The following is a 144179-nucleotide window of genomic DNA, read 5'->3' as shown; positions in this document are numbered from 1 at the left end:
AACTGCCTTTTCTAATTCCTGTACGTTTTAAGGTTCGACTTTGGGACGCAGCCTCTTTAACTCTTTAAGATAACGAAGTTTTTTTCATATTATTTTACCTAAAATTACCGAACGGCGAGTAACCTGTTAAAAGTACGTATGCAAGGACCCCAACAGACCTAAGATAAAATTACCATAATCACCTAAAATTACCAAACGGAGAGTAACCTGTTAAAATTACGTATGCAAGTACACCAACAGACCTAAAATTACCAAACGACGAGTAACCTGTTAAAAGTACGTATGCAAGTACACCAACAGACCTAAAATTAGAATTACCAAAATTAAAATCATTCAATTTCCACTAAATTGAGTGGCTAAATTGCCACTCAATATAGTTCATCAGGAAAACCCAAGTTTAGAAAAATTTTATCTTCCCCATTTTATTCCGTGTTCCTGTCCATCAAAATGATCCACATAAAGGGGGATAGAATCCAACCCTGCCTATCTCCTGCTTTAGTACGAATTCGCATCTGTGGTTAGCCCTAATCCCTTTAATGTATTTACCTGGTTTACCATAAAAGGATAAGACCCTCGCTATATCTCTTCTATCATATTGTATTATACAACTGTCCCCTTTAATTTGTACAAAGCTTTCTTATTTCATACATGTTCTTTTAGTTTTGGACAGGATGACCTATTCACAAGTGCAGATATTAAGGGTCCCAGGTATGACTCAGCCGCTGTTTCTTGGACATTTGATACAGTAGATCAAAAATATAATTTTGGTAAATCATGCCATGGATTTTATTGAAACGCACTTAGTCTAAGCTTTTCCTAAGACATTTATTTATACATGGACTACTAATGGACAGAAATGATAGCTCAAATATGGCAATTATACTTGAAATTTTTTGCGAGTTTTAATGCTTAAAAAAATCATGCAAACCTCTAGAGGACTCTAATTTATAAAGAGTGTAGCCCTTGGAAAATGTATGAAATTTAGGAGAGAAAAAAAACGGGTATAATTTAAATAAAACTGTAACAAAATTTTTATAAACTATACCCATTTTTTTCTCTAAAATTTTGTAAATGAAAAGTAAGAAATTATTAAGAAACTAAATTGAGGTGATTAGAGTCAAGGCGTAATTCCCCTTCTAACATATCACAACACAAAACTACCTGTCTGCTCTATTAATTTACAGTGGTAGTTTATGCAGCTACCACGACTGCAGCGGGTAAACGGGGTACAGTTCCGGAGATGAAGCCGATAAAGCAGCTACCGTCTCCCAAAAAGACAGCAGATGTGTGAAAGCCCCCAATTATTCATGATGCTTGGGCTGCTCAAGCTCAAAATATTGCTTATTTGGCCATGGAAATAGAATCCGTGTCAAAGACTTGCTACTGAGCTACAGTAAGTACGAAAGTGCCCCTGAGTTCTGTCAAACACAGAACTCACTAGTTTATGCAGCTACCATGACTGCAGCGGGTAAACGGGGTACAGTTCCGGAGATGAAGCCGATAAAGCAGCTATCGTCTCCCAAAAAGACAGCAGATGTGTGAAAGCCCCCAATTATGCCTGAGGCTTAGGCTGCTCAAGCTCAAAATATTGCTTATTTGGCCATGGAAATAAAATCCGTGTCAAAAACTTGCTACTAAGAGCTACAGTAAGTACGAAAGTGCCCCTGAGTTCGTGAACTTACCCACTTTGTTCTGTCAAACACATGACCTAATGATATAGAGTTTGGAAAATTAATATAAGTTAAAGAGAAGCACCGTTCTATTTTCCGCATTTGTCAGCATATTTATTACACACCAGAAAAAATCACAACCCGCAAAGCACCGTACAAACAGATCTGTAAACCACTTTCCTTAATGCACTCAACAAGTGACCATTTTTTGCGGTTAAGTAAAAGAATACGAACACAATAGCGTAACGCTCCTTCAGTTTCTTGGCTATATTCATCCCAAGGATTACAGTTACTCGAGACAGAGGGCCTTGCAACGAATCATAGTCCCCAGTATCCAAGTGAGTCTTTTTCAAAAGATTTCGATTCACTTCAGCTTCGAATATACGAATTCAATGAATATTCAATTCACTGCACTTTCGGATCAGAGTTAATAAATTAGTTAGGTTACATTTCTCCGGTCAACAAAATTTTGCTTGTTTTCACGTGGGTTAGCAATGATGTTACATTAGACGTCGAGAAATTTGATTTCTCATTCAACTAAATTCTGTTATATGAATACAGACTTCCTGCGTATTCACTGACAACTGTAATATTATAAATAATCAAACGACTCTTTCTGGAAAAGTTATTAGGGCAAGTAAATGATGCAACCAAGTTCCGCTCCATTCGAGGATATCCTGCTCCAAGTCTGGTCCCGGCAAGGGATTCAACGGTGGGGGGACAATCACCCCCATTTTTATTACCACCCTCTGCTTTCATTGAAAGGAATAAAAAATCAATTTTATCCCCTCCCCTTAACCTTCTGAAAAGTAAATTTAAATCCTCTGTCTTAAAACAATTCCATATCCCCTAAACTATTCAAGAAAGAGGAATCCCTTCCCCCCAATTGACACCATTAGAGGATGCCTGAGTAAATTTTTGTATCTTAATTTAAAAAATTGAAGATGATTCTTGCCAGATAATATAAAGCGACACCAAAGTGAAGCTAGATGTAATTCATCAAGAACATTTACCCCCTTTTGTCAGAACTAACCTCAACTCAAAACCAAAGGATAAGATAATGAAACGTAACAGCTGATTCCACACTGCTTTCTATAAAAAATGCTACAAAATACTTCAAAATCCTACGAAATACTTCGAAGTTCTACAAAATACTACAAAATTTTTATATTCGATTTATTTTTCAGACATACCGTAACCCGCTTTCTTTTTCACCTTTTTGCGAAAGGAGAACCTATAATCCCTTATGCAGAAAAACATAAATTATTTCCGTTTGTTTAAATATATTACTCAGTACAATGCAGGGCCGTATCCAGGATTTTATTTTTTTTTGGGGGGGGGGGGGTACAATTTTTTCAAAGGCATCAAAAATTTGTTTATATTCATTTTTGTTACGTTTTTCACAAGTCGGACAAACACTTCAGGGGGGAAGGGGTGGGGGGTTTCAAACCCCTAGCCTCTCCCCTGGATAAGACCTTGGTACAACGATTAAATTCAGGATATTTTAGTTGCACAGCAAAGTTTAATAAGAACAGTCAAGCATTTTAAAATTATTTTTAAAAATAGATAAAATGTTTCCTGGATATAGTGCTTAATTTAAAGAAATGTTGCTCACATAGCGATGTATACGAAGAGGGGGACTTTATTTGGTTCATTCTTTTTATTAAGTTGCAGCACCTTAAATAGCCTATTTTTTAAGAAAACCTATAACCATAAAATTATCAATTTTTTTTTATTATTCATTGCTTTAATTCCTTCCCTGAATATAACCGGAAATGACAAGATAATACTGATCAAACATTTTATGGCGAATCTAAAAATGTAACAAGAATTTGTGATGAATAGAAAACAAGTTCTGAGTCCCTTTTTTCATATTTCTGGGATTCCAAACCAAACAAATTTACATTAAGAGATAACTGTAATTCATACAAAAATGTTAATCATTTACTCAACTAACATAAACTCAACTTGTAACCCTGCATTTATAGTACAATCAAAACTGAAGCTCTTACAACATCAAAATAAAATTTTGAGTTTTAATTACTGTTGTTAATGGCGCAAAACGCACGCAATTATAGTATAATCGCAGCACTTACCGTGTCAGTACTACACAGGTTATTCCGTTTTCATGAACAGCAGTAAACCATTTTCAGAATAAAAACCGCGGTTACCTGGCGCACAATTTACCCAATAACAGTGTAAACACAACACCGTCTGCAAATAAAATCTGAGACTACACTGACTAAGGTTAATGAAGTAAAACAATGCAAACCTCTTCTGGTGAAATAAGACTTAAAACTTAAAAACTCTAATATAGAAAGCACTCGCCTCCCTCCTAAATTTTGAAAAATATTTTTTTGAGGAGGTATTGGTAAATGATTAGTTTCGTCAAGCTGACAGCATAGTTTCTATACTATAGTACTTAGAAATGGTAATTATAGGAGCGCATCCATTTCTGATTGACTCTCCTCCTCCATGGGGCAAACTAAAAATGCGTAAAGTGGGCTTGCTTACAGGTAACATTTCCTATAGAGCGAAGCGTATTAGTCCAAGAGCCCCGCGAGCAGCGGGGCGAGGTCTGTGTTCTATATTTATTTAATAAACCTCATTTGAGGTTTTTTTTTTTAGTTTTTTTAGGTTTATCACTCTTTGTTGAATAAATATAGATTTTGAAAAACACATTTTACTTCTTTCCTCCCAAATTTCGTGAATTGACACCATTGTACTTGAACTACGGCTACTTAAATTTGGAAATTATCCACAGGTTTTAAAAAAACAAGTTGAAACCTATTAAAGTCAAAATCTGTTTAAAAAAACGGTACTTGGTCTGTTAAACGAAGCAGACTCAACAATTACGCTGTGTAAGATCTGACAGAAACCGGTTTGCCTCTCTAAGATCGGTTAGGATTTGCTTATTTTGAGTGAGAAAAACGACGATGTAGGTATATTTTAATTAAATATTTAATATATAGAGGTGGTTAAGTTAGGTTAAAGGTAAAGGATACGGCATTAGACTTTACAGTCCGTACCGGCGGTACTGATCTCCGTTTCTTGGCCCTGCAGCCAGGAAGTGCAATAGGGAGCTGGCGTGACAGAGTCACGCCACTGACCCCCGTCCCAAACTGAAGAATTGGGTATACTGGGATTCGAACCCAAGTTAGGTTAGGTATTTTATATATTGTGTTCTTTACGGCCTACTACTACTACTACTACTAATAACTCACTGCAGCACCAAGCCGCCTGAGGCCAACACAGCTACGCACGCTCCTCCTCCAACCTAATCTATTTAAAGCCTCCCTCTTTACACCCTCCCAGGAAGTTCCCATTTCCTTTAAATCCTTATTTATGACATCCTCCCAACCCAGACAAGGACGACCTGCTTTCCGTGTAGCCCCAGACGGTTGGCCAAAAAGGACAATCTTCGGTAATCTGTCATCCTTCATCCGTAGAACGTGGCCTAGCCATCTCAACCTTTCTTTCATTATAGCCCCAGAAAGCGGGATTGAACCACACTTTTCGTACAACCTACTGTTTGAAATACGGTCAGTCAGCCGGGTACCCAGAACAATCCGTAGGCAATTTCTCTGGAAAACATCTAGTAAATTTTCATCTGCTTTTCGGAGTGTCCATGCTTCAGAGCCATATTTGACCACTGTCATCACTGTAGCTTCCAATATTCTAATCTTGGTTTGTAGGCTTATCTTTCTATTCTTCCAAACTTTTTTTAACTGTGAAAAAACACCCTGAGCTTTAGCTATTCTACTTTTAACATCTTCACTGCTCCCACCATCTTTACTAATAATACTACCAAGGTAACTGAAGCTCCCAACCTGATCAATCTTTTCGTTACCTAAGGTCACCTGTTCATCTTCACTTATTCCTAACCTTAGTGACTTAGTCTTCTTAACATTAATTTTCAAGCCTATTTTAGCACCCTGAACTCGTAAAACCTCTAAAAATTCATTCATTTTGCTCACACTTTCATCTAATATGCTTAAATCATCAGCATAATCTAAGTCCAGGAGCGTTCTTCCTCCCCATTTGATTCCATGGTCTCCAATTGCCTTTCCTGTGCTCCTTAAGACGAAGTCCATCAAAAATGATCCATATAAAGGGGGATAGAACACAACCCTGCTTAACTCCTGATTTAATACAAAACCAGTTGCTAACCTCATTTCCTACCTTAACCGCAGCAGTATTATTCTCGTACATAGCGCAAATCACTTTAATGTATTTTTCTGGTATACCATATAACGATAAGACCTTTGTTAACGCTGTTCTATCAACAGAATCGAAAGCTTGCTCATAATCGATAAAACTAAGGACCAAAGGTGTTTGACAACGAAGGGACTTCTCAATTATTAACCTAAGAGTGAAAACATGGTCGACACATCCTCTACCTTTTCTAAAACCGCATTGTTCTTCCCTTAAAACTTTGTCTACAGCATGTCTCAGTCTAAAAAGTATCATATTACTCAGTAATTTGCTACCTACAGAGACCAGACTAATGCCTCGATAATTCCGACATTCACTCTTGTCACCTTTCTTATACAGTGGTTTAATTAAGGTTTTCCTAAAATCATTGGGTACTTCCCCCTTTTCAAAAATCATGTTCATAATCTTCAGTAGCTTATTCCTAACCTCAGAGCCACCATATTTAAGGAACTCATTAATCATACTATCAGCACCTGGGGCCTTATTATTTTTTAATCCTTCTAGTACTGTCGCTAATTCTTCCTCACTAAACAAATCTTCCTTCACATCCAAGGTATCACAAACTTTTTCATTTTCATCTATATCTTTTCCTGCAACTGTATCTCGGTTTAGCACATTCTCAAAATGTTCCACCCATCTTTCTTTAACTTTTTCCTTATCACTAATTGTGACCCCATTTCTATCTTTAACTGGGACTAGTCCGGATCGGCTACTCCCTTTCAATTTATTAACATGCCAGTATAATATTTTACTATTATGCCGTCTAGTCGCATCTTCCAGATCCTCAGCAATTTTATCCATCGCCTCCATTTCACATCTCCTTAGTTCATATTTTAATGCTTTCTCCACTTTCTTTACATTCCTTTTGTTTTCATACGACCTATCGCTCAGATAATTCTTATACAAACCCCTTCTACTCTCTATTAAACCTAAAGCTTTTTCACTAATATTCCTAGTTGCTGTCTTAGCACTCTTCCCTAGGACACCATCAGCAACTTCACAAATTGTTTTTCTGAAATTATTCCATCCATCTTCCACATTGTCAAATTTTAAACCCTCAAGTTTAGTACTCAACTGTTCCTGGAATTTTTTTTCTCAAATTTTCATCCTGAAGTCTACCAACATCATAACTTCCCGGGAGGGAGTTACTCTTCCGAAATTTCAGCTTTAAATTAACCTTAGACACTACTAGATGGTGATCTTTACTTTTAACATCAATAACGGCACTCCTATACACCCTAGTATCTTGTATTGATCCTGCTAGTCTTCTGTTTACAATAACATAATCAATAAGGTTTGCTGTCTTACCATCACGTGAATACCATGTCAACTTATGGGCCATTTTGTGACCAAACACCGCATTGGTTATAACTAGGTTGTTATACCTACAAAATTGCAAAAGCCTATAGCCATTACTGTTTTCATTTCCAACACCAAAATTACCTAGGCTAGGATACCATCTATCCCTATTTCTACCAACCTGGGCATTAAAATCTCCTAGCAAAAACACCATATTTCTACCTGGTACCCTGTCTATTTGCTCCTGGCCTGGCCTGACCTCTTTACGGCCTGCTTTCCATAATTCTCTGTTTTAGTTTCCATAATTTTGTTTCTAAACTATTATACTATTATAACTATTATATTTCGGTAAACTTCATTAGGATTAACCTAATTTCACTTTTTGGGTGTGTTTCGTTTAACAGACAAGTATCGAAAAAACTTCTAAACTGTTGGCAGTGGTAATAAACTACTTCTACAGTCGGCGCAATATTTATGAACAAATTACTCAAACCTTTTAAACCCTACAATAAAAAAAAAGAAGAAAAACGGGGTTAGCATTTTTATACCCTTATCCATGGGTTGAAGTAATATCTATTAAAAATTGAAATATTTTACGGCACTAGAACGGCGCTAATATTTTCAACTAAAATTTTGATTTTATGATAGTGGATTGAATTAAAAAAGTGGATTGTTCTTATTTTACATATTTTGCATTTTAAATTTTCAAAGCTTAAAGGTAACATTTGGACCATTTTTAAATTTGAAACGTATTATTTTGACACGCCTTAAGCTAACGAGCACATTCCAAATTTTTGTAATTCTACTGCATAAAAAAATGAACTGTCAAAATGTTTACAAGAAAATTTTGATAAGAAATTTAAACAGAGAAAATTCTGCAAGTATAGCCCCTAACTGAAGACTACATACAATTACAATTAGTAATATTTGGCTTAAAAGAACCGAAACATTCGTGTCCCATTCCTCACTAGTATCACCCAGCTACTTTGAAGTGATACCCTCTGCAAGTTAGCTGCACAAATCTGCAAGGCAATCAACTTTGGAGAAGTGCATTAAAGAAGATTTAAAACCAGGAGAAACAACTTATCATGGAAAAGAACTGAAACTACTAATTATCTTAAGACCAAAGAAGAAACAAGGATGTCGATCACCTGGAAGAGAGAGGGGGAAGAGAGAGGGAGAGAGAAAGAGAGTGAGAGAGATGGAGGGAGAGAATGGAGTGAGAGAGAGAGAGGCTCATTTGCACAAACAACAGTAGGTCAATAGCTAAATTTATGTGGAGCACAGATTTGAGATTCTGTCTTGTCAACATATTTAGTGTATGTGCACAAATCTGAGATTCTGTCTTGTCTGGGTTTCTATGGGTATGTGTTACGATGAACAGGGTGGGACAGTTGTATTTTTCAAAATTTCCGGACAAGGTCACCCTACCGGCTTCTAGACTTTGGAGTTCGAAGGTTGCAAGGGTACAGAGGTGACATTCGAGTTCCTGGATCAAACAATGTAACTCAAAAGTAGCGTTGAAAACATAACTCAAGAATAGGATAACTCTTCCATTTTATTATCTGTTTTTAGGCTTTGTCATATCATATTGTACCGGCGGACTTTATCTACATATTTCTTTGAATTTGTCTAACTGAGAGGAAGTCTCTATGAAAATATTTCTAGTTTACTCTTTTCATTTTACTGGCTGTGTTCCAGTGCTGTCACTTTTCGTTTGAACATTCAACAGTTTTTTTCTGGTTTCATGGAACGAAAGGAAATTGCTTTTTATGGCATACAATTTGCGCAGTAAAAGTGTTGCGCAGTGCGCAGACTTAATGTTGTGTTTCAAATTCTCCAACAATTTAGGCATTTTCAAAGACCACACTGTCTTTCCATGACGTACAAATTACAGTCTAATAGGGACAAATCCTTTTATTTAATAGTGTAAACAATACCAACATCTCATCTCTGGATATTTTGACTTATCTGCTGAAGACGGTCAATGTATATGGGGCCGAAATATCCAGAGATTTTGTCATTGTTTTCTACGTCAAATAAAAGAATATGTCCCTATTGAACTGTTATTTGTGCTCCGATAATTTTTCAAGCATCAATTAGATTTGTTAGAGAAATTTGAAAACAAAGTTTGATACGGTAATAATTTTTGTCAGTTGTCGGAGACGCAAATGTGAGTAAAATTGTTTGTCAACAATTTCTGTTCAGTGCTGCAGAAAAACAGCTATGGGCAAACACCGAAAGATCAGGGACATTTTTCACCACATCATCAAGACATTAAAATAAAACTAGAACTAATTAACTATTTTTTGTGATTAAATCGAAATTAAACTAAACTAACAATAAAACTAATATTTTTTATTAAATTCCTTAATAAAAACTAGCAATAAATAGTTTTGTGAAATCCTCAACTATTTCATGGAATTAATCAATTTCGTTTTTGGGCTCTCTGTAGATTTGTATTAGGAAACAAACTCCAACTTAATTTATATTAAAAAATAAACTTACCAAATATCTGTTGCCAAGGTCAATGGTTCATAACTAAGAACTTCTGGAGCTAAAATAAAAAGAATTAAAAGAATATCTAGAATAAAGATGACATACCTAGAATAAAGATACAGAATGATAGAATAAGGTTATAGAATAATAGAATAAAACAGATTATCGGTTGCCAAGGTCAATGGCTTATAACTAAGAACTTCTGGAGCTAAAATAAAAACAATAGAATATCTAGAATAAAGATAGAATAAAAAATATAGAGTAATAGATAAAGTTAAACAAAGCATAAAAACTAGACTACATTACCACTTTCAACTTCTTCATTTCATAGGTGGCACTCAACATTGCCAAAATTAATTAAGGTAATTAAAATTTAATCAATTGATTTGTGAATTAGGATCCACTCAGTCCATCAATTAATCAACTAAGATTCAAGTGTAATTAATTTGCATTCTACATTGTTCATATTAACTAAACTAACAATAATTAATTATATTAATTATATAATATTATATATTATTATAATAATATTATATATTATATATTATAATTTGATTATATAATTATATAATAAACTAACAATAATTAATTATATAATTAATTAGCATTCTACATTATACTAAGATTCAAATATAATTAATTAGCATTAATTAGCAACACCGTAAAGGAAAAACTATTATATTAAGTTGAGAGACACCGGGAGACGGATACTAAACCTGTATAATGGTGACATAGCTTGGAAAAATTCTACTATTTGCTGTGTCTTTCTTAAACGTACTTGATCATTTTAACCTCATCTTTAAATTCATGAAAAGAAGTTGCTTTCTATATACTAGAAAGAAACAAGAGGCCATAAGTAAGACCAGCATTTTTTTGTGTTTGCCCTCCAAAGAAGGAATCTAGGCCTTGCCTTGGTTTGAAACAATCTTACAGTTTACCGTATTTTCTTAACTGTGACGGATCATTTTAGCCCTGTTCTTGAATTCAAGTAAACTATTTCTTCCTATGTCTGAAAATAAGAAAAACAAAACGAGAGCTGTCTTAAACCATCAAAGGGTATAAGAACTCATACCTCTTGTCAGCGCCGTATTCAGGGTTTTTTTCCGGGGAGGAGGGGGGTCTCTTCAAAAGGGTTGTTTTTCGGAAGGGGGGTTTACAATAAAAAAAACTTTAAAAATGTATTTATATTCATTTTTGCTACGCTTTTACGAATTAAACAAATACATTTGGGGGGAGGGGGTGTTCAAACCCTCTACACCCCCCCCCCCTGCATACGGCCTTGCCTCCAGTGTAAAATGCCAATTTAGCCCTATTCTTAAATTCATTTAAACCCTTTTTTTCTATGTTAAAAAAAAACGAAAAAAGTTGTTTTAAATAGATCAAGGGTATAAGAACTCGCAGCTGCACTGTAACCTGTAGCTGTACTGCAGCCTAACCTGCATTTTCGCTTTAACGGTCCTTAAACTTGAAGTATTTATATTTTAGATTAATTTATCTTTTTGCACCTTAAATGTACCACAAAGTAGCTACCGAACGAACTGCAACCGGACAGTCGTTTCAATCAAATGCCAAAGTTTTTAGAGACTCAATGGTTTTTAACTGGCAAAACCATTGAGCAAGATAACCAAGATAACCAAGATTGAGCAAGATAACCATTGAACAAGATAACCTAACCAAGCGAATTAGCACTGTTGTCCCGTACATACTGCCCCCCTCCATCTCATTTTACCTTCCAGCTGAATTTTATTTATTTCACAAATTTTAAGGTTTTCTGTTTATAGTTTATCCTTCTTTCTTTTTCTTAAACTAAGTTTTGTTGATCGTTTTTTAGTCACAAGAATAAGTTTTTTACTTGCGTGTGTATTCGTTTGATTCCATTGAGAATTCGAAATGTTTTTTTTTTTTTGTCTTTTTTTATGAACTTGAAAGGGTGAATTTAGACCATCTGAGCTTGTGATAGAAATTTGTCAGGAATAAATCTGGGTACTTATTAATTATCCAGAACAAACTCAAAAGTTTGTTTTGTTTGGTTTGAGCAAACCAGTTTTTCTCTCACGTTCAGTTACAATTAGCTTATTCTTTCGTGAAATAAACCACGATGAAGGAATATTTTGATTAAATATTTAATATATAGAGGTGGTTAAGTATTTAATATAATATGTTCTGGACTGCCTTGCTTTCCATAATTCTCTGTTGTCATTTCCATATATTTTATGACTAAAGTATTGTCCATGTTATCATTTATTTGATTAATCTTATTCTGTTGTTTATTTTATTCATCATTTTTAACTAATTGATAAGCTGTCTCGGTAAAATGGCTGCATACTTCAACTGATAACGACATTCCGGCAGGTAGAGATACAAACGAAATAGCACCCGAACGATTAATCTCAGAAAATGGAACACAGCACTAAACCTCGAACCAATATCCTCATGTCAATGAACCAATCATGTCAGTCTGGATAAGTTAACGCAAAATTTTAGCTGGTAATTACACATTAGGGGTAGATGATGGGTAGGAAATTACTGATTAATTTTCCTTATAGAACATAATTCAGATAGAAAAAAAGAAGTATATATTACACTTAATCCCCCATTTAATGTTGTTTTCAATAGCATTATGAATACATTTTTGTTAATTTATATTAAGAAAGAACTTGATCTAGGTGATTTCAGTGCTGTTACTTCAGGATTTTCTTTCCCCCATTTCGTTATCTTATTAATTACATTCTCTCCATTGTTTGAATTTAAGCTGCACAACTCAAGCTGAAGTATGTCCCCGCCAAATTTCGAAAACCGATTTCCTTGGTGTTTTTGATGAAATAAAATCGAAGAAACAACCAATCCTTCCTGTAAATTTTGTAAAACATATTTTGACTCCACCCCCCACATTCTCAGGAATTGCGGGGGGGGATTTACCAAAGACCCATGTTTGTATTACCACGTGACAACTATTTATTCGCTAACTAACAAATGTATATAATTTATAAACAAACCCATACGCGATATATTGTTATGTCAAGCCGATTTTCAACTTAACGAAGGACGATGCCTGAGACAGAGCATAGACCCCAAACCATCTGACATGCCAGAAAATCGTAAAACCACTATTAATTGTGTACACAAAAGTCGCATAAATTATAAGTGAACGCTAGCGGGAGCATACACATAGGCGGGGTTTAGTAAATATATGTATATCTTTCAAAAGCTAGAAAATGTTTCTATATATCTTATCCTATATCTATCTATACCGGGCATTATTACTAAGATTCAAAAATCAACTGATGGATTGCTTTGAAAAAATCTTAAAATGCCAAGCGATGTAACTTGGTCTTTCATGATTTTCCTGGTCCGCGATTTTGTCTGGGTATCTTATGCTAACAGCCCTGTGATTACAATATCATTCGGCAAGAGTTCACATGCAAAAATATTGTGACTCAAAACTATCAGTTTTATTTACTGGCTTACAATTACATACAAAAGAACCAATTAGAAATCAAGTGGGATGTAACAACAGGTGAAAAGGGCGGAGTTATTTGGCTTCTCTTTCAAACGTAGGCTTAAGGAACAGCCTTATTCACGACACACGAGTTACACAAATAGTTTTGTTCCCTCGTTTATCAAGATTTTTAATACTACACTCACTCGTCAGCAATTGTACATATTTATTTGTTTTAGTTCATTATTTTTTTTTATTCGTTGTTGACTTTAAAGGTTGATTTTCTTTAATCTGAAAATGGAGTTATTTTATTTTTGTTACTGATAGTTGGATATTTCAATAACTCAGGTTTTAGTTTGATTCTGTTTGTGATATTTCGAGTCAACATATAAATTTGAATGATGGTGGCTACAGCTGCGATTTTTATAAGTTTAGTGTCTTAACTTTTACTATGACGAGAACTGCCACAGATCAGCATGACCATGTAAGGCGCTTGACAATAAAATCATTTGAATTTGATTGGCTTACAAAGACTACGTTATAAAAATAAACCAATCTAAATAAAGCCCACTTTTAAACACGCAAGTATCTCTTTTTTTTTCTCTTCGGTTCATTAATATATACCAGCTTCTTACTACTACTAGCGACCCACTGCAGCACCAAGCCACCCGAGCCCAACATAGCTGCATAAACTCCTCTTTTATCTATTCAAAAGCTTCCCTCTTTGCGCCCTCCCAAAAGTTCCAATTTCCTTTAAATCCTTTTATTTGACCTCTTCCTACTCATTAGGGTTCCCACCGCTTTTCATTTACCTTAGACGGATGGGCGAAAGGAACAATCTCGGCAATTTGTCATCTTTCATCCGGAAAACGTACCCCGGCCATCTCAACCTTTCTATCGTTACAGCCCTAGAAAGCAAGGTAGAACCACATTTTTCGTACAGCTTACTGCTTGAAGTACGGTTAGTTTTTCGAGTAAATAATCATTATCTACATATTTTCACTCTTTATTATATTCTGTGTTTGTCTTTCAAAAAAAAAAATCAATCTTAAATGTTTGTTTATAAACTAAAATTAACTATGGCAAAATACTGATTACAAAAGGATTATCAAACCATAATACCAAACTTGCTCGAAGGCATAAACAAATAAAAAGAAAGACAAATAAAGAAACCGTTAACAATTTTCACTTTAATTAAACAACAGTTGCACAACATTTTAATTAGTGCCAATTTACAATGCAACGCATTTTTTTCAATTTGAATATCTGTATTACATATGAGCCTAACACTTGGTTCACAGAGGTACGATTTGCAAAAATAGGATTTTTTTTTCTTTCATTTTACCCAAAATTTAGTCAAATATTACTTATTACTTAGCTCTGAGTTCACAGAGGTGCGATTTTTTGCGCAAAATGGAAGTTTAAGTTTTTTTGGCGTTTTATGTAAGTTTTCCTCAGGGGATATCTTTTTTTAAAAGCAAAACAGCTCAAGGATAACAGTTGCAGGAAAGTGCAAGTTGTTCACACACAAAAGGTTCATTGCAGCCTCCGAAAAATAAAAACTAAAAGTTCAAAAAAAAAACAAAAAAAAACGAAAGGCTAGTCTGTATTAGTCCAGGCTAGCTTATTTTTAATTACTTTCGATGTACGGTTTAAATAGGTTTAAATTCCAAATAATTAATACATTTTTTAACAATTCTTCGGCGCAGTCGCTGAACCATTACTGCGCAAAAGCTTGCAACAAGAAACGGATGGAACTTGACGGACCACGCAAAAACGGATTACAGAGCTGTGTGACCCACGATTTTATCGATATTTGCCAAACATTAATCAGGTATCATAACAATTCATCACTGTGTTGACTTGTAGTGCCTATGATATTGTACGGTACTGGCAGTGTATTATTGTATGTGTATTTCATCATGAATAAACCTTATATATATATATATATATATATATATATATATATATATATATATATATATATATATATATATATATATATATATATATATATATATACAGGAAATAAAATGAAGCTCGTAAAAAAACAAATAAGAAAAAAGGAAAGTAAAAACATAAATTTTGCAGGTTTGTAGGTAAGCTACGTAGTAAATTTTATATTCCATGAGGATGGAAAGATAAATACAGCAATGAGCAACATAACTTACCAGTATAATCAGGTGTACCAAGTATTTCTCTAACTTCAACCCCTTCACCGGCTACGACTCGAGAGAGTCCAAAATCGCACAATTTCACATCACAGTTGGGATAAGCTGCTGTAAGCAAAAGGTTCTGAGGCTGAAACGAGAAGAAAGAAAAGATGTCTAATTTTTAAGAATATATGTAAGCACACGTTCACAGCACTTTGACAACTCGACATTTCAACCTAAATTTGGCTGTAACAGGAAAAACAGAATTCTGAGTTAGCAAACAGCTTTGGGTATCAAGGTTTTTACACACACATGCTACGAAATTTTTCTTGGGTAGGCAGAAAGTAAATGGTGGTTTCAAAATTACAGACAAAACTGAGGCCCTGGGGACGGCGGTGAAGACTAAATATTTTCATTTTATACCGTTTTCACTTGCTATGAATTTTCTTTATGTTTGATTATCTTATATTTTTCCTTATTTACATGTTTATCTACTGTTACCACAAAAATTAATTACGCCATCTATTTTCTACCTATTACTCAACATTTGGAGGGGTCTTTTTTGCCAAGGCTACCCAACAATCTTTACAACCTTGATTCAGCTCCACAAAATGATATATTTCCTATCCTTTTATGAACATGCACTTATTCTAATCAAGGAAACTTAAAGGCCTTCGATTCATGAAAAAAATTAAAATATATTACCACTCTCTCCAATCTAGGAGCGTATACTCTCTCTAAGGAACCAGTTTATGAGCATGTACTAGTGCACAAGGGAGTGCAAATGTGCACATGTAGAGGATAAATGGAATCCTACTTCTACCTCCTTAAGGTTGGCCCCAAGAACTTCCTAACCCTTTAGAAAACTGTGAAAGATTGTGGCGTTGAAACTGCCTCTTCTGTGCTTTCGACCCCAACCTGCTTGAGACTTCGCGCTATTCTTTGAATAAACACAAAATTTGAACTTGATCAATTTGGGCATCTGGCATCTGGCTGGATCATTTTCCTGTCTTATTAGATTGTTTAATAGACTATATTTCTGTTTAGATTTGTACACATAATTTTGTCATTTATACAATAAATGCACAAAAAATATATTCGTTTATTTTTCAAATAAAAATATAGCAGAATGAAACTTTTATTGGGTATAACAAATATGATACTTACTGTAACTTGATATTATCCACCTAAAGTTTTTTTTAACTAGAAGTCCCCGTGGAACTTATAATCTATTTTAAATGAAGTAGCGAGGTAAATTAAAACACACTATATTTCTGAAGGCTATCAAAATGGCGAATCTGCAATATTTCAGGAAGGGCACGAACGTAGTTTGGTCGGATTTCCTTTTATTTCACTCAAATATCACATATTCTGCGTTTTTCTCACAGTTACTTCGTTATGCAAGGATTTGTAGCAATTATATTGATTTTTAAAAATAGATGTAAAATCTTAAGCCAAAAATTGATATCAAGAGGTTTTTCTGTAAATAAATTAACTTGGCAATTTAAAAAATTTAGTTTTCATTATAACGAACTTTTAAATAAATATCAAAAGAATTATCTGGAAATACTTAAAGAAATTTTCAACTAATTTCGGAGGTTCGAGAAATGATGTTGCAGCGCCATTTATTTTGAATTGTGTTTCTAATAGAGCGGATTTTTTTTTTTTTTAAATTAGTCACATGGTAAAGATGAATTCTATAATTGTTTAGTTCATTCAGGTTTTTTGCAATGTGTTAATATTTGTGATTTGGTAAAATTTATCATATTTAGTTTACCTATTGTTGCTAAAAAGAGGGATATATTAACAGGATAAGCTTGTTTTGGTAGTACTTGGTTGTTTAACATTTGCTGTTTTTTTTTCTTTCATAGGCATGTATTTTGGGGGTGATACCTGACACGGGGATGCCAGGGATATTCTGTGGTAGCCACAACACTTGGCTGGGTAGAGAATTTAGTGTGGCGAAACCCTATAGACAAGTGTATTCTCCTGATGAGCCCTCGTGTTGGGTTGTTGCCTCTGAATTATTTGTCTTTATTGTTTCTATTGTTTGGTAAATGACAACTTATAATTATTGACGACATGACTGCCTGTCCATGGATTATTCTTTATGGTTGATTGTGTATGGCTATGCTGTTTGACCTATGTGATTGTATGGATGATTAGGGTTAAGGCCTCATTCAAGTGCTGGTCTATATTAATCACTAATTTAGGAAAACAGTCTTCCATTTCTCCTTCAGTCTCTCTTTTTTTTTGTGTGTGTGTTTGTGCTGTTGCATTGGTGATTTCTCTTTTCATGATATATATATATATATATATATATATATATATATATAATATATATATATTAAAAAAATATAATAATTAATGAAAAATAATATATTAAAATATATAATATATAATAGCAACAATAATAGGTGGAGATTTACATAAGTTAGGTAAAGCTCTGTCTTAATTTGCGTTGTGATTAATCTATCCTTTTATTTATCTTAGCAGTGAAGCAACATGTGGTTACAGGTATGAAATGGCACCCGTGTTCTCCCCTCCCCCTAGATTTGATTAGGGCCCTATTTGCATCTAATTTGACTGTGGCTGAGCTTAAAAAGTCACACCGCTGACCACCATTCTAAACCAAATAATAAGCGGCTCCGGGACTCCAACCCCTGCCCTTAGGGATATAAGATTCTTGGCCTAGCAAAGCAATCACTCAGCTAGTGTTTAAAACAGAATTAGTAAGACAGAATAAGAATTTTAATCAGAATAAGAGAACAGAAAACTTATTAAAGCTATGTCTTAGGCGATTGGACGTTGGTAAAAAATATTAGTGCCATTATAGCGGGAATGGCACTGGTGCCACTGACAGAGTTGCGTCCGGTGACTTCATTAAAAAAGAGGAAATTTGATAGAAAATTTGATAATTCATGTAATAAAATATGCAATGTAATGGAATTACAGATAAAATTTCCCCCTAAGTGATAATTAATAAGCTGATTATCTCCAAAAAATGTCAGTGCCATTATTGCGCTAATGCCACTGTTGCCACTGACAGAGTTGCGTCCGATGACTTCATTAAAAGAGAGGAAATTTGATAGAAAATTTGATAATTCATGTAATAAAATATGCAATGTAATGGAATTACAGATAAAATTTTCCCCTAAGTGATAATTAATAAGCTGATTATCTCCAAAAAATGTCAGTGCCACGATGGCGCTAATGCCACTGTTGCCACTGACAGAGTTGCGTCCGATGACTTCATTAAAAGAGAGGAAATTTGATAGAAAATTTGATAATTCATGTAATAAAATATGCAATGTAATGGAATTACAGATAAAATTTTCCCCTAAGTGATAATTAATAAGCTGATTATCTCCAAAAAATGTCAGTGCCATTATAGCGGGAATGGCACTGGTGCCACTGACAGAGTTGCGTCCGGTGACTTCATTAAAAGAGAGGAAATTTGATAGAAAATTTGATAATTCATGTAAAAAAATATGCCATGTAATGGAATTACAGCTAAAATTTTCCGCTAAGTGATAATTAATAAGCTGATTATCTCCAAAAAATGTCAGTGCCATTATAGCGGGAATGGCACTGGTGCCACTGACAGAGTTGCGTCCGGTGACTTCATTAAAAGAGAGGAAATTTGATAGAAAATTTGATAATTCATGTAATAAAATATGCAATGTAATGGAATTACAGATAAAATTTTCCCCTAAGTGATAATTAATAAGCTGATTATCTCCAAAAAATGTCAGTGCCACGATGGCGCTAATGCCACTGTTGCCACTGACAGAGTTGCGTCCGATGACTTCATTAAAAGAGAGAAAATTTGATAGAAAATTTGATAATTCATGTAAAAAAATATGCCATGTAATGGAATTACAGCTAAAATTTTCCGCTAAGTGATAATTAATAAGCTGATTATCTCCAAGTTATAATTATCTACATTTCAAGGTTTATTCAAAGTCCCAATCCAGTCCGTAAGAAGTAAATTTGACAGGGAAAATCTTATACGTTTCCAATAATCTTTGCCCGATACCAAAGACAGTCTAACTATTTCTCCTAATTTCACTAACTAATCTATCCTCAATTTCTATTGCATAAAATTAGTGATGGGACGATGAATTGCAATAAGACAAGTGTCGGATGTATAGCGGCCTTTCTGCCCTTAATATCTCCTTAGTCACTTATGTTGATGATATTTTTAGCCTAAGCCAAACTTTGAAAAAAATACCTGGAACTTTCCAAAAGCTGCGAACAGAATGCTTAAACCATGGTCTTAAATTCACGCTAAAAGTCTGACGTAGTGCTTTTTAACTGGAGAAGCCAAGTTCGTAATGAAATTGTAATAGGATGTTCAAAGATCACCCGTCTGACCAAATTATTTATTTTGGCATTCCCACTGGAAATACAATTTCTCACATCCGTCATCTCTTTACAGAAGACAAAAAACGCCACATATTAGCTTTGTATGCTTCCATAGTCTCTGCTAGGCTTCGTTCAATCGCCGTTATTTGTCAATGCTCTACACCAGTGTGGCTCTCCCCACATCACCTACACTGCATCCTACTGGAAGATTTTTACACATGCTGATAAATCGAAAATCCGCTCCACTTTCTTCCGTTACGTAAAATACCTATTCATATATCCAATTTGGACACGCAGTTCAAAGCTCATCAATAGTCTTCATATAACAGATCCTACTAAAGCCGTTGCTAAACTTACAGAGAAACACAACCAAAAGATTTCAGAACTAAGTTGGCTTAGAGCCAACTTCTACACTAGTTACATTGTTATAGTTATATAGTTCTATTTTGCTTTGTGTTTTTGTAGAGCTAAGAAATTTTCCTTTTGTATGAAGAGAGATTTTCAATAAATAATAATAATGATAATAGGAAGATCGGAATTGTGGTTCTCCAAATATTTCAAATCAAACTACGAATCGAGTAAATTACTCTGTTGCTTAAAACGATTTCACCAAAAAAAATCTGTGTTTTCTAAATGAAGCCATTTCCTATTCTTTTCTTTTTTCAATCACGGTATCTTTTCAATCTTTTTATTTTTCAAACTCTCTGAGACTGAAAAAAGTTGTTTGAAGCAGAACTTGCTAAAAGATAAGTCGAATCGGAATCGGGAATGGAAACATCGAGGTAAAATCACGATTAGAATCGGAGCTGAGAGATTTTGGCATCACTTAATTACTGAGAAAATATAGTTAAGTCCAATATGCAGATATAGTAGATTGTATCAAATTGTAGACAACGATTTACACTTAGACCTACAAGTACATTCGTGTTTAAAGTAGCCCAAGTTCACTCACTACCTTAACATCAAGGTGAGCCAAGTCTTTACTGTGAAGGAACAACAATCCTTCGACAATTTGACGCAAAAAACGAACTGCCTCATCCTCGGAAACCTTTACTTCTTCATCAATTACCCTCTGCAGCTCTCCACCTTCTGCTCTGAAAAAGCAGAATAAAAATAACAATTGAGGTTTTGGATTAACATCAGGGGTAGAAGGCTGGTATATAAACAGAGGCCAAGGAGCCCAGCCCCCCCCCCCCACCCCCAGAAATCCAAAATTGTTCCAATTCTCTGGGTCCTTTTATTCAAAATATCAAATAAAAGGTGTTTTTTATTTTAATATTACCACCCACCCCGAGAACAATCCTTCCGTACGTGCCCGACAGAAGCGGAAGCCTAGAAACTATTTTCAGGAAAATAATGTGTCTATAGTATCTGTACATTATCTCGGGGGCGATTTCAGGAAAAGTTGTAATATTTAAATATGTTTAATAAAAATAAAATTGAGGTTCTGGAAAAACATCAGGGGTAGAAGGCTGGTATATAAAAGGAGGCCCTGGAGCCCAGCCCCCCCAGAAATCCAAGATTGCTCCAATTCTCTCGGTCCTTTTATTCAAAATTTCAAATAAAAGGTGTTGCTTTTTAATATTACCATACACCCCGAAAATAATCCTTCTGTACGTGCCCGACAGAAACGGGAAGCCTAGAAGCTGTTTTTCAAGAAGATAGCGTGTCTATATTATCTGTGCATTAACTTGGGGGCGATTTCGGGGAATATTGTAACATTTAATTTCGTTTTTCAATAATGGGCCTGTAAGAAAGACGAAATTAAAAACATGTCTAAATCCTTCGTTACAAAAGACAGAAGCCATCGTTCAATCGAATCAACCTTGTCAGCTGAAATGTTTGAGCTCTTTAAATCAATTTAAGCTATAGCCCGATCCTGAGGAACCCCCTACTAATAGACCTAACAAAAAAATTCTAACAGATGAAAATTACCATATTACTAATTATTAATGATTTACCGTTCATTACTAATGATTTACCGTTTACTAATTTACCTTTACTTTTACTACTTACTTAATTTTTACCTTTACTAATTATTTACTATTTACCTTTTCTATTTACATTTTACTGATGATTTACCATTCTAAGAGCGGAGGGATATCTTAAGTTATAGTATTTTTTTGCAATGAAAATGCTTTAAAAAGTACTTGACGTTCGGTTTAATATAATGTATGGATTTATTCCTTCATTCAAAATTAGCTTACTCTTTCCACGTTGCTGCAGCCTCGAAAAGGAAGCAAGTTCAAGGAAACCCCCCCCCCCCCCTTTCCCTCGGAATGTTCTTCCCTGGATAATTTTCACCATATTTAAAAAAACATCGTATTTTAAATTTATAAGTATTTAAAAAATTAGGCTAGGATTATTGACTTACCCGTCGGGCATTGTTGGGTAATTAATATTCCTAAAATGTGAAAAATGTGAAGGGAGGCAGCTGCCAAGTATTTGTGTTGAGTGGTCTCTAAGTTCACTCAACGCAAACAGTATTTGATAAATTAAGAGGGACTTGGGGGAGGGGGCAAAAACATTTTTACCTTCTTCAAGTTTTTTGGCGACCGGACCAACAGTTTGGTGTTGCATAGAGGACACATTCGATTTTATACATGGACGCCCACAAGGGCTGGACAACAGAATTTACATGTATAGCTTATTGTGACCCAGATAAATTTGTTCTATTTACTAGCTTAAAATTTCACACGGAAGAAAATAATAAATTTTCGCGTTTTTTTTTACTAATTTTACACAGTAATTACGAATTATTTTGCTTCCCTTGTGACAAACGCTAGAAATAATGTGATCGGCTTACGAAAGCGCATCATAAAAAAAAACAATGGAAATAAAGCACACTATTTAACACAGAAGCCTAATTGAACAATATCATAAGAGATTAAGTATAAAAGAATAGGATTTAATGTATTAGATTATTTTATTGTTTATTATTATAAAATGTATTTATTATTTTATTTGTTATTTATTATCATAATATTTATTATATCTACCATTTATCATTATACTTCTAACTTTTTTGTACACGCCTACTGGTATGTTCTAAGACTATGCATTTAGAGCATTGACCAGTCAGCTTTTTGGCAAGCCCTTCACGTTCCTTCAGTCACTGCAACGTGCCTTCAGTCACTGGGCAATGTTTGATATGGGTTGTAAATAAAAGAAGTCCAATGGACGAAGAGAACGGAAGCTCTTCAGTCCCGTGCAAGGTAATTTTTCCTCGCTGGAACGACCAAATAACGTCACTATGAATTGCAACGCCACCAATATAAAAGACGAAGTCAACCCAACGTCGAAATAAATTACAGCTGCTATGTCAGATCGAAAGTAATAGCCATAGACTTCTTTGGATAGTTATAAAAAAAAATCATAATAAACTTTTGTTAGTAAAAAATAGAAAGTTTTCGTTAATTTTAAACATAATTTTGTACCCAAGTGAACACAAACAAAGTTTGGCGGTCGTAGAAAAGAATTTTTCGACTGGTTCGAAACTGAAGCAAGCCGAATACTCACCCGCGCAAAAATAGGCATTAATTTGACGGTAGGAGAAATGAATTTTTCCACTGATTCGAAACTGAAGCAAGCCGAATATTCACCCAAGCAGACATAGGCAAAAATTTGACGGTCGGAGAAATGAATTTTTCAGCTGATTTGAAACTGAAGCAAGCTGAATATTCACCAACGTCACCAACGCAGACATAGGCAAAAATTTGGCGGTCAGAGAAATGAATTTTTCAACTGAATCGAAACTGAAGCTAGCCTAATATTTACCCACGCAGACATAGGCAACAATTTGGTAGTCGGAGAAAGGAATTTTTCAACTGATTCCAAACTAAAGCAAGCCGAATATTCACCCACGCAGACATAGGCAAAAATTTGGCGGTCGGACAAATGAATTTTTCAACTGATTCGAAACTGAAGCAAGCCGAATATTTGCACATGCGAAGACAGACAAAAATTTGACGGTCGGAGAAATAAATTTTTCAACTGATTCGAAACTGAAGCAAGCCGAATACTCACCCGCGCAGACATAGGCAATAATTTGGCGGTCGGACAAATGAATTTTTCAACTGATTCGAAACCGAAGCAAGCCGAATATTCACCCACGCAGACAGAGGCGAAAATTTGGCGGTCAGAGAAATGAATTTTTCAACTGATTCAAAACTGAAGCAAGCCGAATATTCACCCAAGCAGTCATAGGCGAAAATTTGGCGGTTAGACAAATGAATTTTTCAACTAATTCGAAACTGAAGCAAGCCGAATATTCACCCACGCAGATATAGGCAAAAATTTGACGGTCGGAGAAATAAAATTTCGAACTGATTCAAAACTGAAGCAAACCTAATATTTACCCACGCAGACATAGGCAAAAATTTGGTAGTCGGAGGAAAGAGTTTTCCAATTGCTTCGAAACTGAAGCAAGCGGAATATTTGCACATGTGAAGACAGACAAAAATTTGAATGTCGGAGAAATGAATTTTTCAACTGATTCGAAACTGAAGCAAGCCAAATATTCACCCACGCAGACATAGGCAAAAATTTGGCGTCGGAGAAACAAATTTTTCAACTGATTCGAAACTTCAGCAAGCCAAATATTCACCCACGCAGACATAGTCAAAAATTTGGCGATCGGAGAAATGAATTTTTCAACTGATTCGAAACTGAAGCAAGCCGAATATTCACCCACGCAGACATAGGCAAAAATTTGGCGGTCGGAGAAATGAAATATTCAACTGATTCAAAACTGAAGCAAGCCGAACATTCACCCACGCAGACAGAGGCAAAAATATGGCGGTCGGAGAAATGAATTTTTCAACTGATTCGAAACTGAAGCAAACCTGATTACCCACGCAGACATTGGCAAAAATTTAGTGGATGGAGAAAAGAATTCTTCAACTGATTCGGAACTGAAGCAAGCCAAATATTCACCCACACAGACACAGGCAAAAATTTGACGGTCGGACAAATGAATTTTTAAACTGATTCGAAACTGAAGCAAGCCGAATATTCACCCAAGCAGGCATAGGCAAAAATTTGGCGGTTGGAGAAATAAATTTTCCACCTCCGGTTCGAAACTGCATCGAACCAACTATTCGCAAGTGTGAACCCTTTATTTTCATTAGACGGAAACTGAATATTCACCCATGTGAACACTTTTATTTTTCTTTTTTAAATGTGCAATTCGGCTGCCAAGGACAAATTCAACTTTTACTAGAATCTAGCTTTCCACCGCGATAACATTTACTCATTCGTGATGAAATTACCTGGACAAAGGATTTTTTTTTTTCAGCCATAAATACAAAGGAACTTAGTGTTAATACATCTGTCCCCGTATGAAAAAAAAATGACACCAGATTAGCTATTCTACTGATAAGGATAAAAACAAGAGACTATGAAAGCAAACATGAATAATTCAAGGCAATCAGCCGAATATCCACCAAAAGAGTTTATAAATATCAAGTCAACATACATTATTGATGGCCGTTTCAAATTTTATCAGAGAACCATGAGCAAAGCTATAAAAAGCAAAATCTAATAAAAGATTAACTTAACTATAAATCACTTTTTCACAAAACAAATCACAAAACAAAACCTTAAAATAAATCATAAATTAAAAAACATTCTAAATCTGTTTTAAATAAGAATCTACAACACTTTAAAAAATATATACATAAGCAGCAATCAAAGTTGATTGACAAAAATCAAAGTAGTAGGATACAAGGGTCGTTGAAAGGGGAAGATGACCAAAAACTATGGTTAACACTAGCAAAAGAGCCGTTTTCAGCTTTTTGTCTCTTCTATCCGCGCGTTCAAACGTACGACCCTCCCAAAAAGCCTCAAGTCACCTCCCTTCACCCACTTAACTTGCTTAGGTCGGCAGCTTGGGTCTTCAACCCTTGCATGCTTGTTATTATGATGTCCAATTCCAAATCATGGGTCTTTTCCTTTTTTAGTTTATATTCATCAAGTTTTTAGAACCTACTTCTATTCTCACGATTACAAAATTATTCTGCATAAATTTTCAAGTTTCTATTTTGACTAGTTTAGCTAATTTTTCACCGTAAAGAACAGTTTAGAGACACACACAAATACACAAACACACGCAGAGATTGACATGAATAGGCTGACAACCCCCCAGTCTTCTCAAAACCAAAATACAATTTGCATTTTACTGAAAAAAACAAAACATTTTAAACGTTTTAACTTTAATAAATCGAAAATGACTCTGAGAAGTTTATTGGAATTGATCCATATTTTTTTTTTTTTTTTTTTTTAGGTCAGGGGTTTGAACAAACCTTACTTTTAGAATTTTAAACACTCGATCAACAGTTTAGTAACCTAACTCTAAGTTGAGACAGCTATATTTCGCCACAAAAACAACCATGTTTGAGTTTTCTCTCAGATTTTAGCTGTGTTTTTGCAGCTCGTTCATGCAGTGTAGGGATTCAGCTGAAAGGATGAAATATATCAACAGATGCTTTTCACCAAATGCCGTTTACAGCTGAAAACGGCTTCTCCTACCATATTCAATGTACAGCTCGTTCATGCAGTTTAGGGATTCAGCTGATAGGATGAAATATTTCAACTGAGGCTTTCTACCGAATGCCGTTTACAGCTGAAAACGGCTTCTCCTACCATATTCAATGTACAGCTCGTTCATGCAGTTTAGGGATTCAGCTGATAGGATGAAATATTTCAACTGAGGCTTTATACCGAATGCCGTTTACAGCTGAAAACGGCTTCTCCTACCATATTCAATGTACAGCTCGTTCATGCAGTTTAGGGATTCAGCTGAAAGGATGAAATATATCAACAGATGCTTTTCACCAAATGCCGTTTACAGCTGAAAACGGTCTTCTCCTACCATATTCAATGTACAGCTCGTTCATGCAGTGTAGGGATTCAGCTGATAGGATGAAATATTTCAACTGAGGCTTTCTACCAAATGCAGTTTACAACTGAAAACGGCTTCTCCTACTATATTCAATTAGGGATTCAGCTGATAGGATGAAATATTTCAACTGAGGCTTTCTACCAAATGCAGTTTACAACTGAAAACGGCTTCTCCTACCATATTCAACGTGCCTAGCTTTGCCCTCTCTGCTTCAACAGATGGAATGAGCCAATTTGATATGAACAGTTCTGTCTGTCAATTTGATATAAACCCTTCACTGCTAACTTCTCCCCAACTGGATGAAACGCCAAGGAGGACAACGCAAAACGTTGCTTGCCTGCGTCAAAACTGACCTCGAGTCCAAAGGGGAATTTAACCACTTTGGCCGACTTTGGGACTAAAATTGGCTCAAAATCTCGCAGGAATGGGCCCTAGACCGCCAAAGATGGATTTCTGGAACTGGCTCAGAAGGAAGCCAGATGGGCCAGATGGGAACTGGCTCAAAATCCCACAGGAATGGATTCTAGACCGCCAAAAATGGATTTCTGGAACTGGCTCAGATGGAAGCCAGATAAGCCAGATGGGAACACGCTCAAAATCCCGCAGAAATGGACCCTAGACCACCAAAGATGGAGTTCTGGAACTGGCTCAGAAGGAAGCCAGATGGGCCAGATGAGAACTCGCTCAAAATCCCACAGGAATGGATTCTAGACTGCCAAAAATGGATTTCTGGAACTGGCTCAGATGGAAGCTAGATTAGCCAGATGGGAACTGGCTCAAAATCCCGCAGGAATGGACCCTAGACCGCCGAATATCGTTGACGAACTATTAGATGCCAAGGAAGGCTCGCAGTCGTTATACTGACCCAATTAAAAGTATAAGTAAGGACAGTTCGTCACTGTTACAGCATCCCCTCTGTGCAGATTTTTCGCTTAAGAGGATGTAGTCGCTTGAAGGATCACCCTACCTCGTCTATTATAAACTCTTTTAGTTTGTGTAGTCGGACTAGTTAGCATTGATTGGGCAGTCTTACTATAACTTGTAGAGCTTGGATAAAAGATCCTTATAAACGACTGAAAACTAAAAGCCGACACGCACTTTACCAGAAATCTTAGAAAAACCGTTTAACTTCTCCCGTTTTGTGCCGGAGATAGAGATAGTCAGTTCTAATAAAATTTACATCTTCAAAATGAGTGAATTTTGTTTGTTTTTTTCGATTAAAAGGACGAGAATATTCTTTTTAAAGTTCATATAAGGGCAGTTTCTAAAAATGGTCTGTTATACTTGCTAGAAAACTAAAAATTATCTCAAAGGAATTGTCATATGAGCCATTTGACTACTTTGGCAGTTCAATGTCGTGCTACCCGCTTTGATATGCTTGCCGACAGATGTGACAAAAAATTTCATCGACTTTTCAATCAAACCATAGATTTTCCACGGTTCTTGATTATGACTAGTTCCTTAGGAGAATCCGCTACCTTTGTCTTTGTGACGGTCAGCTGACGCTGCGATTCGCAAAATAATTTTAAGGTACCGTATCCTCCTAAAAAAATTCTCTGTTAGCCCTTAAATAACTGTGTTAGCTCTTTGACATGATAATCTTACAATTCGAGAATCAATGTGATCTCTATTGGAGTTTCAAAAACTTCTTTAAGACGAACAATCCTCTCTTGATGAGAATTTGAAGCGATAGCTAATACAGCAATTTCGTGCATTATATCATTTCGTAAATCTTGAACCCTTCTCCGACGACGTATGACTTTTGCGGCATATTGAATTCCTGTTTCTTTGTGCGTTGCCTTTCTTACCGAAGCAAATTTACCCCTAAAAAAACAAATGTCTGGAAGTGATTTGGCATGCTTAGCAGAAAAGAAATGTGTCAATACACCTGGTTTTAGTAATCTGAAACTTTTATGAAGATGTCTGTCGTATCTAATTAAAACATTTCTTTTTCACACTTCAATTAAAAATACTCACTTTTCTAAATATTTTCAGTAAATTTTAAGTAGTTTTTGCTACCATTTCCAGTCTAACATATTATTTTAACACTAAATCAAAAACGAAAGAGGAAGAAAAACTGAAAAAGATGGAACATTTGAAACACGAAAAAAGAATAGGAAACTTTCAGATAAGAATAAATTTCAGAATAAGAACTTTTCTGAATTACTAGTATCTAGAACATTATAAGTTTCTGCACTGGATTATGAAGTACCAGTACAAAGTGTTGAATTAGCCACCACTCTACTATATCATTTTCAACTATTTGACGATTGTTAGGACGATTAAAACCATGGAGATGACAATTATTATTATTATTATGATGGTCATTGTATATACCTATACAATTAATATACCTTACATTTGTTTGTGTCTTTTTTTTCTGGTATACTCTAAATGACGGATATTTTTTTTATTCAACTGAATTCTCTATTTAAAAGGGTTAGCTGAATTCTCGAATAGAATTTGTATGACCACATTAAATTTCCATTACTAAATAAATAAAAATATTCAGACATGCTTACAAAAAAAGGACAAAACAAACAACAACCGAAAAAATCGGTTCATAGGCACAAAAGAGAACAATTTAATGTAGAAAGCACAAAATAGTTTAAGCAGAAATCTAATCATATTAAAAAAAAGATCATATATATATATATATATATATATATATATATATATATATATATATATATATATATATATATACATTTTTATATATATATATATATATATATATATATATATATATATATATATATATATTTTTATTAATTCATCAGTAATTTTTTCTTCTCGAAAACGACACTATAATTTATCTTAAAATTTCTATTCTATTATTTTCCGGTGTGAAAAAAAATCTAGATAGGTCACGATTTTGGAAAATTCTTTTATGGCCATAATTTTGAGAAAAAATTTCATATAAATAGCGTCATAAATTCTAGGAATATTCTCAATAAGTTTTGCTAAAGATGTAAGAATGAGCAAAATATTTTAAAATTCACATTATAATTTAATTTGATTGTCGATAGCATATAATGATTTGTCGACAAAATGCAAAAAGGTTTGCTCAATAAGTAAAAATTGTAGTTGCTTCGCCAAACAGATTAAAGGAGATATAAAGCCAAACGGGCCAGGCATAAAGAGAGAAAAACCTCAAAAATACCTGTTGTTTTTGTGTGTTTATGGAAGATATAAAAAAAGATATAAAGCCAAACTGGCCAGCCATAAAGAGAGAACAACCTCAACAATATTTGTTGTTTTTGTGTGTTTACGGAAGATATAAAAAAAGATATAAAGCCAAACTGGCCAGCCATAAAGAGACTCTCCTTTCTGGTGATGTCTGGATTTACACTGATAATAATCTAATATTGGTATACCGGTACTGGTAAGCGTGTAGCCGAATTTTCCAGAGCTAAGGATATTGTAAAACTTTACCAAACCGCTCCTTTCTGGTGATTTCTGGGTTTACACTGAAAATCATCTAATATTTGTATACGTGTACTGGTAAGCGTGTAGCCAAATCTTTCGGAGCAAGGGGTCCAGGTGGGAGGAGATAAAAGAAGAGTCTCTTTACAATAAACTATTCATTTATTCTACATTGTTTATATATAGTTTGAAAACAAACACAAGTGAAGAACTTTACAGAAGTACTGCACGAGAGGAACTACTTGTAAAACTTCAGAAATCCGCATATAAAACGGTTTTCAAGGTTCTATGGAACACGTAGGTTTCTCATAACCTGCGAGCTGGCTCCTCGGTCGACTATCATCCGCCCCTTCAGCAGTCCCAGCACCTCATATTCCTCACGTGAATGCCCTTCAAAGAATTATAACGCCAATTCTTTGGCTAAAAACAAATCAATTATTCTTAAATTCAGGGTTTCCTCTCTGAAATCTAGCTACCTCCGGTAATCCTAATTATAGATATAATCTGTTTCAACCCCAGCATCAGCCGCAACGACCTCTGTCTCTTGTTAGAAGGCGAGTCTCTTGGTCTGAAGGGTAACATTCGAAGTCCTTCACCGCTTCTACAACATTGTTTAATTTCTAAAATGCAGATATAACATATGATTTACAAAAAACAAAGCTGCGTAATTCACAATTTTTTTTGGTTTGGATATGATACCCATTCTAATAAGCTCATTTGCTAGCGGGCTGATTCCTTGGGAAGAAGCAGAAAATCCAAGAATCTTTAAGTTCTCTACAAAAATTTAACCTCTTATACCCAATTTCACATCACATTCTAATACTCTCCGAATCTCCAAGATTCTCAAACTTAATTTTCATTACCTGATTATAACAACACCGAACATTTTATTTTATTACCCTCTCTTGTAGCACAAATATTTTTACCACTTTCCCAAACAATTAAACAATTCTTCACTTTTACTCTCTACTCTGTAAGTCCAACCTACTATCCCCTACCATTTTACGTATATCTAATACTTAGACCTTATTTTATGTCATGCCAATTATGACGGAGTTCCTCATCCTGCTCTACTCAAGACTTGCAACAGCCTCTACGATTCCCACTTCTCTTCTAAACAATACTTTGCATGGACTTAAACTTTTACAATCTTATACACTTTTTTCAAATATTTTAATCACTCTCCAATATATATCATTTTTATATTAACTCTCGGCCCCTCTAAAAAAGAATGTAAAGTTATTTCTTCTGAAAAGAAACTGGAGCACTTGTCAACACTTTTTCCAATTAATCTAAACTTATAATATTTAAAAAAAATTCCTGTCCTTAAAAATCAAATAAATAATCTCACACGCAAATACAATAAACTTCAGCTTTCATTACAATATGCAAACTTTGTTTACATTTTGATGTCGCTAAACTTTAGCTTATCAAAGGAAGTTACAACTTTCACTAGAGATTTTACAATTACACGTGGATCCTATTTTATGCAATTGAAGTTTTGTGGGGCACAATAACAAGGTGAAAAGTTTACAATAAATTTAAATTTTAAAATAAAAAATAACATTCTTAACAAGTATCCTATACCTAAACACTTTTCTTTGGATGACTTGCGTGCAACAATATAACGAGCAGCAACAGCAGCCGGCAGAAGCGGGGTCAAATGACAAAATCCTTGGTGAAGAGTTGAAAATAAACTTTTATCTTCATTTAAAAAAAATTTACTTAAGCCCAAATGGCTTATGGCGGAAACTGGCTTCGCCCATAGCAAAAATGTCTCTTCGCCATAACTAACTTTCATGGACGGAAGACAAGCAAAATGAGTGCAAATCTCTATTTTTAATTTGGAACATTTTAAGTTTTAATTTAATTTTTGAGAAAAAAAAAAACATAACAACATTTTTTGAACTACTCAAGGTGACCATTTCTGGACGTTTTGTGGAATAAAATGGAAAAATGTAAACGCATTCTCCCCCACTAAAGCCGCTGGCACCATTTTGTAAACCTTTTCTATTCCTTTCTTGTGATGTCTGGGTTTACATGGATAAACATCCAATATTGGTATGTGTGTACTGGTAAGCGTGTAGCCGAATCTTTCAGAGCTAAGGATACTCGAAAGCAAAGAAATATTGAGGCTCCTCGACTTGCTTCTAGTAGGTCTTCCTTTTCTCTTGTTCATAGAGGTTCCAAGCTTTGGAACAAACTTAGTAAAGATATTAAGGATAATGGTAATTTCAACCAGTTTAATTCTGATTTACGTGTGGAATTACTCGATATGCATGCTTTTGAGACAGATTAAATATATTTTCAGTGGGTTATTTTTCTGTATTTTTTATGGGCCGTTTTGAGGTTTTATAATGTAGTTCTTCGTTGTTTGTTTTTCATGTTGGTTTCGGTAAATGGTCTCATGCTCCATATTCTTTTTATTTTTATTTTTTTATTTTAGCACATCCTCGCAAGCTCCGCTTTTGTTGTGCTATTATATAAAAAATGATTGTTTTCAATAAAATTGCTCTACTACTCTACTACTACTAAGGAATCTTTCAAGAGCCAAGATTCACTTTCTGGTACTATAAACCTAGTTTTTCTGATTCCCATTTCCACAAAAGCATAACAAATTCTATAAACCCGTTTTCTACTTAAGGTTTATAGAATCCAATATAAATTTTAAAGATAACGTTGACCCACATTGCATTAAAAATAGATTTCATGTTTCCTGTTCCAAGACTTATATTCAAAAGTTTACAGTTTAAATAAGAACACAGAAGACACTCACCATATTCTTCTGCAATTTTAACAATTCCAATATCTATCCCAGTGTACCAATAATAATTAGGACGGATTACCCTTCTCCAATACAGAGCCTCCACAAGGGCTTTACTTTATTGTTGCCAAAAATAACCAAAAAGACCCCAAAATATGGATTTTTATCCAGGATACGAGATTCCCATAACACTAGTACTAGTCCCCCTAACAATGCTTAATATTAAAGCCAACAGAAACTTCAATAACTGGTAAATCACTGCCCCCCCCCTTCACAGAGGTCTGCACTTCTAACATTAATGTCTATTTAGGTGCATATAGTTCCAAGCATTGTAGCAGAGGGTATTAGAGAACTTATACATGGGATAGAAAAAGACAGTGTATTTAACGCCCAATTTTCATGTAATTTGCGGAGGCTCAGTTTTTGCGGGTACTGTCATAGAAAAATGCCCTTTTTGACATTTTCATTGAAAAAATTGACAAAAGCGACAAATTACCTCTCCTAGATTTTGAAAAGTTTATTTACCCCCCCCCCTTCTAAATTTCAATGAATTGATGCCACTGGGCAGTTCCTCTCCATCCAGTCCTGGTGAACAAGTAATTATGTAAATGTTTTTGGGTGACCAACTCTAGAACTTTATTTAACAGAATTTCTTCTTTTATTAAAAGTTAGTTCACTTGCTTAACTCATAAACATGGCCAAGAATGCTCTTTACTTAATTAGCCTGATTCATAGAATCCAAAATTATCAATGGTAAAACAATTAAACAAAAGCCAACAAATTTTTCCCTTTTAAAATCACGTTTCAACAAGGAAGTTATCAATTTCTGAGGAAAACATTTTATGCCCTTTTTACATTTATTTTTATAGTTCGAAGAATAAACTTTCACATTTAGATTACGAATTAAAGTGGTGTCAGGAAAACAGCTCTACTAACACAGAGTTGACTTGAACGATTAACATTGAAATGCAATGAAAGGGGGTTTCACCAACAAAACTTTTTGCTCCATTTTAAAAGATAACAAATAGCTAAAAGCAAAAGATTGCCCGAATGTTCCTTTTGCGAAAAAAAAACCTTCACCTTCTTTTTTTTAAACCAGGAAGTGCCTAGCGATTTTAGAAAAACTTTAGTTAGACCCATCTACAAGAAGAGTAATAAAAGTGAATGGGGCAATTATTGAGGCAATATCTTGCCTCAATAATTGTAAGAAGCAAATTTCTTAGTATGATGATACCTTTTTAGGCTTAGAAAAGTTGTAGATAAAGCTTCAAGAGAAGAATAGTGTGATTCTAGGAAGGGGGGGGACGTGTACAGGTATCAGTTAAATGCGGCAAATGTCATTCAAGAACTAAGTTGCTTAGAAAACTAAAGCAACAAACAACAGCTCACCACAACACTAAGCCGCATAGGCAACTGCAGCTACACATACTCCTCCTCCTACTATCCACCAGTCTATCCAAAGCTAATTTTTTTTTTCACCTTCCCGGAAGTGCCATTCTTTTTATTTCTTTCTTATGACCTCTCTTCACCCCATTCAGCAAATCCTTCTTTTCATTTGGCCCGGATGGAAATGCAGAAAGCACAATCTTTGGCAAACTGCCATCCTCCATCGGTAAAACCTTTCTTTCATTATAGCCCTAGAAAGTGGGGGGAAACCAAATTTTTCGCATCACATACTTTTCGAAGATTTTAATTTTTTTTACCTTTTCGTTAAGTTTTCTTCGTTCTATGTGTTTTTATTATGAAATTTCTTGTTTTAAACATTGCTTTATCATTAATGTCATCTTATCTCAACCATTTTTCATTTTTTCAAAGTTTTCAGTCAGTTTTAAATATTTTGTACCTTGGCTAAAAGAAAAAAAAAAAAGCCAACCCGGGATTGCGATAATTTTTACTTTTAAATAAACCTTAGCTTATGTTATACAACAAAATCACTAAAATAGAGTAAGAAAAAATCATTCGTTTAAGATTTTTAATTTTACATGTAGCTTTGAACAATATCACTAATATAATTCAATATACCTTATATAATATGGCAAAAATAATATAATAATGTATCTAAATGTAACTGGGACCATGGGTATGGCACAAAAGGGAAAGACACCTATTTTTCAAAGCAAAATTATATTTGGGGGGTGTATCACTTTAATCCCATGGCTCGCTTGATGCACCCCAACTTTTATTCCTCGCCACTCTACTGGAGTAGGCAGCAAATCTACGATAGGAGCGTGTTTCACAGTTAGGGGTTGTGGTTTGCTAAAAATTACAGAAAAAAAATATGAATTTGCAGGGTTAGATCCAGAAGTTCAACAAGAGAAGTGGTTTTTAAAATTTGGAATGAGAAACTTTTGGATATTCCAGCATCAAAGCTTAAAGATGAGGGAGGCAGGGAGAATAAGGTCTGAGACTTAATTAGTAGAATATGGAAGGGGTACCCACTGTATCTTTTTCTGTTCAGCTATTTTTAGCAATGTCTTAAGACATGGGGAATGGATGGCAGGATTGGAGTACCATCCCATGTTGCTCTCCTAATTTAATTACTTCAAAGTTAATTTTTAAGTGAAACAACACTTTAGCAATACTAAGTTCGCCTCTTTTCGGCATTTTAACTATATCAACAAACTCAATTGGTAATACTCGATGAAGCATTAATTAGCAAACTCCATACTCGATGAAGAAAAAAAACATTTTTATTTGCACTTAAACTAGAGTTCGTAGTTGGTTCAATAGGAAATCACAAGTTAAGCTGGGCTGTGATGCATTTCTATTTAGATGGATTTTGTCCTAAAGAGCAAGCCAAAGACTATAGAAAATGGGAGGTGGTATTAGATAGAACATAGTACTAGATGTCACTGCGCCACCTTAGCTAAGTTGTTGGCGCGCTGAGTTGAGAATTCTTTGTCCAAGGGGCACGGGTTCAATCCCTGGCGTGGCCAGTTATTTGGTTTGGGACGGGGGTCATGGGCGTGACTTTGTAAGCTCAGTCAGAGTCGACCCAGATCTGAATGATACCTGAAGAAACCTGGAAAAGGTAAGCAGGAAGGGTGTGCAAAAGCATGGGATGGCTGGCACTCAGCAACTCATTGCACTTTATGGCTGAAGGGCCATGGAACGGAGATAAGCACCGCCGGTTTGGTCCTTAAGGGTCTAGTGCATTCATACTTACTTAGTGTTAGATGGGAAGGTGAAACACTCCTAAACATAGATTGTGCAGATAACGTGAGTGTCCTGTAAAAGTCTTGGAAAAATGAATAAATTTTGGGATGGGGATCAGTGGCGTGACTCTGTAAGCTCAGGCAGTGTTGTGTTTAGTGCTTTTATGCTTATGCTTGCTGCTTATTATCTTATGATTGCTGTTTGCTTATGTAGTTTTGTTGCAGGTCGGTTGGCTTAATAAATTATTCGACTGGTAACAATACATGGTGTCAGAAGTTTCAGAAATGGACAATCTTCTTCCATGCCCATCATTCAACTGGGAATCAGCCAGTCTACAAGCATGGACAAAATTTGAACAGCATGTAAATCTCATATTCAGCGGGCCCCTGAGTGGAAAGAATGCCAAACAACAATGTGCATACCTTCTTCTTTGGCTAGGAGAAAAAGGACGAGATGTCTTTAGTACCTGGACATTAACTTCAGAAGAAAAAGACAAACTTGATGTTTATCTTAAGAAATTTAAAGAGTACATTGCTTCTATAAGAGAGCTTAATAAGTCCATACAAAGGCCTATTGGATGATTGCAGCCCCCTCCAAACCATGCATAGCACTCCTGTTCAAAGGCAGAGGGCTAGGATCCTGTTACCTATGTTATTTAGACCATTTTTCTTACTTGAGAGGGTCCCTATTGGAATACATGCTTTAATTTATTAATTTAACACATTAAGGGATAAGTTTCTGTCTGGTCAGACGACTACATAGCTTCCTCGGGGGGGGGGGGGGGAGAAATCTGCAAAATTATCAAAACATATAAACTTCAAAACACACAAAAGGTCTGGAAGAAGGAAGGGGGAGGAGTCTGGGACAAGACCAGCCTTCTTGAATTTCTGAGGCTGGTACAACAATTGTAGACACATCACGTATACAGGGAAATTTCTCCCAGGACTGGGAAGTATCCAAGGAATTCAGAGAAATATTGGCTTAAAATTGCAACTTGGCTGTATCTATAGAGTCTACCTAACAGGAGGCGGTTGGAGATTGGCTGCGACTGGAATAAAAATGTCACAATTTTTTAGCTCTCAGAGTAAAAAACATAGTTCTTCTTAAATATTCTACAAATTGTTTTATCTTTAAGGGTGTTCCCATCCCTCTAGTATTTTAGAATGTTTACTTATACTTGGAATACAATTAAATTATTTTGGAATCAATTACAGCTGTTTAATACAAAAAACTAAATCATTGTCAGAGCCAGGGGGCACAGCCCATTTCAGTATGGGAAGCTAAGTTAAATTTATTGTATATATAAGTAAACATAATAAATTAAAACAAACATTAGGGAAATATTCCTGGCATGTAATTAATTTATGGGTATATTTTGGTTATCAGTTGCTAAGCCTGAAAAGCTCAAAACAGCATTAGTAGTCAAACTAAAACAATGACATCTATTCTTTAGTTGAAAATAATATAACCAACATCAAAGCTTACCTTGCAAAAGGACTCAGTTCAACCATATAGACAGAGTCAATGGAATTTTTGTTGACAAGCTTATTTAAAATTGAAGGATCTATTTGAAGAAGTCCAGATTCTGAAACGTTTTGACAAATCTCAATCCATGGTGGTGGTGCTTTTTCCATAATGTTGTCTAAAACATTAAAACCGAATATACTGAGAGGAAAAGATTGACTCGTGACTATTATAGGAACTGAACAAATTCCTCTACAAATTGTATATATTTCATTTATTTTCTTGTTTTTTTAAATAATGCTAGAAAATCCTGTGCCCCCTTCATGGAAATTCTCTTCCCTCATGATAAAAATTCCTCCATGAAAATATCCTCCCACGTAACCTTTTCCCCCGACCCACCTATTAATATTCAGCTTTGTAGCTGTCTTAATAGCCACCCCAATTGAATGAAGCATTTTCCTTTTTTGCAGTGAATAAGGTGAACTTATGGCTAGATTCTAAGCATCTGGCAATTAAGCATATTTTTGAATTTACATAAGTTACTATTTTTGAAAGTTAAAAAAGAAACTTTAGAAAACATATCAAAAATATGTTTATATTCATTTTTGTTAAGTATTTACAAGTAAGACAAACATTTCAGGGAGAGGGGGATCAAACCCATACCCCCACCTGTATATGGCTTTATTTGCAGTGCTTCAAAGTAGTATCATCTTAACTTATACTTATTGTTGAAAGGTTGTATCAAACAACTCCAACAAATTGTATAAGTTAGTATTTTAGAATTCCCTCCTTGACATTTTAGGCAGAGGCCTAAATGGTTGTCCATTGATTTTTGAATTAAAATGGTATAGTTGGGTTGAGGTTCTTTAAGGTTCAGCACACTCAGTTCAACCATTATAATGGAAAATTTCCATTGTATACTGAGAGGAAAAGGACATCAAATGAAACAAGACAACATATTTTTATATATAATGACAAACAAAGCAGATTGTACAGATCCAATTGGGTCTTTCTTTTACTCATCGAAAAATAGGCCTAAATGGTTGTTCTTCTTTGAAATAGAGGCTTTAGGTACTATTCCATTTAGGCCTTCACTTTTTCTACAAGATGTAAGGATGCATTCTGCCATATCAATTTGATGCATTCAATTTGAATTATAATTTTTTGTTTACAAACCTTTATATTTAACCTTCATTAGATATTTGGTATCAAAACAGCCAAAAGGGAGCTAGTCCTAATTTATTTTTATTCATACATATATTTAATTTAAGATCTGGTATTTACAGATAGTACTATCAAGATGGTCCAGTCAAAAGGAGCTACTTGTCAATAGTTCCAATAGGGATTGAGAGACAGAGTGATAGATAGAGGGGCAGAGGGATAGATAGAGCAACACAATGACCAAGGGATAGACAGAACAATGGGAATACAGAGGGATATACAGAGAGACAGAGTGACAGATACAGAGAAGGATACATAGAGGAACAGAGTGATAGATATAGGGGCAGAGGGATAGATAGAGCAACAAAAGGACCAAGGGTAGATAGAATGATGGAAACACAGAAGGACGGATAGAGAGACAGAGTGATGTATATATAGATATAGAGAGACATTGGGATAGATGAAGGGAAAAAGTGATAGATACAAAGGAAGAGGGATAGATTGAAGGACAGAGGGATGGATAGGAGACAGAAGGATAGATAGGAGACAGAGTGATAGATATAGACAGAGGGATAGATAGAGGAACAGAGTGACATAGGGACAGAAACACAGAGAGAGGGCAAAAAAAGACAAAGGGATAGATGGATGCAAAGATTGAGGTACAGGACTATTCCAAAGAGATTTAAAGGAATTTTCTTCCTGGGTAAGTCAGACTTCAGAGCTATCTTAAGTAGGATAAACTAATATGCATTCATTCTTTGCTCATCCTTTTTATTCAGAATGTGATCTACATGCTACTGGAATTTTGCCTTTCCACTGGGACTACATTACTGAAATGCTCAGTTTTTAGTATTTTATGGGATTGCCAGGTCTTTAATGACATTGACTTACGGGAAAATCAAATAAGGCAATGAGCTTATTTGCACTGAATTTGGAAATTTCAAAAAACCTCAGTGCTTGCACTTTAGAAAGGCACACACTTTCTGAATATTAGCAAACTATCTTTATTTGAATGCAAAACACTATTTTCAGGACCTGGTAGCTAGTACATCACTCTAGGCAAAGACATAAAAACTATTTAAAAATCTAGGATCAATAAGTTTTCATAATAAAATACTACATAATACTAATTATCCTGTTCACAGTTATTGCAATGACATGTATAAACTTGTTTACAATTAGGAAAACTGAATGAATGAACTGGCCAAATGGTGTATTTTAAAGGGTCAAACAAACATCTTGTTTCAAAAAATCAAATAAATTTCTTATAAATAAATGTCATTAGGCATTAGCGCTGTTTGTTTAAATGGTTTAATTCTTGTTGTAAATAAACATGTATCTATCTATCTATGTATAAACAAACGTAAGGATAAACATTACTGAAACCAAAAAATATTAGATATACAAAATTTTTGCTGCATTCCTCAACCACCTGTTGTTTGCCCTTGATTTTGAACTGAAAGCATGAAAACTTTCCAGAAAGCAGCTTAGAATACAACTGATACAACCAGTTGCTAATGGCAAACTGTGCTTACTAACTACCAATCAAAAATTGAACTGAAAAATTTAAAGGCAAATTTAACTAAACAGGTCCTGTCAATTGCAACACAGTGTGATAATTTAGCTGGTTTCAAAATTCAAATAAAATCTGAACTTTTCACAATACTTTTATATTGTAGTCTTTAAATTATATATTGATATCCTAACATTGTCGCTTCCCCTTTGCAAGCTGGTTCACACCTATGAAATACTGCATAATCATCAGTATTATTAAATACATCGTCTATAACTGTTAATTCTATATGAGACATATAAATTCTAAATATATATTAATCCTATATAAATACAAATAAATTTAAGGATAAATGCATCAAGGCCTGACAATATAGCCTCTGGAACTAGGAGATTTAATGTGTGTTTTATATGGATTATATAAAATTATATGTTGATAATTCAAACCAATTGGCATTTCATAACTTTCACCTGATAGCATTTTGACCCTATTTGTTGTTTTACCACATTAAATGGCACTTGGATGTAATCTGGTAATATTTTTTGCTACTTAAAAAAGAAAATAGGTTTAAAATTTATGAATTTTTGTTTGAATACACAGTTTCCAATATTCTATGATCAATACTTTGTTGCAAGAGGTATTTGGTTCAATAGTAACCAAAACGCTCTAGTCAAGCAATCTTAATGAAAATCATACCATCAGATTCAAAATACAAAATCTGGAAATTTACATTATTTTTTGGCAGAAAAAGGATAAAAAAGATTGAAAATAATCTTTCTGTGACCATTAAAAAACACATATCAATGACCATTCTTTTTAGAGATTAAATAAAAAAGACAAGTTTTTTCAACTGAAAGTAAGGAGCAACGTTAAAAATTAAAACAAACAGAAATTATTGCATATATGAGGGGATTTGCCCCCATGTCAATACCTCACTCTTTACGCTTAAGTTCGAATTTTATTCCAATTCTTTAAGAATAACCCCTGAATCACAAAGGCTGTTTAAATAGAACAAATAGCTCTCTTGAAAGAACTAAAAATTTTTTTAGCATAAACAGCAAGATATTGATGAGGGGGCAAACCCCCTCATATACTTAATAATCTGTGTTCATAATTTTAATGTTGCTCCTTACTTTCAGTTGAAAAAAGCTTGTTTCTTTATATAATTTCTGACTGTTTTTAAAATAGTGCTGGAGGAAATTCTCTTCTCCCATGATAAATTCATCCATGGAAAGATCTTCCCAGATAACCCCCTCCCTCTGACCCACCCCAGCCACCACAGAAAATCCCCCCTAATATGTCTGCATACTTCCCAATAACCAATATGATATGTGAACAGCAGGCAAAGTTCAAAACTTGCAGCCCTTCCCCTGGGAACTGTGGGGGATCAAGTCATCCTCAAAGAACATAGTTATTAGATTTTTTGACTATGCTGAACAAAATGGCAATCTCAAAATTTTGATCCAGAGACTTTGGGAAAAATGAGCATGGAAGGGAGCCTAGTTGCCCTCCAATTTTTTGGTCATTTAAAAAGGGCACTAGAACTTTTAATATTCATTTGAATGGGCCCTCTTGCAATGCTCTAGAACCACTGGGTCAATACAATCTGGAAAATCACAGAGAGGGGAAAGAGGTAAATAAAACAACAACATGTGAATCTAGGACATCAAGATATTCTATATGCAATACTTTATGAATAACTTGGATGGATTAAGTTAAAACTAAGAAGATACTTTCAATTAGAGAAGAAAAAAACCTTATAAGGTTCAAAATCCTACTTAAACAAATAGAATTGAATTTTCGAAACCTAAGCTAGAGTAAAGGAAAAGCATATTTTACAGAGAAAGAAAGTGTATACATTGGAAAAAATACATTTTATTCTGAAGTTATGGTAGGTACAGTCTGTCTCCTATGAAATTCTCTTAACCTCAGAAATGAGGAAATAGTAAGAGATAAGAGCTTGAAATTTTCATTTAAGTTTTACTGTAGGGTAGGAAACAGATGGGAATAAACAGATCACTAAACTATCCATCCAATGCTCTTTCCAGCTATAACATTTTCTGCTGTCTCAATTTGATTAAAGCCTCCCCTTCAAATGGGGCTAGGTGTAGCCCAAGGCCATATGCAAAAGCTTCCAAATTTTGTGGGTTTCCCATTATTTTTTGTTTATTTCTTATCCATAATGCCATAAAACCAATTAAAAAAATCTGCTAATAGTTGCTGTTGTCATAATTTTACCTAAGCCTCCCCTTCAAATGGGGCTAGATGTAGCCCAAGGCCATATTCAAAAGCTTCCAAATTTTGAGGGTTTCCCATTATTTTTTGCTTATTTTTCATCAATAATGTCAATAAAGCCAATAAAAAAAGTATGGTCATAATGAATTTGTTTTATATTGCATATGCAGATGGTCTGTTACATATTAGCTGTTCAAAGTCTTGCCAAGTTGACCCAGTTTGTTAATAAGCTGTTTGAAAAAAATAACTTATGCTAAATACTGAAAAGTGTAAATATTTAGTCTCTATTGCCCAACATCACAGCAGTGATCTAATTTGTGGCTCTTATTAAATTAAGCTAGTTCCTGTGTTGTGTTGGCTTGGGATTAGTATTTGATCCTCTATCTGCCATCCATTCTAGAGCACTTTTGGACTTTAAGAATTGACCTAAAGCAGATTCTGCTGAAACTGTTTCAAATTGTGGCAAAAATTCTTGCAAAAGATTGGCATGACTTTAATGAACTTACTGTGACCATTCCATTCAGGTTTCCACCCATTTTTTTTTTAAATAAGTGATATGCAGGACATTAGGGCATTGTGTATCCATTACCATAAATTCCTCCTATATCTACCTTGTCAAACAGTTTGTGGTAACAAACTGTAGTAAGGAGCAACCTGGGTCAATAGTAACCAAAACTCTAAAATATGGAATTTTGATACCAATAGCTACACCAAAAGAATCGCATTTTAATGCTGATTTTAGATATATAAATTTCATCAAGTTTAGTCTTACCCATCAAAAGTTAGGAGCCTGAGAAAATTTGTGTTATTTTAGAAAATAGGGGGAGACACCCCCTAAAAGTCATAGAATCTTAACGAAAATCACACCATCAAATTCAGCATATCAGAGAACACTGCTGAAGAAGTTTCAAGCTCCTATCTACAAAAATGTGGAATTTTGTACTTTTTGCCAGAAGGCACATCACAGATGCGTGTTTATTTGTTGTTTTTTTTCCAGGGGTGATTGTATCTACCCAGTTGTCCTAGAATGTTGCGAGAGGGATCATTCTTACGGAAATGAAAAGTTTCTAGTGCCCTTTTTTAAGTGACCAAAAAAATTGGAGGGCACCTAGGCCCCCTCCCATGCTAATTATTTTCCCAAAGTCAATGGATCAAAATTCTGAGGTAGCCATTTTATTCAGTGTAGTCGAAAAACCATATAATTATGTCTTTGGGGACGACTTAATCCCCCACAGTCCCCATGGGAGGGGCTACAAGTTACAAACTTTGACTTGTGCTTGCATATAGTAATGGTAATTGGGAAGTGTATAGGCATTTTCAGGAGGATTTTTTGGTTGGAGGCAGGGGTTGAGAAGAGGGGGATATGCTGGGGGAGCTTTCCATCAAGGAACTTGTCATAGGGGAAGAAAATTTCCAAAAATTTCCAAGAAGGGAGCATAGGATTTACTAGCGTTTCTTAAAAAAAACAATGAGAAAATAAATATGAAAACATTTTTTTTTCTGCTGGAAGTAAAAAGCAGCATTAAAACTTAAAACGAACAGAAATTATTACCCTTATCAGGGACTCCCTTCCTCCTAATACTTTGCTCTTTATGCTAAAGTATTTTTAGTAATTTCAACAATTTATTCTGTGGCTTTTGTGATTCAGGGGTCATTCTTAATGAATTGGGACAAAATTTAAGTTTTAGTGTAAAGAGTGAGGTACTGACGAGGGGGCAAACCCCCTCATATATGTAATGAAAACATGAGAATACAAAAGTTCTTTACATAAGCTAATTTATAAGTTATGTATATCTTTTACTAATAAAAAGATTTGTAAAAAATTAAAAGTTCTAGATACCTTTTTAATTAACTGAAAATCGGAGGGCAACTAGGCTTCCTCCCCTGCTCTTTTTTTCTCAAAATCATTTGATCAAAATTAAGAGAAAGCCATTTAGCCAAAAAAAAAAATATGCCAATTTTGTTTTAATTATTCCTCTGTGGAGAGCCAAAATCAAAATATGCATTGATTAAAAAACGTTCAGAAATTAATAAAAAAAACAAGTTTTTTTGAATGAAAGTAAGGAGCAACATTAAAACTTAAAACAAACAGAAATTATTTTGTATATGAAAGGGGCTGCTTCCTCATCAACGCCCCACTCTTTATGCTAAAGTTTTTTACTGTTTTAAAAAGAAGAATTGAGACAAAGAGTCAAACTAAAGACCAGACAAAAGAACACTTTGCAGCATATCTCCAGATGTGATTACCAAGCTCTCAAAGACCCTGATCAGACTGAAATTAGAATTCGGGATTTGCATTGCTACTCTAGCCAAAAACAGTGGTACATCAATTCTGGAATTGGTGCAACAATATGCAACTAAATGCATAAAGGGATTTTAACATCTTCTATATCCTACCTGATTAAGCTCAAACTACCATCTCTCACATATAGATGTAGGCAAGGAGATGTGTTAATGACAAACAAGTTAGCATATGACCAGAGTATCATCCCTAACCTGTTCCAGATTGTCAGTTCACCAAGTACTTGAGGCCACCCATTGAAGCTTTATTGAAAATATGCAAACACCAGGATACAAAACAAATTTTTTTCTAACCATGTAGTCAGCCTATGGGACTTTCTTAGCCAGAATGCTATTATGTCTCCCAGTGTTGAAGCCTTCATGTCTGCAGTTGATAAAGACTAGTGCAAGAAACCTTGGCTCACAGTATGGAATGCACCTAATGAGTTCAGTTATCATCATTAGTGACTGGCATTCACAGGACTTGTCCTTATTGCTGGCAAGTATGATTTAAGGTAATTACAGTAAATTCCTTCTATGGGGTAAAGGTACCAATAATTTGATAGTTTTTGTAAGAAAACATTTTTTCTAATCCAGAAGGCTTAATTTAAAGACTTTTGGTTTGAAAAGGGTTTCAGTATGTAGGAAAAACATCTACAAACCTAATTGTTTGATTAGAGGTTTGAAGTTTTATCAGAAAAGAGCACAAAACAGTGATTTTCTTAAAATGGAGCATTTTCACCTACAAATTCAACACAAATCTTTAACAAAAAGAAAGGCAAGAAAGAAAATTAAAGAGTTGATAAGATTTTTTTTCAGGCAACACATTTGAGGTGTTTTTGACAAAAAATTGGTTTCAGGTTCTCTGTGTTCAACCAAGCAAAAATTTAAAGCATTTTAAGGTAAAATTCTAGTTAATTGACTTCTTGCTATCTCAGAAACGGTTTAGGTTAGGAAAATGAAACTTTCAGGAATGAATCCACAGATTAAAGTATGTCCTAGGAAGGTATTTTGAAGTAGCTACCTCCACTCCTTCTCCCTCTAGAGGGCCCTGACCTTTGATGACCTTTAAAAATATGTGTGCTATAAAAGTGAAACCTTGCAAAATAGATCTTCTGCTCAATTGAATTACAACAAAATTGTTTTCAGCTTCATAACTTTGCTCAATTCCATTTTATAAGGTTTCAAAGATATGCAAATATATTTCCTAAATTTTGAAAATAAACATTAATATGGCTCAAAATTCTACTAAATTAACAAGAATTGTATTTTCAGAACCAAAGGCAGAGAAAAAGCAACTAATAACTGAAAATTAATGTAAAATGTTGTTTTGTCAAAATTTCAATAGACATAGACCTGTCATGTAGGCAAATTTCAGGGCCCTCTAGAAGGAGAAGGAGTGGAGGTGGGTATTTTAAAATACCTTCCCAGGACATACTTTGGCCTGTATAACTATCCCTGAAAGTTCCATTTTCCTAACCTAAACCCTTTCTGAGATAGCAAGAAGTCAATTAACTAGAATGTTACACATTTTATTCTTACAGGTTCTAAGCATGTAAGACATAGGTTCCCAAATTGTAACACACAATTTTTTGAATGGCATGGTTGGATATGGGTCCTGAGAAGACATTTGTCTTTGTTGAACATGACACACAAAGCAATAGTCCACACAACCTGTGTTGTTGGATTTAGGTGGCCTGGAAACAAGGCTAAGGATGTTCCTGTTGATAGTCCTACAGCTTGTATCTTTATCTGGCCTCATTGAATGGGGATACAATTACAACCTATAAACTTATTAGTTATTTTTCCTCTTCGTTGGAAAAACTTTCATGATCAAAGGCACATATCTCACCATTAAAATGTTTATCAGGTCCACTGCTACCTATTCCATATTTCAAAAGTTCTCATTACTGCTGTGGGTGTGTTTTTAATAGTCTTCTATTTCTTCAAAGAATAAAATATGTAAGCAGTGGACTTTAAGATAACAGGGAAATAAACAATTGCGTTTTCCGCTATCAAACAGGATTCTTAGAAAAAGATTGACGAATCGCAACCTGTGGAACAACAAAGTTTTTAAACACAGCTCACGACTGGTCAAAATCAAAAATTGAAATTCACAACCATCTTTTCAAAAGTAAATGTTGAATTCACAGTTTAGACTATGAATTTATCCTTGCATCAGGCGCATAGGATTTTCTTTGAAGACTGAAAGGAAATCCTTAAAAAGAATATTTAAAAAGGACATTCCTGAAAAATGCTTAGCCAAAAATTAATTGCTATGCCACGAAATGACCACACCTGTTGATAAGAAACTCCAAAATTTACGAAAGGACGTATGCTTTTCCTTGATTTTATTATTTTAATTGTAATACCAGAAATAAAACACTAAAACAAAAAATTGCTAGAGCCCTATTTTCCCTATTCACCGATTGCACTTTCTAGCTGAAGGATGTTCAGACAGAAATCAGCATCGCCGGTTTAGAATATAAGGGTCTAACACTAAACCCTTTACCTTCAGCCCTAATTTACTCCAAATAAGGGACGATTAACACAATGTCTCTCCCTTTTCTGCCAGATTAATCTTACAGATGGGAAAAACGCTGTTCAAAGAACAAAATTCTACTAATTTCAAAAGGCTGTACCTTACCACTTGTTCCGACTGCTAAAATTTTGCGTGAAATCCTGCGGCATGCGACAAATGACACAAATTGTGCTACAAACGACGCAAAGCCATCCGTTTTACTGGGATGTCGGATGCGTTGAATAATTTTAACTCATACAACAAATCACGAGCGGTGTTCTGATTTAAAATCTTTACATAAAAAAAACTAGTTTTTTTAACTGAAAGTAAGGAGCGACATTAAAACTTAAAATGAACAGAAATTATTCCGTATATGAAATGGGTTGTCCCCTCCGCAATCCCTTGCTCTTCACGCTAAAGTTTTTATTTGTTTGTAAAAGCAGAATTGTGGAAAAGAGTCAAACTTTAGCGTAAAGAGCAAGGGATTGCGGAGGGGACAACCCATTTCATATACGGAGTAGTTTCTGTTCGTTTTAAGTTTTAATGTCGCTCCTTACTTTCAGCTAAGAAAACTATTTTTTTATGTAATTCCTGAACATTTTTGAATTAATGCATGTTTGATTTTGGCTCTCCACACATAAATTATCAAAATGAAATTTGCATATCAATTCCTTTTTTGGCTAAATGGCTTTCACTTAGTTTTGATCTGACGATTTTGAGAAATAAGGGGTGGGGAAATCCTAATTGCCCTGCAATTTTTCAGTTACATAAAAAGGCAACTATAAATTTTAATTTTTAACGAATGTTTTTATTAGTAAAAAATATACGTAACTTAAGAATTAGCTTACATAACAAACTTTAATATTCTTAAATTTTTATTATGTATATGAGGGGGTTTGTACCCTCGTTAATACCTCGCTCTTTGCACTAAATCGTAAGTTTTGTCCCAATTCTTTAAGAATGACCACTGAATCCGAAAGGCCGTAGAATAAATAGTTGAAATTACTAAAAATACTATTGCATAAAGAGCGAGGTATTTATCTGCTCCTAAAGACCTCGCTCTTTATGCTAAAATATTTTTAGAACCCTTCATATGCGTAATAATCTCTGTTCGTTTTAACGTTTCAATACTACTCCTTACTTTCAATTGAATAAAAACTTTTCCATGTTTATTTTTTCATTGTTTTTTTTCATAGTAATTTTAGAAAATCCTGCGCCCTTTTCAGGTTAGGTTAGGTTCCCCCATGGGAGAAGGAAAGTAATGATTCATTCAATAACGGTTTTGAGGTAGGAAATGGGCTCATCCCCCTTTTCAACATGTGATTTTTAGCAGAAGATTAGGAATGTTGCTCTTCGTTTGAAAGAGAATGACGTGAACATTTTTGATGCTTGTTATCAGAGGCAGAAAGTTGGCTTTCTACCTTTTCACTGTAAGTAGCTAGTTGAGAGAGTGAGTAGAAATGGCTAAACTTCAAAAACCATTTATGAGTAGAACATGTGATTTTCTACTGATGGTGTAGAAAATTTCTCCAAGGAAAGATCCTCCCACATAGCTCCCTCCCCTCAACCCCACCCCCAAAACCCCAAAAAAATCCCCTAAAAACGCTGTATACTTCCCAGTAACCATTATTATATGTAAACACTGGCCGAAGCTTGTAACTTGTAGCCCCTCCTCCAGGGACTGTGGGGGAATAATTCATTCCATAAGACATAGTTATTATGATTTTTGACTATGCGGAACAAAATGGCTATCTCAAAATTTTGATCCGTTGACTTTGGAGAAAAATGAGCGTGGGAGGGGGCCTAGGTGCCCTCCAATTTTTTTGGTCACTTAAAAAGGGAACTAGAAATTTTCATTTCCGTTAGAATGAGTCCTCTTGCGACATTCTAGGACCACTTGGTCGATACGATGACCCCTGGAAAGAAAAACAAAAAAAAAACAACAAAAAAACAAACAAATAAACACGCAACCGTGATTTGTCTTCTGGCAAAAAATACGAAATTCCACATTTTTGTAGATAGGAGCTTGAAACTTCTACAATAGGGTTCTCTGATACGCTGAATTTGATGGTGGGATTTTCGTTGAGATTCTACGACTTTTAGGGGTTGTTTCTCCCTATTTTTTAAAATAAGGCAAATTTTTCTCAGGCTCGTAACTTTTGGTGGGTAAAACTAAACTTGATTAAACTTATATATTTAAAATCAGCATTAAAATACGATTCTTTTGATGTAGCTATTGATATCAAAACCGCATTTTTTAGATTTTTGGTCGCTATTGAGCCGGGTCGCTCCTTACTACAGTTCGTTACCACGAACTGTTTGAAAAAATTATAAACAAAGTCAAGGAGTTGATTGAAAAACTTATTTTGGCTAAATTTGAATTCTTCTAGAGTTTGTCACAGCGACGCAAAAGTTTGCGTTTCTTTGTGAACCTCCATCCGATTCTGTCGTGCTTCTGTTCCACCAGAAAAAAATCGTGTCGGGATTGACGCAGCAGTGGGAACCAGGGGGTTGGTATTTGCACTGGTTGATCGACATTAGTTTTTTGCTTGAATGTTGGTCAGTGTCCAGCTAGATAAGTTACGACAATGATGCATAATTAGCACTGCAGCTATCTGTAATACAAGATGTTTTTTGCCACACTGATGTCAGCTAACGGTGTTAATGGAACAGTGGATACAGAATTGTTGGATAAAACTTTGTCAAGGCGTATTAATGAATGAAAATTTAAGAAATAACGAGCTTGAAAATATAGAAGTCAATAAACTCTAAAGTAGATTTCAAGTTGTTTTTCAATGAATTGTTGGGTATGGTACATTGCAATTACAGTGAATTGTTGGGTATGGTGAAAATTATGTTTCTTCTTAATTTTATTATTTTTAAAAATTCTTGGAAATTTGAGGCAAAACAGAAAAGTCTAGAAAAAATCTAGGTAAAATAAAAGAAATCGATCGGAAAAATTTACAATGAATATAATGTAACGGGCAATCATATCAAAATCAATAAATGTTTTAAATCTTCGAATAGACTTTCCTTTGTTTGTATAGCTTCCTATATTATTTTTGTATAAAAAGCGTTGAAATAGCTTGCAGTAAATTGTTTTTATTAATAAAACGAATAAGTCTTGATAAATTTTAAAATATTGTGTTCTTATTTTTGAAAAATTGATTGTTTAACAATTTAAAACAAATTTCTTCTTATATTTTTCAGAAAAATAAGACTATGGAGCAATAAAATGTTACATATGACATGCTCAAGCGGTAAATATTTTCAGCCCCCCCCCTTACTCCTTTTTACTTTATAATTTTAATTTCCATTTGCAAATTATTAGCTTTCTAATTTTTGGTCGCAAAACTATATTGTTTCAATTTTAATTATTACATTATCTTTTTAATTTTACGAGTTTTCATTGGGTTAATTTTGTGGGTTAATATTGTTTGACATTTCAACGTCTCTGACATCGGCCATTTTATAGTTTTTTCATTGTTGTTTGTTTTGTGTTCTTTTTTATTTATTGACGCTGAAGTGCGAAATCGGTCCATTTGGGCTTGTAATGGGTATTTTTCAGTTATAAATGTATCTTGTCTTGCATATGGTACCGGTACACTGATTTCACCCTGTTGAAATTTTGACCACAGAAGAGAGGAGCATTTGACTGAACTGGTGTTAAATTTGGTATATCAGAACTGTGACTATGTTTGACACTGCCATGATGTGGGAATACGACAAAGAGTCCAATTACGACTCCAATGATAAAACAGGGTTTTTCCAGCCTGAGACGTGCGAGCATCGATGAGCTACATGATTGGCAAATTTTTAAACTTCTCTTTGGATAGTATCAAATTGTCTCTTGTGGAGCAGTTTTAGTCGAGAAATAGTTAGCTACATTATAGCTTAATGTTTGCAACGCTCAAACCAATTACTAGCTGAGTATTTAAAATGTTTAAACATGCAAAGAATGTCAGGCAGCTTTCATATTCCATATGTTGCCATCAGAAGCTAAAAAACCTCAAAGGGAAGAAAAAATCGTCCCAAGAATGGCTTATAAGGCAGAACACTGACGAATATGTCAAGTTGGCTAAAATAGAAAATTACAGGTTTGTTTGGGTAATTTGGAGGAGAAGGACCATTTTGTAGGATATGTCTTGATATAAGGAATACTGAGTAATGTTTATATTAATGGACTATACATATAGCTAAGAAATAAACTTATTTGTAGAGTCAGAATTGCGTCCTGAGTCCAAATTTGTTTTTCTTTTGCATCAGAAATGCACCTTACCCCCAGTAAATGTATCACAGTTCATATTATTGACTCACTAATAAAACACACATACCACTTGATATATTTTCTTATGGTCCTAATATAATAATTTCTTCTATTGCAAATTCAAAATTAAGTACTTTTTGACCTAACCTAACTAGCCTATAATTAATTTTGGCACTGAGTAAATGCAGTAGCTTATTATTTTTTCAAAAACAACCAAGAAAACAGAGCTGAGAATACATAGTAGTATTTTCTGGAAAACAACCATTAGGCCTAGATCATACTTTAATTGTAATTTTTTCATTTTTAAAAGCTCAAAAAGTGCTTAAATTTGAATTTGCAATTGAAGCAATTATTATATTCCTAAGGAGCATTTAAAAGGCATCAAGTGGTATGTTCACTTTATTGGTAAATCAACAATTCAAACTATAATACATTTACTCCCCCCTCCCATTTGTATGTAAATTTGGGGTATAGTAAAATTCTATTCAAGCTACTTTTCACTATCTTGGAAAGGGGCTAGTTTAGGAAAATGAAAAGTTGGTAAAAATCTAGTTAATTGACTTCTTGCTATCTCAGAAAGAGTTTAGGTTAGGAAAATGAAACTTTCAGGGATGAATCTATACACTAAAGTATGTCCCAGGAAGGTATCTGAAGCAACTATCTTCACTCCTTCTCCCTCTAGAGGGCTCTGACCTTTGATGGCCTTTAAAAATATGTGTGTTTTAAAAGTGAAAGGTAAGATTCTAGTTAATTGACTTCTTGCTATCTCAGAAATGGTTTAGGTTAGGAAAATGAAACTTTCAGGGATGAATCTATGACTAAAGTATATCCTGGGAAGGTATTTTGAAGCAACTACCTCCACTCCTTCTCCCTCTAGAGGGCCCTGACCTTTAAAAATATGTGTGTTCTAAAGATGAAACCTTCCAAAATAGATCTTCTGCTTAATTGAAGTACAACAAAATTGTTTTCAGCTTCATAACTTTGCTCAATTCCATTTTATAAGGTTTTAAAGATATGCAAATACATTTCTTAAATTTTGAAAAAAAAACAACATTGATATGGCTCAAAATTCTACTCAGATAACAGGAATTGCACTTTCAGTACTAAAGGCAGAGAAAAAGCAATTAGTAACTGAAAAATAAGGTAGCCTAAAATGTTGTTTTGTCAAAATTTCAATAGGTAGAGACCTGTCATATAGGCAAATTTCAGGGCCCTCTAGAGGAAGAAGGAGTAGAGGTGGGTACTTGAAAATACCTTCCTGTGACATACTTTAGCTTGTAGACCCATCCCTGAAAGTTTCATTTTCCTAACCTAAACCCTTTCCAAGATAGCAAGAAGTCAATTAACTAGAATTTTACTAAATGAAACCTTGCAAAATAGATCTTCTGTTTAATTGAAGTACAACAAAATTGTTTTCAGCTTCATAACTTTGCTCAATTCCATTTGATAAGGTTTTAAAGATATGCAAATACATTTCCTAAATTTTGAAAAAAAAACATTGATATGGCTCAAAAATCTACTCAAATACCAGGAATTTGATTTTCAGAACTAAAGGCAGAGAAAAAGCAACTAGTATATAAAATTAAGGTAAAATGTTGTTTTGTCAAAATTTCAATAGGTATAGGCCTGTCATATAGGCAAATTTCAGGACCCTCTAGAGGGAGAAGGAGAGGAGATGGGTACTTGAAAATACCTTCCCGGGATATACTTTAGCCTATAGACCAATCCCTGAAAGTTTCATTTTCCTAACCCAACCCCTTTCCAAGATAGCAAGAATTACCTAGAATTTTACCAAAACTTTCAGTAATGAATCTAGGGCTGAAAAACACTCTGGGGAGGTGTTGGGGAGGTGTTGCCAAGCTTCCATGTTGACCCTATTCTGATCTTTAACATTTCAAAAAAATTTCTACTTAACAATAGGGTTGTTACTAGCCAAAATATTTTTTTTTGAGGGGGTAGATATTTTACCAACTGGGTAGTTATTTTTATGGACATTTTTTTAAATACGCTAATTAGCACTAGGCCTATGTCCATTTTGACTACAATGCCTAAAATCACTGCACAAATCAGTAGAACCACTGCATTTACAAACTGAGATTCAGGTTTTGGTATATATCATGTCACTATTTTAATGCTGTTTATTTCACCAAATAGAAAATGGTTGCACCATCTGTTAAAACTGCTGTGTTTACCAATCAAGTTTAAAATTTCTGTAGATAACTTGTAAGTATTTTTGTGGTCTTTATTGAACCAAACAAAGAATTTTAGCAGTATCAGAAAAATTGTGGTGTGAATTGTCACAATTTTACCAACATCTTTTTTTTTACCAATTAACCAAAAAAATGGAGGGGTGTGTCATCTCTTCCCCTCCCCCCAATACATGACATCCCTGCTTGACAGATCTATACCTGTTGAAATTTTACCTTAATTTTCTGTTATCAGTTTCTTTTTCTCTGGTTTTAGTTCTGAAAATACAAATCCTGTTATTTGAGTAGAATTTTAAGCCATACCAATGGTTTTTTTCTAAATTTAGGAAGTGCATTCACAGATCTTTGAAACCTCTTAAGGTGGGATTTGTCAAAGTTATGAAGCTGAAAATGGTTTTGTTGCACTTCATTTAAGCAGAAAATCAATTTTTCAAGGTTTCATTTTCATAACACACAGATTTTTAAAGGTCATCAAAGGTCACTGCCCTCTAGAGGGAGAATGAGTGAACGTAGCTACTTCAAATATCTTCCCAGGCCATACTTTATCATGTAGACCAATCCCTGAAAGTTCCATTTTCCTAATTTAACCCCTTTCCCAGATAGCAAAAATTAACTAAACTAGAATTTTTACCACCAAAAGTTTAAAAGTGTTTTCCTAAAAAATGAAACAAACTGACTAGTGAGAATAAATTGCCTTTTATAGCTGATTCATGATTGGTAATTATTATCTTCCTTAGTCTTAATGTTAAAATGTTACTTTGAAAACAATTTAGCAAAAATTTTAAAAAAGGAAAAAAACCTTGAAATATAATATCAGTTTTGTTTTTATGTCGCTTTGACAGGTTTCAGGCTCTTTTTAAAAATTAAAAAAAAAAAAACTTTATAGAAAAAATTCTACAAAGTTGGTTTTTAACTTTGTTCCACACCTCCATCAGCTGCAAGTGGCAATTTTTTCTCACTGGAGAGTTTTATTAAAAACTTGTTTAAAATGTTTTGCAACTATAGACTGTTTTACCTTTTGGTGCCCCATTAAGGGTTCAGAATGGGATTTGCCCCAGAAACAGTTATTTAACTATGAAAGAGCCTAATACAAGACATCAAATTATGTATTTTCTTTCATCCTAGCTAAATTATGTTTTAAATTACCAATTTATCAATATTGTGGTAATAGTCTACAATTGGGTGTGTTGAGAAGAATACATGTTAAGAAAGCAGTTCTACTTACTAATATGCAGAAAAATTTTAATTAACGCATTTTTAAAGCCCCATCCACTCTACTTTACCCACCCCCCTCCATAAATACAAATATATAGTAAAAACTATATATTTCCCATGCATCACTCTTGTTTCACCTGGCTCATCCATAAAATGAGTCAAAACTGATGAAATCAAGAAACAGTAAAGGACATAGAAATTGTATAGTTTAGTTTAATCCATATATTTTTGATTAGTGCAAAGGGGCAGGGGGAAAAGTGTAGTGAAAGTACCTTTGAAATGTGACAACTACAATTTATCTGCATGTTTTGAAGCAAGAGTTGTTAATTTTAACTTATTTCCTTCTCAATAGCCCCAATAGTAAGCTAATATTGATATTTTGAAGCACTAATTTTACTCCTTCTTCCTCTGAAAGATGCTGAGCTTTAACTACCTTTGTGTTATAAAAGCAAAAAACTTTACAAAACTGATATTCTGCTCAGATGAGGCATAATAAGTTGTTTTTAGCTTCAAACTTCTGCTCAATCCCGAATTCATCTAATTTTAAAGATCTCTAAGCCTATTCCTAAAATTTTATGAAGAAAACTATTGATACAGTTTAAAATTATGTTGAAATAACAAGAATTGTATTACCACAATTACAGCCAACTAAAACAAGATTAAAGATCAAAATTGAAGCAACATTTTTTATCAGGATTCAGGTATAAACCTGTTATAATGCAATCTTTTAAGCCCTAGAAATAAGGATAGACATCATAGCTTTGACATGTCTTTCCAAGGTTTTTTTTTTGGGCCTGGGCACATTCCTGAAACTTTTGTTTGTGTAGCTCGACTACTTTTTAAGATAGCAAGAAGCCCTTAAACTAGAACTCTACCTAATTTCTTACTGTATATATTCAGTATCAAACTATTCTAATAATCTGATTATCATGTTTCCTTCCATTTTTGTCCATATTTTTATATCATTTCAAATATTATTTCTATCCAATATTGCAATCAATCTGCTAGCAACTTGATTAGTGCCCCTTTATGACAATGCCCCTTGATCTTTTGTTTACTCTCCCAAATTTTGCTTGTTAATAGCCCTGGTCTGTTTAATACCTTTTTTTCCTCTGTCATATTTCAGTTTCTTTAAATCTGGATCACATATCCTTGTGCATGCTAATGTGCTCAAGCCCTGTCTCTTATAGCAGCCTTTTTATTCCCTTTAAATCTGTTTTTCACATTTTCTAGCACTCTTTGTCTATTTTTGCTATGCTGCTGTTTTGTTGCAGTAGATATTTTGGTTGCTCAGTTCTGATAATTTCATTTGTTTTTTTTTCTTTCTGTCTGGCTTCCTGTCTATATACCATAACAAAGAAATAACAAAACAATATACAGATTACATTTTGTAACATAATGCTTAAAAACTAAAATAAAATAAATTTTAAAATTTTCAGGTATTTTTTGAGGTGCAGTCAAAAAATAGAACTTGCTAAAATACTATAGATATTTTTTCATTTAATATAATAATCTAAGATATTTTGAATTAAGGCTATTATTGTACAACATTATTTCAGTTGAATCTTTCTATGATCTAACCAAAGTATCTTAAATTGTTCTCTAATTTCTTTTTTCCTTACCCATCTATTTTTTTTTTCATAAATATACAAGTTTCATCAAGTTTAGTCTTACCCATCAAAAGTTACAAGCTTGAGACAATTTGTGTCATTTTAGAAAATAGGGGGAAACACCCCCTAAAAGTCATAGAATCTTCAGAAAAATCACACCATCAGATTTAGCATTTCAGGGAACCCCACTGTAGAAGTTTCAAGCTCCTATCTACACAAATACAGAATTTTGTATGTTTTGCTAGAAGACATATCACAGATGCATGTTTATTTGTTTTTTTTTGTTTTTTTCCTAGGGGTGATTGTATTGACCCAGTGGTTCTAGAATGTTGCAAAAGGGCTCATTCTAACGGAAATTAAAAGTCCTAGTGCCCTTTTTAAGTGACCAAAAAATTGGATGGAACCTAGGCCCTTCCCATATTATTTTTTTTCCCAGAAAGTCACCAGATCAAAATTTTGAAATAGTCATTTTGTTCAACATAGTCAAAAAACCTAATAATTATTTCTGTTGGGATGACGTAATCCCTGGGGGAGGGGCTGCAAGTTACAAACTTTGACCATTGTTTACATACAGTAATGGTTATTGTAATGGTTATTGGTTATTGTAATGGTTATTATATGGTTATTGTATGGTTATAGTAATGGTTATTGGGAGATGTCCAGATGTTTCCAAGGGGACTTTTTTGTGTTGAAGGGGAAGGGTAGGAGGCTGAGTGGGTGGATCTTTCCTTGGGGGAATTTATCATGAGGGAAAAGAATTTCCGTGAAGGGGCTGCAGAATTTTCTAGCATTATTTAAAATAAAAAGCAATGAGAAAAAAAAGTTTTTCCAACTGGAAATAAGGAGCAGCATTAAGACCTAAAACGAATAGAAGTTATTACGTATATAAGGGGGTTCGTCTCCTCCACAATACCTTGCTCTTTATGTTAAAGTATTTTTAGTAATTTCAACTATTTATTTTACAGCCTTTGTGATTCAGTGTTCATTCTTAAAGAATTGGGACAAAATTCAAGCTTTAATTTAAAGAGTGAGGTATTGACGAGGGGGCAAACCCCCTCATATATATAATAAAAATATACAAATATAGAAGTTCGCTGCGTAAGTTATTCATAAGTTATGTATATTTATTACTAATAAAATGTTTGTAAAAAAATAATAAAAAGTTCTAGTTGCCCTTTTAAGTAACCAAAATCTGGAGGGCAACTAGGCCTCCTCCCCCACCCCTTTTTTATCAAAATCGTCCAGTCAAAACTATGAGAAAGCAATTTAGTCAAAAAAAAAAGTAATAATATGCAAATTTCGTTTTAATTATTCATGTGCGGTCAGCCAAAATCAAAACATGCATTAATTCAAAAACATCCAGAAATTAAATAAAAAAAAACAAATTTTTAACTGCAAGTAAGGAGCAACATTAAAACTTAAAACAAACAGAAATTATCCCATATATGAAAGGGGTTGTCCTCTCTTCAACGCCTCGCTCTCTACGCTAAAGTTTTTATTGTTTTAAAAAGTAGAGTTGTGAGAAAGAGTCAGACTTTAGCGTAAAGAGCGGGGTGTTGAAGAGGAGACAACCCGTTTCTTATATGGAATAATTTCTGCTCGTTTTAAGTTTTAATGTTTCTCCTTACTTGCAGTTAAAACAAATTTTTTTTTTATTTAATCAATCCAAGGCAGCATTTGTTTTTACTTGCAGATACTTGTAACATGACATTGTGATTGCAGCTATGGCTACAATCATGATGTACCAGTGTTCAGTTCTATATGTAATAATATTTTTTATATTAAGTTTACAAGTCTTTTATTGTTTTAAAAGTAGAGTTGTGACAATGAGTCAAAATTTAGCGTAAAGAGCGAGGTGTTGAGGAGGGGACAACCGCTTTTGTATACAGAATAATTTCTGTTCATTTTAAGTCTTAATGTTGCTCCTTACTTGCAGTTAAAAAAACTTGTTTTTTTTTAATCAATCCAAGGCAGCATTTGTTTTTATTTGCAGTTATTTGTAACATGGCATTGTGATTGCAGCTATTGCTGCAACACTGATGTACCGGTGTTCAGTTCTATATGTAAATTTACGTGTTTGTTTCTATATGTAAACTTTTTTATAGATGTTACTATCCCTAAGGATAGTTAGAGATATTAACATTTTAATAAAAAATAATATTACTCATGAAATGAAAACAGAATATTAATTTTTAAAATCTAAAATAATGCTCTTAAAGCAGTGACACGTTTTAACCTTTGATCCTCTTCAGTATCAAGATTAAATGAATGATCAACTGCCAACATAATCATTCAACTGATTTCAGTTGAATGATTCAGTTGATCATTCAACTGAATGATCAACAGTGTTTTAACATTGTACATGAACAATGTCACAGCTGGAAACTATTTCAGGGCAAGGTTGAGGCGTCGTTTCTAGTTTGAAGGAAAGTATTTTTTGATCAGATTAACAATACATTAAACAATACATTGTCATCTTGATTTTTCTCTTTTTTTACATGACTTTCCAAAAATTACTGGGAAAACACTACTATTTTAATGATTTTGTTTCTTCTATCCCTTGATTTTTTTTCAAATGGGAGATAATTCATTTTTTTTAAATTTAGGGCTCGCAGTGCATTCAAGCTGATTGAAATGGACGATCATTACCGTTTTCTTCGCCCTGGACAGACGGTCTTAGATTGTGGAGCTGCTCCTGGAGCATGGTCCCAAGTACTTGCAAAAAGAACAAATGCCAATGGGGAGCAAGGTACTTCAAAATATTCTAAAGTGTGATTGAAATACTTTTGAGCGTAACAGGTGTACTTTTAAAGTATTGTATGCCTAAATGAATATATATATATATATATATATATATATATATATATATATATATATATATATATATATATATATATATATATATATATATATATATCTGAAGGTTTTTGTAGCGACCACGTCCCCATTTCCGTAGCTGTTCCTATCCAGGGTCCCAATGTTCTACTTGATCGTAAATGGCAAAACCGAAAAATGTGGGGAAAAAACAGATCCCTCGCTGTTTCAGCGAGTTAGTGTTGAGATCCTTGATAAGATAAGAGTACCATTTTGCCTCCTCCAGGTAAATTCAAGTTGTAGCGAGCCAGAGATCCGTCTTCAATTAAATATCTATTATGCATAGATTGTTCATGCTTTGAAACGTGCAGAGTCCGAAAAATTCTAAAGTCCGAAAAAACCGAAAAATTCGGTTGGTCTTCAAACCCTCTACTTCAAAAAGTGTGCTCTGACTCGAAGTTTTGGCTGAGAACCTGGAACGAGTGTGGGAGGCTAAGATCCGGCGCTGTGAATTTTGTTAGTATATTTTGCAAGCGCAAATTCAACTGTGAATGAAGTCTGCACATGGCAGAGGTGAAAATTAATAGTGCTAATAAAACCGCTGAAAATCCCAATTTGATATGGAAGCTACGTCCTAGTCCTTCTGGTGTTCCGAGCTCTGGAGTTATTCCTGTATCTGAGTGGGTTAGTCATTTTTCTGAGCAATTAAAGTGCGCTGATAGTAACGCTCAAGTTGAATTGGACAAAGAGATTGAAAGTATTTTACAGACAAAGCCGAAAACGGCCAGGGTTGTTGTCTCGTCTGGTATGATTAAAGATATAGTGATAAAACTGAAGAAAAAATCATCGGATGGGCTTTGTGCGCGACATTTGGAATTGGGTAGTGCCTCGTTATTTGAGCATTTAGCTTTGTTATTTCAGATGATATTTTGTTCGGGAGTTGTGCCGGATAATCTTTGTATTGGGGTAATTACATTAATTTTAAAAAATGGTAAATCAAGTTTTAGTTGTAATTCGTATCGTCCTATTACAGTGTCGATTGTATTATCAAAATTTTGTAGCTATTGATTATTCATGATGTTCAGCGGATTTTTAAGATGCCCTCCTTCCAGTTCGGTTTCCAGCGGGGGTTTGGGTGCTTCCAGGCAATGAGATCCCTTTGTTTGGTATTGGTAGATTCTGTTGGGAAAGGAGAAATTTTGGTTGTTAGTGCGTATGATATTACTAATGCATTTGGTTCATTGATCCATTCACAGGCGATGTTGGAACTGATTAGGCGTGGGGTTGCAATTGATTTTGTCGGTCCGCTGTTTTATATGTATCGCCGCCTAAAGGTTCGCCTGAAAATTGAGGGGTCAATCGTCCCGGTTGATATCCCTGTGTATATAGGTATTAAACTGGGCGCAATTACGTCACCGATGGTGTATAATAATGGTACACTGCTGGCTCAGATTAGCATACTGATTTCATGTGTTGTAAAAGCGACTAACGCGTCAGTATTATGTTATGCAGATGACTTGCTAAACTTGAGTCGGTCAGTGTCTAGTCTAGAAGAGAGTTTTAATGTGATTTCGAGTGAATTTAGAAAGATTGGTTTGAATCTTAACGCTGGGAAATCCCAAGTTCTTCTGTTTAATTGCCCGTCTGAGCTGGCTTCAACTTCAGTGAATCTTGGTGGAGCATTCGTTGCCCTGTCTCAAGAGCTTATTTACCTAGGTCTACCTATTGGAGATTCAATATCTTCAACAAGAAAGCTATTGGTGGCTAGAACTGAAAAGAAAGTCTGGGCTGCTTATGCTTCTTTACAAACAAATATGACAAAAAAAGCTCCTCGCGAAAATGTATAGAGCTGTTGTTCTTCCCCATGTTTTGTAAGCTCTGTTCACAGTTATTCTGAATGAAAGTGATAAGAAGCAGATTAGAAAGCTATTTTTTCGTTAGGCGAAGTTTCTTCTGGGTGTTCCGATATGGTCCTGTAACATCATACTGAAACAAAATTACGGAGATCTCGACCCGATTGTACAGCTGGCTAATTCATATGTAAAAGTGTCGTCAAAAGAGGTTTGCCACCCTTGGCGGGGTTTACTTTTTTAAAAAGTCTAGTTTATTCGTGTTTTTATTTTGTATATATTTCGTCCTATTTTTGAATGTGTCTTTCTTTTTCTTTTTTTAATGCTCCTTTGCTATGCGTTTGTGTTATTGATGGGTTATAAAATATACTCATTCATTCATATATATATATATATATATATATATATATATATATATATATATATATATATATATATATATATATATATATATATATATATATATATTTCTGGGAGGGAGTATATAGTAGGTATTTCTAGCTGGGAGTTTTCTATCGCAGGTGCTGGCTCACTAGATTTCTGCTATGCAAATTCTCTTTGATCTATGAGCAGCTGTTTCTCTCTTCTTTGGATATCTGTGATACCGATTTCTCTCTCTCTCTCTCTCTCTCTCTCTCTCTCTCTCTCTCTCTCTCTCTCTTTCTCTCTCTCTCTCTCTTTCTCTCTTGTATTAAATGAAAAAAAAATTTGAATTGAAAGTAAGGAGCAAACTTAAAATGAACAGATAATAACCTGTTCATAAAGGAGGCTATCCCTTCCTCAACCCTCGGTCTTTACGCTAAAGTCTTTAAGTTACGTAAAAATACCTCTTTTTCAAATTCAATGGCCTTTGTGTTTGAACAGTCTTACTGAAAGAATTGCGATAGTCCCCTTCATATATGGAATGATTTCTGTTCCTCTTTTAGTTTTAATGTTCCTCCTTACTCTAAGTTAAAGAATCATGTTTTTTTTCTGACCAATTTTTCAAATCATGCCAGGAAATCCCATTTCCTCCCCCACCCCACATAAAATCCCCTGGAAAATCTCTCTCGGAAATTTTCTTCCCGGCAAAGAATTCTTTTCATCGAACCCTCGAAAAATTCTTCTAAATAAATTCTCAGTTTTTTTAGCCAGACCCCACTCCCCACCTCCTTTTCCCGCTGATTTTCTTGATTTCCCGCAGAAATTTCCTTTTTCCTGCTAATTTTCTTGATTTCCCGCAGAAGTATATCAGTGTGTGCTTATGAATTCAATTTTTTATTCTTTTCAGTGGAAAAACGTGTTGGAAAAGTGATGGCTGTAGATTTGTCACCATTTCATCCAATAGTTGGAGTAACATCATTTCCACTTTCGGATTTTACATCCCCTGAAACTCAGAAACAAATACTAGAAACTATAGACTCCAAATTTGATGTAATTGTTAGCGACATGGCGCCTAAAGTATCTGGAATGAACAGTTTAGACCATGAAATCATTATTGATTTATGTCGGAAGGTTGTACGATTTTCAGAATGTGCTTTAAAACCAAATGGAACTTTATTGATGAAGATCTTTGATGGGGGTTTGACTAAAGATCTTGAAAAAATATTGGTGAATATGTTTCATAAAGTGAAGTATGTAAAGCCAGATAGCAGCCGAAAAAATTCAGCAGAAATTTATTTTTTATGTTTAAAATTTAAAATTAAACTATCTAACACTTAATGCTTTTTATATTTTGAGTGGTGTCTTATTTCAATCAAAGTTGATATTTAAGAGTTTATTGAAGTCTTTATTTCCTGGGTAAGGCCCACAAATATCCAAATAACCAATTTTAAAGAGAAGCATTGGCAGAAATGTTTTTTAGTGAAGTGTTTTGCATGCTATTCCCGAGTAGACGTTTGACCTTGCACATGCTCTGGTTTACATAGTTGCTGGGTCATAGATTCTTAGTTTCCCCCTCCCCCCTTACGTTTTAACTCTGGCCATATTTTTATTTAATTTCACTTTTGTTTTTATGAGATTAGACAAATTATTATGACAACTATGATTTTAGTTTTGAGTAATTTTAAGGGAAATTAGGCAGTCTATGATGCAAAAGGCATTGAAACCAAACAAAAAATATGTAAAAAAAAATTCATTTGTGATTCTCTTGTCTGAAAAATGTAATAATTCCTTATTTTCTTTTTCATTCTATTTGTATATAAAATTTGGTGTCTTTAAAAAAGTAAGATAAATGTAATATAATAACAATAAAATTTATACAACATAATTATAAATAGAAAATTTAAATATTAATGATGTAAAGTAATATGTTAATATAAAGAAATTTGTGCAGTAATGGTGTTGTTGTGCCTGCTCGTAAAAGCTTCTACGGGTGGCTGTGTCTTTTTCAGTCATTACTGAGTTCTGCGACCCATTAGTAAGTGACCCGCGGACCATTTGCTCTGTAGGCCTGTTCTAGAGCAGGACAATAAAAAGGGTTTCTAAAAAGGAAATAAATAAAAGACATTGTCATTTATAATTCTATGTCAATCCTTGGTAAAGTGCACACAAAAATAGCAAAATTGAACTAAAATTTGAAATTGGTGATATCAAAATTGCATAATCTTATAAATCTACCTACTTGTCTATTACTTCAATATTTTTGAATTTCACAAGATGAGAAAAAACTCGAAAAAAAGCAAAACGAGGATATTTCCAGACATTGAAAATGATTAACAATGCAAATATTTCGGCCGAGACCTTTGCAAAGACCATAAAAAGAACCATTAAAAAAAAAGCTGACCCCTTCCTCGTTTTTCCTTTTTTCGTGTTTTTTCTCATCTTATCGTGCTTAGAAAAAATTAAATTATTTATAAATAAAAATTATATAAAATTAAATATTTATATAAAAATATATTATATATTTATATAAAAATTAAATTATAAAAAAATTATTTTTTGAAAATTGATATGGAAAGGCAAAAGTGTTTCATTAGTGATGATGTGTGATACGACTAAGCTTGCTATTTAACTGGTTATCGGAAAACAGATAATATTTGACAAAAGTTGAAGACAGCTTATCAGATTCTAGACTTTGGAGGTTCCTAGCCAGAATGCCTCTCCCCCTCTCCCTTGCCCAATTGCCACGTAGCTGAGATAGCAATGAAGTTTTAAATAAAATTTTTAACGGGAAATAACTCAATGTTTGAACTTCTTACGATTGGCTAACCCTAAATATGGAAGAATTTATGTTGAACCTAATCAAGTTGTGAAATTGTATTCAATATTTGTGGAAAGAAGCTTTTGTTTGAACTTCTGATGATTGACTAACTGTAAATACTAAAAATTGATGTTCAATCAAATCAAGTTGAGAAGTTGAATTCAATTTGGGAGGGGGGAGAAGCTTTTGTTTGAACTTCTGTTGATTGATTAACTGTAAATACTGAAAAGTGATGTTTAATCAAGTCAAGTTGAGAAGTTGAATTCACTTTGGGGGGAAAGAAGCGTATGTTTTAACTTCTGATGATTGGCTACCTGTAAATATTGAAAACTGATGTTTAATCAAATCAAGTTGAGAAGTTGTATTCTGGTTATTTTGGGAAAGAATCTCTGCTTGAACTTCTGATGATTGGCTAATAGTAGATACTGAAAAATTAATGTCGATATCAGATCAAGTTGAGAAGTTGTATTCAAATTTTGTGGTACCATCCAATTTTATTTCTTTGCTTATCGAAGTTTTCTTTCAGTTTTGAATTTTAATATCTTTAAGCTTAAAATAAGATCGCGAGATGTTTTACTTATCTGTCGTCGCAGCCATGCCTAAAGGTCGTATCTAGTCTTTTCAAACTTCTACGATAATTACCAAAAAGTGTTTGCTAAGCTGTTTTCAAAGGTAGGGTCATTAGGGTAATATAGATCTGGAGGATTAATTAAGATGTCAAAATTTTGAAGGATTTTTGACTCGACAAGTGCAGTACCTGCATAATGGAATAAACATAAAAGCTAGTTCAATAGTAGAAGTGTTTAATTTTGCACAAAATTTGATTTTTTTGGTATATTATCGTTCTTCCGGTGGCCGGTTGAAGTAGGTAAGGAGAAAGATGGATCTTATGACGTGAACCATTCCCCCCCCCCCTTCAAAATCTTGATTTTTCTTCTTCCGTAACCTCATATACTCGTCTTATATATTCTTCATTATATATTCGCCTTTCAGGTATTTCAACTTTTCACTTTTCAAGTTTGTTCAGAAACGTATTAGTTTGGTGAGAAATGAAAATAAAACGAGTTTGAAAAAATGAGATTTTGGCAAAAGTAGAAAAAAAATGGTAAAAAATTAATAAAATATACTCTAGTAAAACTGAATTTTGCTAAGTTTGATAAATTTAGGTCAACATAAGTCTACTAGTAGTTATGTTTAGTTTGTTTTGTATGGCCCAGTGGGCGAGTATCTCTCTAGAGATATATGTTTAGTATATCAACAAAAGAATTTGCTAGCTAAATATAGGGCTATTCAGAAAGAACTAAATTTGAGCACGAGGTTTGATAATATTTTTTATTTGCAGTTTAAAGGCCAGTTTACGAGTTTTAGAAATGGTTTCAGGGAGAGGGTGTCAAACCTCATCACCTTCCCACGATTATGGACCTTGTCGAATTCTCCAACAACGATTCGATTCTCTAAAAATAGTTTTTAGCTTGCAGAAACTCAGTTGTTAGTAAAATTGCTAACTAACTACTCTGTTGTGACGCATAAAAATATCTTTTATTTTTGGTAGTAATGTTATCAAATGACGGTTTTTTGCGAAATACCGGAAGTTTTTTGAATTAGTGCAGCTTAAAAAATGAGCTGTAGCAAGACTTTGAAATACTTCATTTTATAAATTGTTCGGAAGTGCCTGGAACATAGGGCAGCGTCCAGGGGGAATTGTGCAGTTTGAACCTCCCTTTCCCCGAAATTTTTTTCCGGCTTGTACGGCAAACTTCCTCCGTTTTTTATGGCACTTAATATTTACCATGTGACATATAGCGATTCACTTTCTGTTGATCTGTCTGTCTGTCCCGGTTTTGATAATTTGGCCACTTCCAGATAAGCTAGGATGATGAAATTTGCCAGGCGTACCAGGGACCAGACCGGATTAAGTTAAAATTGTCGCTTCCCCGATTCGACTATCTGGGGGGGGGGGGGAATGGGGGACGGTTAAGTCGGAAAAATTAGAAAAAATGAGGTATTTTTAACTTACGAACGGATGATCGGATCTCAATGAAATTTGATATTTAGAAAGATATCGTGTCTCAGAGCTCTTATTTTAAATCCCGACCGGATCGGTGACATTGGGGAAGTTGGAAGGGGAAACCTGAAATCTTGCAAAATGCATAGAGTGGAGGGATCGGGATGAAACTTGGTGTGAAAAATAAGCACAAAGTCCTAGATATGTGATTGACATTACCGGAACGGATCCACTCAGAAGGATCTATTTAGAAGGATCTTGTGCTTCAGAGCTCTTATTTCAGATCCCGACTAGATCCGGTGACACTGGGGGGAAACCGGAAATTTTGAAAAAACGTGAAAATTGAGGTATCTTTTTCTTACGAATGAGTGATCGGATCTTAATGAGACTTGATATATAGAAAGATCTTATATCTCAGATACTCCATTTTCTATTTGAATCGGATCCAGGGACATAGGGAGTGGAGGGGGAAACAAAAATCTTGGAAATCGGAAATCTTGGAAAACGCTTAGAGTACAGAGATCGGGATGAAACTTGATGGGAAGAATAAGCACAAATTCTATATACGGGATTGACATAACTGGACCGAATCCGCTCTCTTTGGGGGAGTTGGGGGGATTTCCAGTGCTTTCGCGATTTCGGTGCTTCTGGAGGTGCTAGGACGATGAAAATCGGTATGCGTGTCAGGGACCAGCACCAATTGCCTTGATAATAGTCGCTTCCACGATTCGACCATTTGGGAGGCTGGACAGAGAGAAAAAATTGGAAAAAATCAGGTATTTTTAACTTACGAATGGTTGATCGGATCTTAATGAAATTCGACATTTATAAGGACATCGTGTCTCAGAGCTCTTATTTTAAATTCCGACCGGCATTAAGCCTCTGATTTTTAATTTACGAACAGGTGACCGGATCTTATTTGAATTTGATATTTAGAAGGAACTCATGTCTCAGAGCTCCAATTTTAAATCCCGACCAGGTCTGGTGAAATTGGGCGGAGTTGGAGGGAGAAACTGGAAAACACTTAGAGTGGAAATATCGGGATGAAACTTGGTGGGTAGAATAAGCAAATGTCTTAAATACGTGATTGACGTAACCGGAATGGATCCGCTCTCTTTGGGGGAGCTAGGGTGGTCCAGTGCTTTGACGAGTTCGGTGCTTCTGGACGTACTAGGACAATGAAAATTGGTAGGCATGTCAGGGACCTGCACAAGTTGACTTGAAAAAGTCGTTTTCCCTGATTTGACCATCTGGGATGCTTAAGGGAGAGGAAAAATTAGAAATAATGAGGTATTTTTAACTTACGAATGGGTGATAGGATCTTAACGAATTTTGATATTTAGAAGGACCTCATGCCTCAGAGCTCTTGTTTTAAATCTCGACCGGCATTAAGTCTCTAATTTTCCTTTTAAAACAATCTATTGATTCTTAGAATTGTACTAGAGCTCATGCCATATGAGCTCTTGGCTCTTCCGACCTCGTCAAAAGTCTCAAATGAGCTCTTAGCTTTTGTTGTTGTAAGTTTATGCGTCACAGCATTTCAACGGCTGCGTCAAAATATTTCTACTGAGCAAAGTCTCAGTATTTGACGCAAAGGATGCGTCAAAATCGCATCCGTTCGCATTCCGAATTGAAAGCTTATTAGAAAATAAATTGCAAGTAACTGAGAAACCAATCAACTTTATCAGAATTTTTCCATTAATAATTGACGAAAAATGAGGGTTGTGTCCTTTTAATCCAAGATTTTAATCCTTATCGTCTTTGGAAATATTTCCAATGAAATGAACATACAAGATAAGAACTGTATTTTTATTAAGTACACCTAGCCTAGTCTTATACAAGTTAGACTTTTATAAATTGTTCTTGACTTCTAGAACTTGATTTAGCCTGTTCCTATGCCTTTGCTGTTTAAATATATCCTAATATTATTATGAGATAAAAATATTACTTTTTTTCTATTTAAATATCTTGTAATATTTTTTTCCGCTTCAACGGCTGCAGTGAACTGTTTCTGTTTGAACATTTTTGCGATTTTCCTGCATCCGCTATTTGTGAGCTGTATTGCTTCAAAAAAATCACGTCAATGGGAACCAAGGGTAACTTATCCCCCCCCCCCCCCCGATAAAAATCCCGGATACGGCCTTGGTAGGACCCAAATCTTTTCAGACTTGAACCAAAAAGAGTACGATACTTATAGGGAGTGGCTCTTCGGTGATTAAACCCGGGAAGATGGGAATTGAAAAATGCTTCAGATGAAGACGGAAGAGCGTGTGGTGAGTTCATCAAAAAAGCAGAAAATTGGATAATTTGGGTAATTCGTGTCCAATATTATAATAAGAATGATACTTATTCCTTTTTAACCCAATGTACAAAATACAGGTAAATAATTTTAATAAACATTTTAATTTTCAGTTAAATGCCCAAAATTTTGAATTTAAATTCTTTTTCAGAATAGTTTTGAAAATCTTGTGACTAAGAAATATTTGCTGCTTAAATGCAGCTAAAAACTGAAAAAAATGTTTTAAAATATACTTAAATTACCCAAGAAAAACATATGTAAATTCTTATAAAGGTGGTTCAGCATATTTTTTATTATTTATGCTCAAGCATCTTCCTTACCTGGTCAAATCATTCAAACACGAACATAAATAATCTTGCCTAAATCCCGAGGTTTTGATTGCAAGCTCATTTTTCTATTTTTTTGAAATATTTCTCGCCCTGTTAGATTTGTTTGACCTCTTCGTAAATTTCGAAAAATAACATTTTTCGTATTTTAACTGAAAAATATTTTTTTTGTGTATTTTCACCGGAAAAATAACAAAATTGGCTAGCTTCCTAGGTTTTGGAAAACACACTTACTAACCCCCTCCGCCCCCTCCCACCCAGTAAACTTCTATAATTGACATCCCTGAGTACTTGTGTAGCTCATGGATAACTGGGTACCGTAGATTGCAACCATTTTACACGTATTCTTCATTAATCTTGTGTATATTTTGTTTATTCCTCTCGTAATTTTTTTTCATTGATATATTTGCATATTTTGGATTATGAAGTAATCCATGTCCGATTTTAATTCAAATCACTTTTATTTTCTATATTGCTTGCTTCTGGATTTGGAATTGAAATTTTTTCTACTTTTTAATCGGCTTACGTTACAGACCTTACGTGAATTACGCTAGGGGCTTACAAGCTTTAAGTGAACCGGTGCGAAAGGCATACATAGCAAATGCGAAACCGTCATTAGCCTAGACTTATATTAAGCAATAATCTGAGCTGGCTGAAGAGCTTTTTTTGAAAATACTATGCTTGGGAAAATAAAAATTTTGATCGGGGAGAAATATTTGCATGAAGAATGGATTTGACTATTATACCACCAATAAAATTATAATCTTATCTTCGTCAGTCTCTTTATAGGTGACAAACTCTTCTCAAAAAAACTTTTTTTTTTTATTATGCAAATTTTGACTCAAAAAGTCGAAAACAATTAAAAAAAGTCGAAACAATGTAACAAGTCGAAACTTTTACAAGTCGAAACTTGTAAAAAGTCGAAACAATTAAAAGTAAATAATGTTTGATTTCATAGAATCATGGTAGGGGCCCTGAAAGTCCAATGATAATTAAAAGGGACATTCCATTCTTCAATTAATTTTCAAATTTAGATTAATATGGGCTAGAGTTCGTTCTTTACTAGGTTGCACTTGACACTTGACACATTATGCCAGAATTTGGTGACACGTCGGACTCTAATATCTGTTTGCTGGAATTGTAATTGTTGTAAACATTTGGATTTATAGTGTATTGAAAAAAAAAAAAATTTATTATATCATTCCAATCTTTCAATATAGTTCCAACCTTTTAAATTTGCAAACGTTTGGCTACGTCTTTCTCATTGTTTTCGTCTCAATCCTGGCCTATGAGGATCGTAGGTTATAGTAAGCGTGGCTAGCTTTGATGATTTAAATTTTAGAAGATTTTCGTTCGTCTTTGCTTAAAAAAAAGGTAAAAAAAGGTAAAGGATACGGCATTAGACTTTACAGTCCCTACCGGCGGTGTCTTTGCTTCAATTCTGATGAACTGAATTTAAATGTAAAGCTACCGTGAGTAATTTTTAATGTTGCTTATCTTGGCAACGGAAATTTCCAAAGTAGAAAAGTAGTAAAAGTAGAAAATTCCAAAATTTGGAAATTTTGGAATTTTGGAAAATTTGGAAATTTCCAAAGTGAAAAGTAGGAGCAGTCCCATAGTTCCTTGCAATGAATAAAACGTTAGATGACATTATCATAATATAAGCAGTATCCCTTGGCTCAAACTAATGTGTTTTCACGCACAAAATGGCCGTTTTTGCGTCCCCTGTTTTTACTGCAGCCTTATGCGTTTAATGACTGCCTTGAAATATTTCTACTGAGCCGCTGAAAAACACATCCATTATTTTGAATTGAAGTAGATAACTTCGAAGACCACACTGCCTTTCCATGACGAAAGTAAAACAGTTCAAAATAGGGATGATACCTTTTTTATTGAGAGTGAAATATAAAATTATTTAACTGGATATTTCGAACACATATACAGTGTTCATCATCAGCAGTAAAACTGCAGTAAAAACAGTTTTACTGCTGATGATGAACACTGTATATGTGTTCGAAATATCCAGTTAAATAATTTTATATTTCACTCTCAATAAAAAAGGTATCATCCCTATTTTGAACTGTTTTAATTTCGTTTTGAATTGAAGGCTTTTTAGAACCGTGTGATGCAAATATCTCAGAGACCGATCATATTTATCAGAAGCCGTATATTTATACATAACAAAGGGCATGAGGGCTATACCATGTTCTTACAGTACTCAAGGTCTGGGAGGATACTTAAAGGAAAATGAATATAGAAGATCGGGATTATATTATAGATTAAGCACAGCTAGTGTGTGTCGATACAGGCTAGCCCATTGGGCATTTTTCTTAGCTTCTAGAACTCGATTTAGCCTATTCTTATGCCTGTGCTGTCTATAATAGTTTTCATTTACTCAGAATATTTTTTTTGCGCTTCAAAGGCTGTAATGAGCCGTTTCTATGTGGATATTTTTGGGACTACCCTGCATTCACGTTCTGTGAGTCATTTTGCGTTAAAAAATTGCATTAGTGTGAACTATGGGTATGTCTTCGGGACGTAGAAGTAAGCGTAGGATCTAAGAAGAAGTGCACTAAAAGTATGTAAACAGGTTAGCAAACAACTTCTGCTGCTGGGAAACCTTTGTATTAAGGTTTCAGTAACCAATTACCTTGGTAAATATTTATCCAAGATCAAGCACTGTCCAAGTACTGGTAGTATTACCATACAATTCTGTTGAATGGGTATCAAAATTTAAGCTAATCTAAAAAGAATGAGACAAGTAAAAAGAATAGCCTAGATTAAGAGCCTAAAGGGCATATTAGCTGGTGATTATCTAGCTTCAATAGTAAAGTTCAGGCTTTCTTGAGATTAATCAGATGAGAGGCAAAACATTTGAACTCTTCAATATGAACCAGTTCATTAGGTTACCTAAAGCAGTATTTTTTCTGCCCTCCAATTGATAGCCAACAGTTTTTGTAGGGACATCAGAAACAAACTTTTTAGTTGACTTTTTAGTTTTGGTAACTAAAAATTTTTCAACTTACAAAAATGTAGGAGAGGGGGGATATTTCTATTTTTAATGAAGATACAAAAAACAGAACAATGTTGGGTAAAATTCTAGTTAATTGACTTTTTGCTATCCCAGAAAGGGCTTAGATTAGGAAAATGAAATTTTCAGGGATGAATCTACAGATTAAAGTATTTTCCAGGAAGGTATTTTGAAGCAACTGCCTCCACTCCTTCTCCCTCAAGAGGGCCCTGACCTTTGATGACCTTTAAAAATATGTGTGTTATAAAAGTGAAACCTTGCAAAATAGATCTTCTGCTTAAATGAAGCACTAGTAACTGAAAATTAAGGTAAAATATTGTTTTGTCCAAATTTCAATAGGTATAGACCTGTCATGTAGGCAAATTTCAGGGCTCTCTAGAGGGAGAAAAAATGGAAGTGGGTACTTTAAAATACCTTCCCAGGACTTTAGCCTGTAGACCCATCCCTGAAAGTGACATTTTCCTAACATAAACTCTTTCCAAGATAGCAATAAGTCAATTAACTAGAATTTTACCCAGTGGGTAAAATTCTAATTGAGTGACTTCTTGCTATCTCAGAAAGGGGCTAGGTGAGGAAAATTAAACTTTCAGGGATAGGTCTACAGGCTAAAGTATATCCCAGGAAGGTATTTTAAAGTACACACCTCCACTCCTTCTCCCTCTAGAGAGCCCTGAAATTTACCTACATGACAGGTTTTTACCTTAATTTTCAGTTACCAGTTGCTTTTTCTCTGCCTTTAGTTCTGAAAATACAATTCCTGTTATTTGAGTAGGATTCTGAGCCATAACAATGTTTTTTTTTCTGATTTAGGAAATGTATTTGTATATCTTTAAAACCTTTTTAATTGGGATTGAGCCAAGTTGTGAAGCTGAAAACAATTTTGTCGTTATTTGTTCAAGCAGGAGATCTATTTTGCAAGATTTCACTTTTATAACACATATATTTTTGAAAGTCATCAAAGACCAGGGCCCTCTAGAGGGAGAAGGAGTGTGGGCAGGTACTTCAAAATACCTTCCCAGGACATACTTTAGCCTGTAGACCCATTCCTGAAAGTTTCATTTTCCTAACCTAACCTTTTTCTGAGATAGCAAGAAGTCAATCAACTAGAATTTTACCCTATCAAATCAATAGAAATATGTTTTTGAAACAAAAAAAGAATAAAATAAAACTAAAATCTTGGGAAAAACACATTTTTTCAAGCTTAAGATCTGTTTTATGCAAACTCCAAAACTTAAGGAACAAGAAAGAAGTAAAGTTATGAGCTTGAAAAAGTCTTCACTGGGTATAGGTTAAATTTGGGTTTCATTTTCTAAATTCAACCACTTCCCAAAGCAGGAAGATTTAAATACCCCTCAGCACAATTGCCTGTATCATCCAACTAAATTGTACATTTTTAATCTCTTAACAATTTAACAAACTAGGCCACTGTTTAATTTTGTAGATAATTTACATTATAGGAAAGAAATCAGGTTGAAAAGAAATATAAATATTAAACTTCATTTCATATTTATTCCTTTTCGTAAATTAACAATCATTGCTATCTCAGTCACATCTAAGTTCCAACTCAAATCAGGCCAGATATAGCCCTATTCTGTATGTAAATGTTTACTGTTTTACTGTTTACTGTTTTTTCAATTGGCACAATGATGAAACTGTTCATGAGGAATTAAAATATTAATTTAAAAAAATTATTTAATAAAACATTAATTTAATAAGCTAAAAAAAGTTACGTACCCATTGGTAAACAATACCCCTCCCCCCAAAAAAACTACCAATAATTTTCAATAATAAATTAAAAGAAATGTCAGTAAGATTGTGCTGGTATAATGGTAGCCTGCCTGGTATAATGATAGTCTTCTTTTATAGTATATCATTGCAAGTTTATTTTCTTATGAAGGCACTACTAGCTGGTGATTAATGAACCGAACTAGTAATAATCTTAAACCATCCCTTATTTCAAAAAGTAGTCACAAAAAAAAAGATTAAGTTGCAGCATAATATTATTTTGTATCAATAGTAACTAGGGTAGCTTTAATTTTTTTTTCCTTTATTTTTTATTTATTCATAATCAATACAATATACATAAAAGCAGAAAAAGTGATATCTAGAGTTTAGTGTCATTGTTGCTAATATCTCTTTGTGGAATTAGAAATTATGTCTAGTAAATTCTTAAAACATTGATGGAGCATCCTGTAGATGCTTTTTATAATTCTGGTAGAATAACAGCCCTTACCTGGTTGACTATTCTGTAAGTGCTTGCAGGGTACTGTATTTTTTTTCGGGGGGGGGGTTGTTCCCCTCATAATTTGGACAAATAGAGAAGACATACAGGAAACAACTCTATAAAAATTTCTAGGGATTACTGAGAAGTTTCTGATTCCTGTTGGAACCAGACTTCCCTCTCCTCATGGCCCTAAAAACTGGTTTAACTTGGTCAAAGGAAGGTCATATTTATCACAGTTGTAATTTGAATTACTACTACTTAAACAAAACCATGTTCTTCAAAAAAGACCCCACACATCAGATTCAGCAGCAGTGCACAAAACTGTCATGTGAGGACTGTCTAGTTGTTTGTGGGGCAGTTCTCCATTGTTTTCTACTAAGGAAGTAGAAGCAGTTTTTTGTTTTAACAGTACTTTACTTAAAAAGTGGAGTTAAGCCTCACTAGACAATATCAAAATGGAGTTATGGGGACTATTCTTAAGAATGTCCTCATGCATAACTTTTTAGGTATCAAAAGATCTATGTATTGTAATGCTTGGGTTGTCATTGTATTGTATGAGTGCACTTGGAGATCTATGTGCTGGAGTCTTTGTTCACTCCTATCTGACCATCCTAGGGCAGCTGCTTTTTTGGAGAATGTGTTGCAGATGGATGCTCTCCAACATGCAATGTTTTCCTGCATTGGTATTGCCAGAGATCACTTAAATAATTATCTTTCAAGTGTATAAACTGTTGTTCTGAGCTTTGATGCCTAAACTTGATTAGTCTTTCTAGAATATAGTCATGTTGGCTAAATTTGAACATTTGAACAGAATGTCAAGTATTTGCTGAGTAACAATCACAAAACCACCCTTATTAATAAATATATCCAGGATAAAGATGTGGTTCTCACTACACTAGAACATTGCACAAACTGGTTTCTATAAGCTGTCCTTTTTGATGGGGAAAACACCTTTGGAAGTTTCCCATATAAACTGCTCATAAACAAGTTCTAGGATTGTAGCCTCTTAAATTAATTTTGAACTGAATTGATTTATTCCTAAAAAAACAAATACAAAGGGTCATAATTGGAGACATTTGTCTAAACCTATGTTCTTCTTCACAGAATAGCTCTTGAAATCCTTAATGAACTTTTTTTGGATTCCAACAGATTAATCTTCTTACACCTCATGACATAACTGCTAAGTCTTCTTTTTTTCTTACAGTTTTTTTTTTAACACACCAATAAGAAATTATAACAAATTTTAGCATTTTAAGGCCTATAGGCTAGCTGGTATCAGGCCTATATGTGGGAGCTCATCTCTCCCACTCTGGCTCTCTTCTGCACAAGGTGACAATACAAATAAATAACACTTTTTTCCTGAATCCTCCAATATAACAAGTAGAGTTGTGAAAGCAAGTATGTTTCAGTTAAATTACCTTAAATTGCAGCTTGGAGCAATCTAAGGATTTGTCCTTGTAGAAACTCCAGAGTTGATAATACATGACACATAGTTGAATATGTATACTTGACTAGTGGTTTGATGTTGCTGATTCAAGTGCTTCCCAGTTATACTTCTATTTTCGTTGTTGACCATTCGTTGTCAAGATGGTTCTTAAAGCTGTCTGCGGTTTGGGTAGCAATGGTATCTGGCAGTAATTTGTTCCAGAGGTTGGCAACACGGTTGGTGAGAAAATGGGCATGTGGCTGCTTTTAGGAGAAATGCCTGGATGACTGCAAGTTATGTCCCCCTGTACGAGAGTCCTGAGACGCCAGAGGAAAAAGATCAGGAAGTGCCTTTGAATCAATAAGTTTATGAACCAGAATGGCATCACACCATCTTCTTCTATAAACCAGATTTGGGAGTTTCAGCTTGCATAGCCTTGTAGGGTAAGGGAGCTCTTACCTACAATTAAATTAAATGCTCTTCATTATATTTATTAATGAAATTAACAGAGATATCATAAGCATAATGAATATTTGTGCAGATAGCATGTACAATATGTGAAGATTTGCACAGTATGCACACTAAAAATCTCAGACAGAAACCCGTTCTTTTAGATAATATTGACAGGCTTAAAACTAATTTACAGAACTTAGGCTGAGCTTCAATCCAAGCAAATCAAAGGCAATCTGAATATGAAGGAAATGAAAGTTGCCTACTCTGAAATTGACAAAAGGTTCCCTTAACAGTTCTAAAAGCTAAAGAAATTACCACAACCACAAAGAATTGCCACTAAAGCATCACAACTAATAGGATCAACTGTATGAAGGTTTAAGCATATTCTGAAACTCTGCAAAGTACTTGTAAGGTGTACTATCGATTGTGATAATGTTATATGTAGATCACACTATAAAACAGATTGTATTGAGACAGAAATATCCAACAAAATGCCAAAAATTTGTTTGGGAATTCAAGGAAATGAACTACAAGTATTGTCCTCTAGAACTACTAATACCCTTCCTAGAGAGAATGCCCACAAGGAGACAAAATGCCAACACACAGAGCCAGTGGCGTCTTTTGGAGGAGGGAGGCAAGGGGACAGTTGCCCCCCCCCCAATAATTTGGATAAAAATAATTATGTAGCCCATGCCCCTTGACTAACTGGATGTGGACCCCTCTCACCCCTCCATTAAAATTGCTAAAGCTACACCCCTGCAGAAAAAAAAATTTAGGTTTAGAAGTATTTTTAGCCAGTAAAACTTCAAACTACTAGAAAATACTCCCAAAAAGTATTAAAACCAATATTACTAACCATATCCAGAGCAGATGTTTGAAGTATTTGGGCCATAGATGATTGGAATTCCCACCATGTTTCAGTAGTCAATGCTACCTACCCCAAAAGGGAGATAATTTGACAACCGTTTTGGGAGTGTCAAAACGGGGAATTTCCATAAAGGCACTATACTACAAGCTTATTAAGGTATTTCTTGGTTTTGGCTATTGTAAACTATTGTGTGGCATATTAAGACATTTTCTTAAATAAAGTTAATTTTCTATCCAATTTGGGACAAGATTGACAATAATTAAATTGGATAGTTTAGACCTGTGATTTCCAATGTGGGATGCAGATGCAACTGGTGGGGTATGTCTATATTGTGATCAGTCATTGGCAGGACATTCACCTTTTGGCCAACTATACTTTGGAAGCTTAATTTTGAAAAAAAAAAAAACATTTTTCATGTGGTTGACATCACATTCATCTGCATTTAAATAGAAAAAAATGATACATGATAGCATTGCAATAATGTTATACATTGTATAAAAGGCGTTTCATAAAGACAATGTTTTTGATTAGCATAAAATATGCCTAGAGGAAGGCTCCCCCCCAAAAAAAAACAAGCTAATGGCCTGCACAGCCCAAAATTTGTTGGGAACCATTTGTTTAGCCTATTGTTTGACATACAGCAACTTTGCTAAGGTATAAAAAAATGGCTAGCGCTCCAGGCTTAGTTTGCAAGTGGTAAAAAGATATAGAAAGCCTTTTGCTCTGTCCCCACCAAACACAAACTTTGTAATGCCAATATCCTAATTTTCTCTGAAGTGAAAATTAAGGTAATTTTTGAACTGAACTGCTAAGATGGGTAAAATTGCTAACTCTGAAAGCTGTAACACTATATGAATGAAGCTTCTATAGATGGGCTGATGACCCAATCTGAATCAATAGTATTAAATAGGGGTAAAAGAGAAGTTTCTCAGCTAAACACTACATGTTAATTATTTGGTTTGGCCAATTGGATTGTTCCTTTTACCCTAGTTGATGGAAAATTGATGGAAAATCCTTATACCACTCGAAGCTGCGATTTAAGTTAATTTAAGGTAGTTAGTGACTTCCTTGACCCTAGATGATCCTAGGAATGATCAGTTTAGTCATTTAATTTGTGCTTAGTTTTTAAGCAGGCTCAAAAAAACCTAATAGGCTAGGCTATTCTCTAAGACAAACCAAACTGAAAGTGAACATTTTGGATGACTGATATCAGAAACATCAGTCTCATCTTGAACAAGTCTTAGAAACAAGCTGAAACAGGTGCCATCTGGAACTAGGACGTTTCTGAATTTTAACCAAATTTGGTGGGTAATAAGGTTCTTTTTAGTATCAGGACTCAATCCATGCTCTGGTAGAGAAAAGAGGGGAGGGGGGCTATTTTTATTTCATGAAATCAGTGTTGCCAATTTTAGGAATGACACTTTTATAACCTCAAGGTAATTTGTTGTTTTTTTATTAATCGTTTGTTAAATACCTGTAACTTTTGTTTGTGCTGAAACAATAATAATTGTAAAGCTGCCTGAAAAAGGTTTTGAATTGCGGTATCCTTTTGAATGAGCTGGAAAGGAGAACAAATTGCTTAATTTATGCTACACGTTTGAATAATCAAGAAAGGATTTATTAGACTCTAGAAGGAGAAAGTAGGTTATTAGAATGAAATTTATTCATAAGTCTAGTATCAGTCAGCATAGTCTTAAGACTGATTTTAAATGTCATTATTTGTTATCTAAAATCTAATTTTTACAAGCTATTTCCCATATTTCCTATATAATTTGCCCTTTTTTGGCACTTTTTCAAAGCTATCCCCCCTTGAAGAAAATCGTTTTACCTTTCTGCACCAAATCCTGGTCTTGGAAGCAGAGCGATTCAACGGGGGGGGGGACCAGATCAGCTGCCCTGGGTGCTGTGGATGGGATATTGCCTACTTTGATCAAATTTTTCAGTTTGATTCAGCCTTTTTTGAGTTGGGAGGGAGGGGGCTATAGTTCATTTTCCCCCTAGCGTCACCAATTCTAGGAATAGCTATGCTTGGAAGGGGGTCAGAGTAATTTTGAATATAAGTAAAAAGGCCTGGGGCATTGAAATGTATTGATGGAAAAAAAATCTGTTCTTTTCTTTCATTTTCTGTTCTTTTAAGGATAATATTGCTTATTTAATATTAAAAGCAAAAACATTGCCTAAAATCTTGCTTATAATTGTCTTATATTTTATTTTTGCATGTAATTCAAAATGTTGGATACAGTCAGTCTTAAAGCAGATTTTCAAACTTCAATTATTTGTTATCTAAGAATTCAGTTATTCTAATAATTTCCCATATTTTCCTTATAACTTGCCTGTTTTTGGCTCTTTTTTTAAAGTAATAGCCCCCTGTTAAAGAAATTCTCTTTATATTTCTGCACCAAGTCCTGATGTTCAGATTACTTTTCACTACAGGATGAGAGAGCTTAATGGAAACTGTTGAATATGGATTTTCCCATAAAAATATAATTCATTATTTAATATTAGGATTAAAAATATTGTATATACTTAAGAAAACTCAGCATCTTAATTTAGTTATCTCTGTTTAGTTTTCAAACAGCCAGCTGCCATCTGTATTCAGTTTTCAGTTTTGTTGTCACTTGACTTTTTGTCAACTGCTGGATTCTTTAACCTATCTAAGTAAGGTTTCCTTTGTAGTAAACCATCTTTATTCGGTTTTCAACCATTATGTTGCCATCCCTACATGGTTTTGAGTGAAAACGGAATTTCAGTTTTCTTACCTGAAAACTGAAGTTTTTAGTATTGTATTATAAACTTTCCTTTATTTTCGGACTCTTTAAAACTAAAACAGTAACATATATATTCAAAATATACAATGGTTACACCAATATACATTTTTTGTTGCAAATAATATATAAACATTTTTTTGTTTATTTGGAATGCAAAATTAGTTTTTTTCTGTTTGAATCCATGTTCTTTCACTAGATTTGTTTGTGAATCTTTTAGTGTGTGAGTTAAATGCCCTTTCAAACAGTTCGTGGTAACAAATGGTAAGGAGCGACCCGGCTCAATAGTAACTGAAACTATAAAAATGGAATTTTGATACCAATAGTTACATCAAAAGAATTGCATTTTAATGCTGATTTTAAATATATAAGTTTCATCAAGATCAGTTATACCCATCAAAAGTTACGAGCCTGAGAAAATTTGCCTCATTTTAGAAAATAGGGGGAAACACCCCCTAAAAGTAATAAAATCTTAAAGAAAATCACACCATCAGATTCAGCGTATCAGACAACCCTATTGTAGAAGTTTCAAGCTCCTATCTACAAAAATGTGGAATTTCGCATTTTTTGCCAGAAGACAGATCATGGATGCGAGTTTTTTTGTTTTTTGTTTGTTATTTTGTTTGTTTTTTTGTTGTTTTTTTTTACCCAGGGGTGATCGTATCGACTGAGTAGTCCTAGAATGTCGCGAAAGGGCCCATTCTAACGGAAATTAAAAGTTCTAGTGCCCTTTTTAAGTGACAAAAAAATTGGAGGGCACCTAGGCCCTCCTCCCACGCTCATTTTTCCCTAAAAGTCAGCGGATCAAAATTCTGAGATAGCCATTTTATTCATCATAGTCGAAAAACTTATTAACTATGTCTTTAGGGACGACTTACTTCCCTGCAGCCCCCGGGGGAGGGGCTGCAAGTTACAAACTTTGACCTGTGTTTTCATTAAGTAATGGTTACTAGGAAGTGTAAAGACGTTTTGAGGATTTTTTTTTGGTTTAGGGGGAAATTTCAGGGGGGGCTACGTGGGAGGATATTTCCAAGGAGAAACTTTTCATGGGGGAAGAGAATTTCAATGAAGGGGGCACAGGATTTTCTATTGAAAAAACAATGAAGAAATAAAAATGAAAAGTTTTTTCTAGTGAAAGTAAGGAGCAGCATTAAAACTTAAAACGAACAAAAATTGTTACGCATATGAGGGGTTTACCTCCTTATTATACCTCACTATTTACGCTAAAGTATTTTTAGTAATTTCAACTATTTATTCTACGGCCTTTGTGATTCAGAGGTCATTCTTAAGGAATTGGGACAAAATTCAAGCTTTAGTGTAAAGAGCGAGGTATTGACGAGGGTTGAAACCTCCTCATATACGCAATAAAAACATACGAATATAGAAGTTCGTTACGTAAGTTAATTCGTAAGTTACGTCTATTTTTTACCAATGACAACGATTGCAAAAAATTAAAAGTTCTAGTTGCTTTTAACCAAAACTTGTAAGGCAACTAGGCCTCCTCCCTCGCTCCTTTTTTCTCAAAATATTCCGATTAATTGCAATTAATTAATTTGCAAAGTTTGTTTTAATTATTTATGTGTGGAGAGCCAAGATCAAAACATCATTACTTTTAATTCTCACATTTTAATGTAAGTTTATTTATATATACATATTTTATTCTCTCGTTCTCGTAGTGTGCTTAAGACGGCCCTTGGACATAGGGCCGAAATATTCTTAGAATTGATTTCCACTGTCTTAAACAGATTTTCCCTGTTGTTTCGACTTTGTATTTGTATGATTTGAATCCTTGACGAAAAATTTTTCGTGAAAGTTTTATAAACCTTGGAAATTAGGAAATTTGATTGCGACCATCGCGATTTCTATTTTATTTTGCTGGAAATCCCGCATTTCTTTGAACCTCAGTTGCGTCTTAGAACTAAGAAATTGCCTTTTCGAGACTAGAACATAATTTGTCCTTTACTGAAAATATACATTTTCAGTAATACGTTTTAAATATTTTCACTTTTTTACTTTAATAAATATAAAATTATTAAAACTTTAAGGAATAAATATCAGTATCAAACATTTCGTGGTAACGAACTGTAGTAAGGAGCGATCCGGCTCAATAGTAACCAAAACTCAAAAAACGGGATTGTGATACTAATAGATAAATGAAAAGAATTGGATTTTTATGCTGATTTTAACTATATAAATTTCATCAAATTTAGTCTTACCCATCAAAAGTTACGAGTCTGAGAAATTTTCGCTTAGTTTGAAAAATAAGGAGAAATACCCCTTAAACGTCATAGTATATTAACGAAAATAACACCATTACATTCAGCGCATCAGAGAACCCTACTGTAGGTGTTTCAAGCGCCTATCTATAAAAATGTAGAATTTTGTATTTTTTGCCAAAACACCAATCACTGGTGCGTGTTTATTTTTATTTATTTTTTTTTGTCTTTTTCCCATGGGTGATCGTATCGACCCAGTGGTCCTAAAATGTCGTGAAAGGGCTCATTCTAACAGAAATTAAAAGTTCTAGTGCCCTTTTTAAGTGACCAAAAAAATTGTAGGGCACCTAGGCCACCTTCCACGCTCATTGTTTCCCCAAAGTCACCGGATCAAAATTTTGAGATAACCATTTTGTTCAGAATAGTCGAAAACCTAACAACTATATCTTTGGTGATGATTAGTCCCCCACAGTCCCCGGGGGAGAGGCTGCAAGTCACAAACTTTGACCATTGTTTACATATAGAAATGGTTATTGGGAAGAGTACAGACGTTTTCAGTTTTTTTTTCTGGCTGGGGGAGGGGGGGTTACGTGGGATGATCTTTCCATGGAGAATTTATCATGGGGGAAGAGAAATTACATGAAGGGGGCGCAGGATTTTCTAGCATTCTTAAAAAAAAAACAATGAAAAATAAATATGAAAAAGTTTTTTCAACTGGATGTAAGGAGTAGGATTAAAACTTAAAAGGAATGGAAATTATTACGCATTTTAGGAGGTTCATCTCCTCCTAAATACTTCGCTCTTTACGCTAAAGTATTTTTGGTAATTTCAACTATTTATTATACGACCTTTGTGATGCTGTTGTCATTCTTAAAGAATTGGGATAAAATTTCAGCTTTAGTGTAAAGAACGAGATATTGACGAGGGGACGAACCCTCTTATATACTTATAAAAATATACGAATATAGAAGTTTGTTACGTAAGTTAATTCGTAAATTATGTATATTTATTACTTTCATTCATTCAAATTCTTTCATTAATTTCATTTTCATTCAAATTCTCTACCTGAATATTTTTATGAACCCGATGTATTTTCTGGAACTAATTCCGATCACGACCATAACACGCGTAATCCTTGTAATGCCCGGCAACCCTTGATAATTTCAGAAAGATCAAGATTTTCATTGAGAAACACAATATTGAGGGTATGGCAAAGTTATCATAATGTAATCAAACTTGAACTTTCTACTAATACGCTGAAAAACAAAATAAAATCAATGCTCATAGAAAATGTTTAAAGTAAAAAAAAAAAAAAAAAAAAAAAAAAAAAAAAAAAAAAAAAAAAAAAAAAAAAAAAAAAAAAAAAAAAAAAAAAAAAAAAAAAAAAAAATAAAGTAAATAAATAATAAATGTGTGGTTTGTGGCGGTTAATCCCAACTCAGTCTGGTGGTTTGAATCTGGAACCTGGATGGATTATGATTAATTTGTGATATTATTTTATGTTGATGTAGTTATAGCATACAGTTTATTTAATTGTTTGCCATTTGGCCTCGAGCCCTCTCTCTGCCAAATTGGTTTTTTATATTGAAATTATGTAGTAATAAATAGAACTTGAACTAATAAAAACGTTCGTAAAAAAAAGGTTCTAGTTGCCTTTATAAGTAACCGAAAATGGGAGGGCAAATCGGCCTCTTACCCCACCCCCCTTTTTCTCAAAATCGTCCGGTTGAAACTATGAGAAAGCAATTTAGCCACAAAACAAAATTAATATGCAAATCTCGTTTTAATTATTCGTGTGCGAGAGCCAAAATCAAAACATTTTGGTTGTTGTAGAGCCCTCCTAAACGCCCTGCTCTTTACGCTAAAGTTTTTTACTAAACGAGGCTCGTCCGAATTATAAGTTGAAACTTAACTGTTACAATCTCAGTACCTATAACTGCAATACTCGTTAAGGATACTGCTACATCTGGCTGCTAAACGAGGCTCGTTAGAATTATGTTGAAACTTAACTGTTACAATCTCAGTACCTATAACTGCAATACTCGTGAAGGATACTGCTACATCTGGCTGCTAAACGAGGCTCGTCAGAATTATAAGTTGAAACTTAACTGTTACAATCTCAGTACCTATAACTGCAATACTCGTGAAGGATACTGCTACATCTGGCTGCTAAACGAGGCTCGTCAGAATTATAAATTGAAACTTAACTGTTACAATCTCAGTACCTATAACTGCAATACTCGTGAAGGATACTGCTACATCTGGCTGCTAAACAAGGCTTGTCAGAATTATAAGTTGAAACTTAACTGTTACAATCTCAGTACCTATAACTGCAATACTCGTGAAGGATACTGCTACATGTGGCTGCTAAACGAGGCTCGTCAGAATTATAGGTTGAAACTTAACTGTTACAATCTCAGTACCTATAACTGCAATACTCGTGAAGGATACTGCTACATCTGGCTGCTAAACGAGGCTCGTCAGAATTATAAGTTGAAACTTAACTGTTATAATCTCAGTACCTATAACTGCAATACTCGTGAAGGATACTGCTGCATCTGGCTGCTAAACGAGGCTCGTTAGAATTATGAGTCAAAACTTAACTGTTACAATCTCAGTATCTACAACCGCAATACTCGCGAAGGATATTCAAATTTAAATTTACTTTATTTTGTCTTAATATTCTTGTCAATTACAAAAATAACAGCAGAGATCAAAAACAATTTAAAAAGACCTACAAAATTAAATTATGCATGCAGGCACTGCTAAACGTGGCTCGGCAGAATTATAAGTCAAAACTGATCTGTTACAATCCCTGTATCTATAACTGCAATGCTCAAGAAAGATACTGCTACATGTGGCATGCGGGCACTGCAGATTGCAAGAAGTTTATTTTTGAAGAATCCTTACAAAACAGAGGGTAGGAACTTCTGATTTCCATGGTCTTGATAAGCTATGTAGAGAAACCAGCAATATTTTTGTCAGTAAATGTACATAGCCTTTCTTTACACGCTCCGGAAGCTGAAAGGCAGCTTCCAAAATTTATTCTTTGATGGCAAGGAAGTGAAGCAGATCTTCTGCCGACGATGAACTCCTTAAAGGTTATAAAACCTTTAGAATCCTGATCATAGGCTTTAAATATTTGCATAAGGCAAGGGTTATTGCCACGTATTTTCAAGTAAGAAGCCAAATCTTGAAGTCTAATAACCCCATCCTTTTTATCTGCAATCTTTGCGAAGATTTCTAGGTCTGTCTCCAGGTCTTTTCTATCAAATCCATATTTGGATCTTAAGTTGGCCACTCCTATCAAGCCCGATTCACTTGGCAATTCCAATTTGGTTGCTTTCATCATAAGTTGACAATCTTCAAAGGAATATTCGACAATGGGTACTTCAAGGCATTTGGCAATTTCAGAGCGTACATTAGAGGCAAACATTTTCGGTTCTCTTTTCTCTTCATCTGACGGGACATATGGAGGTAAAAATTCGATTTCAGCATAAGTAACAAACTGGGTCATAGTGTACAATACAGTCTTCCAAGCTTCAGGTCCATCCCAAGTCCAAGTTACAGTGTCGAGCCTATTGGGGTACCTAATGCACACAGGTTGTACAGCAACTCCAGGATAAAATGCACCAGGCTTGAAAGTGATCAGAGATTTCCCGTTTGAACAAGTTCCCTCAGGAAATATCAAAGTCTGTTGCCAGGGATCCTCAGATGTTGCTCGACGCACCATCTCTTCAATCGTTTTTGATCGAGAATTGGGATCTTCTCTATCCACATATATTGGCTGAGTAAAATTGACCAATTTTCCAAAAAACGGCAATTTCTTCACTTCTTCCTTGGCAACAATGGAAGGTGACCCTAGGAAGAAAACTAACAGCGAATCATAGACCGACGAATGTGGTGCCAGTGCCAGAATGGGTGCTTCTCTTGCCGTCATTTGTCTCCCTTTTACTCTTAATCTGAAACCAGAACAATAAAAGAGCCCAACCATTATTTTAGATACAATGGCTCGCAGCGTTCGCCTCCATCCTTGCATAGGCTTTGATTTTAATTCTTCTTCGGATATGCCCAAAAGTCCTATAGAAGCAATCGAATAAGATGTAACTAGGCAAGTGGCAACACCAATCACTCTCAGAGGAAGAAGGATGATGGACGAAATAGTCATCTTCATTTTGTCATAAATAGAAAAATTTATGCTATGTTTAAAGGGGTTTATTTGAAGTTTGACCTGGTCTACATCACATTTGCTTTCGTTAACAGTTATACTACAGGAGGCTGCAGTCTTCAAAAAAGATTTCTCGGTCTTGCAAATAGAGGCTGCACTCTTGCAAACAGGACCCAGATTTTTCCAGCATTTTTCCTCTTCGGGTTCTTCTTTACGTGTGTAACTATGGTCTTTGTTCTTTTCTATTTTGACAACAGTTGGATTCGGTTCACTTTCCTTGTTGGGTTCAGAGCTCTGTACTTCTGCGACTTCTATTGAACATTCAGCTGTTTTGTGTTCCATATATTTTTTAATAGCCCAACAAGCTGATATTCCAGCAACTGAGACTGGAATCCCAATTACAATGGTTTTAAAAATGAACATGTTTTAAGTAAGAGATACTTTGTGCAAATGATTGACATTGTTTGCTCAGTTTTTCTTATATTAAGAAAATGACGTCATGGTGGCCAAGTGTTATGATGTTTACAGAGAACATGACGTCATGTTGGCTAAACTGCATTGATGCTTTTATAATTTGGAAAAGATTCCCAGTAAATATGACGTCACATGAACGGTGTTGATATAATGCGTGCAAAAGAAGAAATAAGATTTACGTTGTGAAAATGTACTTGGGATATATTTTATAAAAAAACGAGCCTTTTTTTATGTGCTCTCCAACTGGCGTAAATTGGAATACAAATTGACTCGTTGGTCAAATGAGCTTTTTCATGACTAAATGCAGGTGCAGAAGTACAGTCAGTCACTAATTTCCAAGAATCGTCTTCAAGAACCATGCGTGAAAAAGGCTCTTATCCAACAACAGGAGCGCTCTGTTGTGACTAAAAAAAAAACAAAAAAAAAAACACATTTATGCTTTTAATTTTTTACAGTTGTAACTTTTGAAATTGGTGCTGACTTATATTTCTGGATCCTAAAAAGAATTTCGTTTTGTTGATAATTGGCCTATTAACAACTTGTTTTCGCTAAATGTCACCAGTTCGCTAAATGAACCAGTTATAGTGCTTACGCTGAACTGCTGACAGGAAATGGCATGGGGAAAATCATACCACTCCTCCCAGGAAGACAAAAAATTAAAAAAAAGAAAAATTTCGCGTTATTTGGAAAAATTGGATGCTTCTCTTGCACAAAAACAAACGGCTTTTCTCTGATGGTTGATTTAATTGAAATTGTCTCAATAAAGGACTACAATTGAAATATTTCGATAAAGGAAAGATCGTTTCTTAGAATACTCTGCTTTGCCATTTACGAAAATTTATGAGTAAAAACGGGTAATGAACTAAAAAAACAAAAACAAACAAACAACAAACTAAAAAATCAACAAGCTAACAAACTAAAAAAAAAACAACAGCAAAACATTAATTACTAAAAAAATAAATCCGAGAACGTCAACTCCACATGTTTTGTGGTTGTTTTGTTTTTAGTTGGTTGTCATTGCTTTATTTGAATTAAGTAGTTTTTTTTTCTCTTAAATTCTCATTGACTACCATTGTAAAATATACAATGGTTACACCAATATACATTTTTTGTTGCAAATAATAGTTGGTTGTCATTGCTTTATTTGAATTAAGTGTTTTTTTTTCTCTTAAATTCTCATTGACTACCATTGTAAAATATACAATGGTTACACCAATATACATTTTTTGTTGCAAATAATATATAAACATTTTTTTGTTTATTTGGAATGCAAAATTAGTTTTTTCTGTTCGAATCCGTGTTCTTTCACTAGATTTGTTTGTGAATCTTTTAGTGTGTGAGTTAAACGCCCTTTCAAACAGTTCGTGGTAACAAACGGTAAGGAGCGACCCGGCTCAATAGTAACCGAAACTCTAAAAAATGGAATTTGATACCAATAGTTACAACAAAAGAATCGCATTTTAATGCTGATTTTAAATATATAAGTTTCATCAAGATCAGTTATACCGATCAAAAGTTACAAGCCTGAGAAAATTTGCCTCATTTTAGAAAATAGGGGGAAACACCCCCTAAAAGTCATACAATCTTAAAGAAAATCACACCATCAGATTCAGCGTATCAGAAAACCCCATTGTAGAAGTTTCAAGCTCCTATCTACAAAAATGTGGAATTTCGCATTTTTTGCCAGAAGACAGATCACGGATGCGTTTTTTTTTTTGTTTTTTTGTTTGTTTTTTTGTTGTTTTTTTCCCCAGGGGTGATCGTATCGACTGAGTAGTCCTAGAATGTCGCGAAAGGGCTCATTCTAACGGAAATTAAAAGTTCTATTGCCCTTTTTAAGTGACAAAAAAAATTGGAGGGCACCTAGGCCCCCTCCCACGCTCATTTTTCCCAAAAGTCAGCAGATCAAAATTCTGAGATAGCCATTTTATTCATCATAGTCGAAAAACGTAATAACTATGTCTTTAGGGATGACTTACTTCCCTGCAGTCCCCGGGGGAGGGGGATTTGATTTGATTGGGGGGATTTGGGGAGGATTGAGATTCGAGGGGGGGTTACTAGGGAGGATATTTCCAAGGAGAAACTTCTCATGGGGGAAGAGAATTTCAATGAAGGGGGCACAGGATTTTCTATTGAAAAAGAATGAAAAAATAAATATGAAAAGTTTTTTCTACTGAAAGTAAGGAGCAGCATTAAATTTTAAAATGAACTAAAATTATTACGCATATGAGGGGTTTACCTCCTCGTTATACCTCACTCTTTACGCTAAAGTATTTCTAGTAATTTCAACTATTTATTCTACGGCCCTTGTGATTCAGAGGTCATTCTTAAGGAATTGGGACAAAATCTAAGCTTTAGTGTAAGGAGCGAGGTATCGACGAGGGTTGAACCCCCTCATATACGCAATAAAAACATACGAATATAGAAGTTCGTTACGTAAGTTAATTCGTAAGTTACGTCTATTTTTTTACCAATGACAACGTTTGCAAAAAATTAAAAGTTCTAGTTGCTTTTTTAAGTAACCAAAACTTGGAAGGCAACTAGGCTTCCTCCCTAGCTCCTTTTTTCTCAAAATATTCCGATTAATTGCAATTAATTAACTTGCAAATCTTGTTTTAATTATTTATGTGTGGAGAGCCAAGATTAAAACATGCATTAATTCAAAAACGTCCACAAATTAAATAAAAAAAACAAGTTTTTTCAAATGAAAGTAAGGAGCAACATTAAACCTTAAAACGAACAGAAATTACTCCGTACATGAAAGAGGCTTTTCCTCCTCAACGCCCCACTCTTTACGCTAAAGTTTCTTAGTGTTTTAAAAATAGAGTTAAGAGAAAGAGTCAAACTTCAGCGCAAAGAGCGGGGCATTGAGGAGGAAAAGCTCCTTTCATGTACGGAGTAATTTCTGTTCGTTTTAAGTTTTAATGTTGCTCCTTACTTTCATTTTAAAAAACTTGTTTTTTTTTATTTAATTAATCAGAAAAGTTCTTGTTGAAAAAACACAAAAATGCCAAAAAATCTTTTATATGTATTTTGGTTGTTTTTTATGGCACTTGGTATTAACCAAGTGACATATAACAATCGCAAGTTCTGTCAATCTGTTGGTCTGTCTGTCGGTCCCAGTTTTACTACTTTAGGCACTTCCAGGTAATCTAGGACGAATTGGAATTTGGCAGGCGTATCAGGGACCGGACCAGATTAAATTAGAAATACTCGTTTTCTCGATTTGACCATCCGGGGGGAGTGGGCGGCCCGTTAATTCGGAAAAAATAGAAAAAATGAAGTATTTTTAACTTACGAACGGTTGATAAGATCTTAATGAAATTTGATGTTTGGAAGGATATCGTGTCTCAGAGCTGTTATTTTAAATCCCGACCGGATATAGTGACACTGGGGGGGAGTTGGGAGGGGGAAACCTAAAATCTTGGAAAACGCCTAGAGTGGAGGGATCGGGATGAAACTTGGTGGGAAAAATAAGCACAAGTCCTAGATACATGATTGACATAACCGGAACGGATCCGTTCTCTTTGGGGTAGTTGGGGGGGGGGGGTTAATTCTGAAAAATTAGAAAAAATGAGGTATTTTTAACTTACGAATAGGTGATCGGATCTTAATGAAATTTGATATTTAGAAGGATGTCGTGTCTCAAAGCTCTTATTTTAAATCCCGACCGGATCTGGTGACATTTGGGGGGGTTTGGGGGGAACCTAAAGTCGTGGAAACCCTTAGATTGGAGGGATCGGGATGAAACTTGGTGGAAAAAAATAAGCAGAATGCTTAGATACGTGATTTACATAATTGGAACGGATCCGCTCTATTGGGGGGGGGGGGGGGTAATTCTGAAAAATTAAAAAAATGACGTATTTTTAACTTACGAAGGAGTGATCGGCTCTTCATGAAACTTCATATTTAGAAGGACCTCGTAACTTGTATCTCTTATTTTAAATCTCAACCGGATCCAGCGTCATTGGGGGGGGGGGGGGCAGTTGGGAAGGAGACCGGAAATCTTATAAAATACTTAAAGCGGAGAAGTCAGGATGAAATTGGATGGGAAGAATAAAAACCTGTCTAAGATACGTGACTGACATAACAGGACCGGATCTGCTTTCTTTGGTGGAGTTGGGGGGGGGGGGTAATATCGAAAAATGATGTATTTGTAACTTACGAAAGGGTGACCAGATCTTAATGAAATTTGATATTTAGAAGGATCTTGTGCTTTAAAGCTCTAATTTTAAATTCCGACCAGATCTTGTGACATTGGGGGAGTTGGAGGGGGAAATCTTGGAAAACACTTGAAGTGGAGGAATCGGGATGAAGCTTGGTGGATAGAATAAGCAAATGTCCTTGATATGTGACTGACGCAACCGTACTGGATTCGCTCTCTTTGGGGGAGTTGGGGGGAGGCGTTGAGTGATTTGGCAAGTTCGGTGCTTCTGGACGTGCTAGGACGATGAAAATTGGTAGGCATGTCAGGGACCTTCACGAATTGACTTGATAAAGTCGTTTTCCCAGATTCGATCATCTGGGGGGCTAAAGGGAGAGGAAAAATCAAAAAAATGAGATATTTATAACTTACGAGTGGGTGATCGGATCTTAATGAATTTTGATATTTAGAAGGACATCGTGACTCAGAGCTCTTTTTTTAAATCCTGACCGGCATTAAGCCTCTGATTATTGGGGGTTGGGGGATTCAATACCAGGTACAACTCCCTCCCCCTGTATACGGCCCTGATTTGACCATAGGAGTTTGGTTAAGTTTATCATATTCTTAAAACCTAGCTTTACACTTGCTTTCCACCATTTTCGCCCCTCTAGATATAGTCATGTGTGGCCTCATAGTGATTGTTTGCAACGAGTCATTTGATTGTGGTAATGGGTTGAAAAACCCCACTTTGAAAGTCAAATTCTAGATATCATTTAGCATATCCTAAGCATAATTGGAGTAATGCTCAACGATTTTAAGGAAATACAGTTTGTTTACTGTAATGGGGATAGAAGTTGTTGTAGAAATATATTTGGTGTTGGGGCATATAGACAAGATGAGGGTGTAGTTGTATTGTTATTCAGTACATAAGGAATCTTATTCAACAATCCTAGTCAACATATTTTACATCCTAGTCAACATATTTTACAGGGGGAAAACCTTTCTCTTTACTTCTTTCACTGTTGTACAATCTTTAAGAAAATTCCGAACAATAAATATGTATTAGATTGCATTTTCCATTTTCAAATAATCTCTATTCGTAGTTAAACACCATCAGTACAACAACGTATTAATAGCCAAATACTGATAAAATAGTTAAGTTAGATCAGATTATTTAGATGGCACTTGGGTGTTTGTTTGTAAGCGATTTTCAAGACTTAGAGAATAGACACAAATATTTAAAAATGCAACAGAAAAACTGGAAATACAAGGAAAATAGTGAAGATAAATCACTGCAAAATATGTTAACTAGGGTTATTCTGCACATTATGAAGTAAGAACTGTTTTCTTAACATATTTCCTCTGGTTGAACTTGGTTGAAGTAAGGATGCTAGGGCTGTTTTTAAAAAAAGTTTTTAAAAAAACATCATTCCTTTCAATTCTCACATTTTAATGTAAGTTTATTTATATATACATATTTTATTCTCTCGTTCTCGTAGTGTGCTGAAGACGGCCCTTGGACATAGGGCCGAAATATTCTCAGAATTGATTTCCACTGTTTTGAACAGATTTTCCCTGTTGTTTCGACTTTGTATTTGTATGATATGAATCCTTGACGAAAAATTTTTCGTGAAAGTTTTGTAAACCTTGGAAATTAGGAAATTTGATTGCGACCATCGCGATTTCTATTTTATTTTGCTGGAAATCCCGCATTTCTTTGAACCTCAGTTGCGTCTCAGAACTAAGAAATTGCCTTCTCGAGACTAGAACATAATTTGTCCTTTACTGAAAATATACATTTTCAGTAATACATTTCAAATATTTTCACTTTTTTACTTTGATAAATATAAAATTATTAAAACTTTAAGGAATAAATATCAGTATCAAACATTTCGTGGTAACGAACTGTAGTAAGGAGCGATCCGGCTGAATAGTAACCAAAAGTCAAAAAACGGGATTGTGATACTAATAGATAAATGAAAAGAATTGGATTTTTATGCTGATTTTAACTATATAAATTTCATCAAATTTAGTTTTATCCATCAAAAGTTACGAGTCTGAGAAATTTTCGCTTAGTTAGAAAAATAAGGAGAAATACCCCTTAAACGTCATAGTATATTAACGAAAATAACACCATTACATTCAGCGTAAGTTAATTCGTAAATTATGTATATTTATTACTTTCATTCATTCAAATTCTTTCATTAATTTCATTTTCATTCAAATTCTCTACCTGAATATTTTTATGAACCCGATCTATTTTCTGGAACTAATTCCGATCACGACCATAACACGCGTAATCCTTGTAAAGCCCGGCAACCCTTGATAATTTCAGAAATATCCAAGATTTTCATTGAGAAACACAATATTGAGGGTATGGCAAAGTTATCATAATGTAATCAAACTTGAACTTTCTACTAATACGCTGAAAAACAAAATAAAATCAATGCTCATAGAAAATGTTTAAAGTAAAAAAAAAAAAAAAAAAAAAAAAAAAAAAAAAAAAAAAAAAAAAAAAAAAAAAAAAAAAAAAATTGGAAAAAAAAAATAAATTAAGTAAATAAATAATAAATGTGTGGTTTGTGGCGGTTAATCCCAACTCAGTCTGGTGGTTTGAATCTGGAACCTGGATGGATTATGATTAATTTATGATATTATTTTATGTTGATGTAGTTATAGCATACAGTTTATTTAATTGTTTGCCATTTGGCCTCGAGCCCTCTCTCTGCCAAATTGGTTTTTTATATTGAAATTATGTAGTAATAAATAGAACTTGAACTTGAACTAATAAAAACGTTCGTAAAAAAAAGGTTCTAGTTGCCTTTATAAGTAACCGGAAATGGGACGGCAAATTGGCCTCTTACCCCACCCCCCTTTTTCTCAAAATCGTCCGGTTGAAACTATGAGAAAGCAATTTAGCCACAAAAAAAAATTAATATGCAAATCTCGTTTTAATTATTCGTGTGCGAGAGCCAAAATTAAAACATTTTGATTGTTTGAGAGCCCTCCTAAACGCCCTGCTCTTTACGCTAAAGTTTTTTACTAAACGAGGCTCGTCAGAATTATAAGTTGAAACTTAACTGTTACAATATCAGTACCTATAACTGCAATACTCGTGAAGGATACTGCTACATCTGGCTGCTAAACGAGGCTCGTTAGAATTATAAGTCAAAACTTAACTGTTACAATCTCAGTACCTATACCTGCAATATTCGCGAAGGATATTCAAATTTAAATTCACTTTATTTTGTCTTAATATTCTTGTCAATTACAAAAATAACACCAGAGATCAAAAGCAATTTAAAAACACCTACAAAATTAAATTATGCATGCAGGCACTGCTAAACGTGGCTCGGCAGAATTATAAGTCAAAACTGATCTGTTACAATCCCAGTATCTATAACTGCAATGCTCAAGAAAGATACTGCTACATGTGGAATGCGGGCACTGCAGATTGCAAGAAGTTTATTTTTGAAGAATCCTTACAAAACAGAGGGTAGGAACTTCTGATTTCCATGGTCTTGATAAGCTATGTAGAGAAACCAGCAATCTTTTTGTCAGTAAATGTACATAGCCTTTCTTTACACGCTCCGGAAGCTGAAAGGCAGCTTCCAAAATTTGTTCTTTGATGGCAAGGAAGTGAAGCAGACCTTCTGCCGACGATGAACTCCTTAAAGGTTATAAAACCTTTATAATCCTGATCATAGGCTTTAAATATTTGCATAAGGCAAGGGTTATTGCCACATATTTTCAAGTAAGAAGCCAAATCTCGAAGTCCAATAACCCCTTCCTTTTTATCTGCAATCTTTGCGAAGCTTTCTAGGTCTGTCTCCAGGTCTTTTCTATCAAATCCATATTTGGATCTTAAGTTGGCCACTCCTATCAAGCCCGATTCACTTGGCAATTCCAATTTGGTTGCTTTCATCATAAGTTGACAATCTTCAAAGGAATATTCGACAATGGGTACTTCAAGGCATTTGGCCATTTCAGAGCGTACATTAGAGGCAAACATTTTCGGTTCTCTTTTCTCTTCATCTGACGGGACATATGGAGGTAAAAATTCGATTTCAGCATAAGTAACAAACTGGGTCATAGTGTACAATACAGTCTTCCAAGCTTCAGGTCCATCCCAAGTCCAAGTTACAGTGTCGAGCCTATTGGGGTACCTGATGCACACAGGTTGTACAGCAACTCCAGGATAAAATGCACCAGGCTTGAAAGTGATCAGAGATTTCCCGTTTGAACAAGTTCCCTCAGGAAATATCAAAGTCTGTTGCCAGGGATCCTCAGATGTTGCTCGACGCACCATCTCTTCAATCGTTTTTGATCGAGAATTGGGATCTTCTCTATCCACATATATTGGCTGAGTAAAATTGACCAATTTTCCAAAAAACGGCAATTTCTTCACTTCTTCCTTGGCAACAATGGAAGGTGACCCTAGGAAGAAAACTAACAGCGAATCATAGACCGACGAATGTGGTGCCAGTGCCAGAATGGGTGCTTCTCTTGCCGTCATTTGTCTCCCTTTTACTCTTAATCTGAAACCAGAACAATAAAAGAGCCCAACCATTATTTTAGATACAATGGCTCGCAGCGTTCGCCTCCATCCTTGCATAGGCTTTGATTTTAATTCTTCTTCGGATATGCCCAAAAGTCCTATAGAAGCAATCGAATAAGATGTAACTAGGCAAGTGGCAACACCAATCACTCTCAGAGGAAGAAGGATGATGGACGAAATAGTCATCTTCATTTTGTCATAAATAGAAAAATTTATGCTATGTTTAAAGGGGTTTATTTGAAGTTTGACCTGGTCTACATCACATTTGCTTTCGTTAACAGTTATACTACAGGAGGCTGCAGTCTTCAAGAATGATTTCTCGGTCTTGCAAATAGAGGCTGCACTCTTGCAAACAGGACCCAGATTTTTCCAGCATTTTTCCTCTTCGGGTTCTTCTTTACGTGTGTAACTATGGTCTTTGTTCTTTTCTATTTTGACAACAGTTGGATTCGGTTCACTTTCCTTGTTGGGTTCAGAGCTCTGTACTTCTGCGACTTCTATTGAACATTCAGCTGTTTTGTGTTCCATATATTTTTTAATAGCCCAACAAGCTGATATTCCAGCAACTGAGACTGGAATCCCAATTACAATGGTTTTAAAAATGAACATGTTTTAAGTAAGAGATACTTTGTGCAAATGATTGACATTGTTTGCTCAGTTTTTCTTATATTAAGAAAATGACGTCATGGTGGCCAAGTGTTATGATGTTTACAGAGAACATGACGTCATGTTGGCTAAACTGCATTGATGCTTTTATAATTTGGAAAAGATTCCCAGTAAATATGACGTCACATGAACGGTGTTGATATAATGCGTGCAAAAGAAGAAATAAGATTTACGTTGTGAAAATGTACTTGGGATATATTTTATAAAAAACGAGCCTTTTTTTATGTGCTCTCCAACTGGCGTAAATTGGAATAAAAATTGACTCTTTGGTCAAATGAGCTTTTTCATGATTAAATACAGGTGCAGAAGTACAGTCAGTCACTAATTTCCAAGAATCGTCTTCAAGAACCATGCGTGAAAAAGGCTCTTATCCAACAACAGGAGCGCTCTGTTGTGACTAAAAAAAAACAAAAAAAAAACACATTTATGCTTTTAATTTTTTACAGTTGTAACTTTTGAAATTGGTGCTGACTTATATTTCTGGATCCTAAAAAGAATTTCGTTTTGTTGATAATTGGCCTATTAACAACTTGTTTTCGCTAAATGTCACCAGTTCGCTAAATGAACCAGTTATAGTGCTTACGCTGAACTGCTGACAGGAAATGGCATGGGGAAAATCATACCACTCCTCCCAGGAAGACAAAAAATTAAAAAAAAAAGAAAAATTTCGCGTCATTTGGAAAAATTGGATGCTTCTCTTGCACAAAAACAATCGGCTTTTCTCTGATGGTTGATGTAATTGAAATTGTCTCAATAAAGGACTACAATTGAAATATTTTGATAAAGGAAAGATCGTTTCTTAGAATACTCTGCTTTGCCATTTACGAAAATTTATGAGTAAAAACGGGTAATGAACTAAAAAAACAAAAACAAACAAACAACAAACTAAAAAATCAACAAGCTAACAAACTAAAAAAAAAAAAAACAACAGCAAAACATTAATTACTAAAAAAATAAATCCGAGAACGTCAACTCCACATGTTTTGTGGTTGTCTTGTTTTTAGTTGGTTGTCATTGCTTTATTTGAATTAAGTAGTTTTTTTTCTCTTAAATTCTCATTGACTACCATTGTAAAATATACAATGGTTACACCAATATACATTTTTTGTTGCAAATAATAGTTGGTTGTCATTGCTTTATTTGAATTAAGTAGTTTTTTTTTCTCTTAAATTCTCATTGACTACCATTGTAAAATATACAATGGTTACACCAATATACATTTTTTGTTGCAAATAATATATAAACATTTTTTTGTTTATTTGGAATGCAAAATTAGTTTTTTCTGTTCGAATCCATGTTCTTTCACTAGATTTGTTTGTGAATCTTTTAGTGTGTGAGTTAAACGCCCTTTCAAACAGTTCGTGGTAACAAACGGTAAGGAGCGACCCGGCTCAATAGTAACCGAAACTCTAAAAAATGGAATTTTGATACCAATAGTTACAACAAAAGAATCGCATTTTAATGCTGATTTTAAATATATAAGTTTCATCAAGATCAGTTATACCCATCAAAAGTTACAAGCCTGAGAAAATTTGCCTCATTTTAGAAAATAGGGGGAAACACCCCCTAAAAGTCATACAATCTTAAAGAAAATCACACCATCAGATTCAGCGTATCAGAAAACCCCAATGTAGAAGTTTCAAGCTCCTATCTACAAAAATGTGGAATTTCGCATTTTTTGCCAGAAGACAGATCACGGGTGTTTTTTTGTTTTTTTGTTTGTTTTTTTGTTGTTTTTTCCCCAGGGGTGATCGTATCGACTGAGTAGTCCTAGAATGTCGCGAAAGGGCTCATTCTAACGGAAATTAAAAGTTCTATTGCCCTTTTTAAGTGACAAAAAAAATTGGAGGGCACCTAGGCCCCCTCCCACGCTCATTTTTCCCAAAAGTCAGCAGATCAAAATTCTGAGATAGCCATTTTATTCATCATAGTCGAAAAACGTAATAACTATGTCTTTAGGGATGACTTACTTCCCTGCAGTCCCCGGGGGAGGGGGGGATTTGATTTGATTGGGGGGATTTGGGGAGGATTGAGATTCGAGGGGGGGTTACTAGGGAGGATATTTCCAAGGAGAAACTTCTCATGGGGGAAGAGAATTTCAATGAAGGGGGCACAGGATTTTCTATTGAAAAAGAATGAAAAAATAAATATGAAAAGTTTTTTCTACTGAAAGTAAGGAGCAGCATTAAATTTTAAAATGAACTAAAATTATTATGCATATGAGGGGTTTACCTCCTCGTTATACCTCACTCTTTACGCTAAAGTATTTCTAGTAATTTCAACTATTTATTCTACGGCCCTTGTGATTCAGAGGTCATTCTTAAGGAATTGGGACAAAATCTAAGCTTTAGTGTAAGGAGCGAGGTATCGACGAGGGTTGAACCCCCTCATATACGCAATAAAAACATACGAATATAGAAGTTCGTTACGTAAGTTAATTCGTAAGTTACGTCTATTTTTTTACCAATGACAACGTTTGCAAAAAATTAAAAGTTCTAGTTGCTTTTTTAAGTAACCAAAACTTGGAAGGCAACTAGGCTTCCTCCCTAGCTCCTTTTTTCTCAAAATATTCCGATTAATTGCAATTAATTAACTTGCAAATCTTGTTTTAATTATTTATGTGTGGAGAGCCAAGATTAAAACATGCATTAATTCAAAAACGTCCACAAATTAAATAAAAAAAACAAGTTTTTTCAAATGAAAGTAAGGAGCAACATTAAACCTTAAAACGAACAGAAATTACTCCGTACATGAAAGAGGCTTTTCCTCCTCAACGCCCCACTCTTTACGCTAAAGTTTCTTAGTGTTTTAAAAATAGAGTTAAGAGAAAGAGTCAAACTTCAGCGCAAAGAGCGGGGCATTGAGGAGGAAAAGCCCCTTTCATGTACGGAGTAATTTCTGTTCGTTTTAAGTTTTAATGTTGCTCCTTACTTTCATTTTAAAAAACTTGTTTTTTTTTATTTAATTAATCAGAAAAGTTCTTGTTGAAAAAACACAAAAATGCCAAAAAATCTTTTATATGTATTTTGGTTGTTTTTTATGGCACTTGGTATTAACCAAGTGACATATAACAATCGCAAGTTCTGTCAATCTGTTGGTCTGTCTGTCGGTCCCAGTTTTACTACTTTAGGCACTTCCAGGTAATCTAGGACGAATTGGAATTTGGCAGGCGTATCAGGGACCGGACCAGATTAAATTAGAAATACTCGTTTTCCCGATTTGACCATCCGGGGGGAGTGGGCGGCCCGTTAATTCGGAAAAAATAGAAAAAATGAAGTATTTTCAACTTACGAACAGTTGATCAGATCTTAATGAAATTTGATGTTTGGAAGGATATCGTGTCTCAGAGCTGTTATTTTAAATCCCGACCGGATATAGTGACACTGGGGGGGAGTTGGGAGGGGGAAACCTAAAATCTTGGAAAACGCCTAGAGTGGAGGGATCGGGATGAAACTTGGTGGGAAAAATAAGCACAAGTCCTAGATACATGATTGACATAACCGGAACGGATCCGTTCTCTTTGGGGTAGTTGGGGGGGGGTTAATTCTGAAAAATTAGAAAAAATGAGGTATTTTTAACTTACGAATAGGTGATCGGATCTAAATGAAATTTGATATTTAGAAGGATATCGTGTCTCAAAGCTCTTATTTTAAATCCCGACCGGATCTGGTGACATTTGGGGGAGTTTGGGGGGAACCTAAAGTCGTGGAAAACCCTTAGATTGGAGGGATCGGGATGAAACTTGGTGGAAAAAAAATAAGCAGAATGCTTAGATACGTGATTTACATAATTGGAACGGATCCGCTCTATTGGGGGGGGGGGGTAATTCTGAAAAATTAAAAAAATGACGTATTTTTAACTTACGAAGGAGTGATCGGCTCTTTATGAAACTTCATATTTAGAAGGACCTCGTAACTTGTATCTCTTATTTTAAATCTCAACCGGATCCAGCGTCATTGGGGGGGGGGGCAGTTGGGAAGGAGACCGGAAATCTTATAAAATACTTAAAGCGGAGAAGTCAGGATGAAATTGGATGGGAAGAATAAAAACCTGTCTAAGATACGTGACTGACATAACAGGACCGGATCTGCTTTCTTTGGTGGAGTTGGGGGGGGGGGGGGTAATTTCGAAAAATGATGTATTTGTAACTTACGAAAGGGTGACCAGATCTTAATGAAATTTGATATTTAGAAGGATCTTGTGCTTTAAAGCTCTAATTTTAAATTCCGACCAGATCTTGTGACATTGGGGGAGTTGGAGGGGGAAATCTTGGAAAACACTTGAAGTGGAGGAATCGGGATGAAGCTTGGTGGATAGAATAAGCAAATGTCCTTGATATGTGACTGACGCAACCGTACTGGATTCGCTCTCTTTGGGGGAGTTGGGGGGAGGCGTTCAGTGATTTGGCAAGTTCGGTGCTTCTGGACGTGCTAGGACGATGAAAATTGGTAGGCATGTCAGGGACCTTCACGAATTGACTTGATAAAGTCGTTTTCCCAGATTCGATCATCTGGGGGGCTAAAGGGAGAGGAAAAATCAAAAAAATGAGATATTTATAACTTACGAGTGGGTGATCGGATCTTAATGAATTTTGATATTTAGAAGGACATCGTGACTCAGAGCTCTTTTTTTAAATCCTGACCGGCATTAAGCCTCTGATTATTGGGGGTTGGGGGATTAAATACCAGGTACAACTCCCTCCCCCTGTATACGGCCCTGATTTGACCATAGGAGTTTGGTTAAGTTTATCATATTCTTAAAACCTAGCTTTACACTTGCTTTCCACCATTTTCGCCCCTCTAGATACAGTCATGTGTGGCCTCATAGTGATTGTTTGCAACGAGTCATTTGATTGTGGTAATGGGTTGAAAAACCCCACTTTGAAAGTCAAATTCTAGATATCATTTAGCATATCCTAAGCATAATTGGAGTAATGCTCAACGATTTTAAGGAAATACAGTTTGTTTACTGTAATGGGGATAGAAGTTGTTGTAGAAATATATTTGGTGTTGGGGCATATAGACAAGATGAGGGTGTAGTTGTATTGTTATTCAGTACATAAGGAATCTTATTCAACAATCCTAGTCAACATATTTTACATCCTAGTCAACATATTTTACAGGGGGAAAACCTTTCTCTTTACTTCTTTCACTGTTGTACAATCTTTAAGAAAATTCCGAACAATAAATATGTATTAGATTGCATTTTCCATTTTCAAATAATCTCTATTCGTAGTTAAACACCATCAGTACAACAACGTATTAATAGCCAAATACTGATAAAATAGTTAAGTTAGGTTAGATCAGATTATTTAGATGGCACTTGGGTGTTTGTTTGTAAGCGATTTTCAAGACTTAGAGAATAGACACAAATATTTAAAAATGCAACAGAAAAACTGGAAATACAAGGAAAATAGTGAAGATAAATCACTGCAAAATATGTTAACTAGGGTTATTCTGCACATTATGAAGTAAGAACTGTTTTCTTAACATATTTCCTCTGGTTGAACTTGGTTGAAGTAAGGATGCTAGGGCTGTTTTTAAAAAAAGTTTTTAAAAAAACATCATTCCTTTCAATTCTCACATTTTAATGTAAGTTTATTTATATATACATATTTTATTCTCTCGTTCTCGTAGTGTGCTGAAGACGGCCCTTGGACATAGGGCCGAAATATTCTCAGAATTGATTTCCACTGTCTTGAACAGATTTTCCCTGTTGTTTCGACTTTGTATTTGCATGATATGAATCCTTGACGAAAAATTTTTCGTGAAAGTTTTGTAAACCTTGGAAATTAGGAAATTTGATTGCGACCATCGCGATTTTTATTTTATTTTGCTGGAAATCCCGCATTTCTTTGAACCTCAGTTGCGTCTCAGAACTAAGAAATTGCCTTCTCGAGACTAGAACATAATTTGTCCTTTACTGAAAATATACATTTTCAGTAATACATTTCAAATATTTTCACTTTTTTACTTTGATAAATATAAAATTATTAAAACTTTAAGGAATAAATATCAGTATCAAACATTTCGTGGTAACGAACTGTAGTAAGGAGCGATCCGGCTGAATAGTAACCAAAACTCAAAAAACGGGATTGTGATACTAATAGATAAATGAAAAGAATTGGATTTTTATGCTGATTTTAACTATATAAATTTCATCAAATTTAGTCTTATCCATCAAAAGTTACGAGTCTGAGAAATTTTCGCTTAGTTAGAAAAATAAGGAGAAATACCCCTTAAACGTCATAGTATATTAACGAAAATAACACCATTACATTCAGCGCATCAGAGAACCCTACTGTAGGTGTTTCAAGCGCCTATCTATAAAAATGTGGAATTTTGTATTTTTTGCCAAAACACCGATCACTGGTGCGTGTTTATTTTTATTTTATTTTTTGTCTTTTTCCCATGGGTGATCGTATCGACCCAGTGGTCCTAAAATGTCGTGAAAGGGCTCATTCTAACAGAAATTAAAAGTTCTAGTGCCCTTTTTAAGTGACCAAAAAAATTGGAGGGCACCTAGGCCACCTTCCACGCTCATTGTTTCCCCAAAGTCACCGGATCAAAATTTTGAGATAACCATTTTGTTCCGAATAGTCGAAAAACCTAAAAACTATATCTTTGGTGATGATTAGTCCCCCACAGTCCCCGGGGGAGAGGCTGCAAATCACAAACTTTGACCATTGTCTACATATAGAAATGGTTATTGGGAAGAGTACAGACGTTTTCAGTCTTCTTAAAGAATTGGGATAAAATTTCAGCTTTAGTGTAAAGAACGAGATATTGACGAGGGGACGAACCCTCTTATATACTTAATAAAAATATACGAATATAGAAGTTTGTTACGTAAGTTAATTCGTAAATTATGTATATTTATTACTTTCATTCATTCAAATTCTTTCATTAATTTCATTTTCATTCAAATTCTCTACCTGAATATTTTTATGAACCCGATCTATTTTCTGGAACTAATTCCGATCACGACCATAACACGCGTAATCCTTGTAAAGCCCGGCAACCCTTGATAATTTCAGAAAGATCCAAGATTTTCATTGAGAAACACAATATTGAGGGTATGGCAAAGTTATCATAATGTAATCAAACTTGAACTTTCTACTAATACGCTGAAAAACAAAATAAAATCAATGCTCATAGAAAATGTTTAAAGTAAAAAAAAAAAAAAAAAAAAAAAAAAAAAAAAAAAAAAAAAAAAAAAAAAAAAAAAAATTGGAAAAAAAAATAAATTAAGTAAATAAATAATAAATGTGTGGTTTGTGGCGGTTAATCCCAACTCAGTCTGGTGGTTTGAATCTGGAACCTGGATGGATTATGATTAATTTATGATATTATTTTATGTTGATGTAGTTATAGCATACAGTTTATTTAATTGTTTGCCATTTGGCCTCGAGCTCTCTCTCTGCCAAATTGGTTTTTTATATTGAAATTATGTAGTAATAAATAGAACTTGAACTAATAAAAACGTTCGTAAAAAAAAGGTTCTAGTTGCCTTTATAAGTAACCGGAAATGGGACGGCAAATTGGCCTCTTACCCCACCCCCCTTTTTCTCAAAATCGTCCGGTTGAAACTATGAGAAAGCAATTTAGCCACAAAAAAAAATTAATATGCAAATCTCGTTTTAATTATTCGTGTGCGAGAGCCAAAATTAAAACATTTTGATTGTTTGAGAGCCCTCCTAAACGCCCTGCTCTTTACGCTAAAGTTTTTTACTAAACGAGGCTCGTCAGAATTATAAGTTGAAACTTAACTGTTACAATCTCAGTACCTATAACTGCAATACTCGTGAAGGATACTGCTACATCTGGCTGCTAAACGAGGCTCGTTAGAATTATAAGTCAAAACTTAACTGTTACAATCTCAGTACCTATAACTGCAATACTCGCGAAGGATATTCAAATTTAAATTCACTTTATTTTGTCTTAATATTCTTGTCAATTACAAAAATAACACCAGAGATCAAAAGCAATTTAAAAAGACCTACAAAATTAAATTATGCATGCAGGCACTGCTAAACGTGGCTCGGCAGAATTATAAGTCAAAACTGATCTGTTACAATCCCAGTATCTATAACTGCAATGCTCAAGAAAGATACTGCTACATGTGGCATGCGGGCACTGCAGATTGCAAGAAGTTTATTTTTGAAGAATCCTTACAAAACAGAGGGTAGGAACTTCTGATTTCCATGGTCTTGATAAGCTATGTAGAGAAACCAGCAATCTTTTTGTCAGTAAATGTACATAGCCTTTCTTTACACGCTCCGGAAGCTGAAAGGCAGCTTCCAAAATTTGTTCTTTGATGGCAAGGAAGTGAAGCAGACCTTCTGCCGACGATGAACTCCTTAAAGGTTATAAAACCTTTATAATCCTGATCATAGGCTTTAAATATTTGCATAAGGCAAGGGTTATTGCCACATATTTTCAAGTAAGAAGCCAAATCTCGAAGTCCAATAACCCCTTCCTTTTTATCTGCAATCTTTGCGAAGCTTTCTAGGTCTGTCTCCAGGTCTTTTCTATCAAATCCATATTTGGATCTTAAGTTGGCCACTCCTATCAAGCCCGATTCACTTGGCAATTCCAATTTGGTTGCTTTCATCATAAGTTGACAATCTTCAAAGGAATATTCGACAATCGGTACTTCAAGGCATTTGGCCATTTCAGAGCGTACATTAGAGGCAAACATTTTCGGTTCTCTTTTCTCTTCATCTGACGGGACATATGGAGGTAAAAATTCGATTTCAGCATAAGTAACAAACTGGGTCATAGTGTACAATACAGTCTTCCAAGCTTCAGGTCCATCCCAAGTCCAAGTTACAGTGTCGAGCCTATTGGGGTACCTGATGCACACAGGTTGTACAGCAACTCCAGGATAAAATGCACCAGGCTTGAAAGTGATCAGAGATTTCCCGTTTGAACAAGTTCCCTCAGGAAATATCAAAGTCTGTTGCCAGGGATCCTCAGATGTTGCTCGACGCACCATCTCTTCAATCGTTTTTGATCGAGAATTGGGATCTTCTCTATCCACATATATTGGCTGAGTAAAATTGACCAATTTTCCAAAAAACGGCAATTTCTTCACTTCTTCCTTGGCAACAATGGAAGGTGACCCTAGGAAGAAAACTAACAGCGAATCATAGACCGACGAATGTGGTGCCAGTGCCAGAATGGGTGCTTCTCTTGCCGTCATTTGTCTCCCTTTTACTCTTAATCTGAAACCAGAACAATAAAAGAGCCCAACCATTATTTTAGATACAATGGCTCGCAGCGTTCGCCTCCATCCTTGCATAGGCTTTGATTTTAATTCTTCTTCGGATATGCCCAAAAGTCCTATAGAAGCAATCGAATAAGATGTAACTAGGCAAGTGGCAACACCAATCACTCTCAGAGGAAGAAGGATGATGGACGAATTAGTCATCTTCATTTTGTCATAAATAGAAAAATTTATGCTATGTTTAAAGGGGTTTATTTGAAGTTTGACCTGGTCTACATCTCATTTGCTTTCGTTAACAGTTATACTACAGGAGGCTGCAGTCTTCAAAAATGATTTCTCGGTCTTGCAAATAGAGGCTGCACTCTTGCAAACAGGACCCAGATTTTTCCAGCATTTTTCCTCTTCGGGTTCTTCTTTACGTGTGTAACTATGGTCTTTGTTCTTTTCTATTTTGACAACAGTTGGATTCGGTTCACTTTCCTTGTTGGGTTCAGAGCTCTGTACTTCTGCGACTTCTATTGAACATTCAGCTGTTTTGTGTTCCATATATTTTTTAATAGCCCAACAAGCTGATATTCCAGCAACTGAGACTGGAATCCCAATTACAATGGTTTTAAAAATGAACATGTTTTAAGTAAGAGATACTTTGTGCTTTGCTCAGTTTTTCTTATATTAAGAAAATGACGTCATGGTGGCCAAGTGTTATGATGTTTACAGAGAACATGACGTCATGTTGGCTAAACTGCATTGATGCTTTTATAATTTGGAAAAGATTCCCAGTAAATATGACGTCACATGAACGGTGTTGATATAATGCGTGCAAAAGAAGAAATAAGATTTACGTTGTGAAAATGTACTTGGGATATATTTTATAAAAAACGAGCCTTTTTTTATGTGCTCTCCAACTGGCGTAAATTGGAATAAAAATTGACTCATTGGTCAAATGAGCTTTTTCATGATTAAATGCAGGTGCAGAAGTACAGTCAGTCACTAATTTCCAAGAATCGTCTTCAAGAACCATGCGTGAAAAAGGCTCTTATCCAACAACAGGAGCGCTCTGTTGTGACTAAAAACAAACAAAAAAAAAACACATTTATGCTTTTAATTTTTTACAGTTGTAACTTTTGAAATTGGTGCTGACTTATATTTCTGGATCCTAAAAAGAATTTCGTTTTGTTGATAATTGGCCTATTAACAACTTGTTTTCACTAAATGTCACCAGTTCGCTAAATGAACCAGTTATAGTGCTTACGCTGAACTGCTGACAGGAAATGGCATGGGGAAAATCATCCCACTCCTCCCAGGAAGACAAAAAATTAAAAAAAAGAAAAATTTCGCGTTATTTGGAAAAATTGGATGCTTCTCTTGCACAAAAACAAACGGCTTTTCTATGATGGTTGATTTAATTGAAATTGTCTCAATAAAGGACTACAATTGAAATATTTCGATAAAGGAAAGATCGTTTCTTAGAATACTCTGCTTTGCCATTTACGAAAATTTATGAGTAAAAACGGGTAATGAACTAAAAAAACAAAAACAAACAAACAACAAACTAAAAAATCAACAAGCTAACAAACTAAAAAAAAAAAAAAAACAACAGCAAAACATTAATTACTAAAAAAATAAATCCGAGAACGTCAACTCCATATGTTTTTTGGTTGTTTTGTTTTTAGTTGGTTGTCATTGCTTTATTTGAATTAAGTAGTTTTTTTTTCTCTTAAATTCTCATTGACTACCATTGTAAAATATACAATGGTTACACCAATATACATTTTTTGTTGCAAATAATAGTTGGTTGTCATTGCTTTATTTGAATTAAGTAGTTTTTTTTAAAATTAAAAACAAAATAAAATCAATGCTCATAGAAAATGTTTAAAGTAAAAAAAAAAAAAAAAAAAAAAAAAAAAAAAAAAAAAAAAAAAAAAAAAAAAAAAAAAAAAAAAAAATGGAAAAAAAAATAAATTAAGTAAATAAATAATAAATGTGTGGTTTGTGGCGGTTAATCCCAACTCAGTCTGGTGGTTTGAATCTGGAACAATCTCAGTACCTATAACTGCAATACTCGTGAAGGATACTGCTACATCTGGCTGCTAAACGAGGCTCGTTAGAATTATAAGTCAAAACTTAACTGTTACAATCTCAGTACCTATAACTGCAATACTCGCGAAGGATATTCAAATTTAAATTCACTTTATTTTGTCTTAATATTCTTGTCAATTACAAAAATAACACCAGAGATCAAAAGCAATTTAAAAACACCTACAAAATTAAATTATGCATGCAGGCACTGCTAAACGTGGCTCGGCAGAATTATAAGTCAAAACTGATCTGTTACAATCCCAGTATCTATAACTGCAATGCAAAAAAATAAAATAACTGCAAAAAAAAAAAAAAAAAAATTGGAAAAAAAAAATAAATTAAGTAAATAAATAATAAATGTGTGGTTTGTGGCGGTTAATCCCAACTCAGTCTGGTGGTTTGAATCTGGAACCTGGATGGATTATGATTAATTCATGATATTATTTTATGTTGATGTAGTTATAGCATACAGTTTATTTAATTGTTTGCCATTTGGCCTCGAGCCCTCTCTCTGCCAAATTGGTTTTTTATATTGAAATTATGTAGTAATAAATAGAACTTGAACTTGAACTAATAAAAACGTTCGTAAAAAAAAGGTTCTAGTTGCCTTTATAAGTAACCGGAAATGGGACGGCAAATTGGCCTCTTACCCCACCCCCCTTTTTCTCAAAATCGTCCGGTTGAAACTATGAGAAAGCAATTTAGCCACAAAAAAAATTAATATGCAAATCTCGTTTTAATTATTCGTGTGCGAGAGCCAAAATTAAAACATTTTGATTGTTTGAGAGCCCTCCTAAACGCCCTGCTCTTTACGCTAAAGTTTTTTACTAAACGAGGCTCGTCAGAATTATAAGTTGAAACTTAACTGTTACAATCTCAGTACCTATAACTGCAATACTCGTGAAGGATACTGCTACATCTGGCTGCTAAACGAGGCTCGTTAGAATTATAAGTCAAAACTTAACTGTTACAATCTCAGTACCTATACCTGCAATACTCGCTAAGGATATTCAAATTTAAATTCACTTTATTTTGTCTTAATATTCTTGTCAATTACAAAAATAACACCAGAGATCAAAAGCAATTTAAAAACACCTACAAAATTAAATTATGCATGCAGGCACTGCTAAACGTGGCTCGGCAGAATTATAAGTCAAAACTGATCTGTTACAATCCCAGTATCTATAACTGCAATGCTCAAGAAAGATACTGCTACATGTGGCATGCGGGCACTGCAGATTGCAAGAAGTTTATTTTTGAAGAATCCTTACAAAACAGAGGGTAGGAACTTCTGATTTCCATGGTCTTGATAAGCTATGTAGAGAAACCAGCAATCTTTTTGTCAGTAAATGTACATAGCCTTTCTTTACACGCTCCGGAAGCTGAAAGGCAGCTTCCAAAATTTGTTCTTTGATGGCAAGGAAGTGAAGCAGACCTTCTGCCGACGATGAACTCCTTAAAGGTTATAAAACCTTTATAATCCTGATCATAGGCTTTAAATATTTGCATAAGGCAAGGGTTATTGCCACATATTTTCAAGTAAGAAGCCAAATCTCGAAGTCCAATAACCCCTTCCTTTTTATCTGCAATCTTTGCGAAGCTTTCTAGGTCTGTCTCCAGGTCTTTTCTATCAAATCCATATTTGGATCTTAAGTTGGCCACTCCTATCAAGCCCGATTCACTTGGCAATTCCAATTTGGTTGCTTTCATCATAAGTTGACAATCTTCAAAGGAATATTCGACAATGGGTACTTCAAGGCATTTGGCCATTTCAGAGCGTACATTAGAGGCAAACATTTTCGGTTCTCTTTTCTCTTCATCTGACGGGACATATGGAGGTAAAAATTCGATTTCAGCATAAGTAACAAACTGGGTCATAGTGTACAATACAGTCTTCCAAGCTTCAGGTCCATCCCAAGTCCAAGTTACAGTGTCGAGCCTATTGGGGTACCTAATGCACACAGGTTGTACAGCAACTCCAGGATAAAATGCACCAGGCTTGAAAGTGATCAGAGATTTCCCGTTTGAACAAGTTCCCTCAGGAAATATCAAAGTCTGTTGCCAGGGATCCTCAGATGTTGCTCGACGCACCATCTCTTCAATCGTTTTTGATCGAGAATTGGGATCTTGTCTATCCACATATATTGGCTGAGTAAAATTGACCAATTTTCCAAAAAACGGCAATTTCTTCACTTCTTCCTTGGCAACAATGGAAGGTGACCCTAGGAAGAAAACTAACAGCGAATCATAGACCGACGAATGTGGTGCCAGTGCCAGAATGGGTGCTTCTCTTGCCGTCATTTGTCTCCCTTTTACTCTTAATCTGAAACCAGAACAATAAAAGAGCCCAACCATTATTTTAGATACAATGGCTCGCAGCGTTCGCCTCCATCCTTGCATAGGCTTTGATTTTAATTCTTCTTCGGATATGCCCAAAAGTCCTATAGAAGCAATCGAATAAGATGTAACTAGGCAAGTGGCAACACCAATCACTCTCAGAGGAAGAAGGATGATGGACGAAATAGTCATCTTCATTTTGTCATAAATAGAAAAATTTATGCTATGTTTAAAGGGGTTTATTTGAAGTTTGACCTGGTCTACATCACATTTGCTTTCGTTAACAGTTATACTACAGGAGGCTGCAGTCTTCAAGAATGATTTCTCGGTCTTGCAAATAGAGGCTGCACTCTTGCAAACAGGACCCAGATTTTTCCAGCATTTTTCCTCTTCGGGTTCTTCTTTACGTGTGTAACTATGGTCTTTGTTCTTTTCTATTTCGACAACATTTGGATTCGGTTCACTCTCCTTGTTGGGTTCAGAGCTCTGTACTTCTGCGACTTCTATTGAACAGTCAGCTGTTTTGTGTTCCATATATTTTTTAATAGCCCAACAAGCTGATATTCCAGCAACTGAGACTGGAATCCCAATTACAATGGTTTTAAAAATGAACATGTTTTAAGTAAGAGATACTTTATGCAAATGATAGACATTGTTTGTTCAGTTTTTCTTATATTAAGAAAATGACGTCATGTCGGCCAAGTGTTATGATGTTTACAGAGAACATGACGTCATGTTGTCTAAACTGCATTGATGCTTTTATAATTTGGAAAAGATTTCCAATAAATATGACGTCACATGAACGGTGTTGATATAATGCGTGCAAAAGAAGAAATAAGATTTACGTTGTGAAAATGTACTTGGGATATATTTTATAAAAAAACGAGCCTTTTTTTATGTGCTCTCCAACTGGCGTAAATTGAAATAAAAATTGACTCGTTGGTCAAATGAGCTTTTTCATGATTAAATGCAGGTGCAGAAGTACAGTCAGTTACTAATTTCCAAGAATCGTCTTCAAGAACCATGCGTGAAAAAGGCTCTTATCCAACAACAGGAGCGCTCTGTGGTGACTAAAAAAAAACAAAAAAAACACATTTATGCTTTTAATTTTTTACAGTTGTAACTTTTGAAATTGGTGCTGACTTATATTTCTGGATCCTAAAAAGAATTTCGTTTTGTTGATAATTGGCCTATTAACAACTTGTTTTCGCTAAATGTCACCAGTTCGCTAAATGAACCAGTTATAGTGCTTACGCTGAACTGCTGACAGGAAATGGCATGGGGAAAATCATACCACTCCTCCCAGGAAGACCAAAAATTAAAAAAAAAGAAAAATTTCGCGTTATTTGGAAAAATTGGATGCTTCTCTTGCACAAAAACAAACGGCTTTTCTCTGATGGTTGATTTAATTGAAATTGTCTCAATAAAGGACTACAGTTGAAATATTTCGATAAAAGAAAGATCGTTTCTTAGAATACTCTGCTTTGCCATTCACGAAAATTTATGAGTAAAAACGGGTAATGAACTAAAAAAACAAAAACAAACAAACAACAAACTAAAAAATCAACAAGCTAACAAACTAAAAAAAAACAACAGCAAAACATTAATTACTAAAAAAATAAATCCGAGAACGTCAACTCCACATGTTTTGTGGTTGTTTTGTTTTTAGTTGGTTGTCATTGCTTTATTTGAATTAAATAGTTTTTTTTCTCTTAAATTCTCATTGACTACCATTGTAAAATATACAATGGTTACACCAATATACATTTTTTGTTGCAAATAATATATAAACATTTTTTTGTTTATTTGGAATGCAAAATTAGTTTTTTCTGTTCGAATCCATGTTCTTTCACTAGATTTGTTTGTGAATATTTTAGTGTGTGAGTTAAATGCCCTTTCAAACAGTTCGTGGTAACAAACGGTAAGGAGCAACCCGGCTCAATAGTAACCGAAACTCTAAAAAATGGAATTTTGATACCAATAATTACAACAAAAGAATCGCATTTTAATGCTGATTTTAAATATAAAGTTTCATCAAGATCAGTTATACCCATCAAAAGTTACAAGCCTGAGAAAATTTGCCTCATTTTAGAAAATAGGGGGAAACACCCCCTAAAAGTCATACCATCAGATTCAGCGTATCAGAAAACCCTATTGTAGAAGTTTCAAGCTCCTATCTACAAAAATGTGGAATTTCGCATTTTTTTGCCAGAAGACAGATCACGGATGCGTGTTTATTTGTTTTTTTGTTTTGTTTTTTTTTTTCCCCAGGGGTGATCGTATCGACTGGGTAGTCCTAGAATGACACGAGAGGGCTCATTCCAACGGAAATTAAAAGTTCTATTGCCCTTTTAAGTGAAAAAAAAATTGGAGGGCACCTAGGCCCCCTCCCACGCTCAGTTTTTCCCAAAAGTCAGCAGATCAAAATTCTGAGATAGCCATTTTATTCATCATAGTCGAAAAACGTAATAACTATGTCTTTAGGGATGACTTACTTCCCTGCAGTCCCCGGGGGAGGGGGGATTTGATTTGATTGGGGGGATTTGGGGAGGATTGAGATTTGAGGGGGGGTTACTAGGGAGGATATTTCCAAGGAGAAACTTCTCATGGGGGAAGAGAATTTCAATGAAGGGGGCACAGGATTTTCTATTGAAAAAACAATGAAAAAATAAATATGAAAAGTTTTTTCTACTGAAAGTAAGGAGCAGCATTAAATTTTAAAACGAACTAAAATTATTACGCATATGAGGGGTTTACCTCCTCGTTATACCTCACTCTTTACGCTAAAGTATTTTTAGTAATTTCAACTATTTATTCTACGGCCCTTGTGATTCAGAGGTCATTCTTAAGGAATTGGGACAAAATTTAAGCTTTAATGTAAAGAGCGAGGTATCGACGAGGGTTGAACCCCCTCATATACGCAATAAAAGCATAAGAATATAGAAGTTCGTTAAGCAAGTTAATTCGTAAGTTACGTCTTTTTTTTTACCAATGACAATGTTTGCAAAAAATTAAAAGTTCTAGTTGCTTTTTTAAGTAGCCAAAACGTGGAAGGCAACTAGGCTTCCTCCCTAGCTCCTTTTTTCTCAAAATATTCCGATTAATTGCAATTAATTAACTTGCAAATCTTGTTTTAATTATTTATGTGTGGAGAGCCAAGATTAAAACATGCATTAATTCAAAAACGTCCATAAATTAAATAAAAAAAACAAGTTTTTTTAAATGAAAGTAAGGAGCAACATTAAACCTTAAAACGAACAGAAATTACTCCGTACATGAAAGGGGCTTTTCCTCCTCAACGCCCCACTCTTTACGCTAAAGTTTCTTAGTGTTTTAAAAATAGAGTTAAGAGAAAGAGTCAAACTTTAGCGCAAAGAGCGGGGCATTGAGGAGGAAAAGCCCCTTTCATGTACGGAGTAATTTCTGTTCGTTTTAAGTTTTAATGTTGCTCCTTACTTTCATTTTAAAAAACTTGTTTTTTTTAAATTTAATTAATCAGAAAAGTTCTTGTTGAAAAAACACAAAAATGCCAAAAAATCTTTTATATGTATTTTGGTTGTTTTTTATGGCACTTGGTATTAACCAAGTGACATATAACAATCGCAAGTTCTGTCAATCTGTTGGTCTGTCTGTCGGTCCCAGTTTTACTACTTTAAGCACTTCCAGGTAATCTAGGACGAATTGAAATTTGGCAGGCGTATCAGGGACCGGACCAGATTAAATTAGAAATACTCGTTTTCTCGATTTGACCATCCGGGGGGAGTGGGCGGCCCGTTAATTCGGAAAAAAATAGAAAAAATGAAGTATTTTTAACTTACGAACGGTTGATAAGATCTTAATGAAATTTGATGTTTGGAAGGATATCGTGTCTCAGAGCTGTTATTTTAAATCCCGACCGGATCTAGTGACATTGGGGGGAGTTGGGAGGGGGAAACCTAAAATCTTGGAAAACGCTTAGAGTGGAGGGATCGGGATGAAACTTGGTGGGAAAAATAAGCACAAGTCCTAGATACATGATTCACATAACCGGAACAGATCCGTTATCTTTGGGGGAGTTGGGGGGGGGGGGGGGTTAATTCTGAAAATTAGAAAAAATGAGGTATTTTTAACTTACGAATAGGTGATCGGATCTTAATGAAATTTAATATTTAGAAGGATATCGTGTCTCAAAGCTCTTATTTTAAATCCCGACCGGATCTGGTGACATTTGGGGGAGTTTGGGGGGAACCTAAAGTCGTGGAAAACCCTTAGATTGGAGGGATCGGGATGAAACTTGGTAGAAAAAAATGAAATATTCTCAGAATTGATTTCCACTGTCTTGAACAGATTTTCCCTGTTGTTTCGACTTTGTATTTGTATGATTTGAATCCTTGACGAAAAATTTTTCGTGAAAGTTTTATAAACCTTGGAAATTAGGAAATTTGATTGCGACCATCGCGATTTTTATTTTATTTTGCTGGAAATCCCGCATTTCTTTGAACCTCAGTTGCGTCTCAGAACTAAGAAATTGCCTTCTCGAGACTAGAACATAATTTGTCCTTTACTGAAAATATACATTTTCAGTAATACATTTTAAATATTTTCACTTTTTTACTTTAATAAATATAAAATTATTAAAACTTTAAGGAATAAATATCAGTATCAAACATTTCGTGGTAACGAACTGTAGTAAGGAGCGATCCGGCTGAATAGTAACCAAAACTCAAAAAACGGGATTGTGATACTAATAGATAAATGAAAAGAATTGGATTTTTATGCTGATTTTAACTATATAAATTTCATCAAATTTAGTCTTATCCATCAAAAGTTACGAGTCTGAGAAATTTTCGCTTAGTTTGAAAAATAAGGAGAAATACCCCTTAAACGTCATAGTATATTAACGAAAATAACACCATTACATTCAGCGCATCAGAGAACCCTACTGTAGGTGTTTCAAGCGCCTATCTATAAAAATGTGGAATTTTGTATTTTTTGCCAAAACACCAATCACTGGTGCGTGTTTATTTTTTTTTTCTTTTTCCCATGGGTGATCGTATCGACCCAGTGGTCCTAAAATGTCGTAAAAGGGCTCATTCTAACAGAAATTAAAAGTTCTAGTGCCCTTTTTAAGTGACCAAAAAAATCGGAAGGCACCTAGGCCACCTTCCACGCTCATTGTTTCCCCAAAGTCACCGGATCAAAATTTTGAGATAACCATTTTGTTCCGAATAGTCGAAAAACCTAACAACTATATCTTTGGTGATGATTAGTCCCCCACAGTCCCTGGGGGAGAGGCTGCAAGTCACAAACTTTGACCATTTTCTACATATAGAAATGGTTATTGGGAAGAGTACAGACGTTTACATTTTTTTTTCTGGCTGGGGGAGGGGGGGGGGGTTACGTGGGATGATCTTTCCATGGAGAATTTATCATGGGGGAAGAGAAATTTCATGAAGGGGGCGCAGGATTTTCTAGCATTCTTAAAAAAAACAATGAAAAATAAATATGAAAAAGTTTTTTCAACTGGATGTAAGGAGTAGGATTAAAACTTAAAAGGAATGGAAATTATTACGCATTTTAGGAGGTTGATCTCCTCCTAAATACTTCGCTCTTTACGCTAAAGTATTTTTGGTAATTTCAACTATTTATTATACGACCTTTGTGATGCTGTTGTGATTCTTAAAGAATTGGGATAAAATTTCAGCTTTAGTGTAAAGAACGAGATATTGACGAGGGGACGAACCCTCTTATATACGTAATAAAAATATACGAATATAGAAGTTTGTTATGCAAATTCCACGTTTTTGTAGATAGCTTGAAACTTCTACATTAGGGTTGTCTGATACGCTGAATCTGATGGTGTGATTTTTTAAAGATTGTATGACTTTTAGTGGGTGTTTTCCCCTATTTTCTAAAATGAGGCAAATTTTCTCAGGCTTGTAACTTTTGATGGGTATAACTGATCTTGATGAAACTTATATATTTAAAATTAGCATTAAAATGCGATTCTTTTGTTGTAACTATTGGTATCAAAATTCCATTTTTTAGAGTTTCGGTTACTATTGAGCCGGCTCGCTCCTTACCGTTTGTTACCACGAACTGTTTGAAAGGGCATTTAACTCACACACTAAAAGATTCACAAACAAATCTAGTGAAAGAACATGGATTCGAACAGAAAAAACTAATTTTGCATTCCAAATAAACAAAAAAATGTTTATATATTATTTGCAACAAAAAATGTATATTGGTGTAACCATTGTATATTTTACAATGGTAGTCAATGAGAATTTAAGAAAAAAAAACTATTTAATTCAAATAAAGCAATGAAAACCAACTAAAAACAAAACAACCACAAAACATGTGGAGTTGACGTTCTCGGATTTATTTTTTTAGTAATTAATGTTTTGCTGCAACAACAACAAAAAAAAAAACAAAAAAACACGCATCCGTGATCTGTCTTCTGGCAAAAAATGCGAAATTCCACATTTTTGTAGATAGGAGCTTGAAACTTCTACAATAGGGTTTTCTGATACGCTGAATCTGATGGTGTGATTTTCTTTAAGATTGTATGACTTTTAGGGGGTGTTTCCCCCTATTTTCTAAAATGAGGCAAATTTTCTCAGGCTTGTAACTTTTGATGGGTATAACTGATCTTGATGAAACTTATATATTTAAAATCAGCATTAAAATGCGATTCTTTTGTTGTAACTATTGGTATCAAAATTCCATTTTTTAGAGTTTCGGTTACTATTGAGCCGGGTCGCTCCTTACCGTTTGTTACCACGAACTGTTTGAAAGGGCATTTAACTCACACACTAAAAGATTCACAAACAAATCTAGTGAAAGAACATGGATTCGAACAGAAAAAACTAATTTTGCATTCCAAATAAACAAAAAAATGTTTATATATTATTTGCAACAAAAAATGTATATTGGTGTAACCATTGTATATTTTACAATGGTAGTCAATGAGAATTTAAGAGAAAAAAAAACTACTTAATTCAAATAAAGCAATGACAACCAACTATTATTTGCAAATATGCAGGTGCATTAATATGTTAAGAAAACAGTTCTTACTTCATAATGTGCAGAATAACCCTAGTTAACATATTTTGCAGTGATTTATCTTCACTATTTTCCTTGTATTTCCAGTTTTTCTGTTGCATTTTTAAATATTTGTGTCTATTCTCTAAGTCTTGAAAATCGCTTACAAACAAACACCCAAGTGCCATCTAAATAATCTGATCTAACTTAACTATTTTATCAGTATTTGGCTATTAATACGTTGTTGTACTGATGGTGTTTAACTACGAATAGAGATTATTTGAAAATGGAAAATGCAATCTAATACATATTTATTGTTCGGAATTTTGTTAAAGATTGTACAACAGTGAAAGAAGTAAAGAGAAAGGTTTTCCCCCTGTAAAATATGTTGACTAGGATGTAAAATATGTTGACTAGGATTGTTGAATAAGATTCCTTATGTACTGAATAACAATACAACTACACCCTCATCTTGTCTATATGCCCCAACACCAAATATATTTCTACAACAACTTCTATCCCCATTACAGTAAACAAACTGTATTTCCTTAAAATCGTTGAGCATTACTCCAATTATGCTTAGGATATGCTAAATGATATCTAGAATTTGACTTTCAAAGTGGGGTTTTTCAACCCATTACCACAATCAAATGACTCGTTGCAAACAATCACAATGAGGCCACACATGACTGTATCTAGAGGGGCGAAAACCACCTAGGCCCCCTCCCACGCTCATTTTTTCACAAAAGTCAGCAGATCAAAATTCTGAGATAGCCATTTTATTCATCATAGTCGAAAAACGTAATAACTATGTCTTTAGGGATGACTTACTTCCCTGCAGTCCCCGGGGGAGGGGCTGCAAGTTACAAACTTTGACCTGTGTTTACATATAGTAATGGTTACTAGGAAGTGTAAAGACGTTTTGAGGGTTTTTTTGGTTTAGGGGGAGATTTGAGGGGGGGGGGTTACTAGGGAAGATATTTCCAAGGAGAAACTTCTCATGGGGGAAGAGAATTTCAATGAAGGGGGCACAGGATTTTCTATTGAAAAAACAATGAAAAAATAAATATGAAAAGTTTTTTCTACTGAAAGTAAGGAGCAGCATTAAAACTTAAAACGAGCTAAAATTATTACGCATATGGGCGGTTTACCTCCTCGTTATACCTCACTCTTTACGCTAAAGTATTTTTAGTAATTTCAACTATTTATTCTACGGCCCTTGTGATTCAGAGGTCATTCTTAAGGAATTGGGACAAAATCTAAGCTTTAGTGTAAAGAGCGAGGTATCGACGAGGGTTGAACCCCCTCATATACGCAATAAAAACATACGAATATAGAAGTTCGTTACGTAAGTTAATTCGTAAGTTACGTCTATTTTTTTTACCAATGACAACGTTTGCAAAAAATTAAAAGTTCTAGTTGCTTTTTTAAGTAACCAAAACTTGGAAGGCAACTAGGCCTCCTCCCTCGCTCCTTTTTTCTCAAAATATTCCGATTAATTGCAATTAATTAATTTGCAAATTTTGTTTTAATTATTTATGTGTGTAGAGCCAAGATCAAAACATGCATTAATTCAAAAATGTCCAGAAATTAAATAAAAAAACAAGTTTTTTAAAATGAAAGTAAGGAGCAATATTAAACCTTAAAACGAACAGAATTTACTCCGTACATGAAAGGGGCTTTTCCTCCTCAACGCCCCACTCTTTACGCTAAAGTTTCTTACTGTTTTAAAAATAGAGTTAAGAGAAAGAGTCAAACTATAGCGCAAAGAGCGGGGCATTGAGGAGGAAAAGCCCCTTTCATGTACGGAGCAATTTCTGTTCGTTTTAAGTTTTAATGTTGCTCCTTACTTTCATTTTAAAAAACTTGTTTTTTTTATTTAATTAATCAGAAAGTTCTTGTTGAAAAAAACACAAAAATGCCAAAAAATCTTTTATATGTATTTTGGTTGTTTTTTATGGCACTTGGTATTAACCAAGTGACATATAACAATCGCAAATTCTGTCAATCTGTTGGTCAGTCTGTCAGACCCGGTTTTGCTACTTTAGGCACTTCCAGGTAATCTAGGACGAATTGAAATTTGGCAGGCATATCAGGGACCGGACCAGATTAAATTAGAAATACTTGTTTTCTCGATTTGACCATCTGGGGGGAGTGGGCGGCCCGTTAATTCGGAAAAAATAGAAAAAATGAAGTATTTTTAACTTACGAACGGTTGATAAGATCTTAATGAAATTTGATGTTTGGAAGGATATCGTGTCTCAGAGCTGTTATTTTAAATCCCGACCGGATCTAGTGACAATGGGGGGGGGGGGAGTTGGGAGGGGGAAACCTAAAATCTTGGAAAACGCCCAGAGTGGAGGGATCTGGATGAAACTTGGTGGGAAAAATAAGCACAAGTCCTAGATACATGATTGACATAACCGGAACGGATCCGTTCTCTTTGGGGTAGTTGGGGGGGGGGGGGTTAATTCTGAAAAATTAGAAAAAATGAGGTATTTTTAACTTACGAATAGGTGATCGGATCTTAATGAAATTTGATATTTAGAAGGATAGCGTGTCTCAAAGCTTTTATTTTAAATCCCGACCGGATCTGGTGACATTTGGGGGAGTGGAAAACCCTTAGATTGGAGGGATCGGGATGAAACTTGGTGGAAAAAAATAAGCAGAATGCTTAGATACGTGATTTACATAATTGGAACGGATCCGCTCTATTGGGGGGGGGGGGTAATTCTGAAAAATTAAAAAAATGACGTATTTTTGACTTACGAAGGAGTGATCGGCTCTTCATGAAACTTCATATTTAGAAGGACCTCGTAACTTGTATCTCTTATTTTAAATCTCAACCGGATCCAGCGTCATTGGGGGGGGGGGGGCAGTTGGGAAGGAGACCGGAAATCTTATAAAATACTTAAAGCGGAGAAGTCAGGATGAAACTGGATGGGAAGAATAAAAACCTGTCTAAGTGCTTTAAAGCTCTAATTTTAAATTCCGACCAGATCCTGTGACATTGGGGGAGTTGGAGGGGGAAATCTTGGAAAACACTTGGAGTGGAGGAATCGGGATGAAGCTTGGTGGATAGAATAAGCAAATGTCCTTGATATGTGACTGACGCAACCGTACTGGATTCGCTCTCTTTGGGGGAGTTGGGGGGAGGCGTTCAGTGATTTGGCAAGTTCGGTGCTTCTGGACGTGCTAGGACGATGAAAATTGGTAGGCATGTCAGGGACCTTCACGAATTGACTTGATAAAGTCGTTTTCCCAGATTCGATCATCTGGGGGGCTAAAGGGAGAGGAAAAATTAAAAAAAATGAGATATTTATAACTTACGAGTGGGTGATCGGATCTTAATGAATTTTGATATTTAGAAGGACATCGTGACTCAGAGCTCTTTTTTTAAATCCTGACCGGCATTAAGCCTCTGATTATTGGGGGGTGGGGGATTAAATACCAGGTACAACTCCCTGCCCCTGTATACGGCCCTGATTTGACCATAGGAGTTTGGTTAAGTTTATCATATTCTTAAAACCTAGCTTTACACTTGCTTTCCACCATTTTCGCCCCTCTAGATACAGTCATGTATTTAGACAATCACTCATAGTGATTGTTTGCAACGAGTCATTTGATTGTGGTAATGGGTTGAAAAACCCCACTTTGAAAGTCAAATTCTAGATATCATTTAGCATATCCTAAGCATAATTGGAGTAATGCTCAACGATTTTAAGGAAATACAGTTTGTTTACTGTAATGGGGATAGAAGTTGTTGTAGAAATATATTTGGTGTTGGGGCATATAGACAAGATGAGGGTGTAGTTGTATGGTTATTCCAGTACATAAGGAATCCTATTCAACAATCCTAGTCAACATATTTTACATCCTAGTCAACATATTTTACAGGGGGAAAACCTTTCTCTTTACTTCTTTCACTGTTGTACAATCTTTAACAAAATTCCGAACAATAAATATGTATTAGATTGCATTTTCCATTTTCAAATAATCTCTATTCGTAGTTAAACACCATCAGTACAACAACGTATTAATAGCCAAATACTGATAAAATAGTTAAGTTAGGTTAGATCAGATTATTTAGATGGCACTTGGGTGTTTGTTTGTAAGCGATTTTCAAGACTTAGAGAATAGACACAAATATTTAAAAATGCAACAGAAAAACTGGAAATACAAGGAAAATAGTGAAGATAAATCACTGCAAAATATGTTAACTAGGGTTATTCTGCACATTATGAAGTAAGAACTGTTTTCTTAACATATTTCCTCTGGTTGAACTTGGTTGAAGTAAGGATGCTAGGGCTGTTTTTAAAAAAAAGTTTTTAAAAAAACATCATTCCTTTCAATTCTCACATTTTAATGTAAGTTTATTTATATATACATATTTTATTCTCTCGTTCTCGTAGTGTGCTGAAGACGGCCCTTGGACATAGGGCCGAAATATTCTCAGAATTGATTTCCACTGTCTTGAACAGATTTTCCCTGTTGTTTCGACTTTGTATTTGTATGATATGAATCCTTGACGAAAAATTTTTCGTGAAAGTTTTGTAAACCTTGGAAATTAGGAAATTTAATTGCGACGATCGCGATTTTTATTTTATTTTGCTGGAAATCCCGCATTTCTTTGAACCTCAGTTGCGTCTCAGAACTAAGAAATTGCCTTCTCGAGACTAGAACATAATTTGTCCTTTACTGAAAATATACATTTTCAGTAATACATTTTAAATATTTTCACTTTTTTACTTTAATAAATATAAAATTATTAAAACTTTAAGGAATAAATATCAGTATCAAACCTTTCGTGGTAACGAACTGTAGTAAGGAGCGATCCGGCTGAATAGTAACCAAAAGTCAAAAAACGGGATTGTGATACTAATAGATAAATGAAAAGAATTGGATTTTTATGCTGATTTTAACTATATAAATTTCATCAAATTTAGTTTTATCCATCAAAAGTTACGAGTCTGAGAAATTTTCGCTTAGTTAGAAAAATAAGGAGAAATACCCCTTAAACGTCATAGTATATTAACGAAAATAACACCATTACATTCAGCGCATCAGAGAACCCTACTGTAGGTGTTTCAAGCGCCTATCTATAAAAATGTGGAATTTTGTATTTTTTGCCATAACACCGATCACTGGTTTGTGTTTATTTTTATTTTTTTTGTCTTTTTCCCATGGGTGATCGTATCGACCCAGTGGTCCTAAAATGTCGTGAAAGGGCTCATTCTAACAGAAATCAAAAGTTCTAGTGCCCTTTTTAAGTGACCAAAAAAATTGGAGGGCACCTAGGCCACCTTCCACGCTCATTGTTTCCCCAAAGTCACCGGATCAAAATTTTGAGATAACCATTTTGTTCCGAATAGTCGAAAAACCTAAAAACTATATCTTTGGTGATGATTAGTCCCCCACAGTCCCCGGGGGAGAGGCTGCAAGTCACAAACTTTGACCATTGTCTACATATAGAAATGGTTATTGGGAAGAGTACAGACGTTTTCAGTTTTTTTTCTGGCTGGGGGAGGGGGGGGGTTACGTGGGATGATCTTTCCATGGAGAATTTATCATGGGGGAAGAGAAATTTCATGAAGGGGGCGCAGGATTTTCTAGCATTCTTAAAAAAAAACAATGAAAAATAAATATGAAAAAGTTTTTTCAACTGGATGTAAGGAGTAGGATTAAAACTTAAAAGGAATGGAAATTATTACGCATTTTAGGAGGTTGATCTCCTCCTAAATACTTCGCTCTTTACGCTAAAGTATTTTTGGTAATTTCAACTATTTATTATACGACCTTTGTGATGCTGTTGTCATTCTTAAAGAATTGGGATAAAATTTCAGCTTTAGTGTAAAGAACGAGATATTGACGAGGGGACGAACCCTCTTATATACGTAATAAAAATATACGAATATAGAAGTTTGTTACGTAAGTTAATTCGTAAATTATGTATATTTATTACTAATAAAAACGTTCGTAAAAAAAAAGGTTCTAGTTGCCTTTATAAGTAACCGGAAATGGGACGGCAAATTGGCCTCTTACCCCACCCCCCTTTTTCTCAAAATCGTCCGGTTGAAACTATGAGAAAGCAATTTAGCCACAAAAAAAAATTAATATGCAAATCTCGTTTTAATTATTCGTGTGCGAGAGCCAAAATTAAAACATTTTGATTGTTTGAGAGCCCTCCTAAACGCCCTGCTCTTTACGCTAAAGTTTTTTACTAAACGAGGCTCGTCAGAATTATAAGTTGAAACTTAACTGTTACAATCTCAGTACCTATAACTGCAATACTCGTGAAGGATACTGCTACATCTGGCTGCTAAACGAGGCTCGTTAGAATTATGAGTCAAAACTTAACTGTTACAATCTCAGTATCTACAACCGCAATACTCGCGAAGGATATTCAAATTTAAATTTACTTTATTTTGTCTTAATATTCTTGTCAATTACAAAAATAACAGCAGAGATCAAAAGCAATTTAAAAACACCTACAAAATTAAATTATGCATGCAGGCACTGCTAAACGTGGCTCGGCAGAATTATAAGTCAAAACTGATCTGTTACAATCCCAGTATCTATAACTGCAATGCTCAAGAAAGATACTGCTACATGTGGCATGCGGCCACTGCAGATTGCAAGAAGTTTATTTTTGAAGAATCCTTACAAAACAGAGGGTAGGAACTTCTGATTTCCATGGTCTTGATAAGCTATGTAGAGAAACCAGCAATCTTTTTGTCAGTAAATGTACATAGCCTTTCTTTACACGCTCCGGAAGCTGAAAGGCAGCTTCCAAAATTTGTTCTTTGATGGCAAGGAAGTGAAGCAGACCTTCTGCCGACGATGAACTCCTTAAAGGTTATAAAACCTTTATAATCCTGATCATAGGCTTTAAATATTTGCATAAGGCAAGGGTTATTGCCACATATTTTCAAGTAAGAAGCCAAATCTCGAAGTCCAATAACCCCTTCCTTTTTATCTGCAATCTTTGCGAAGCTTTCTAGGTCTGTCTCCAGGTCTTTTCTATCAAATCCATATTTGGATCTTAAGTTGGCCACTCCTATCAAGCCCAATTCACTTGGCAATTCCAATTTGGTTGCTTTCATCATAAGTTGACAATCTTCAAAGGAATATTCGACAATGGGTACTTCAAGGCATTTGGCCATTTCAGAGCGTACATTAGAGGCAAACATTTTCGGTTCTCTTTTCTCTTCATCTGACGGGACATATGGAGGTAAAAATTCGATTTCAGCATAAGTAACAAACTGGGTCATAGTGTACAATACAGTCTTCCAAGCTTCAGGTCCATCCCAAGTCCAAGTTACAGTGTCGAGCCTATTGGGATACCTGATGCACACAGGTTGCACAGCAACTCCAGGATAAAATGCACCAGGCTTGAAAGTGATTAGAGATTTCCCGTTTGAACAAGTTCCCTCAGGAAATATCAAAGTCTGTTGCCAGGGATCCTCAGATGTTGCTCGACGCACCATCGCTTCAATCGTTTTTGATCGAGAATTGGGATCTTCTCTATCCACATATATTGGCTGAGTAAAATTGACCAATTTTCCAAAAAACGGCAATTTCTTCACTTCTTCCTTGGCAACAATGGAAGGTGACCCTAGGAAGAAAACTAACAGCGAATCATAGACCGACGAATGTGGTGCCAGTGCCAGAATGGGTGCTTCTCTTGCCGTCACTTGTCTCCCTTTTACTCTTAATCTGAAACCAGAACAATAAAAGAGCCCAACCATTATTTTAGATACAATGGCTCGCAGCGTTCGCCTCCATCCTTGCATAGGCTTTGATTTTAATTCTTCTTCGGATATGCCCAAAAGTCCTATAGAAGCAATCGAATAAGATGTAACTAGGCAAGTGGCAACACCAATCACTCTCAGAGGAAGAAGGATGATGGATGAAATAGTCATCTTCATTTTGTCATAAATAGAAAAATTTATGCTATGTTTAAAGGGGTTTATTTGAAGTTTGACCTGGTCTACATCACATTTGCTTTCGTTAACAGTTATACTACAGGAGGCTGCAGTCTTCAAAAAAGATTTCTCGGTCTTGCAAATAGAGGCTGCACTCTTGCAAACAGGACCCAGATTTTTCCAGCATTTTTCCTCTTCGGGTTCTTCTTTACGTGTGTAACTATGGTCTTTGTTCTTTTCTATTTTGACAACAGTTGGATTCGGTTCACTTTCCTTGTTGGGTTCAGAGCTCTGTACTTCTGCGACTTCTATTGAACATTCAGCTGTTTTGTGTTCCATATATTTTTTAATAGCCCAACAAGCTGATATTCCAGCAACTGAGACTGGAATCCCAATTACAATGGTTTTAAAAATGAACATGTTTTAAGTAAGAGATACTTTGTGCAAATGATTGACATTGTTTGCTCAGTTTTTCTTATATTAAGAAAATGACGTCATGGTGGCCAAGTGTTATGATGTTTACAGAGAACATGACGTCATGTTGGCTAAACTGCATTGATGCTTTTATAATTTGGAAAAGATTCCCAGTAAATATGACGTCACATGAACGGTGTTGATATAATGCGTGCAAAAGAAGAAATAAGATTTACGTTGTGAAAATGTACTTGGGATATATTTTATAAAAAACGAGCCTTTTTTTATGTGCTCTCCAACTGGCGTAAATTGGAATAAAAATTGACTCATTGGTCAAATGAGCTTTTTCATGATTAAATGCAGGTGCAGAAGTACAGTCAGTCACTAATTTCCAAGAATCGTCTTCAAGAACCATGCGTGAAAAAGGCTCTTATCCAACAACAGGAGCGCTCTGTTGTGACTAAAAAAAAAAAAAAAAAAAAAACACATTTATGCTTTTAATTTTTTACAGTTGTAACTTTTGAAATTGGTGCTGACTTATATTTCTGGATCCTAAAAAGAATTTCGTTTTGTTGATAATTGGCCTATTAACAACTTGTTTTCGCTAAATGTCACCAGTTCGCTAAATGAACCAGTTATAGTGCTTACGCTGAACTGCTGACAGGAAATGGCACGGGGAAAATCATACCACTCCTCCCAGGAAGACAAAAAATTAAAAAAAAGAAAAATTTCGCGTTATTTGGAAAAATTGGATGCTTCTCTTGCACAAAAACAAACGGCTTTTCTCTGATGGTTGATTTAATTGAAATTGTCTCAATAAAGGACTACAATTGAAATATTTCGATAAAGGAAAGATCGTTTCTTAGAATACTCTGCTTTGCCATTTACGAACATTTATGAGTAAAAACGGGTAATGAACTAAAAAAACAAAAACAAACAAACAACAAACTAAAAAATCAACAAGCTAACAAATTAAAAAAAAAAACAACAGCAAAACATTAATTACTAAAAAAATAAATCCGAGAACGTCAACTCCACATGTTTTGTGGTTGTTTTTGTTTTTAGTTGGTTGTCATTGCTTTATTTGAATTAAATAGTTTTTTTTTTCTCACAAATTCTCATTGACTACCATTGTAAAATATACAATGGTTACACCAATATACATTTTTTGTTGCAAATAATAGTTGGTTGTCATTGCTTTATTTGAATTAAGTAGTTTTTTTTTCTCTTAAATTCTCATTGACTACCATTGTAAAATATACAATGGTTACACCAATATACATTTTTTGTTGCAAATAATATATAAACATTTTTTTGTTTATTTGGAATGCAAAATTAGTTTTTTCTGTTCGAATCCGTGTTCTTTCACTAGATTTGTTTGTGAATCTTTTAGTGTGTGAGTTAAACGCCCTTTCAAACAGTTCGTGGTAACAAACGGTAAGGAGCGACCCGGCTCAATAGTAACCGAAACTCTAAAAAATGGAATTTGATACCAATAGTTACAACAAAAGAATCGCATTTTAATGCTGATTTTAAATATATAAGTTTCATCAAGATCAGTTATACCCATCAAAAGTTACAAGCCTGAGAAAATTTGCCTCATTTTAGAAAATAGGGGGAAACACCCCCTAAAAGTCATACAATCTTAAAGAAAATCACACCATCAGATTCAGCGTATCAGAAAACCCCATTGTAGAAGTTTCAAGCTCCTATCTACAAAAATGTGGAATTTCGCATTTTTTGCCAGAAGACAGATCACGGATGCGTGTTTTTTTGTTTTTTTGTTGTTTTTTTCCCCAGGGGTGATCGTATCGACTGAGTAGTCCTAGAATGTCGCGAAAGGGCTCATTCTAACGGAAATCAAAAGTTCTAGTGCCCTTTTTAAGTGACAAAAAAAATTGGAGGGCACCTAGGCCCCCTCCCACGCTCATTTTTCCCAAAAGTCAGCAGATCAAAATTCTGAGATAGCCATTTTATTCATCATAGTCGAAAAACGTAATAACTATGTCTTTAGGGATGACTTACTTCCCTGCAGTCCCCGGCGGAGGGGGGGATTTGATTTGATTGGGGGGATTTGGGGAGGATTGAGATTCGAGGGGGGGTTACTAGGGAGGATATTTCCAAGGAGAAACTTCTCATGGGGGAAGAGAATTTCAATGAAGGGGGCACAGGATTTTCTATTGAAAAAGAATGAAAAAATAAATATGAAAAGTTTTTTCTACTGAAAGTAAGGAGCAGCATTAAATTTTAAAATGAACTAAAATTATTATGCATATGAGGGGTTTACCTCCTCGTTATACCTCACTCTTTACGCTAAAGTATTTCTAGTAATTTCAACTATTTATTCTACGGCCCTTGTGATTCAGAGGTCATTCTTAAGGAATTGGGACAAAATCTAAGCTTTAGTGTAAGGAGCGAGGTATCGACGAGGGTTGAACCCCCTCATATACGCAATAAAAACATACGAATATAGAAGTTCGTTACGTAAGTTACGTCTATTTTTTTACCAATGACAACGTTTGCAAAAAATTAAAAGTTCTAGTTGCTTTTTTAAGTAACCAAAACTTGGAAGGCAACTAGGCTTCCTCCCTAGCTCCTTTTTTCTCAAAATATTCCGATTAATTGCAATTAATTAACTTGCAAATCTTGTTTTAATTATTTATGTGTGGAGAGCCAAGATTAAAACATGCATTAATTCAAAAACGTCCAAAATTAAATAAAAAAAACAAGTTTTTTCAAATGAAAGTAAGGAGCAACATTAAACCTTAAAACGAACAGAAATTACTCCGTACATGAAAGAGGCTTTTCCTCCTCAACGCCCCACTCTTTACGCTAAAGTTTCTTAGTGTTTTAAAAATAGAGTTAAGAGAAAGAGTCAAACTTCAGCGCAAAGAGCGGGGCATTGAGGAGGAAAAGCCCCTTTCATGTACGGAGTAATTTCTGTTCGTTTTAAGTTTTAATGTTGCTCCTTACTTTCATTTTAAAAAACTTGTTTTTTTTTATTTAATTAATCAGAAAAGTTCTTGTTGAAAAAACACAAAAATGCCAAAAAATCTTTTATATGTATTTTGGTTGTTTTTTATGGCACTTGGTATTAACCAAGTGACATATAACAATCGCAAGTTCTGTCAATCTGTTGGTCTGTCTGTCGGTCCCAGTTTTACTACTTTAGGCACTTCCAGGTAATCTAGGACGAATTGGAATTTGGCAGGCGTATCAGGGACCGGACCAGATTAAATTAGAAATACTCGTTTTCTCGATTTGACCATCCGGGGGGAGTGGGCGGCCCGTTAATTCGGAAAAAATAGAAAAAATGAAGTATTTTTAACTTACGAACGGTTGATAAGATCTTAATGAAATTTGATGTTTGGAAGGATATCGTGTCTCAGAGCTGTTATTTTAAATCCCGACCGGATATAGTGACACTGGGGGGGAGTTGGGAGGGGGAAACCTAAAATCTTGGAAAACGCCTAGAGTGGAGGGATCGGGATGAAACTTGGTGGGAAAAATAAGCACAAGTCCTAGATACATGATTGACATAACCGGAACGGATCCGTTCTCTTTGGGGTAGTTGGGGGGGGGGGGTTAATTCTGAAAAATTAGAAAAAATGAGGTATTTTTAACTTACGAACAGGTGATCGGATCTTAATGAAATTTGATGTTTAGAAGGATATCGTGTCTCAAAGCTCTTATTTTAAATCCCGACCGGATCTGGTGACATTTGGGGGAGTTTGGGGGGAACCTAAAGTCGTGGAAAACCCTTAGATTGGAGGGATCGGGATGAAACTTGGTGGAAAAAAAATAAGCAGAATGCTTAGATACGTGATTTACATAATTGGAACGGATCCGCTCTATTGGGGGGGGGGGGGGGTAATTCTGAAAAATTAAAAAAAATGACGTATTTTTAACTTACGAAGGAGTGATCGGCTCTTCATGAAACTTCATATTTAGAAGGACCTCGTAACTTGTATCTCTTATTTTAAATCTCAACCGGATCCAGCGTCATTGGGGGGGGGGGCAGTTGGGAAGGAGACCGGAAATCTTATAAAATACTTAAAGCGGAGAAGTCAGGATGAAACTGGATGGGAAGAATAAAAACCTGTCTAAGATACGTGACTGACATAACAGGACCGGATCTGCTTTCTTTGGTGGAGTTGGGGGGGGGGGTAATTTCGAAAAATGAGGTATTTGTAACTTACGAAAGGGTGACCAGATCTTAATGAAATTTGATATTTAGAAGGATCTTGTGCTTTAAAGCTCTAATTTTAAATTCCGACCAGATCTTGTGACATTGGGGGAGTTGGAGGGGGAAATCTTGGAAAACACTTGAAGTGGAGGAATCGGGATGAAGCTTGGTGGATAGAATAAGCAAATGTCCTTGATATGTGACTGACGCAACCGTACTGGATTCGCTCTCTTTGGGGGAGTTGGGGGGAGGCGTTCAGTGATTTGGCAAGTTCGGTGCTTCTGGACGTGCTAGGACGATGAAAATTGGTAGGCATGTCAGGGACCTTCACGAATTGACTTGATAAAGTCGTTTTCCCAGATTCGATCATCTGGGGGGCTGAAGGGAGAGGAAAAATCAAAAAAATGAGATATTTATAACTTACGAGTGGGTGATCGGATCTTAATGAATTTTGATATTTAGAAGGACATCGTGACTCAGAGCTCTTTTTTTAAATCCTGACCGGCATTAAGCCTCTGATTATTGGGGGTTGGGGGATTAAATACCAGGTACAACTCCCTCCCCCTGTATACGGCCCTGATTTGACCATAGGAGTTTGGTTAAGTTTATCATATTCTTAAAACCTAGCTTTACACTTGCTTTCCACCATTTTCGCCCCTCTAGATACAGTCATGTGTGGCCTCATAGTGATTGTTTGCAACGAGTCATTTGATTGTGGTAATGGGTTGAAAAACCCCACTTTGAAAGTCAAATTCTAGATATCATTTAGCATATCCTAAGCATAATTGGAGTAATGCTCAACGATTTTAAGGAAATACAGTTTGTTTACTGTAATGGGGATAGAAGTTGTTGTAGAAATATATTTGGTGTTGGGGCATATAGACAAGATGAGGGTGTAGTTGTATTGTTATTCAGTACATAAGGAATCTTATTCAACAATCCTAGTCAACATATTTTACATCCTAGTCAACATATTTTACAGGGGGAAAACCTTTCTCTTTACTTCTTTCACTGTTGTACAATCTTTAAGAAAATTCCGAACAATAAATATGTATTAGATTGCATTTTCCATTTTCAAATAATCTCTATTCGTAGTTAAACACCATCAGTACAACAACGTATTAATAGCCAAATACTGATAAAATAGTTAAGTTAGGTTAGATCAGATTATTTAGATGGCACTTGGGTGTTTGTTTGTAAGCGATTTTCAAGACTTAGAGAATAGACACAAATATTTAAAAATGCAACAGAAAAACTGGAAATACAAGGAAAATAGTGAAGATAAATCACTGCAAAATATGTTAACTAGGGTTATTCTGCACATTATGAAGTAAGAACTGTTTTCTTAACATATTTCCTCTGGTTGAACTTGGTTGAAGTAAGGATGCTAGGGCTGTTTTTAAAAAAAGTTTTTAAAAAAACATCATTCCTTTCAATTCTCACATTTTAATGTAAGTTTATTTATATATACATATTTTATCCTCTCGTTCTCGTAGTGTGCTGAAGACGGCCCTTGGACATAGGGCCGAAATATTCTCAGAATTGATTTCCACTGTCTTGAACAGATTTTCCCTGTTGTTTCGACTTTGTATTTGTATGATATGAATCCTTGACGAAAAATTTTTCGTGAAAGTTTTGTAAACCTTGGAAATTAGGAAATTTGATTGCGACCATCGCGATTTCTATTTTATTTTGCTGGAAATCCCGCATTTCTTTGAACCTCAGTTGCGTCTCAGAACTAAGAAATTGCCTTCTCGAGACTAGAACATAATTTGTCCTTTACTGAAAATATACATTTTCAGTAATACATTTCAAATATTTTCACTTTTTTACTTTGATAAATATAAAATTATTAAAACTTTAAGGAATAAATATCAGTATCAAACATTTCGTGGTAACGAACTGTAGTAAGGAGCGATCCGGCTGAATAGTAACCAAAAGTCAAAAAACGGGATTGTGATACTAATAGATAAATGAAAAGAATTGGATTTTTATGCTGATTTTAACTATATAAATTTCATCAAATTTAGTTTTATCCATCAAAAGTTACGAGTCTGAGAAATTTTCGCTTAGTTAGAAAAATAAGGAGAAATACCCCTTAAACGTCATAGTATATTAACGAAAATAACACCATTACATTCAGCGCATCAGAGAACCCTACTGTAGGTGTTTCAAGCGCCTATCTATAAAAATGTGGAATTTTGTATTTTTTGCCAAAACACCGATCACTGGTTTGTGTTTATTTTTATTTTTTTTGTCTTTTTCCCATGGGTGATCGTATCGACCCAGTGGTCCTAAAATGTCGTGAAAGGGCTCATTCTAACAGAAATCAAAAGTTCTAGTGCCCTTTTTAAGTGACCAAAAAAATTGGAGGGCACCTAGGCCCCCTCCCACGCTCATTTTTTCCCCAAAGTCACCGGATAAAAATTTTGAGATAACCATTTTGTTCCGAATAGTCGAAAAACCTAAAAACTATATCTTTGGTGATGATTAGTCCCCCACAGTCCCCGGGGGAGAGGCTGCAAGTCACAAACTTTGACCATTGTCTACATATAGAAATGGTTATTGGGAAGAGTACAGACGTTTTCAGTCTTCTTAAAGAATTGGGATAAAATTTCAGCTTTAGTGTAAAGAACGAGATATTGACGAGGGGACGAACCCTCTTATATACTTAATAAAAATATACGAATATAGAAGTTTGTTACGTAAGTTAATTCGTAAATTATGTATATTTATTACTTTCATTCATTCAAATTCTTTCATTAATTTCATTTTCATTCAAATTCTCTACCTGAATATTTTTATGAACCCGATCTATTTTCTGGAACTAATTCCGATCACGACCATAACACGCGTAATCCTTGTAAAGCCCGGCAACCCTTGATAATTTCAGAAAGATCCAAGATTTTCATTGAGAAACACAATATTGAGGGTATGGCAAAGTTATCATAATGTAATCAAACTTGAACTTTCTACTAATACGCTGAAAAACAAAATAAAATCAATGCTCATAGAAAATGTTTAAAGTAAAAAAAAAAAAAAAAAAAAAAAAAAAAAAAAAAAAAAAATGGAAAAAAAAAAAATAAGTAAATAAATAATAAATGTGTGGTTTGTGGCGGTTAATCCCAACTCAGTCTGGTGGTTTGAATCTGGAACCTGGATGGATTATGATTAATTTATGATATTATTTTATGTTGATGTAGTTATAGCATACAGTTTATTTAATTGTTTGCCATTTGGCCTCGAGCCCTCTCTCTGCCAAATTGGTTTTTTATATTGAAATTATGTAGTAATAAATAGAACTTGAACTTGAACTAATAAAAACGTTCGTAAAAAAAAGGTTCTAGTTGCCTTTATAAGTAACCGGAAATGGGACGGCAAATTGGCCTCTTACCCCACCCCCCTTTTTCTCAAAATCGTCCGGTTGAAACTATGAGAAAGCAATTTAGCCACAAAAAAAATTAATATGCAAATCTCGTTTTAATTATTCGTGTGCGAGAGCCAAAATTAAAACATTTTGATTGTTTGAGAGCCCTCCTAAACGCCCTGCTCTTTACGCTAAAGTTTTTTACTAAACGAGGCTCGTCAGAATTATAAGTTGAAACTTAACTGTTACAATCTCAGTACCTATAACTGCAATACTCGTGAAGGATACTGCTACATCTGGCTGCTAAACGAGGCTCGTTAGAATTATAAGTCAAAACTTAACTGTTACAATCTCAGTACCTATAACTGCAATACTCGCGAAGGATATTCAAATTTAAATTCACTTTATTTTGTCTTAATATTCTTGTCAATTACAAAAATAACACCAGAGATCAAAAGCAATTTAAAAACACCTACAAAATTAAATTATGCATGCAGGCACTGCTAAACGTGGCTCGGCAGAATTATAAGTCAAAACTGATCTGTTACAATCCCAGTATCTATAACTGCAATGCTCAAGAAAGATACTGCTACATGTGGCATGCGGGCACTGCAGATTGCAAGAAGTTTATTTTTGAAGAATCCTTACAAAACAGAGGGTAGGAACTTCTGATTTCCATGGTCTTGATAAGCTATGTAGAGAAACCAGCAATCTTTTTGTCAGTAAATGTACATAGCCTTTCTTTACACGCTCCGGAAGCTGAAAGGCAGCTTCCAAAATTTGTTCTTTGATGGCAAGGAAGTGAAGCAGACCTTCTGCCGACGATGAACTCCTTAAAGGTTATAAAACCTTTATAATCCTGATCATAGGCTTTAAATATTTGCATAAGGCAAGGGTTATTGCCACATATTTTCAAGTAAGAAGCCAAATCTCGAAGTCCAATAACCCCTTCCTTTTTATCTGCAATCTTTGCGAAGCTTTCTAGGTCTGTCTCCAGGTCTTTTCTATCAAATCCATATTTGGATCTTAAGTTGGCCACTCCTATCAAGCCCGATTCACTTGGCAATTCCAATTTGGCTGCTTTCATCATAAGTTGACAATCTTCAAAGGAATATTCGACAATGGGTATTTCAAGGCATTTTGCCATTTTAGAGCGCACATTAAAGGCAAACATTTTCGGTTCTCTTTTCTCTTCATCTGACGGGACATATGGAGGTAAAAATTCGATTTCAGCATAAGTAACAAACTGGGTCATAGTGTACAATACAGTCTTCCAAGCTTCAGGTCCATCCCAAGTCCAAGTTACAGTGTCGAGCCTATTGGGATACCTGATGCACACAGGTTGTACAGCAACTCCAGGATAAAATGCACCAGGCTTGAAAGTGATCAGAGATTTCCCGTTTGAACAAGTTCCCTCAGGAAATATCAAAGTCTGTTGCCAGGGATCCTCAGATGTTGCTCGACGCACCATCTCTTCAATCGTTTTTGATCGAGAATTGGGATCTTCTCTATCCACATATATTGGCTGAGTAAAATTGACCAATTTTCCAAAAAACGGCAATTTCTTCACTTCTTCCTTGGCAACAATGGAAGGTGACCCTAGGAAGAAAACTAACAGCGAATCATAGACCGACGAATGTGGTGCCAGTGCCAGAATGGGTGCTTCTCTTGCCGTCGCTTGTCTCCCTTTTACTCTTACTCTGAAACCAGAACAATAAAAGAGCCCAACCATTATTTTAGATACAATGGCTCGCAGCGTTCGCCTCCATCCTTGCATAGGCTTTGATTTTAATTCTTCTTCGGATATGCCCAAAAGTCCTATAGAAGCAATCGAATAAGATGTAACTAGGCAAGTGGCAACACCAATCACTCTCAGAGGAAGAAGGACGATGGACGAAATAGTCATCTTCATTTTGTCATAAATAGAAAAATTTATACTATGTGTAAAGGGGTTTATTTGAAGTTTGACCTGGTCTTCATCACATTTGCTTTCGTTAACAGTTATACTACAGGAGGCTGCTGTCTTCAAAAAAGATTTCTCGGTCTTGCAAATAGAGGCTGCACTCTTGCAAACAGGACCCAGATTTTTCCAGCATTTTTCCTCTTCGGGTTCTTCTTTACGTGTGTAACTATGGTCTTTGTTCTTTTCTATTTCGACAACATTTGGATTCGGTTCACTTTCCTTGTTGGGTTCAGAGCTCTGTACTTCTGCGACTTCTATTGAACAGTCAGCTGTTTTGTGTTCCATATATTTTTTAATAGCCCAACAAGCTGATATTCCAGCAACTGAGACTGGAATCCCAATTACAATGGTTTTAAAAATGAACATGTTTTAAGTAAGAGATACTTTATGCAAATGAGAGACATTGTTTGTTCAGTTTTTCTTATATTAAGAAAATGACGTCATGTCGGCCAAGTGTTATGATGTTTACAGAGAACATGACGTCATGTTGTCTAAACTGCATTGATGCTTTTATAATTTGGAAAAGATTTCCAATAAATATGACGTCACATGAACGGTGTTGATATAATGCGTGCAAAAGAAGAAATAAGATTTACGTTGTGAAAATGTACTTGGGATATATTTTATAAAAAAACGAGCCTTTTTTTTATGTGCTCTCCAACTGGCGTAAATTGGAATAAAAATTGACTCTTTGGTCAAATGAGGTTTTTCATGATTAAACGCAGGTGCAGAAGTACAGTCAGTTACTAATTTCAAGAATCGTCTTCAAGAACCATGCGTGAAAAAGGCTCTTATCCAACAACAGGAGCGCTCTGTTGTGACTAAAAAAAAACACATCCGTGCTTTTAATTTTTTACAGTTGTAACTTTTAAAATTGGTGCTGACTTATATTTCTGGATCCTAAAAAGAATTTCGTTTTGGTGAAAATTGGCCTATTAACAACTTGTTTTCGCTAAATGTCACCAGTTCGCTAAATGAACCAGTTATAGTGCTTACACTGAACTGCTGACAGGAAATGGCATGGGGAAATCATAGCACTCCTCCCAGGAAGACAAAAATTAAAAAAAAGAAAAATTTCGCGTCATTTGGAAAAATTGGATGCTTCTCTTGCACAAAAACAAACGGCTTTTCTCTGATGGTTGATGTAATTGAAATTGTCTCAATAAAGGACTACAATTGAAATATTTTGATAAAGGAAAGATCGTTTCTTAGAATACTCTGCTTTGCCATTTACGAAAATTTATGAGTAAAAACGGGTAATGAACTAAAAAAAACAAAAACAAACAAACAACAAACTAAAAAATCAACAAGCTAACAAACTAAAAAAAACAAAAACAACAGCAAAACATTAATTACTAAAAAAATAAATCCGAGAACGTCAACCCCACATGTTTTGTGGTTGTTTTGTTTTTAGTTGGTTGTCATTGCTTTATTTGAATTAAATAGTTTTTTTCCTCTTAAATTCTCATTGAATAAGAAAAAAAGTTAATAATAAACAAATAAAATCAACAGATAGCTTACATATATATTTCGAAGACAAATATGTCACATTTTAAGACTTGACTTTATGGTATTTTTTTAAAATTTATATAATAAAACATAAATAACCGGGTCAAACTCAAAACGAGCAGAAATTACCATGAATTTTTTTTTTTAGTTTTCTCCTCGACAGACCTTTACCCTGGTCCAGGTTTTTAACCTGATATTGTTAATTATTGGTGAGATGGCACATATGCAATTTTTTTTTTTAACAAAATTGTTAATAGCGATTGTTTACAAGCGATTTGCTTGTACAGATTACCATCAAATAATACAATAAATAAAACATATAAATAATACTATAATTCCAACGATTTGTTTGTACAAATTACCATTAAATAATCAAATAAATAAAACATATAAATAACATAATAAAAATAACTTGTTTTATTGTTTTATTATTCTTTATTTTTTTTTATGTTTTTGTGCTGTTGCATTGGTGATTTCTCTTTTCATTATATATGGTCTGCCAAGCTAATACCTAAAAAATCCTTTTGACAATTGCTCCAGGAAACAATTAACCAATCTTCAGCCTTTCCAAGTTTCCATGTATCAGAGCAACACTTGATCGCTTTCAATACCGTGGTTTCCAATATTCTATGATCAGAGTTCTCCGACTCATCTTCCTATTTTTTCCAATCCTTTTTTTTACTACGAAAAAGTCTCTTGTACCCTGGCTACTCTACCCTTTTGTGTATATTCTCACTCAATCCAAGATCTTTATGAGCAATCAATGATAGAAACTTTTTCCACAAAATGAGCAACTTTTTCCACAAATGGGTTTTTAGCCCTTCTCACGTTAATTTCTGCACGTTTTGAGTTTGACCCGGTTATTTATTGTAATAAATAGTTGACAAGTCCGAGTTGAGTTGACAAGTCCTGGGAGAAACAGAACAAAAAATTCAACGCATTTGCCGAGTGGTCAACATAACTTAAAGATCAACTGACTACAAACCCACCAAGCAAACAGAGAGTATCGAACAGACAGGGCAACTGCCAGATGGTGCTGAACAACTTTAAGTAACTTATTAGTGCACAGAAGTCCAGTCGTTGAATGAGGGGGAAAGACCATACCTTATCAGAAATGAGACTCCTTTTACTGCTCGAAGTTTGTAAGGACCAATATTAGCCTAGAAAAAAAGGAAAAAAGACTGCGAGTAAATGACCTGTAATTTCTAAAACAGTAATTCTAGAAAAAAAAAATAGAAAATAAAGAGTAATTCTAGTAATTCTAGAACAGTAATTTCTAAATGACCTGTTGCTTATATCTGTTGTTTTTTTTTGTGGTGTATCATAATTTAATTGTTTAAATAATATTGTTCCTGTTGATATTGTCTGTTTACATTATTAGTTTACATTAGTGCACAGAAGTCCAGGCATTAAATAAGGGGGGTCAAAAGACGAAAAAAATAAGTTTGTAAGTATGTGTTATTAAAAATCTGAAATAGTGATGTTTTCTAGGTTCTAAAAATCAAGATGTATGACTGTTGGAGATAGCGTAGAGAAAGCTCTCAAGGTGTCACTTTTGTCCCCTTCAATTTGTTCATGCTCAACAACTGAGTAGGAAGTGATGATGGATACTGAAACTTATTTCTTTAACTTGAGTGGTAAGTTCCTTTTCTCTCGGTTCAACGTATTGGATGAAAAAGTTTTTTTTTTCATAAAAAAAAACACCCAAAAAATGTGTTTTTGTTGCGGAATTTTCATATATCTTTTTTCTAGTGATGAGATGGTCCTAAAAAATAACGGGGTATCGTCTTAGCCCCCCTCCCCTGCATGCTGACATGATCAATTGTATTTATCGTACACTAGTTACTTTTATTGAATATATTAGTTGCTAAATCTGATGTTTATCTATATATATATATATATATATATATATATTTATATATATATATATATACATATATATATGTTTTCCTTTTTTTTAACATTTGAATTTTATGAAAACATGAGAGCCTTGTTTGACGTATAAGTCCAGCGGACATAACATAGTATCTATGTTCTCTATTAGGATTTATTTTGACATTAATCCGTTGACATAAATGTCAGCCATTGACAAAAAAAAATCATTCTGCTCTTGGTTGACAGAAACGTCTGTCAAAATTCAACATTGTCAAAATTCAACATTGTCAAAATTCAAATTCAACAACATCTGGTGAAAAATTCAACATTGAAGTGGGGAGAGTCAAGATTTTGATTGGTGAAGCAGCCAGATTATTTTGCTGAATCTTAAAGCTTTAGAAACATTACGATTAATTTTTTCTTAGTATAAAGTTTTCTAGGTATTCTTATTGCCATTACTATTGCTGCTACTACTAACAACTCACGGCAGCACCAAGCCGCCCGAGGCCAACAGCTGTACATGCTCCTCCTCCCCATCAACTGCGCATGCACCAATAGCTGCGCATGCCCCAGATGGATAGTCAAGAAGCACAATCTTTGCCTTTTTATTAAAATCAAACAAATATTGTCACTATTTTAGAAATAGGTTCACATAGAAAACATCATTTCACACCATAATTCCTATAAAAAGAAATTAAGTGATTTCCCCCCGAAGAAATTTTCCCCTGATTTTGTTGAGCGTGCCTCTCTATTGGTAGTGCTTGATAAGGCATGTTTCTACTGTGGCTCCATTTGGTTCCCACAGACATTGCTCTACCATCTTTTCAAACAGTTCGTGGTAACGAACTGTAGTAAGGAGCGACCCGGCTCAATAGAAACCAAAACTCTAAAAAATGGAATTTTGATACCAATAGCTACATCAAAAGAATCGCATTTTAATGCTGATTTTAAATATAAAAGTTTCATCAAGTTTAGTCTTACGCATCAAAAGCTACGAGCCTGAGAAAATTTGCATTTTTTTCAGAAAATAGGGGGAAACACCCCCTAAAAGTCATAGAATCTTAACGAAAATTACACCATCAGATTCAGCGTATCAGAGAACCCTACTGTAGAAGTTTCAAGCTCCTATCTACAAAAATGTGGAATTTTGTATTTTTGCCAGAAGGCAGATCACGGATGCGTGTTTATTTGTTAGTTGTTTTTTTTTGTTTTTTTTTTTTCCCCAGGGGTGATCGTATCGACCCAGTTGTCCTAGAATGTTGCGAGAGGGCTCATTATAGCGGAAATGAAAAGTTCTAGTGGCCTTTTCAAGTGACTAAAAAATTGGAGGTCACCTAGGCCCCCTCCCACGCTAAATATTTTCCCAAAGTCAACGGATCGAAATTCTGAGATAGCCATTTTATTCAACGTAGTCGAAAAACCTTATAACTATGTCTTTGGAGACGACTTACTCCTCCACAGTCCCCGTGGGAGGGGCTACAAGTTACAAACTTTGACCAGTGCTTACATATAGTAATGGTTATCGGGAAGTGTACAGGCGTTTTCGGGAGGATTTACTAGCATTATTTAAAAAAAAACAATGAAAAAATAAATATGAAAAAGTTTTTTCAGCTGGAAGTAAGGAGCAGCATTAAAACTTAAAACGAACAGAAATTATTACCCATACGAGGGGCTCACTTCCTCCTAATACCTCGCTCTTTATTCTAAAGTATTTTTAGTAATGTCAACTATTTATTCTACGGCTTTTGTGATTCAGGGGTCATTCTTAACGAATTGGGACAAAATTTAAGATTTGGTGTAAAGAGAGAGGTACTGACGAGGGGGTGAACCCTCTCATATGTGTAATAAAAACATGAGAATAAAAAATTCTTTACGTAAGCTAATTTATAAGTTATGTATATCTTTTACTAATAAAAAGATTCGTAAAAAATTAAAAGTTCTAGTTGCCTTTTTAATTAAACAAAAAATTGGATGGCAACTAGGCTTCCTCCCCGCTCTTTTTTTCTCAAAATCATTCGATCAAAATTTTGAGAAAGCCATTTAGCCAAAAAAAAAAAATATGCGAATTCCTCTGCGGAGAGCCAAAATCAAAACATGTATTGATTCAAAAACATTCAGAAATGAAATAAAAGACAAGTTTTTTCAACTGAAAGTAAGGAGCGACATTAAAACTTAAAACGAACAGAAATTACTTCGTATATGAAAGGGGCTGCTTCCTCATCAACGCCCCGCTCTTTACGTTAAAGTTTTTTACTGTTTTAAAAAGAAGAGTTGAGAGAAAGAGTCAAACTTTAGCGTAAAGAGCGGGGCGTTGATGAGGAAGCAGCCCCTTTCATATACGAAGTAATTTCTGTTCGTTTTAAGTTTTAATGTCGCTCCTTACTTTCAGTTGAAAAAACTTGTTTTTTTTATTTAATATGAATTAAGGACAATTATGTCTAAAGTATAAAGGAGGTAACAAAACGTCGTGCGTAGCTCTTACTCCCCCACAGTTCCCGTGGAAGGGGCTGCAAGTTCCAAATTTTGACATGTGTTTGCATATAGTAATGGTTATTGGGAAGTGTATAGACGTTTTCAGGGGGATTTTTTGGTTGGGAGGGGGGTTGAGAAGAGGGGGTTATGTGGGGGAAACTTTCCATGGAGAAATTTTTCATGGGGGAAGTGCTGCGCCCCATAAAGGGGGCGCAGCATTTCCTACCATTATTTAAAAAAACAATGACAAAATAAATATGAAAAAATTTTCAACTGGAAGTAAGGAGTAGCATTAAAACTTAAAACCAACAGAAATATTACGCATATAAGGGGTTCACCTCCTCTTAATACCTCACTCTTTACCCTACAGTATTTTTAGTAATTTCCTTTGTGATTACAGTATTTTAGTTCCTTTGTGATTCAGGGGACAAAATTTAAGCTTTAGTGTAAAGAGCGAGGTATTGACGAGTGGGCGAACCCTCTCATATACGTAATAAAAACATACGAATATAGAAGTTTGTTACGTAAGCTAATTCGTAAGTTACGTATATCTTTTACTAATGAAAACGTTCGTAAAAAACTAAAAGTTCTAGTTGCCTTTTTAAGTACCCAAAAATTGGAGGGCAACTGTGCCTCCTCCCCCTCCTTTTTTCTCAAAATCACTCGATCAAAATTATTGGAAAGCCATTTAGCCAAATAAACAAATATGCAAATTTCGCTTTAATTATTCATCAGCGGAGAGCCGAAATCAAAACATGGATTAACTAAAAAAAGTTCAGATATTAAATAATGAAATTTTTTTTTTTTACTGAAAGTAAGTAGCGACATTAAAACTTAAAATAAACAGAAATTACCCCATATATGAAAGGGGCTGTTCCCTCTTCAACGCCCTGCTCTTTACGCTAAAGTTTTTACTGTTTTAAAAAGTAGAATTGAGAGAAAAAGTCAAACTTTAGCGCAAAGAGCAAGGCGTTGAAGAGGGAACAGCCCCTTTCATATACGGGGTAATTTCTGTTCGTTTTAAGTTTTAATGTCACTCCTTACTTTCAGTTAAAAAAAAACCTTTTTTTTTTATTAATACTAATGAAAAATAACAAATCATGATGATAAAATAATACTTGAGTAACAAAATTATGAAAAGCCAGCCTAACGTAACCTACCCCTCCCACCTCTAATTTACAAATATATAGGCCAAATTATACAAGTCCAGTGCATTCTAAGTTCAATGCATTGTATCATCCATCACATGTTTTTGTAGCTGTGAAACCGGTTTTCTGAGATGTAACCTAAGCGTAATTCTTGAATGTGTTTCCAATTACCGACAAGTACCAGGAATGATAAACGTTTCTTCCCATATATCGGTAAGAATATCCGGAGAATATTTGGAGAGAATGTGTAAAACTGTAATCATTTCAATAATTTTGGCTTACAATCGACGTTTTCGTCTTTAAAATCTTTGTTATTGGCTCTCAACTAGGCTATAAAGCAATAGCTAAAATTCTCAGGCCTTAAAACATTATCATGCTATTGTTGGTAAGATTTGCGAATTTCTATGTGCAGAATAACTCTTTTCCCGTTATGTAATCAGATATTTTCTTTGAAAATTGTGCAGTTTAACAATAGGATGCTCAATTGAAGTATAATATTTCTGATGGGGTACATCACATTGGCACACATTGAATAGGATTATTCGGGTCTGACAGGTTTTGTTCCATCTTTTGTTTCAAAATCTCTCTACTCGTCTGCTTTCTTGAATTTTTTTTTCTCTTCTATTTTCTTTCTTGTGTGCTGTCGGAACAATAAAGCTTCCAAATATGCCTCCCCAGTATACCATAGCAGCAGTGGTGAACAAGATTAGAATATTGGAAGCGACGGTGATGACGGTGGTCAAGCATGGTTCTGAAGCATGGGCGCTCCGAAAAACAGAGGGGGATTTGCTAGATGTTTTCCAGAGAAATTGTCTAAAGACTATTTTGGGTGCCCGACTGACTGACTGCATCTCAAATAGTGTAAAATTTTTTTTGGCCTAATCCCGCTTTGTAGAAATATAATAAGAGAAAGGTTGAGATGGCTAGAATACGTCCTGGGGATGAAGGGTGACAGAATGCCAAAGTTCGTCCTTCTCGGCTAACTTTTTAGGACTAAACAAAAAGAAGTTAGTCCCCGAATACGGCAGGATGAGGAAATACAGACTTAGGGAAATGGGAACTTCTTGGGAGGGTGTAAAGAGGGAGGCTTTGAACAGATTGGGATGGAGAAAAAACGTGCGTAGCTGTGTTGGCCTCAGCCGGCTTGGTGTTGCAGTGAGGTTTCAGTAATTGTGGCGCCAATTCACGGGAGGGGGGTAAGTTTTTTTTTCAATGGAAGTGCCAAAAAGCCGTTTTTCAATGAAAATACCTGAAAAATATTTTTTTTCAGAGTCTAGGCAGGAGCAAACAATCTTGGAGTAGGGGACACCCCCCCGTCCGGGATACAGCCTTGCTTCAGAATGATCTTGTTTAATATTACTGCCGTTGTCTCCTTTTTGTTTGTCTGGGAAGTAGAACTTAAAATTTTCATATATATGGTTGCAGCAGTTATTTTTTTGCTAAATTAGCAATTGAGGTTTGTTATGTTTTATTTTGTCCTTAGGACTTTAATCCATGTGTTGTTTTTACTCTTTATTTATTTTGTGCATTGAAGGTACTGCATTGGTCGAATGTATTGATCGATATCCGTGCACATTTATCGTTTCTTTTTTTCTGACTGCAATTATCTGCGTTTTTTCTTCTCCGCAATTTTTTTTAATTTTGTCATGAATAGCCAGTACAGTCTAAAAAATAATTCATTAGTAAATCGAACGATTTCTAAATTACTTTCGAAATGATTAGTGTCCTCCTGATCAGTTTTGCCGGAAAATAAGCCAGGACGGTTCCGTTTGTCGTCGTCCAAGTCCAAGAAGGAATCTTCATCCCAAAACCCAGAAAACGATTTTTCTTCCCTCCGCTAAACCTTTGTATCCAACGTATAGCAAGAAAAGAACCAATTTGACGCTAAAAATATTTAATTCACTCATTTTTTATTTACAATTTGCTTATTATTGCCCGTAGTTGGTGTTAGTTTAAGGCCTATTTACAATGTAATTCTACTAATAGAGGGATTTAGCTTGCGCAAAGTTGAGCCGAGGGGTCGCTATCTCTCAGAAATCGTGTACACCAGATAGCACGTGCCAAACGTGGCGAATTGTGCCAAGCGTCTTGCAATTTTGCCAAGGGTTGTGGAACTGTGCGGCATACGCGGCGTTCCGTGATGTCCATCAGGTGACGGGAAGTCAGCTCTCCATCAACTGGAGCCAATCAGAATTTTTTTTTTTTTTCTTTTTTTTTTTTTTTTTTTTTTTTTTTTTTTTTTTTTTTTTTTTTTTAGCCAATCAGAAAATTTAGCCAAAAAATTGAGGGGCTTAGACCTCGATGTTTGTAAAATCTCCTTGTGAATGGGTCTTAAGAATTGCGATAACATATGAAATGCCAACAGTTTATGTGTCCTTTATTGCATGGCCAAGCGAATTGTTTTTCGCTGTTCAGTTTTTTAAGACAATTTTTTTCCTCTTGAATAACCATATCTGAAATATCTATTGTCATCCTTCTACAATCATTAAATTACTCTAGTAAAACGATAAATTTGTACAAAAGGAAAATGGCCGATTTATCCTAAGTTTTGAAAAAATGACCCAACCCAGAAAATGTTAGAATCTGAAAAAATTTTGGGTTTGAAAATATATTTTTGGTTTAGGACCCGTCCCCCACTGACATTTTGGTATTAAGCAAATTCTTTTTTCTCTTGATGTTTTCTATAAAAACAACCGTGTTTATTCTGTTGTCCTTTTCTTTATCAGATTGAACAATTTCAACGGTCCATTTGTCTAAGTGTTCTCTATGACAAATGGATATTGATATTTCAGCAAATGAGGTGTAATAATTGAACTAAATTA

The 144179-nt window shown here is 34.8% G+C and overlaps 2 protein-coding genes and 2 long non-coding RNA genes across 4 annotated transcripts in view; 2 read left to right on the top strand and 2 right to left on the bottom strand.

The window, feature by feature from the left end:
* LOC136039150 (serine/threonine-protein kinase 17B-like) overlaps positions 1-46503 on the bottom strand; it is a 53597-nt gene extending 7094 nt beyond the window's left edge. Inside the window, exons 1-6 of the mRNA XM_065722638.1 lie at positions 46396-46503; positions 37376-37532; positions 28150-28368; positions 20599-20737; positions 15294-15423; positions 9693-9741 (exon numbers count right to left, since the gene is read on the bottom strand). Coding sequence (XP_065578710.1) covers positions 9693-9741; positions 15294-15423; positions 20599-20737; positions 28150-28368; positions 37376-37524 — 686 coding nt within the window. The 5' untranslated portion in view covers positions 37525-37532; positions 46396-46503. The remainder of the gene's footprint in view (positions 1-9692; positions 9742-15293; positions 15424-20598; positions 20738-28149; positions 28369-37375; positions 37533-46395) is intronic.
* A 4479-nt stretch (positions 46504-50982) lies between these two features.
* Positions 50983-63000, top strand: LOC136039149 (rRNA methyltransferase 2, mitochondrial-like). Its single transcript, XM_065722637.1, has 3 exons — positions 50983-51161; positions 58970-59112; positions 62298-63000. Exons 1-3 carry the CDS (start codon positions 51004-51006, stop codon positions 62726-62728), a joined length of 732 nt encoding a protein of 243 aa, XP_065578709.1. The 5' UTR covers positions 50983-51003; the 3' UTR covers positions 62729-63000.
* An 8397-nt stretch (positions 63001-71397) lies between these two features.
* Positions 71398-137548, top strand: LOC136039148 (uncharacterized). The gene is made up of 2 exons (XR_010620380.1): positions 71398-71492; positions 137354-137548. It is a non-coding gene; the product is annotated as an uncharacterized LOC136039148 (long non-coding RNA).
* On the bottom strand, positions 103019-103731 carry LOC136039146 (uncharacterized). The gene is made up of 2 exons (XR_010620379.1): positions 103607-103731; positions 103019-103151 (listed from the first exon to the last, which is right to left on the bottom strand). It is a non-coding gene; the product is annotated as an uncharacterized LOC136039146 (long non-coding RNA).
* Positions 137549-144179: the final 6631 nt, after the last annotated feature.

The sequence above is a fragment of the Artemia franciscana genome, chromosome 19, assembly GCF_032884065.1.
Source record: "Artemia franciscana chromosome 19, ASM3288406v1, whole genome shotgun sequence".
Lineage (NCBI taxonomy): Eukaryota > Metazoa > Arthropoda > Branchiopoda > Anostraca > Artemiidae > Artemia > Artemia franciscana.
This window is presented reverse-complemented; position numbering and strand designations above follow the sequence as displayed.

Coding starts and splice junctions, on each gene's coding strand:
- LOC136039149 (XM_065722637.1), top strand. CDS start 51,004: ATGTTTAAACATGCAAAGAATGTCAGGCAGCTTTCATATTCCATATGT. Junction 51,162..58,969: donor GCTAAAATAGAAAATTACAG/GTTTGTTTGGGT, acceptor TTTTAAATTTAG/GGCTCGCAGTGCATTCAAGC. Junction 59,113..62,297: donor AAATGCCAATGGGGAGCAAG/GTACTTCAAAAT, acceptor TATTCTTTTCAG/TGGAAAAACGTGTTGGAAAA.